Source organism: Physella acuta, unplaced genomic scaffold (assembly GCF_028476545.2).
Source record: "Physella acuta isolate Inbredline_101_S28 unplaced genomic scaffold, ASM2847654v3 ptg000589l, whole genome shotgun sequence".
Classification (NCBI taxonomy): domain Eukaryota; kingdom Metazoa; phylum Mollusca; class Gastropoda; family Physidae; genus Physella; species Physella acuta.
The window spans coordinates 323,152-442,500 of NW_026732108.1; the positions used below are offsets into that span (position 1 = coordinate 323,152).

General features: G+C 36.9%; 2 protein-coding genes and 2 long non-coding RNA genes across 4 annotated transcripts; 1 reads left to right on the top strand and 3 right to left on the bottom strand.

Annotated features, from left to right (window-relative positions):
• Nucleotides 1–17,720: 17,720 nt before the first annotated feature.
• Nucleotides 17,721–34,099, bottom strand: LOC131947223 (cation-dependent mannose-6-phosphate receptor-like). The gene is made up of 5 exons (XM_059308370.1): nucleotides 34,070–34,099; nucleotides 31,004–31,185; nucleotides 29,128–29,237; nucleotides 20,338–20,486; nucleotides 17,721–18,506 (listed from the first exon to the last, which is right to left on the bottom strand). The coding sequence occupies exons 2-5, from the start codon at nucleotides 31,011–31,013 to the stop codon at nucleotides 18,449–18,451; spliced, it is 327 nt and encodes a 108-aa protein (XP_059164353.1). The 5' UTR covers nucleotides 31,014–31,185; nucleotides 34,070–34,099; the 3' UTR covers nucleotides 17,721–18,448.
• A 5,818-nt stretch (nucleotides 34,100–39,917) lies between these two features.
• LOC131947203 (uncharacterized) lies at nucleotides 39,918–41,726 on the bottom strand. The gene is made up of 3 exons (XR_009387846.1): nucleotides 41,532–41,726; nucleotides 41,161–41,385; nucleotides 39,918–40,293 (listed from the first exon to the last, which is right to left on the bottom strand). It is a non-coding gene; the product is annotated as an uncharacterized LOC131947203 (long non-coding RNA).
• A 330-nt stretch (nucleotides 41,727–42,056) lies between these two features.
• LOC131947205 (uncharacterized) lies at nucleotides 42,057–72,616 on the bottom strand. Its single transcript, XR_009387847.1, has 3 exons — nucleotides 72,471–72,616; nucleotides 63,481–63,578; nucleotides 42,057–42,145 (listed from the first exon to the last, which is right to left on the bottom strand). It is a non-coding gene; the product is annotated as an uncharacterized LOC131947205 (long non-coding RNA).
• A 21,209-nt stretch (nucleotides 72,617–93,825) lies between these two features.
• On the top strand, nucleotides 93,826–96,859 carry LOC131947204 (uncharacterized). Its single transcript, XM_059308354.1, has 3 exons — nucleotides 93,826–94,024; nucleotides 95,687–95,979; nucleotides 96,145–96,859. Exons 2-3 carry the CDS (start codon nucleotides 95,688–95,690, stop codon nucleotides 96,417–96,419), a joined length of 567 nt encoding a protein of 188 aa, XP_059164337.1. The 5' UTR covers nucleotides 93,826–94,024; nucleotide 95,687; the 3' UTR covers nucleotides 96,420–96,859.
• Nucleotides 96,860–119,349: the final 22,490 nt, after the last annotated feature.

Consider the following 119,349-nt stretch of genomic DNA (forward strand, 5'->3'; position numbering starts at 1 on the left):
TTGGCAAGAATATCTTATTTTTATTTAATAGTCTTGAAACGTAAATGTAATCATACTAATTTTTTTTAAATCTTAAGACAAATATGGCAAGCAATAAAATTATAGTTCTATTTTTAAAAATTAAAGCTGTTTGTGAACCATCGATTACACCCATTTTCATATTTTTGTATTGATTATAAGCTATTGAAAAGCCGTTTAGAATTATTTTATCAATTCAAATATTTTTTAAAAACCGCCATCAACCTCTGTTTGAAGTCAACCGGAATGGCCAGTGAGAATAAAACAATGAAAGTCAGAACAATTGTTTTCCACGATAAATACACAATAGTGATCTTTGGTGTATAGCCCAGTATTGTATTAAATTAAATAATATAACATCCCCTATCACCAAAACAGCCTTGCTCTGCGAAACCAAACTAAAAATACAAGTGTTTGCTACATTATTATTACATTACCAGTATTTATCTGTTTGACTATTTCTACCCTTAATAATCCGGCAGTAATTTTATCTCTATTAAACAAATATTCAATTATGTTTTTAAAAATATGCTTTCTTGCTACACAAATTTGGAACCATTTGGAGCCAGCTTTTCACGCCTTCAATTTAATTTACTACCTTAAAAAATAATAATTGCCAGAACGCTCACTTATGGAGAGTAGGGCCAATACAAGCTTTTATCAGCAGTTCATTTAGGGTTGTAGGTTTAATAACATAATATATGGGCCTATGTTCAATTTTTATCAATGAGCATCGAGGCCTTTATTTACAGTAATTCCAGCAAAGAGCGTTTCCAAGGTTACACCACGAAGATCATGCAGAAAAAAACAAAATCTTTAATGAATCTGGACAAAATGTATCAAAATACGTATATTGTTGGCAAATATAATTTGGTTTTCAAGCAAACTAAATTTAGCAATGTTTTTTAGTAAAATTGTTCATTTGTGATTTTTTATATTATTTTTTTTTTTTTTGTTTTTTTTTTTTTTTTTTTTTTTTTTTTTTTTTTTTTTTTCTTTTTTTTTTTTTTTTTTTTTTTTTTTTTTTTTTTTACGCAAATTTCATTCATTACATAATTCTTTGTTTTGATGGTTTTTTTGCTTTCTCGTATATACTAAGTATAGAGAAAGTATTGTAATCTTGCAAACATTTTCTACAAATCTCGACGTTTTACACCTCACTGATACGGAAAAACATAATTTTGCAATTTTTTCCGTATGTCTGTGTGTCTGTCTGTGTGTCTGTGTGTGTGTGTAAACACGATAACTTGAGTACCGTTACAGCTAGGTTAATGAAATTTCATATATAAGTATTTTATCAGAATCGTAGATCCGTATCAACTTTTGAGCGATTTCCGATAACCGGAAGTGGTACTTTTTCAACTTTGAATTTTTCAAAAGCCTATAACTGGAGAACTATTTCAGATGGATAATTTCACATGTACGTAAAAGATCTAATTCCCTAACTTCTGTCAAATTTTGAGTAATTTCCGTTGACAGGAAGTACTAATTTAAGCTTTTTCCGATTTCTCAAAAAACGCATGTAAATTTATAAAGTACTAATAATATTGCGCACTATTATGAACATCTTTTTTTTGCGTTCACTTGGTGTGCAATTCTTTTTACTTTAAAGTCTTGTAATCGTGCACAAAAATAGCATGAAATTTTGAACGTTTTCACCGTTTTACACATAAGTCCTTCATCACATCCGGGGTATAGAGGACTTATTTTAATCGGGCAAAAATTATAAATACAAATATATAAACATTTTGGCGTTTCATGCGTTATCGAGTCGGAAAAACTGATTTAGGCCATCTTTTATTAGACTTGACACCTTCGCTAGGTCTTAAAGATACAAATGATTTAGGCCATCTTTTATTAGACTTGACACCTTCGCTAGAGCTTAAAGATACAAATGATTTAGGCCATCTTTTATTAGACTTGACACCTTCGCTAGAGCTTAAAGATACAAATGATTTAGGCCATCTTTTATTAGACTTGACACCTTCGCTAGGTCTTAAAGATACAAATGATTTAGGCCATCTTTTATTAGACTTGACACCTTCGCTAGAGCTTAAAGATACAAATGATTTAGGCCATCTTTTATTAGACTTGACACCTTCGCTAGGTCTTAAAGATACAAATGATTTAGGCCATCTTTAATTAGACTTGACACCTTCGCTAGGTCTTAAAGATACAAATGATTTAGGCCATCTTTTATTAGACTTGACACCTTCGCTAGGTCTTAAAGATACAAATGATTTAGGCCATCTTTTATTAGACTTGACACCTTCGCTAGGTCTTAAAGATACAAATGATTTAGGCCATCTTTTATTAGACTTGACACCTTCGCTAGGTCTTAAAGATACAAATGATTTAGGCCATCTTTTATTAGACTTGACACCTTCGCTAGAGCTTAAAGATACAAATGATTTAGGCCATCTGAGACATGCAAGTGTCCATCTGAATCAGCCCTTTGCCGGCCAATGATTCTAATTACTAAAACAATGTTAGTATTAGCCTTGGAAAGCTACAATTTCCAATCAATTAATGCAGTAATTAAATAGAGACGATATTGATGTTTAGAAATATAACACTTTGTATGTGTGTTAATTTTATTATGATAAGTTTGTTGTCGATACTCACAAAACATCAAATCGAGGTGATTCAAATATTATTAAAGACTAAAAGTCGCAGTCAACGGGCGATAAGGCAATTAAAATGTTGACGCTTAAAACTATCACTCTTCTTAATATGACTTAAAAATGAAGAAGATTAAAAATTATAAGTCACATTGTGCTTCATGTCATATCAATTAACCATATATGTATTCTCTATTGTGTGATGACTCGCTTTAACAAAGATGTCTTTCTCTAGCCTGTCTTCTGTCCATGACGCGGCAACACAAGGCGCGTGCTCTGACACGAGTCAGTTCATTATGGCCACCGTGTTTAATTACCCACCTCAGGCAGGTAATGAGGGGAAGCAGTGGCAGTTCTCTCCTTGTTCCATCAACAGCTTCAAGAGTTACCTCACCAGGTTAGTAGCTTCATGGTTTGATGATTACCTTACCAGGTTAGTAGCTTCATGGTTTGATGGTTACCTCACCAGGTTAGTAGCTTCATGGTTTGATGGTTACCTCACCAGGTTAGTAGCTTTATGGTTTGATGGTTACCTCACCAGGTTAGTAGCTTCATGGTTTGATGGTTACCTCACCAGGTTAGTAGCTTCATGGTTTGATGGTTACCTCACCAGGTTAGTAGCTTCATGGTTTGATGGTTACCTCACCAGGTTAGTAGCTTCATGGTTTGATGGTTACCTCACCAGGTTAGTAGCTTCATGGTTTGATGGTTACCTCACCAGGTTAGTAGCTTCATGGTTTGATGGTTACCTCACCAGGTTAGTAGCTTCATGGTTTGATGGTTACCTCACCAGGTTAGTAGCTTCATGGTTTGATGGTTACCTCACCAGGTTCGAAGCTTCATGGTTTGATGGTTACCTCACCAGGTTAGTAGCTTCATTGTTTGATGGTTACCTCACCAGGTTAATTGGTGGCTACCTCACCAGGTTAGTAGCTTCATGGTTTGATGGTTACCTCACCAGGTTAGTAGCTTCATGGTTTGATGGTTACCTCACCAGGTTAGTAGCTTCATGGTTTGATGGTTACCTCACCAGGTTAGTAGCTTCATGGTTTGATGGTTACCTCACCAGGTTAGTAGCTTTATGGTTTGATGGTTACCTCACCAGGTTAGTAGCTTCATGGTTTGATGGTTACCTCACCAGGTTAGTAGCTTCATGGTTTGATGGTTACCTCGCCAGGTTAGTAGCTTCATGGTTTGATGGTTACCTCACCAGGTTAGTAGCTTTATGGTTTGATGGTTACCTCGCCAGGTTAGTAGCTTCATGGTTTGATTGTTGTCTCAGAAGGTAAGTGGTTTGATTGTTGTCTCAGCAGGTAAGTGGTTTGATGGTTACCTCAGTAGGTAAGTGGTTTGATGGTTACCTCAGTAGGTAAGTGGTTTGATGGTTACCTCAGTAGGTAAGTGGTTTGATGGTTACCTCAGTAGGTAAGTGGTTTGATGGTTGCATCAGAAGGTAAGTGTTAGACCACCCTAAAGTTGGCTCGTTTCAGACTTTATGGTTTGATGGTTACCTCGCCAGGTTAGTAGCTTCATGGTTTGATGGTTACCTCACCAGGTTAGTAGCTTTATGGTTTGATGGTTACCTCACCAGGTTAGTAGCTTCATGGTTTGATGGTTACCTCACCAGGTTAGTAGCTTCATGGTTTGATGGTTACCTCACCAGGTTAGTAGCTTCATGGTTTGATGGTTACCTCACCAGGTTCGAAGCTTCATGGTTTGATGGTTACCTCACCAGGTTAGTAGCTTCATGGTTTGATGGTTACCTCACCAGGTTAGTAGCTTCATGGTTTGATGGTTACCTCACCAGGTTAGTAGCTTCATGGTTTGATGGTTACCTCACCAGGTTAGTAGCTTCATGGTTTGATGGTTACCTCACCAGGTTAGTAGCTTCATGGTTTGATGGTTACCTCACCAGGTTCGAAGCTTCATGGTTTGATGGTTACCTCACCAGGTTAGTAGCTTCATTGTTTGATGGTTACCTCACCAGGTTAATTGGTGGCTACCTCACCAGGTTAGTAGCTTCATGTCTTGATTGTTGTCTCAGAAGGTAAGTGGTTTGATTGTTGTCTCAGCATGTAAGTGGTTTGATTGTTGTCTCAGCAGGTAAGTGGTTTGATTGTTGTCTCAGCAGGTAAGTGGTTTGATGGTTACCTCAGTAGGTAAGTGGTTTGATGGTTACCTCAGTAGGTAAGTGGTTTGATGGTTACCTCAGTAGGTAAGTGGTTTGATGGTTGCATCAGAAGGTAAGTGTTAGACCACCCTAAAGTTGGCTCGTTTCAGACTATCTTAATGATCACCTCGTCAGGTTAGTGCCCAGATATTCGTGAAAATTGCTGAGTAGGTAAGGGCGTATAAGGTAAAAATGCAGTAAATAAAAGCTCCTGAATAGACAGAACGAATACATTTATTGAATGAACACATTTTAACTTTACATAGCTCATATGAAGAATGGATCAATGCACTAATCGTCGAGACACCTTTTGTAATAACATTTATTTAGTATATTTTAATAATAGTTAGATCAGTCAATAAAGTGGAGTGTGTGGATAATTTGGCACAAAATTTTAATGTTCTTAACGTATCAAACTACCCCAGCGAGACCTGCACACTTCCTGCCAACACAGCTTCCACTGACCAGCTCCCAGCACCAGCTGCTGGCGCCAGAGCTGGGGAAGCCATCAGCCTCGATGACCAATGCCGACTTGCGTTAGCCAACGACTCCAGCTATTACTGTAAAGTGAGACCATTTTTTACACATTTTTACTCTATAATTTTAGCATTTCCAACGGCATTTTAATCTCATTTAACATTTACTAGCCATAATACTTATTGGCTTGGCAATCTTCCACAGTGTTTAAAATATATAATTGCCCTTTTAGGACTTTCTTGTATACAAAGTGTAGAGAAAATATTGTTATCGTGCGAAAATCTCGACGTTTTACACCACCATGAGTCGAAAACGTAGTTTTGCAATTGTTTATGTGTTTCTGTGTGTGTATGTGTCAAATTTTGAGTAATTTACGTAGACCGGAATAAGAAGTTTTCGCTATTTCCGATTTCTCAAAAAAGCAATTAAATTAACAAGGTGCTAATAATATACCGCACTTGGTGCGCAATTCTTTTTTCTACGAGATTTTATTCTATTTTAAAAAGTTTAAGTATTTAAAAATGGATTAAAAATCATGTCTATATCCCAAAGTTGCCATCCCGATTGTGTTATGTAAGAATATTCGAGAAAGTTTAGGGGAGATCACTCCCGGTTTATAGCGTCACAGATCATCTAGAGCTACCGATAGACTTAAGATGGTAGTTTAATGGCTACCATGCGGGAGGTACTGGTGATAAACTAGACTTAAGATGGTAGTTTAATGGCTACCATGCGGGAGGTACTGGTGATAAACTAGACTTAAGATGGTAGTTTAATGGCTACCATGCGGGAGGTACTGGTGATAAACTAGACTTAAGATGGTAGTTTAATGGCTACCATGCGGGAGGTACTGGTGATAAACTAGACTTAAGATGGTAGTTTAATGGCTACCATGCGGGAGGTACTGGTGATAAACTAGACTTAAGATGGTAGTTTAATGGCTACCATGCGGGAGGTACTGGTGATAAACTAGACTTAAGATGGTAGTTTAATGGCTACCATGCGGGAGGTACTGGTGATAAACTATAGACTTAGATGATAGTGTAATGGCTACCCTACGGGTGGTACTGGTTTGAAACACTTCATGCATATGTTAATTTTTGTTTTATGTACAGTGGGAAATCAAAACATTCGCGATTGGTTCTAATACATTATTATTAGTCTGACGTTAGTTTTGTCTGAGGTGTGACGTCTTCGTGGGGGTCGGGCTTTCTGTGACGATGTGTGGTAGTTGGGAGGGAAGGGGAAAGGTAAAAATCGTCAAACAACGTGACGTCATTATGGATGACCCCCCCCCCCCCCCCTAAACCCAGTTATCCAAGGATGACGGGTAGTCTAATTAAACTTTTTATAAATGTATTAATGGTGCTTTTATATACATACTTGTTAATTTAAAAAATGTAATATTCGAAAAAGTTCATGGGAAATCACTCGCACTTTATGTTTAGAATCTTCAAGTGTCAAACGGAGGGGAAGCTGGACTGTGTGACGGGATGTACTGTAGTAAACCAAACCAACCCGGATATTGTCAGATAGTTCTACCCCAGGAGTTCTCTCCCTGTGGCGGAGACAATGTAAGTCAGTTTCTGCCTATACTGTAAAATGTAATATCACTAAATTGATTACATAGGTGTCATAATATCTGTTGAAATATTGTATTGTCAATATACTGATTGACTTGTGCATTGTTGCATAATAATATCTAAATGTAGAAAAGGAAAACATTAATAATCAGTTACTTGATGGTTGTCTCAGCAGCTCATAGAGGATGGGATAAACTTAAGACGAGATGCCTTGGTAATTTAACAAATCACATTGTGATGCAGTATAGAATAGAACTTTACTAGCATAGCTCTTTCTACACTATAAAAAGTATTTAAAAATTTATCAACACCGCATATATGCTTATAAATATCAACATATATGCTTGTAAATATGAAGTCTTGTAATTCGTTCTTGTATATACAAAGTCTATGAAAGTAAATCCAAAAAGAAAAGCAGGCTGAAGTTAAACGAGCGCTATGGGCATCACCATTTAAATGCTTAATATTAAATTATGTTGAGGGAAATCCCGTCTATTTAAGAACGAAGAAAACAAAAGAGCAGAATGCAAAATAGCTTGGAAGCATATGTTTAAATAATAGGCCTAAAGATCTACACTTGAAAACTAAAGACTTTAAACTAATACACAAACAAAAAGAGGAAGTAGAGTAAGTCATCATTTTGGGAAGGTTATTCTCTGATGATGGTGATTGCTTCAAATATGTAAACAGTAGAATAAGGAACGCTAGCCAATCCTCTATAGCCAATCCTATATTGAACTCTGGAAAGTAAGCCTAACTACCAAACTACACGTATTTTAAAGTAGCTTGATTGGTATCCTCGTGTATGGCTCAGAATATTGAAACACCAACAAAGCCATTGAGGTTAAATTAAAAGCTTTTATGAAAAAGTGTTTGCGGCAAATATTGAGAATCTTACGGCCAAATATTTCCTTAAAAGAACTGTTAACGGGAAGAACACTCATTTAATCATTAATAGTAAGTATTTGGGCCAAGGGCCATGAATGAAAGCAGACTCATTGGCTAGGTCTACTCTCAGATGGACGCCCAAAGGCCAATAGAAAAAAGTGACCACGCGAAACATGGAGTCCAGTAGAGAAAGAGTTGACAGAAAGAGTTGACAGAAAGAGTTGACAGAAAGAGTTGACAGAAAGAGTTGACAGAAAGAGTTGACAGAAAGAGTTGACAGAAAGAGTTGACAGAAAGAGTTGACAAAAAGAGTTGACAGAAAGAGTTGACAGAAAGAGTTGACAAAAAGAGTTGACAGAAAGAGTTGACAGAAAGAGTTGACAGAAAGAGTTGACAGAAAGAGTTGACAGAAAGAGACCGAACAATACAACAGGCGGAGGCTACAGCTAGAGACAGAATAGAATGGCGCTAACTTGATTATGCCTTTACTGTCTTTCTAGATTAAAAATAATCTAGATCTACATTCGATAAAAGTAAAAAAAGAACTAAACTTTTTTTTTTATTCTTTCAGTGGTGTGTCGCAGGGAAATGTGTAAATACAACTGACACTACCTCCACGGCCACAACCACAACAATTTCAACAACCAGCACAACAATTCCAACAACAACCACAACAGCTCCAACAACAACCACAACAATTCCAACTACAACCACAACAATTCCAGCAACAACAACAACCACAACAATTCCAACTACAACCACAACAATTTCAACAACCACCACAACAATTCCAACAACAGCCACAACAATTCCAACAACCACCGCAACAATTCCAACAACAACCACAACAATTCCAACAACAACCACAACAATTCCAACTACAACCACAACAATTCCAACTACAACCACAACAATTCCAGCAACAACAACAACCACAACAATTCCAACAACCACCACAACAATTCCAACTACAACCACAACAATTTCAACTACAACCACAACAATTCCAACTACAACCACAACATCTCCAACAACAACCACAACAATTTCAACTACAACCACAACATCTCCAACTACAACCACAACAATTCCAACAACAACCACAACAGCCACAACAATTCCAACTACAACAACTACAAACCCAACTACAACCACAATCTACCAAATAACAACTACAACCAGTACAAAACCAACTACAACAACAAAAGCAACAAAACAATATACGAACCACTCCCACAAGAAAAAACACCAAACTAAAAGCGACAGCGACAGCAACAGCCATACCCACTCCAATTACAAGAACAATAGAAGAAACAAAACCTCTAGACGCCACAAAAGACTAGAGGCTTCTACAAGACGAGGGAGTTAACTTTTTTTGTTTTTTTAATCAGTGTCTTCCTTTTCATATTGCTATAGAAAAATTTTAATTAACTCCGTAATTGACCTTTATGAAACTTCCATGTTTAACTCCACTTTATTGTATTTTAAACAAATACTCTATTGTTTAATTTATTTATTAAGATAGTTAATTACAAGACAGTTGTACACGGATGTAAATTATAAGTATCGTTGTAGAATTAAGGCAGTTACTGAGTAATTAAATAAGTAAAAAATGTATACCTACTAGAATTCAGTAAATATGTTTTTTGGACACTTTTTTTGTTAAAATCAGGAAACTTAATTGCATTGCGGATTGATTTATTTCAGCATTAACTTTGTCTTAATGTGTGGGTTACTTTGGGATATTTATTTTTTAATTATTTTTATTTCTTGTTGAGGGGTACGTAGAACCTATGGTCTCGATTCGGACTTGTTAATGTAGGGCGTCACTGAGTAGACCACATCGGATGGGTACTTGACTTAAGTAAGGCCGTAAGCTAAAAAGTAAAAGTAAAGTTTCCCTTTCAAACTTGACGGTCTATGGGGCAAGTGAAGTAGAGTTCACTTGTTTCTGTGACCTCGGCAAATGAAGAGATAGTGTGGTCAGCACTATGCCCGGCAGCCTTTACTTTCCCTAACATGAGTTAAGTACCCATCAGAGTTGGGTGGACTCAGGGACGGTCTTCTGACTTGAACCCGGATTCGAACTCGAGACTTACGGGTTAGCTGTCCAGCTCTCTACCGCTAGGACACCCCGTACCATAGGCCGTAAGCTAGTTGCACTAAAACTTTGAAAGTAATTAAGGGGGGACCTGTAGTCAAAACACAATTTGCTACAAGCTATACAGTACATTGTTTTTTTGGAATTGTATTGACTTTTAATTATTTTTATTTTCAAAGAGTTTGTTTATTTCTATAAATAAACGATTACGCAATAAATCTTAGACATGTTACATAATTTTAAATTTAAAAAAAAATAATTTATGGTTACTTGTACTATCGATAAATACTTTTTTTTCAAATAAGCTGATTTCTAAAAAACATGTACTAATGCATTTAAGTGTGCATTACTGGAAATATTTTTAAATGAACAATATTGTGGTTATCTAAAAGGTGTATTTAGAAAAAAAATGGATAAAACTGTTAATTTTTATTTATTTTGTGAGAATATTAAAAGCGGTGTTTTCAAAAAGTGTTATTTATCTGCTTATTGAAATTGTTTTTAATATAAAGTATTACAGAATTTTCTCTCTGGGATACATGCTAGAAAAGTGACAATAGTTTATCGTATTTGCTATACATTGTGTGGTCTATGTTCCCTATGACTGAAATGACACATTGGACTAATGAAAATTGTACTGTTAATGGTTTCCCTTTCTCATAAAAATATTGTACTATTCGTATTAATTAATCGTTGATTTGTATTTTAAAAATCATTAGAGTGGTATGCTGTTGTTTTTTTTTAAAATACATTATAAATTTTACTATTATTTTGCATAATTCTTGGACATTTTCGAAAAATAGATATAGAACTGTGAGCGTATCATTGTACACAGAAACAATAACTGTTAATTGAATATTTTTGAAGAAATATTCAAGAACACTATGTTATATATACTCATTCAGATGATAGCAAAGAAGAGTAGCTATTTTGTGAAGATATCATGGAGAAAATGATTATTTTTTTTAAAAAACTGAATGTACGGATGGTGCGTCATGTTTGGGTCAAAATCGGGCTTTCAAAAAAAAAAGTAAAACGTTTAGCTCCCTGATGAAGGGGAATCTACTGCATGATTCGCCGGTATGCCTCGCCAGCAAGACTCTTCCGACTCCGTTGCTAATAAAAGTCGAAAATTATTTAAAACCTGGAGCCCTAAACAAACGTCTTTTTCAAGAACTGTGCAAAGACACGAATAAAGATCACGAGGTTCTACACTGCAGTACGCTGGCTGTCAATAGGAAATGTAAATCGTGTTTTTTAATTGAAAGATGATATAAAGTTGTTTTTGGTAGTGCAAAGGAAACAAAACATTTTAATATACTTTAATGCCAAAGGGTGGTTGGAGAGAGTAGATACCTAGCAGATATATTTGAACATCTTAACCTGAAAATGAACGAATGTTATTTATTTTCATGATAATCTCTTGATATTTTTATCAAAACTGCAAATTTGGCTAAGAGAAATACATATTCAAAATATTGCCATGTTTTAGAAACTTGGCAGTGTGGTAGATGAAGCTGATGTGTGATAAATAAAAATTTGAAAGAGGATTCTGTGCATATTGAATCTCTTGAAAACGAACTGTGGCGTTATTTTACCTGAGCTGGAAGAAAAATCTGCATTGTCACGTAACCCATTCTCTGCTTCCCTTAATGTTGCGTGCATTCTCGGTGAATTACAAGAGGAATTCTTAAATTAGCGGAATGATTCCGCGTCACGAATCGTGTCAAATGAAAAACTCCTCAAACAATTTTGATGTAGTATGCACCATTCATACCCAAACGTGAAATTGATTGCCTTTTGAGTTTTAGTTCCTTTTGTGTCTACACATCTTTGCGAGAATAGATTTTCAACACTTCTTCAATTAAAAACAAAACGAAGAATTAATAAAATGCTGAGAATGACATGAGGTTGGCGTTAACAAGAACTCACCCTTTGATTGTTGAGGCTGGGTTAATAGCATGCACTTTCCCCCATCGTATTTAAACAGTTATCTAGAATGATTCATATTGAAAGTCTACTAGAAAATAGTATTTTAGTGTTTTATTTATTTCCTAACTAAATTTCAACTGCTTAGTTCTATAGCGGTCTCGGGTCAATTACTTTTTATAATATAAAACTAAAAAAGGTTCGCCACTCGAAAAAGTTTGGGAACCATTGATCTAGATCTATATTCGATAAGAGTACATCCACAACAACCAGAACCATTCCAACAACAACCAAAACGACTCCAACAACCACAACCATTCCAACAACAACCAGAACCATTCCAACAACAAACACAACCATTCCAACAACAAACACAACCATTCCAACAACAACCACAACCATTCCAACAACAAACACAACCATTCCAACAACAAACACAACCATTCCAACAACAACCACAACCATTCCAACAACAACCAAAACCATTCCAACAACAATCACAACCATTCCAACAACAACCACAATCATTCCAACAACAATCACAACCATTCCAACAACAACCACAACCATTCCAACAACAATCACAACCATTCCAACAACAACCACAACCATTCCAACAGCAACCACAACCATTCCAACAACAAACAACCATTCCAACAACAACCACAACCATTCCAACAACAATCACAACCATTCCAACAACAACCACAACCATTCTAACAACAATCACAACCATTCCAACAACAACCACAACCATTCCAACAACAATCACAACCATTCCAACAACAACCACAACCATTCCAACAACACCCACAACCATTCCAACAACAACCACCACCATTCCAACAACAAACAACCATTCCAACAACAACCACAACCATTCAAACAACAATCACAACCATTCCAACAACAACCACAACCATTCCAACAACAATCACAACCATTCCAACAACAACCACAACCATTCCAACAACAATCACAACCATTCCAACAACAACCACAACCATTCCAACAACCACAACCATTCCAACAACAACCAGAACCATTCCAACAACAAACAACCATTCCAACAACAACCACAACCATTCCAACAACAACCAGAACCATTCCAACAACAACCACAACCATTCCAACAACAATCACAACCATTCCAACAACAACCACAACCATTCCAACAACAATCACAACCATTCCAACAACAACCACAACCATTCCAACAACAACCAAAACCATTCCAACAACAATCACAACCATTCCAACAACAACCACAACCATTCCAACAACACCCACAACCATTCCAACAACAACCACAACCATTCCAACAACAACCACAACCATTCCAACAACAATCACAACCATTCCAACAACAACCACAACCATTCCAACAACAATCACAACCATTCCAACAACAACCACAACCATTCCAACAACCACAACCATTCCAACAACAACCACAACCATTCCACAACAACCACAACCATTCCAACAACAACCACAACCATTCCGAAAACAATCACAACCATTCCAACAACAACCACAACCATTCCAACAACAATCACAACCATTCCAACAACAATCACAACCATTCCAACAACAACCACAACCATTCCAACAACCACAACCGTTCCAACAACAATCACAATCATTCCAACAACAAACAACCATTCCAACAACAACCACAACCATTCCAACAACAACCAGAACCATTCCAACAACAACCACAACCATTCCAACAACAATCACAACCATTCCAACAACAACCACAACCATTCCAACAACCACAACCATTCCAACAACAACCACAACCATTCCAACAACAAACAACCATTCCAACAACAACCACAACCATTCCAACAACAACCAGAACCATTCCAACAACAACCAGAACCATTCCAACAACAACCACAACCATTCCAACAACAACCACAACCATTCCAAAACAATCACAACCATTCCAACAACAATCACAACCATTCCAACAACAACCACAACCATTCCAACAACAACAAACAACCATTCCAACAACAACCACAACCATTCCAACAACAACCACAACCATTCCAACAACAACCACAACCATTCCAACAACAAACAACCATTCCAACAACAATCACAACCATTCCAACAACAACTACAACCAATCCAACAACCACAACAATTCCAAAAAAAATCTAACTACGACAGCAGCAACAATACCCTTTTCAATACAAGAACAATAGAAGCCACAGGATGATGACAGCAGAATTAACGATTGTTTTTTATCAATGCTTTTCATTTGGTAATGGCAATAGAATATATTTTAATGCATTCCCTGATTTACCTTTACGACACTTTCTTGTTGTCGAACCCCACTCAAATGTATTATTAAAATAATACTCTATAGGTTTATGTATTTTATATTATTTATTTATGATAACGATTAAAATTCAGTTGTATACTGATGTAATTCATAATTACATGTTATAAAATTATAATTGTCTTTGTAGTCTCAAAGCAATTTGTTAATTATTGTAATTAAATAAAGTACGAATGTCGTAATTATGATAAAATGATAAAATTCAGTAAAAATGTTGTGCATCACTGAGTCCACTCAACTCTGACTTTAGGGAAAGTAATGGTGGCTGGGCATTGTGCCAACCATTTCTTCAAATGCAGAAATCAAGAAACACGTGAACTCTACTTCATTTGGCCTACGGACCGTTTGATCTGAAAGGGGAAATTTACTTTTATGAAAAATGTATTCTAGTCTGGGGCTACGCGATATAAGGACAAACTTGAACCTGATTAACATAAATAAGTAGAAATATGGGTCCCAGATCTAGAATTATTGTGTTTCTACAAAACTTTGCATGCTCACGCTATTTTGGGAATTTTCTGTTTTTCTCTGGTGTGTTATCGTGTTCTGAATGTTTTTTTCTATATTTTATTTCCGTTTCGATAATTTTTATTTTTAACGAGTTTTTTATTATTTTTATAAATAACTGATTAAGCAATGGATCTTAAACACACAGCATAATATTTTAAACATTTCGTTTTTAAAAATAAATAAATTTGAGTTATATCTTACTTTATATAAACAGTTTCCTCTTATATAAGAAGATTTGTAAAACAAAAAAAAAATTTGTTGTTGCATTTCAACGTGTATTACTGTAAAAATATTTTTAAATGCAATAATAATATTGCGAATAACTAAAAAAGGATTTTTAGAAAAAGTTTGGATAAAACTGTGTATAACATTGGATAAACGTTTGGATTTATTTTATTTTTTTTGAGTATAAAAAATGGTATTTTGAAAAATTAAATTTTCTTACTTATTGAAATTCTGGTAAAATATGAAGTATTACATGATTTTATATCTGGGATACAGCCTAAAATTGAATCATGGTATGATTCGGGGCGGGTAAATGTCTGATGTTGTTGCATTGATAACTATACGTTATTTTGACAAGGGCACGCATTTATGTTGTGGAAACAAATATGCAAACGTATTTGTGTTGCTTCAGACGCAAGGAAAAAACAGAAGGTGTCTATTGATAGTGGCCAGTTGGTCGTCCATAAAATCTGACCAGGAGAAAGAATAAAATTATTGTTTACTAAGAACATGTTTTTTCTTCAATAACAATAGCTGCATAAATGTAAACATAACGGTATTTGAAAAAAATTGGAATCATCTGTTTAAGATCTATTGACATTTAACATAAATACAGAGCCGTAGGGGGAGAGGGTCAGGGGTGCGTACCACACAATATGACACCATTTAGGGGAGGGGTGACACCAAGCCAAAACATAACTGATAAGTTTATCCACGTCGGGGGTCGGGAATGATCCCAAATTAAATAATTCACAAAAAAAAAAAATGGTTTTGCACTTCAATTTCAAATTGTTAGGTCCTTAAATGTTTTTTTAGGTGGGTTAATATGTTTGCACAAAGTGAAAATTATTTCAATCTCAAAAGTTCACTTATTCATACGTACAAACGCACGCACCCATGAACACACAAACACATATATAGAGAAAGATATTTTTTGTGAAAATTATATTTATTTATTTATATACATATATGGGAGAATGAGCCGTGGGAATCCCATTTTCCCCTCCAACATTGTAGTTAAGACTCTGGTTAGTAAATATAGACGTTTATACACAAAAATGTGTAAGTAATTCATGTTGGTGAGATGCAGTCTAGGCTAAAAAAGAAGTGGGACATGTAATATAGTGAACAATAAAAATATAGAAGTTTCAATAAATAAAATATAGGCTCAGTACTTGACTGTAAAGATGAAACTATTCCATTAAACTGACAACTGTAAGATACTAAGCCGCTGAGATGGGAAAAGGGAGATTATTATAAATATTCGTTTCAATTAGTACAAAACATTAAATAATAGTTCAATTACACAATATAATGCATAAAGAACTTACTTAAAAAAAAGGATAGTGATGGGTAAAAAAATAGTGACCCTATCCAAAGCAAGCACAAAATATAGAGAACCTCTGCTGATAAACAGAAGAAACAAATCTTTTGAAAATTTGTGTTCAGACTGGTACGTTCCTTACATGTCCCCTGCTTGTGTGTGTGTTGTGTGCTGGCACGACAGGTACCCTCCCTTTGGTGTATAGTTGTATCCCTTGGTTGAGTGTGTTTACATGGAGCGAGAAGTGTTCACGTGAGGTGTGTCAGGTGACGGGTGTCAGAGCGTGTGCCAGTGTGTGAAGCAGTTAGTTGTAGTGTGGCTGTGGACGTGGAACATGGAACGTGGTGTTGAGTATTGTATTTATGTTGTAGACCCCTTTGATCTTTTAGTATTTTATTACTGTATATATATTAAATCTCTTATTATTATTATTATTATAGAGTGATAGAGTTATCTACTGTTGTATACATTGTATTTGTCTGTTGCTATATATATATATATATATATCTAATATATAAAGCTCAATTCTGTAACGCATATGTTTGTCGTTGGCATTTCTACGGATTTAAGTGTTAGATCAATTATCGTGCGCGTTTGTCTAAATTTATGAGTTAAAAAATTACTATTAAAAGTGTTGGGAAATCATTTTCATTTTTCAAATTATAGTAATAATTGTCGGCATGTTCAGTAAACACAAGTTTTAAAACAAATATCATCTTTTACAAAAATTCTAATTATGTTTTTATTTAGTCCTATAGCGCTTACTTCCCTTTGATAAATTAGGCAAAACACAATTACTTCCCTTTATGAAACCCATTGCATTAGTTGAAAAGCATTTACTTTTTAATTACTTTGTTTTGGTGTTGGGAAAAAAAATAATTACATAATTAGCGGGGATTGATCAAGTGCAAACGTTTTAGGTATTTTACGGATAAGCTTGGAGTATTATAATTGTTCATTAAATTGAAACAGGCGCGTTCGTTTAAGTGAGTGCAAAAACTATGAATAAGTTGGGGTACTATAGTCGTTTATTAAGCTAAAACAGGCGATTCTGCCCCGGGCGTTTATGTTCGCGTTAGTGTTTTCTTTGTGTTTAGGTGGGTTTGCGTTAGTGGTTGCGTTTTGATTTGGTTCGTTTTTGTTCTTTCTTTTTTCGTTTTTGTTTTTTTTTTGTTTGGGTTTGTATTTGTGTTTTTGGTTGGTTTTGCGTTTGGATTTGGTTTGTTTTCGTTTGCTTTTTCGTTTTTTTTTTGGTATTGGTGTTTGTGGTTGGGTTTGTTGTTAGGTTTTTGTTTTCGTTTGTTTTTTCTTTGTGTTTGTATTGGTGTTTGTGGTTGTGGTTGGGTTTGTTGTTAGGTTTTTGTTTTCGTTTGTATTTCTAATTGTGTTAGCGTTATGTTTGCGTTTTGTTGTTTTGGTTGGTTGTGGTTTGGGTGGGCAATGCCGGGTTTATGATGATTACTAAACACACAGGTAATGGTCTTTAACGGAAAGGTTTTTCACAGAAGCCAGAGCAGGGCCTGGCCGGGACGGCTAGTATATATATATATACCCCTAGACATTGATGAACCCAACACAGACAATCAAAAAATGTATAAAAATACTGTACAAATGGAATGTATTCAGCAGCAAAACAATCAGCTATCAGCTGTTTGACATTCTGTCATCAGCTGTTTGACATTCTGTCATCAGCTGTTTGACATTCTGTCATCAGCTGTTTGACCTTCTGTCATCAGCTGTTTGACATTCTGTCATCAGCTGTTTGACATTCTGTCATCAGCTGTTTGACCTTCTGTCATCAGCTGTTTGACATTCTGTCATCAGCTGTTTGACATTCTGTCATCAGCTGTTTGACATTCTGTCATCACCTGTTTGACAACTTTCAACAAGAGAGATGGTGTGTGTTCACCACTGAGTTCAACTTGGTTAGAGTAGAACAGTATAGTTGCTTTTAATCTTAATTAATATTTATGAATATATATATATATAGATTTATACTAATATCGGAATGGGTATAGATAAAAAATTGTTTTTAAAAAATATCACTGACCCAATCACTCATTGCACAAGTCTTATTCAACATTCATCACAAAAGTCCTATTTGAGAGTACTATTGTGACATTACACATGTCTTACTTGAGAGTGCTATTGTTACAGTACTAACAAGTCCCCCATCTAGCAGTGCTCAGGCTACATTGGCAGAAGATTTTCATCTCTCATCTCTGGGACGTCCAGCTGGTCGTCACCTAGACCACCAATAGTGTGTCTCCGTTCTTTAGTCCTGCACACAAAATCACAGCCATCCTGTGAGAGAGAAAATATCAATAGATTTTAATAACATTACACCATGGCCAGATACCATTACATTATGGCCAGATAATATTACACCATGGCCACATAATATTACACCATGGCCAGATACCATTATATCATGGCCACATACCATTACACCATGTCCAGATACCATTACACCATGTCCAGATACCATTACATTATGGCCAGATAATATTACACCATGTCCAGATACCATTACACCATGGCCACATACCATTACACCATGTCCAGATACCATTACACCATGGCCACATACCATTACACCATGGCCAGATACCATTACACCATGGCCAGATACCATTACACCATGGCCAGATACCCTTACACCATGGCCAGATACCATTACACCATGGCCACATACCATTACACCATGGCCAGATACCATTACACCATGGCCAGATAACATTACACCATGGCCAGATACCATTACACCATGGCCAGATAACATTACACCATGACCAGATAACATTACACCATGGCCAGATACCATTACATCATGGCCAGATACCATTACAACATGGTCAGATAACATTACACCATGGCCAGATACCATTACACCATGGCCAGATAACATTACACCATGACCAGATAACATTACACCATGGCCAGATACCATTACATCATGGCCAGATACCATTACATCATGGCCAGATACCATTACACCATGGCCAGATAACATTACACCATGGCCAGATACCATTACACCATGGCCAGATAACATTACACCATGACCAGATAACATTACACCATGGCCAGATACCATTACATCATGGCCAGATACCATTACACCATGGCCAGATACCATTACAACATGGCCAGATAACATTACACCATGGCCACATACCATTACATCATGACCAGATACCATTACATCATGGCCAAGTGTGTGACACGAAAGATGCATGCAGACATCAGAAATTGATGGCACCAAAAAGATGCCAGACAATATTTCTTAGTTCAGGTAACAACTGGCTAGTATGGTTAATAACATAGGGGGAGTTAAATCTTTTACTTTTTTCTGAAAGCCAAGTTTTGACCCAAGCATATGTGGTGCACCATCTGTACACCCCCCCCCCCCCAACCCCCAGCTGTATTCTCATTTTTTAACCTTCCAGTTTCAAAAAAATTATTAATTTTATCCATCTTCACAAAAAAAGCAGCTCTTATTTGCTATCATCTAAACGAAAATATTTTACAACAAGCAACAACGAACTCACGTCTGTTCACTCATCAAGTTGAAAAGCAAACAATGGTAAAACCTTGATTTCATTCAAATTTTGTTCTTAAACATCTAGGGACATGTCTGCTATACGCCGCTGAATAGTTTTATCAGACAGGTATATTGGTTGCATCTTTACTACACCATCTCCAACATGTAGTGTTTGATTAGATTTTCTCCTATTGTGTGAGATTTTTTTGTTTGGCAATTTCTAATGCCACTTCACATGATGGCACTAATGCTGTGCTTCGTTAGTGAAATACTTCTTGTAATTCTCACACAATCGCAACCTGCTTCATGCCGACAAAAGAACTCCTTTTCGTTTTTGGTGTTTTACGAATGACTCGTCTCAAAATGAACTGTAAGTTTTGAAGGGTTTATAGACTCATGACTGATAACAACTTAGCACAGTGCACATTGTATCTTGTCAATTTAACTTCCAGTGATGTTAGTAAAGCCAAATATCAGCTATTCTTCTAAATATTTATGTATTTATTGCTAGGGTTAAGTCTACAAGTTGGCTACCCCCCCCCCCCCCCTACAGAAAGTCCTTTGCGATCCGATGTCTTTAGTCATACTTACGCAATAACAATAATTGAGCCGACACTTAGGCCTGAGCTAGATGTAGATGAGTACTTAGAACAAATAGCCTGATGTTTCAACTCAAACAGATAGTAGCAGCTGTCTGTTTTGGCTTTCTTTTCTTCTATAAATGTCATCTTAGCTGTGTTCTGAGGGTGAAAACTACAGTTTATATTCTCTTCACAGGAGGGTTAGGTGTGGGTGGAGGAAAGTGTGGGTGGAGGCAAGTGTGGGTGGAGGCAAGTGTGGGTGGGGGCAAGAGTGGGTGGGGGCAAGTGTTGATACAGTGTGGGTGGAGGCAAGTGTTGATACAGTGTGGGTGGAGGCAAGTGTGGGTGGAGGCAAGTGTTGATACAGTGTGGGTGGAGGCAAGTGTTGATACAGTGTGGGTGGAGGCAAGTGTTGATACAGTGTGGGTGGAGGCAAGTGTTGATACAGTGTGGGTCGAGGCAAGTGTGGGTGGAGGCAAGTGTTGATACAGTGTTGGTGGAGGCAAGTGTTGATACAGTGTGGGTCGAGGCAAGTGTGGGTGGAGGCAAGTGTTGGTGGAGGCAAGTGTTGATACAGTGTGGGTGGAGGCAAGTGTTGATACAGTGTGGGTGGAGGCAAGTGTTGATACAGTGTGGGTGGAGGCAAGTGTTGATACAGTGTGGGTCGAGGCAAGTGTGGGTGGAGGCAAGTGTTGGTGGAGGCAAGTGTTGATACAGTGTGGGTGGAGGCAAGTGTTGATACAGTGTGGGTGGGGGCAAGTGTTGATACAGTTGATACAGTGTGGGTGGAGGCAAGTGTGGGTGGAGGCAAGTGTTGATACAGTGTGGGTGGAGGCAAGTGTTGATACAGTGTGGGTGGAGGCAAGTGTGGGTGGAGGCAAGTGTGGGTGGAGGCAAGTGTTGATACAGTGTGGGTCGAGGCAAGTGTGGGTGGAGGCAAGTGTTGATACAGTGTGGGTGGAGGCAAGTGTTGATACAGTGTGGGTGGAGGCAAGTGTTGATACAGTGTGGGTGGGGGCAAGTGTTGATACAGTGTGGGTGGGGGCAAGTGTTGATACAGTGTGGGTGAGGCAAGTGTTGATACAGTGTGGGTGGAGGCAAGTGTTGATACAGTGTGGGTGGAGGCAAGTGTTGATACAGTGTGGGTGGAGGCAAGTGTTGATACAGTGTGGGTGGAGGCAAGTGTTGATACAGTGTGGGTGGAGGCAAGTGTTGATACAGTGTGGGTGGAGGCAAGTGTTGATACAGTGTGGGTGGAGGCAAGTGTTGATACAGTGTGGGTGGAGGCAAGTGTTGATACAGTGTGGGTGGAGGTAAGTGTTGATACAGTGTGGGTGGAGGCAAGTGTGGGTGGAGGCAAGTGTTGATACAGTGTGGGTGGAGGCAAGTGTTGATACAGTGTGGGTGGAGGCAAGTGTTGATACAGTGTGGGTGGAGGCAAGTGTTGATACAGTGTGGGTGGAGGCAAGTGTTGATACAGTGTGGGTGGAGGCAAGTGTTGATACAGTGTGGGTGGAGGCAAGTGTTGATACAGTGTGGGTGGAGGCAAGTGTTGATACAGTGTGGGTGGAGGTAAGTGTTGATACAGTGTGGGTGGAGGCAAGTGTGGGTGGAGGCAAGTGTTGATACAGTGTGGGTGGAGGCAAGTGTTGATACAGTGTGGGTGGAGGCAAGTGTTGATACAGTGTGGGTGGAGGCAAGTGTTGATACAGTGTGGGTGGAGGCAATCATTGATACAGTGTGGGTCGAGGCAAGTGTGGGTGGAGGCAAGTGTGGGTGGAGGCAAGTGTTGATACAGTGTGGGTGGAGGCAAGTGTAGATACAGTGTGGGTGGAGGCAAGTGTTGATACAGTGTGGGTGGAGGCAAGTGTTGATACAGTGTGGGTGGAGGCAAGTGTGGGTGGAGGCAAGTGTGGGTGGAGGCAAGTGTTGATACAGTGTGGGTGGAGGCAAGTGTTGATACAGTGTGGGTGGAGGCAAGTGTTGATACAGTGTGGGTGGAGGCAAGTGTTGATACAGTGTGGGTGGAGGCAAGTGTTGATACAGTTTGGGTGGGGGCAAGTGTTGATACAGTGTGGGTGGGGGCAAGTGTTGATACAGTGTGGGTGGAGGCAAGTGTGGGTGGAGGCAAGTGTTGATACAGTGTGGGTGGAGGCAAGTGTTGATACAGTTTGGGTGGGGGCAAGTGTTGATACAGTGTGGGTGGGGGCAAGTGTTGATACAGTGTGGGTGGAGGCAAGTGTGGGTGGAGGCAAGTGTGGGTGGAGGCAAGTGTTGATACAGTGTGGGTGGAGGCAAGTGTTGATACAGTGTGGGTGGAGGCAAGTGTTGATACAGTGTGGGTGGAGGCAAGTGTGGGTGGAGGAAAGTGTGGGTGGAGGCAAGTGTTGATACAGTGTGGGTGGAGGCAAGTGTTGATACAGTGTGGGTGGAGGCAAGTGTTGATACAGTGTGGGTGGAGGCAAGTGTTGATACAGTGTGGGTGGAGGCAAGTGTTGATACAGTGTGGGTGGAGGCAAGTGTGGGTGGAGGCAAGTGTTGATACAGTGTGGGTGGAGGCAAGTGTTGATACAGTGTGGGTGGAGGCAAGTGTTGATACAGTGTGGGTGGAGGCAAGTGTTGATACAGTGTGGGTGGAGGCAAGTGTTGATACAGTGTGGGTGGAGGCAAGTGTTGATACAGTGTGGGTGGAGGCAAGTGTTGATACAGTGTGGGTGGAGGCAAGTGTGGGTGGAGGCAAGTGTGGGTGGAGGCAAGTGTTGATACAGTGTGGGTGGAGGCAAGTGTTGATACAGTGTGGGTGGGGGCAAGTGTTGATACAGTGTGGGTGGAGGCAAGTGTTGATACAGTGTGGGTGGAGGCAAGTGTTGATACAGTGTGGGTGGAGGCAAGTGTTGATACAGTGTGGGTGGAGGCAAGTGTTGATACAGTGTGGGTGGAGGCAAGTGTTGATACAGTGTGGGTGGAGGCAAGTGTTGATACAGTGTGGGTGGAGGCAAGTGTTGATACAGTGTGGGTGGAGGCAAGTGTTGATACAGTGTGGGTGGAGGCAAGTGTTGATACAGTGTGGGTGGAGGCAAGTGTTGATACAGTGTGGGTGGAGGCAAGTGTTGATACAGTGTGGGTGGAGGCAAGTGTTGATACAGTGTGGGTGGAGGCAAGTGTTGATACAGTGTGGGTGGAGGCAAGTGTTGATACAGTGTGGGTGGAGGCAAGTGTTGATACAGTGTGGGTGGAGGCAAGTGTGGGTGGAGGCAAGTGTGGGTGGAGGCAAGTGTTGATACAGTGTGGGTGGAGGCAAGTGTTGATACAGTGTGGGTGGAGGCAAGTGTTGATACAGTGTGGGTGGAGGCAAGTGTTGATACAGTGTGGGTGGAGGCAATCATTGATACAGTGTGGGTCGAGGCAAGTGTGGGTGGAGGCAAGTGTGGGTGGAGGCAAGTGTTGATACAGTGTGGGTCGAGGCAAGTGTGGGTGGAGGCAAGTGTGGGTGGAGGCAAGTGTTGATACAGTGTGGGTGGAGGCAAGTGTTGATACAGTGTGGGTGGAGGCAAGTGTTGATACAGTGTGGGTGGAGGCAAGTGTTGATACAGTGTGGGTGGAGGCAAGTGTTGATACAGTGTGGGTGGAGGCAAGTGTTGATACAGTGTGGGTGGAGGCAATCATTGATACAGTGTGGGTCGAGGCAAGTGTGGGTGGAGGCAAGTGTGGGTGGAGGCAAGTGTTGATACAGTGTGGGTGGAGGCAAGTGTTGATACAGTGTGGGTGGAGGCAAGTGTGGGTGGAGGCAAGTGTGGGTGAAGGCAAGTGTTGATACAGTGTGGGTGGAGGCAAGTGTTGATACAGTGTGGGTGGAGGCAAGTGTTGATACAGTGTGGGTGGAGGCAAGTGTTGATACAGTGTGGGTGGAGGCAAGTGTTGATACAGTTTGGGTGGGGGCAAGTGTTGATACAGTGTGGGTGGGGGCAAGTGTTGATACAGTGTGGGTGGAGGCAAGTGTGGGTGGAGGCAAGTGTGGGTGGAGGCAAGTGTTGATACAGTGTGGGTGGAGGCAAGTGTTGATACAGTGTGGGTGGAGGCAAGTGTTGATACAGTGTGGGTGGGGGCAAGTGTTGATACAGTGTGGGTGGAGGCAAGTGTTGATACAGTGTGGGTGGAGGCAAGTGTTGATACAGTGTGGGTGGGGGCAAGTGTTGATACAGTGTGGGTGGGGGCAAGTGTTGATACAGTGTTGGTGGAGGCAAGTGTGGGTGGAGGCAAGTGTGGGTGGAGGCAAGTGTTGATACATTGTGGGTGGAGACAACTGTTGATACAGTGTGGGTGGAGGCAAGTGTTGATACAGTGTGGGTGGAGGCAAGTGTTGATACAGTGTGGGTGGAGGCAAGTGTTGATACAGTGTGGGTGGAGGCAAGTGTTGATACAGTGTGGGTGGAGGCAAGTGTGGGTGGAGGCAAGTGTTGATACAGTGTGGGTGGAGGCAAGTGTGGGTGGAGTCAAGTGTGGGTGGAGGCAAGTGTTGATACAGTGTGGGTGGAGGCAAGTGTGGGTGGAGGCAAGTGTGGGTGGGGGCAAGTGTGGGTGGAGGCAAGTGTTGATACAGTGTGGGTGGAGGCAAGTGTGGGTGGGGGCAAGTGTGGGTGGAGGCAAGTGTTGATACAGTGTGGGTGGAGGCAAGTGTGGGTGGGGGCAAGTGTGGGTGGAGGCAAGTGTTGATACAGTGTGGGTGGAGGCAAGTGTGGGTGGAGGCAAGTGTGGGTGGAGGCAAGTGTTGATACAGTGTGGGTGGAGGCAAGTGTGGGTGGAGGCAAGTGTTGATACAGTGTGGGTGGAGGCAAGTGTTGATACAGTGTGGGTGGAGGCAAGTGTTGATACAGTGTGGGTGGAGGCAAGTGTTGATACAGTGTGGGTGGAGGCAAGTGTGGGTGGAGGCAAGTGTGGGTGGAGGCAAGTGTTGATACAGTGTGGGTGGAGGCAAGTGTTGATACAGTGTGGGTGGGGGCAAGTGTTGATACAGTGTGGGTGGAGGCAAGTGTTGATACAGTATGGGTGGAGGCAAGTGTGGGTGGAGGCAAGTGTGGGTGGGGGCAAGTGTTGATACAGTGTGGGTGGAGGCAAGTGTTGATACAGTGTGGGTGGAGGCAAGTGTTGATACAGTTTGGGTGGAGGCAAGTGTTGATACAGTGTGGGTGGAGGCAAGTGTGGGTGGAGGCAAGTGTTGATACAGTGTGGGTGGAGGCAAGTGTTGATACAGTGTGGGTGGGGGGCAAGTGTTGATACAGTGTGGGTGGAGGCAAGTGTTGATACAGTGTGGGTGGAGGCAAGTGTTGATACAGTGTGGGTGGAGGCAAGTGTTGATACAGTGTGGGTGGAGGCAAGTGTGGGTGGAGGCAAGTGTGGGTGGGGGCAAGTGTTTATACAGTGTGGGTGGAGGCAAGTGTTGATACAGTGTGGGTGGAGGCAAGTGTTGATACAGTGTGGGTGGAGGCAAGTGTTGATACAGTTTGGGTGGAGGCAAGTGTTGATACAGTGTGGGTGGAGGCAAGTGTGGGTGGAGGCAAGTGTTGATACAGTGTGGGTGGAGGCAAGTGTTGATACAGTGTGGGTGGAGGCAAGTGTTGATACAGTGTGGGTGGAGGCAAGTGTGGGTGGAGGCAAGTGTTGATACAGTGTGGGTGGAGGCAAGTGTTGATACAGTGTGGGTGGAGGCAAGTGTGGGTGGAGGCAAGTGTGGGTGGAGGCAAGTGTTGATACAGTGTGGGTGGAGGCAAGTGTTGATACAGTGTGGGTGGAGGCAAGTGTGGGTGGAGGCAAGTGTGGGTGGAGGCAAGTGTTGATACAGTGTGGGTGGAGGCAAGTGTTGATACATTGTGGGTGGAGGCAAGTGTTGATACAGTGTGGGTGGAGGCAAGTGTGGGTGGAGGCAAGTGTGGGTGGAGGCAAGTGTTGATACAGTGTGGGTGGAGGCAAGTGTTGATACAGTGTGGGTGGAGGCAAGTGTTGATACAGTGTGTGTGGAGGCAAGTGTGGGTGGAGGCAAGTGTTGATACAGTGTGGGTGGAGGCAAGTGTTGATACAGTGTGGGTGGAGGCAAGTGTGGGTGGAGGCAAGTGTTGATACAGTGTGGGTCGAGGCAAGTGTGGGTGGAGGCAAGTGTGGGTGGAGGCAAGTGTTGATACAGTGTTGGTGGGGGCAAGTGTTGATACAGTGTGGGTGGAGGCAAGTGTTGATACAGTGTGGGTCGAGGCAAGTGTGGGTGGAGGCAAGTGTGGGTGGAGGCAAGTGTTGATACAGTGTTGGTGGGGGCAAGTGTTGATACAGTGTGGGTGGAGGCAAGTGTTGATACAGTGTGGGTGGGGGCAAGTGTTGATACAGTGTGGGTGGGGGCAAGTGTTGATACAGTTGATACAGTGTGGGTGGGGGCAAGTGTTGATACAGTGTGGGTGGGGGCAAGTGTTGATACAGTGTGGGTGGAGGCAAATGTTGATACAGTGTGGGTGGAGGCAAGTGTTGATACAGTGTGGGTGGAGGCAAGTGTTGATACAGTGTGGGTGGAGGCAAGTGTTGATACAGTGTGGGTGGAGGCAAGTGTTGATACAGTGTGGGTGGAGGCAAGTGTTGATACAGTGTGGGTGGAGGCAAGTGTGGGTGGAGGCAAGTGTTGATACAGTGTGGGTGGAGGCAAGTGTGGGTGGAGGCAAGTGTTGATACAGTGTGGGTGGGGGCAAGTGTTGATACAGTGTGGGTGGAGGCAAGTGTTGATACAGTGTGGGTGGAGGCAAGTGTGGGTGGAGGCAAGTGTGGGTGGGGGCAAGTGTGGGTGGAGGCAAGTGTGGGTGGAGGCAAGTGTGGGTGGAGGCAAGTGTTGATACAGTGTGGGTGGGGGCAAGTGTGGGTGGGGGCAAGTGTTGATACAGTGTGGGTGGAGGCAAGTGTTGATACAGTGTGGGTGGAGGCAAGTGTGGGTGGGGGCAAGTGTGGGTGGAGGCAAGTGTTGATACAGTGTGGGTGGAGGCAAGTGTTGATACAGTGTGGGTGGAGGTAAGTGTTGATACAGTGTGGGTGGAGGCAAGTGTTGATACAGTGTGGGTGGAGGCAAGTGTTGATACAGTGTGGGTGGAGGCAAGTGTTGATACAGTGTGGGTGGAGGCAAGTGTGGGTGGGGGCAAGTGTTGATACAGTTGATACAGTGTGGGTGGAGGCAAGTGTTGATACAGTGTGGGTGGAGGCAAGTGTTGATACAGTGTGGGTGGAGGCAAGTGTGGGTGGAGGCAAGTGTTGATACAGTGTGGGTGGAGGCAAGTGTTGATACAGTGTGGGTGGAGGCAAGTGTTGATACAGTGTGGGTGGAGGCAAGTGTTGATACAGTGTGGGTGGGGGCAAGTGTTGATACAGTGTGGGTGGGGGCAAGTGTTGATACAGTGTGGGTGGGGGCAAGTGTTGATACAGTGTGGGTGGAGGCAAGTGTTGATACAGTGTGGGTGAAGGCAAGTGTTGATACAGTGTGGGTGGGGGCAAGTGTTGATACAGTGTGGGTGGAGGCAAGTGTTGATACAGTGTGGGTGGAGGCAAGTGTGGGTGGAGGCAAGTGTGGGTGGAGGCAAGTGTGGGTGGAGACAAGTGTGGGTGGAGGCAAGTGTTGATACAGTGTGGGTGGAGGCAAGTGTTGATACAGTGTGGGTGGAGGCAAATGTTGATACAGTGTGGGTGGAGGCAAGTGTTGATACAGTGTGGGTGGAGGCAAGTGTTGATACAGTGTGGGTGGAGGCAAGTGTTGATACAGTGTGGGTGGAGGCAAGTGTGGGTGGAGGCAAGTGTTGATACAGTGTGGGTGGAGGCAAGTGTGGGTGGAGGCAAGTGTTGATACAGTGTGGGTGGAGGCAAGTGTTGATACAGTGTGGGTGGAGGCAAGTGTTGATACAGTGTGGGTGGGGGCAAGTGTTGATACAGTTGATACAGTGTGGGTGGAGGCAAGTGTTGATACAGTGTGGGTGGAGGCAAGTGTTGATACAGTGTGGGTGGAGGCAAGTGTGGGTGGAGGCAAGTGTTGATACAGTGTGGGTGGGGGCAAGTGTTGATACAGTTGATACAGTGTGGGTGGAGGCAAGTGTTGATACAGTGTGGGTGGAGGCAAGTGTTGATACAGTGTGGGTGGAGGCAAGTGTTGATACAGTGTGGGTGGAGGCAAGTGTGGGTGGAGGCAAGTGTGGGTGGAGGCAAGTGTGGGTGGAGGCAAGTGTTGATACAGTGTGGGTGGGGGCAAGTGTTGATACAGTTGATACAGTGTGGGTGGAGGCAAGTGTTGATACAGTGTGGGTGGAGGCAAGTGTTGATACAGTGTGGGTGGAGGCAAGTGTTGATACAGTGTGGGTGGAGGCAAGTGTTGATACAGTGTGGGTGGGGGCAAGTGTTGATACAGTTGATACAGTGTGGGTGGAGGCAAGTGTTGATACAGTGTGGGTGGGGGCAAGTGTTGATACAGTGTGGGTGGAGGCAAGTGTTGCTACACTGTGGTGGAGGCAATAGTTTTATACAAAGAAGGTGTAGGCATTAGGTTTACACAGTCTCATATTACAAGTGTTGAGTTGCTTATCTGAACACAGAACTTATGTGTTACTTGTCTGAAAACACAACTTATGGGTTACTTGTCTGAACACACAACTTTTGTGTTACTTGTCTTAACACACAACTTATGTGTTATTGTATGAACACAGAACTTGTGTATTACTTGTATGAACACTAGGTATGTGTTACTTGTATGAACACAGAATGTATGTGCTGAAATACTATTATATTGACTTACATCATCAACATTTTCATCACAACTTATCATAATGGCTGTGCGCTTATTTTCTGTCCCACAATGAGACGTATATCGATCTCCACCTCTATACTCAAGAAACAGCCAGTCAGCTGAAATATAAATCTCAAGAAATGGTCAGTCTGAAATATAAAGGAAAACAAATCTCAAGAAATGGTCAGTCTGAAATATAAAATCCAGATGTACAGCAATTAATCTATTTAAAAAGATATTCTTCCTCATCCCCTTTATGTTCTTAATTGCCATGATTAAACTTTTTAATTAATTTTTATTAATTTTTAAATACTTGAAACTTTTTAAAATTAGAATAAAATCTCATAGAAAAAAGAAGTGTGCATTAAGTGAAAAGCAAACAATGTGTGTCTAATAGTGCAGAACATTAGTATATTATAAAATCATATGCATTTTTTGAGAAATCAAAAATAGCAAAAGTACTCTTCCCGTCACCAGAAATTACTCAAAATTTTTATGAAAACACACACACAGACATATAGACAAGATTTTTTGCACAATTACGTTTCCTCTATACTCTCCGTATGTACAAGAAAATAAAAACAATACTTCTTAAGGGGTCATCCAAAAATGACGTCACGCTTTTTTTTACGCTGCCCTCCATCACACACCATCACAAAAAGTCAGACACCCCCCCCCCCCCCGCCAATAGGACGTTACACCTCAGCCTACAACCCCCCTCAAAACTGCAGTTGAATTTTTTTTTAAACATCGATATTTTTCTAAAATCTTGTCTGAACTCTGTCAAAATAGAGTATTTTAATCAATTCCTATTACAATTTATCAAAACAGTTTTCTAAAACGCGAAATAACGTCTAAAATTCGTTTTCTAACATTGGTTTTTATAATGCAAAAGTGTGACGTCGCACCATCTGAACCCCCCCCCCCCTCCCCCTCATCACACACCGTCACAAAATTACGGACCCCCCCCCCCCTACGAGTGTGACGTCCTTTATGGACGACCCCTAAGACAAAAAAAACTGCAATTTTAAAAAAGGGGACGGTGATGTCAGCGTTAGGAGATAGTAGCTTTAAATTTTGTGATGAAAGGGTGTTTAAATTAGATGAAAAATAAACCGGGAGTGATCTTGAATATTCTTATAGAAAACAACAGGGGATGGAGACTAGGGATATAGACATGATTTTTAATCCATTTTTAATTACTTAAACCTTTAAAAAAAAAAGAATAGAACCTCGTAGAAAAAAGAATTGCATGCCAAGTGAACGCAAAAAAAAATGTGCATAATAGTGCCGAATATTATTACTACTTTATAAATTTACAAGCATTTTTTGAGAAATGAGAAATAGCAAAAATTACTGCTTCCTGTCAACGAAAATTACTCAAAATTTGACAGAAGGTAGAAAATTAGATCTTATACTTACATGTAAAATTTCATTTATCTATCTGAAATAGTACTCAAGTTATAGCCTTTTGAAAAATTGAAAGTAGAAAAAGTTCCACTTACGGTTATTGGAAATCGCTCAAAAGTTGATACGGATCTACGAATTTGATATAATACTTATATACGAAATTTCATCAACCTAGCTGTAACGGTACTCAAGTTATCGTGTTTACACACACACATATGGACAAGATTGCAAAACTGTTTTTCCGACTCAGGGAGGTGTAAAACGTCGAGATTTGAAAAAATCTTGATTTATTTACTGCCTAGCTGAGCCTAATTTATCAGAGTAGAAAATGTTCATCTTACTGCCTAGCTGAGCCTAATTTATCAGGAGAAAATGTTCATCTTACTGCCTAGCTGAGCCTAATTTATCAGAGGAGAAAATGTTCATCTTACTGCCTAGCCGAGCCTAATTTATCAGGAGAAAATGTTCATCTTACTGCCTAGCATGATATCTGTGTCCTTAAGGTTCCCCAGATTTGACCAGGTGTTGATATCTCCATTGACTTTTCCACTGGCATCCAGTTTCTGCTGCACCACTGCCACTGTCGTGCCTTCAATGACAGGCTGGCAGATGCCAACGATGAACTGATACTCTCGCTCGTTATCTTGAGATGTGTACCTGCACAAACAATTTTTTTATTCAGAAAGCTGAAGTAAATTTAAAAAAAAAAAGAACAAAGTAATTATTTCAATAAAACATGAGTGCATAATGGTCTGAAAAAAATAGAAACTTGTAGATCTGTTCTACACAGTTGTCCATCATCTCCCTCTCAATCACACCTAACACTAGCCCCTGTTCACACATAACACTAGCCCATGTTCACACATACCACTAGCCCACATACCACTAGCCCACATACCACTAGCCCACATTCACACATAACACTAGCCCATGTTCACACATAACACTAGCCCATGTTCACACATACCACTAGCCCATGTTCACACATACCACTAGCCCACATTCACACATACCACTAGCCCATGTTCACACATACAACTAGCCCATATTCACACATTCCACTAGCCCATGTTCACACATACCACTAGCCCATGTTCACACATAACACTAGCCCATGTTCACACATAACCCTAGCCCACATTCACACATAACACTAGCCCACATTCACACATAACACTAGCCCACATTCACACATAACACTAGCCCACATTCACACATAACACTAGCCCACATTCACACATACCACTAGCCCACATTCACACATAACACTAGCCCACATTCACACATACAACTAGCCTGCATACCACTAGCCCACATTCACACATAACACTAGCCCACATTCACACATAACACTAGCCCACATTCATACATAACACTAGCCCACATTCACACATACCACTAGCCCACATTCACACATACCACTAGCCCACATTCACACATACAACTAGCCTGCATACCACTAGCCCACATTCACACATAACACTAGCCCACATTCACACATAACACTAGCCCACATTCACACATACCACTAGCCCACATTCACACATACAACTAGCCCACATTCACACATAACACTAGCCCACATTCACACATACCACTAGCCCACATACCACTAGCCCACATTCACACATACAACTAGCCCACATTCACACATAACACTAGCCCACATTCACACATAACCCTAGCCCACATTCACACATAACACTAGCATACATTCACACATAACACTAGCCCACATTCACACATAACCCTAGCCCACATTCACACATAACACTAGCCGACATACAACTAGCCTGCATACCACTAGCCCACATTCACACATACTACTAGCTGACATACAACTAGCCTGCTTACCAGTAGTCCACATTCACAGATACAACTAGCCTGCATAGTACTAGCCCACATACAACTAGCCTGCATACTACTAGGCCCAATTTACACATACCATTAGCCCACATTCACACATACAACTAGCCTACATACAACTAGCCCATATTCACACATACCACAATTTTTACAAGTAGTTTTGTTTAAACCTAATTTTTTTGTCACACTTAATAATTAAATTTGATAGGTCTTAAAAAAAATATTCATAACTAAAAAAGTTTTTAGAAATATCTAATTTTCATTCTATAAGTTTCTTAATTAGCCTGTTAACTATGTAAATCCAAAATTTGGAGTTGATTTTACAAGTAGTTTTTGACATAAAGTTTTTTTTTAATTTGCATGTAAAAATGGAAAATTTTCCTCCAAATTTAATCGGCTAACGATTTTAAAAATTGTAAAAAAAATACTAAAGTGTATTAAACATATATGCAAATGATATGCATGTGTTATTTTCCTTTAAAATGTTGAATTATAGAAAATGCGCTATTTATGAGTCTCCCCCTTAATCACAATATTCTTTAGAGTACTTTCTAATTATTTTATTGTCAATTGCCACGTTTTAACAACCCTATCATATCAGCTCCCATCACAATGTCTCAAGACAAAGGATCCAGTCATTTTGTCTTGCGACAAATTTGCTCCCACCAATACAGCACCAGTCATTATGACCTCTCTTCTTCAATTGATACACTTCCATATCAATAGAAATTAAAAGGGATATTATTCTAAATTGGCCCTTATATTTTCTTAAGTTTGCTATTGTTTTTAATTAAAAAAAATTCTTAGGTAGCATTTTTGATAAAATTATTTTTAGGAAATAAAAATTATATTTATTTAGGCCTAGTCCTTAATGGTGATTTATTATTCAATTAGGTTTAGTTTAGTAATATTATTATTTTAAATTGGCCTATAGATCTAGATCTATATCCAAAAAGTTACTCATAGTAAAACATATTTACATAACAACCTAGAGGCCTATCATACCAGGAAATAATAGGCTAAGTTATTATTTAAGTGAGACTGAGGCATGCAACTAATAACTAGTATTTAACTTGTCAGTCTAGTAGTTAGTACTAGATCTATTAGTATATAGTATATAGATCTAGGCTAGAGTCTAGTTAATAGTATAAGTTATAGAACATAGATCTCTACATTACATTAAAATACATTTACATACACTTTCCCAACAAATGGAGCTATCTTTATTTCTTTTTCCATTAGCATTTTCGGATCCAAATATTTTGAAAATGTGCATGACTGACTCTTGTCACTAGATCTAGTACTAGTAGTAGCGCTAGTAGTAGCATTGGTAGTAGATATAGTACTAGGTCTACTATACTCAAGTCCTCTTGTAGTAGTAGTGTTGTCAATGGTACTGTTAGTGATAGCATTTGCTGCATAAGTTTGTTGTTGGTAATGGTAGCAACCGATTACAAAAACAAACGAAATTAAGTTGAACGATGAGAATAAACCATAACAAAAGCTCTTATGGCTTGATTTAAGTACGTTTTGTTTCATCGCGTATAAGTTTCTGTCAGTAGATTAAACTATGAACAAGAAAAAAATGAACACAAATTCTCGATCTTGATCAAGAACTAGGTCTAGATCTATCACTCTAATCTAACACTCAAACACAAAAACTAAGCTTTTTTACTTCCTGGTGATGGTATCAACAACTGTCAACGGAAACAGTATTCAACGTATTCGATACTATGAAAATAAAACGATATGTAACTTAAGGGGGCAGTTTCACCCAGACTAAGGGAGGGAAACAAACATATTAACCAAAAAAAAACTATTCGACATACACATGTCAAAATTTTACAGCAGTAGTAACTATTTGTATGCTATAATAGAGTATATACATTGTAGGGTATAGGAATAGCAACATATTTTTAAAAAGTTATTTTGTTAGTATTTAATTACATTTTAAATGTTTTTGTAAACAATTTGCCGAAACCATAAGTAAAGTACTTAAAACTTGGTATAAACTTTCCTCGCGTTATTTTGTTATTGCTGGGGCTAAATTCATAGCATTCTCATGAGGGATAACTTGGGCAACATTCATCATCACTCTGTGTCGCATCATTTATCATTTGGCATTTCATTTTCCTATTGTTGCTTTTTGTGTATTGTTTAATTTATAAAGCTTACAAACATTGTAAAGCTATCATTTGTTACTATATTACTATTATCATATATGTAAGGTACTTTGGTCCACAACGTACAAATGACCCCAATGACCCGTACTCCTTTTGTATTCATTGTATTATCACCAAATTAACACTTACAGTTGTTTCGTTAACTTTACTAACTCTTTTATGTGAACACCAATTTTTTTTATCTATAAAACTCCACTGCATCCCCACACGTGATAGCTGCACGCCTACCCACCCCTAACCTGTCGGTACTTAACATTCATCTAAACATAAACACCGACTTGAACATACCAACCTTTCACCCTCCCACTAATTCGCTCACACAGCAATCTGTTCGTCAAACCCTCCCCCCCCCCACCCACACACACTACAAATGGTAACACATCAGCAGTCAGATAACACAGCACAAAATTTGACGCTTGGCTTGCCTTAAAACACGCAGTCACCCTCTCCACGCCTCGTCAGACACAGCTACCCACTCCCCCCTCTCCCCCTCTATCCACTTACCCTCAGACATGAAAACACCACTTTCCCTTTAACTGTTCCAACGACCCCACCACCCACCCCAACATCAATTTCGAATATCTATTCATTTACTTTTTAAAGTTCTAAATCTTGTTTCTTTCCCCTCATGTTTTACACAGCAACCTTTTGAAAACTCAATGCGACCAGTACATAAATAAACACTCTTTTAACTAGTCAACTTAATTTGTTTCCCTACATTGAAAATGCTCCACTGGCCCTTTGTCATTCTCGGAAAAATATCCTTTCCACTCCCCACCCAGACTTCTGACACGTTTATTTGACCTTCACCCCTTTTACTGCCATCTTTTGTAATTTTTGTTATAATCATATACATGACATCACGCAAATATTCATTATGTACATGTTCAAAACCTTTCGTTTTCATTTGAAACTATGTAAAAAATGTGATGTTGATGTACTTGTTTTATTGCAAATAAAAGTATTAAAAAAAAAAAAAAAAAAAAAAGGGGATGCCTTTCAAAAAATCAAACACGGGTAAATGTTATAGATATTGGAAGAATCATTCATAAAATATATAAATAAAAATTATAATTTGAAAGAACAAAAAAAAAAAAAAAAAAAAAAAAAGCAACATTCATCATCAGGGGGGCTAGGGACGACCGTGGGAGAAGTGTCTCTGCCGTACACATACTGATCTATTATTCCAAAACCTTCCATGACATAAAATTGACCCTTGGCAAAGAGGGGACGCTACCTTGAAAAATCCGCCAGTCCGGTTGAGTGGGGGGAAGTGTGTGTGTGGGGGGTGAGGTGTGTATCTCTTTCTACCATTCAGGTTGTGCACTTTTAAAAACCTGGGAAACAGAAGACTGCTCTAATGTTAATTTACTTGAGGGCTGATCGAGTGATGTTTGGCTTTAGACTGTAGATATTAATTATGCATCTAGTTTATTTGCTTCTTCTGTAGTTCAAATGTTAGTTTCCTGTAAAAGTAGGGTCAACTTTATGTCATGGAAAGTTTTGGAATGATAGATAAGGGGGGCTAGGGACAAAATACATTATATAAACAACATTATAAATAAACACAATATTGACATCCTGGGCTCCAGAGAGCGCCCCACTACGTCCCTGACACCCGTGCGGTCGTCTAAGTGTGTTCTACTTCACTATTACGTATTCCTAGTGAAGGTCGCTCTTTAAAAAGAATGTAGGCGCCGGATGCTACACATAGTGTAGTTTTACTATTTATTCATATGCGCGACTACAATTAGTGGGGCCGTGGGGCCCCGATGAAAAGACAACATTGGGGGTGCAGCTTAACTGTCGAAAATACCCAAGAGGGTATTCAATAATTTCCCAAAATCAATTATCGGATGGTAGCGCCCCGTTTGTGCAGGTTGGTGACCAGAGAACCCTGGATCCGTACATTGGGCGATGTGCACAAGGGGTGAGGAAACTACTCATTTTCAACACCCTGCACCTAAGGAGTCCCCTGGGCCCAAGCAGTCGTTTGACACGGTGCGACCCTGGCTTCCAGACGAACACTATTAGTTTTAAAGAGCGCCATACAGTAGGGAAACTTTGTCTACTGCATTTAATGACAAAAAGAAAAAAGTGTCGTCGTTAGTCGCCTGGGAACAGAATACGATTGGGCATCCTGCACAGGGATGAAACTACACCGTTGGCGTATTCCAGCGCCCCTGTGTGGGTCCCTCATAAACACTATTGCGCCTACGTTCGTAACGGAGTGCGATACATTATGGATACGATGGGCTACTGTGTGCGGTAGAATTTGCGCCTCAACAACTATGATGAAAGCAATAAAACACCGGCTTTGTTTACATTTAAATTGTTCAGATTTAGAAATCAAGGTCAAGCGTAAAAAAAATACGTGATTGCTAATGTATTTATAGAATCCTCTTAAAATATTGCATCAATCTGTCTTCTGAGACCGCAGTAACGCGCGGGGCGGGTACGCTGGTTTAATATAAAATATAAAACACATTGTAAATACCTTTTTTATACCTAAGGAAAATATGTAACATGTTTTCCTGAAATTTTGCACTGTTTTAATTTTTAACTTTGTGATCCTCCATCAACGTCCATACTCTCCTTTAGTATTAAAGGGGATTCAGGCTTTTTTTTATTTATGGGAAGGGATGATCAGAAAGTCTTACGACACATTTTTGCTTTCATCCGTTATTTCGGGCTTTAAAATATTGCTTTCGGTATTAATTCATTGATTAACTCAATGTTTATCGAGGTCCGTACATATTATAGAAAAAAATCTAGCAAACAAAAAAATGCAGTTTCTGGGGGAGGGCGAAGTGAGTTATGTGTTGAGGTGTGGTGTTTTTAAAGACGGGAGGGGGTGGGAAGATCTGGCTTTTTTGTAAAAATGTGTTACAATTAGAGAAGGGGGGTTGGGTGCAAAGCGTCTGAAGAGTGAGTCGTCGTTAATGGATGACCACTTTATGATTGTATATTGAGGTCACCATCATTGTGGGCGGTGGCTTTATGTGACGATGTATAACGAGGGGAAAGAGGGTAATGGTGTAGCATTTATTTTGCATTTTTTAAGGATGCAAATAATAATAAAAACATTGCTTATTTGCTTTTACATAATGTGTGACGACATTGTGTTAATCAAATAAAGTCAAAAGTAGGACTTACAGATTATTAGTTTCCCCCTCCCCTCCCCCGACATTACCCACCTAATTAACCCCCCGCCCTTGAGGACATCATCCCTCCCCTTCCCCCCCCCCCCCCCACGGACACAGCTCTTAAAGTACAGATAGGGTTAGGTTATGGTTTAGGTTAGGGCTAGGGTTAGCGTTAGCGTTAGGGTTAGGGCTATGGCTAGGGTTAGAGTTAGGGTCAGGGCTAGGGTTAGGGCTAGGTTTAGCGTTAGGGCTAGGGTTAAGGTTATGACTAGGGTTATGGTTTGGTCTATGATTAGGGTTAGCGTTAGGGCTAGGGTTGGCGTTATAGCTAGTGTTAGGGTGAGGGCTAGAGTTAGAGTCAGGGTTAGGGTTTGGGCTAGGGTTAGCGTTAACGCTAAGGTTAGGGTTAGCGTTATGGCTTACGTTATGGTTATGGCTAGGGTTAGATTTAGGGTTAGAGTTAGTGTTATGGTCAAGGTTAGGCTAAAACCTATGACTAGAGTTTTGGTTTTGTGTTAAGTTTTAGGCTGAGGTGAATGCTTAGGGTTTGGTCATTTTTTTATCGGTTAGGATTAAGGAAATATATAGGTGTAGAGTTTGAGGTAGGAACATAACTTGAGGCCGGTGGGGGGGGGGGGGGGGGGGGGGGTAATTCTCCGGGGTGGGGGGTATTGACAAGGGGGCGGTTAATGTCCTGTAGCCAGGTCCACTATAAGAAAGCCAAGATTCCAAACTTTGTAGCCTTATATGGGTAATCGAAGCTCATGCAAGTTCTTGAAAGCAACATCAAAGACAAGAGAAATAAGAAGAGCCATCGTTGCCGGCTTATTTAACACGGAGGATAGAGCTTTTACCAACTTCTTGGAAGTCTTAGACTAAATCAATCCACGATAATGTCTTTAAGACAATAAACCTTAACTTTGCATGAGATAACAATATCGTTGTCCTTCATTCGGTGAAAATCAACATAATGGCTTCACTGAACTTTGTCATTGAAGTGCATGTGTAGTTTGAACTGTGTGTCTCTTAAAATTGTACAGTTTGTACCGAATATATCCAGCCTTTTTCTTATTCGTTCAGCTGCTTTTCTTTCTGGATATCTTTTCTTATCCTTTTTAAATCCAAGAACAAGTGTTGTATTCCCAAGAAGGGTTGCTATCCCCAACTATAAAGCCTCATCTACACGGGAGATTGAACTCAGGACTTCTCGGTTTAGCAAACACGAACTTTACAAGCTCTTGATTTTGGTATTGGCGTGTCAGTTTTTTTCTTTATTTAGTCGACATCTAAAGTTAAACAAAACAGTTGCCTACCTCTGCAAAAGTCAATGAAGCCCAATTATGGCCAGTGTAGAAATTAGCAACACCAACGTTGATTTGAGTTCTATACTTCTCTAGTGTGGAGGTATTTATTATTAATATTATCCTGTTTGTTTGATACTTTTCTTTAACTTAATAATATTAACCATAGGCACTTTTTGCCGGGAGTACAAACTGGGTCCCAATATTCTCTGGTAAACAATTAAGTTCTTGTCCAAATACGTGCTCAGCTAAGAGAAACAGCATTCCTAGATTGTTTTATTTTTAGTTTTTTGTTGTTGTTTTTTACATAGCTTCAGCTGTTTTAATGTCAAATGGTGCTAGGAATACTATACACACAACACTTTTCAACTTTCAATCACTAACACTAACATCTTTTGTACACAGTCAGAAAACCAAATACATCAAATTTTGAGATATTATTTATTTATCAAACCGAACAATTGTATATAAAGCCAAAAATGTATATATCAAGATTATTGCAATTATGAGCATTTGCAGATTCTTGTTTAACTATGGTAGCTGAAACAAAACAAAATGATTTTATTAAAAATTCATCTGAAATAATAACATCAGAAAAAGAAAAAAAAAAGAAAAAAACATCTTAGTTTAATAAATCAAAACAAAACAAGAAAAAAGTGATTGAATGAAATGAATCATGGCATAGATATCTATAAAATTTTAAGGTGATATTCACTGGTCCAACACGTGAGCTTTGACATTCACTGGTCGAACATATCGAACATCACAGCTCCCATGGTGGTTCAGTGAATATCACAGCTCCCATGTTAGACCAGTGAATATCACAGCTCCCATGTTAGACCAGTGAATATCACAGCTCTCATGTTAGACCAGTGAATATCACAGCTCCCATGTTGAATATCACAGCTCCCATGGTGGTTCAGTGAATATCACAGCTCCCATGTTAGACCAGTGAATATCACAGCTCCCATGTTAGACCAGTGAATATCACAGCTCTCATGTTAGACCAGTGAATATCACAGCTCCCATGTTAGACCAGTGAATATCACAGCTCTCATGTTAGACCAGTGAATATCACAGCTCTCATGTTAGACCAGTGAATATCACAGCTCCCATGTTAGACCAGTGAATATCACAGCTCCCATGTTAGACCAGTGAATATCACAGCTCTCCACTTTATGATTCAATCCCCCACTTAAGGGTATGTCGCCATCTACGGCTAGGTATTTATCTAACCTTCACTGTAGCTGATGTTATACCTGTTTTATACTGAAAAGATGAGAGAAAAAATGTTCTAATTTGTATTATTCTTTCTTTGTTATCTTATTTTTTTATCTTCATTTTCTACACTTTTATTTCTGTTTTAATAATTTACATTTTGAAGAATTTTTTTTTAAATTCTATTGAAAAATGATTACGCAATGGATCTTAAACACAAAATATAATGCTTAAGACATTTTATTCAAAATAAATAAACGTGTTGGAACTGTTTCCCTTCAATAAAGCTTATTTGAAAAAAAATAAAAAAATAAAAAAGTGTTGTTACATAAAAATAGGTATTAAAGTAAAGATTGTCAAATGCACAACATTGTTGGTAACTAAATCGTGTATTTAGAAAAATATTTAAAGTTAACTGTGTTAATATATGTTTTGAGAGTATTAAAGGCGATATTTTGAAAATTGTGTTCATTTCTCTACTTAATGAAATTCTTCTAATCAGAAAGTAATTCTGAATGTTATATCTGAATACAGTCTAGAGTACATATATACACACACACATATATATATATATATATATATATATATATATATATATATATATATATATATATATGTGTGTGTGTGTGTATATGTATATGTATATTCACTTTTTATTAGATTAAAAGATATTAAATTAAAATGAGTATGTTTTTTCTCGTAAACTCTTAATTTTCTTTCATGTTCTGTATTTTAATTAGCTTTTATTTTTATCACATTTTTTGGGTTTATGCTTAACAGGAAAAAAATCCCACACAAGCAACTTGTGTTGAAGAAAATGAGAAAAAAATTCGTTGTAACGAGTTGAAAAACGATTTAAGGGAAACAACTGTTCACAAGTTTTATCTTAGAGTAAATATAAGTATTATTTCCCCTTACTAATTGATATGAGGCAACTAGTGTTTGTTGGTCTGGCTTGTATACCGGTAGCTTTTGGCCATCAAGTTTTGTTTGTTGGGTTATGTTGTTGCCACATGTCTGATTACTTGACGACCGATGGTGTAAAATCTTGGTCAAGCGATGATAGAATGCTGACATACGTGCTCACATCAGTCTCTTACGCCATGATTTACCTGTCCAGTGTGTCATCTACTTTTTTGTCTGCTAAAAAAGAAGATGAGATTACAAAAATTTGTTATATGTATTCAAAAATTTTATTTAACGTACCTTTTGCTCTAACTCAATTCATTTTTTTTCTCTGCTGCCAAACTTTTAGGTACATTTTATCTAAACAAAAAGTTTTAACTTACACAGTACTGTATAATGGTCAATGACTGATTCGTTGCACTTTGTCATTTCCTGAGAACATTTATATTACTACTTCGTTAGTTTCTTCTAGTGGTTGCAATACTCGCTCAATTTCCGTCTCCAATGGTTGGTGTATTGAACTTGGTCATTTTCTTTCAGTAGATAGTGCAAGTGTTTAGCAGTGAAGTGCGCTGTCAGCCATTCCATTGGTTTCTGTTTGTTCAGTTGATATCTTAGGAAAATATTTTAAACTTCTATATTTTATGTAAACAAATGGAGTATGAGATACTGTGTAGTTGGTTTATACAGTTATTACAACGGAGTTTTGGACTACTGGGTATACAATCTTAGAAATAGAAAATTTTCTCATTTTTCTATGTAATTATGGTACTGTGGTTGTAAGATTTAATATTTTTCTCGATAAAACACATTAAGAGTTTTAATTTAAAAAAAGATGAGCAATTACATTACTAAAAATACAATAATGAGAGACTAAAATAAAAAACGTTTAAATATTCACTTTTGTTTCCTCTTCATACGCCGTGGTCATTGGAAAAGATGAACTCTACTTAATCTACTGCACAATAGACCTCCAGGTTCGAAAGGGTGATCGCCCCTAATCGATATAAAAAAAAGAGCATTGTTTTAATTAGTGTTAAATAGAGTGTAAATTGTAGATGCTACACATGGATAAAAATTATTTCTACATTGTATAACATTGGGTAGGAAATGACAAAACTTTAAAGATTAGTAAATTTGATAGTTAACTAAGCTTTAAAAAGGTTATTAAATACTTGCTAGTTTTTTCAAAACAGATGAATATGCTATCAAGTATCGATTGAGCAAAATCCAGAGCACCACCCCCCTCTCCCCCGCACGAGAACTATGTGTAACTGGAGTAGCTGTAGTTAGCTCAGTACTACAAACATAGCATGTCATCTGTTACTGATATTTTTTTGTAAACGATAGGGGATGAATATACATTTTTACAGATAGGAAGAAGGGAGTGAACAGATTTGCAGATAATTTGTCTAAAAAAAAAAGGGAGAATTATGTAATCGTATTTTAAATCAATAGGTTAATAGTAAAGATCGGGGGGAATTTATTAAGAGATATATGTCTCTCTTCAAACGCTTTTCACACACGCACACACAGACACACACACACACAGACACCAGTCTCACACAGACACATAAACAAACACCACCCCCCTCCACCATTAACACACATACACAAGCCCCACACAGGCATACACACCAGACCAACACACACACACCACCCCACACAGACACACAGCCCCACACAGACACACACCAGCCCCACACACACACATCAGCCATACACAGACACACAGCCCCACACAGTCACACACACCTGCCCCACACAGACACACCACCCCACACAGACACACAGCCCCACACAGTCACACACACCAGCCCCACACAGACACACAGCCCCCCACAGTCACACACACACCATCCCCACACATACACACACCAGCCCACACAGACACACAGCCCCACACAGTCACACACACACCATCCCCACACATACACACACCAGCCCACACAGACACACAAACCAGCCCCACACAGACACACACACACCATCCCCACACATACACACACCAGCCCACACAGTCACACACCAGCCCACACAGACACACAGCCCCACACAGTCACGCACACACACCATCCCCACACATACACACACCAGCCCACACAGACACACAAACCATCCCCACACAGACACACACACACACCATCCCCACACATACACACACCAGCCCACACAGACACACACCAGCCCACACAGACACACAGCCCCACACAGTCACACACACACCATCCCCACACATACACACACCAGCCCACACAGTCACACACACCAGCCCCACACAGACACACACCAGTCCACACAAACACACAAACCAGCCACACACACCAGCCACACACACACACCAGCCTCACACAGACACACAGCCCCACACACATACACATCAGCCACACACACACACCGGCCCCACACACATACACACCAGCACCCCCCACACACACACACACCAGCCCCACACAGTCACACACACATATGTCTCTCTTCAAACGCTTTTCACACACACACAAACACACACACCAGTCTCACACAGACACATAAACAATCACCACCCCCCTCCCCCCATTAACACACCAGCCCCGAATACACACATACACAAGCCCCACACAGGCATACACACCAGACCCACACATACACACCAGCCCAACACAGACACACACACTACACACACACACACACACACCAGCCCCACACAGACACACACACCAGCCCCACACACACACCAGCCCCCACACACAAACCAGCCCTACACAGACACACAAACAAGCCACACACACACCAGCCACACACACACAGCAGCCACACACAGACACACACAAACCAGCCACACACACACCAGCCACACACACACAGCAGCCACACACAGACACACACAGACACAGCCCCACACAGTCACACACACCAGCCCCGCACAGACACACACACCAGCCCCACACAGACACACACACCAGCCCCACACAGACACACACACCAGCCCCACACACACACCAGCCCCCCACACACACACCAGCCCTACACAGACACACAAACCAGCCACACACACACCAGCCACACACACACAGCAGCCACACACAGACACACACAAACCAGCCACACACACACAAGCCACACCCACACACACAGCCCCACACACAGAGCCCCACACACACAGCCCCACACACAGAGCCCCACACACACAGCCCCACACACAGAGCCCCACACTGACACACATCAGCCCCACAGACACACAGCCCCACACACAGAGCCCCACACACACAGCCCCACACACAGAGCCCCACACACAGCCCCACACTGACACACATCATCCCCACAGACACACAGCCCCACACACAGAGCCCCACACACACAGCCCCACACACAGAGCCCCACACACACAGCCCCACACACACAGCCCCACACACACAGCCCCACACACACAGCCCCACACACAGAGCCCCACACACACAGAGCCCCACACACACAGCCCCACACACACAGCCCCACACACAGAGCCCCACACACAGCCCCACACTGACACACATCAGCCCCACAGACACACAGCCCCACACACACAGCCCCACACACAGAGCCCCACACACACAGCCCCACACACACAGCCCCACACACAGAGCCCCACACACACAGCCCCACACACAGAGCCCCACACACACAGAGCCCCACACACACAGCCCCACACACACAGCCCCACACACACCAGCCCCACACAGACACACACACCAGCCCCACACACACACCAGCCCCCCACACACACACCAGCCCTACACAGACACACAAACCAGCCACACACACACCAGCCACACACACACAGCAGCCACACACAGACACACACAAACCAGCCACACACACACCAGCCACACACACACAGCAGCCACACACAGACACACCACACAGACACAGCCCCACACAGTCACATACACCAGCCCCACACACAGCCCCACACACAGCCCCACACTGACACACATCAGCCCCACAGACACACAGCCCCACACACAGAGCCCCACACACACAGCCCCACACACAGAGCCCCACACACACAGCCCCACACACACAGCCCCACACACACAGCCCCACACACAGAGCCCCACACACAGCCCCACACTGACACACATCAGCCCCACAGACACACAGCCCCACACACACAGCCCCACACACAGAGCCCCACACACACAGCCCCACACACAGAGCCCCACACACACAGCCCCACACAGACACACAGCCCCACATAGTCACACACACCAGCCCCACACACAGCCCCACACATACAGCCCCATACAGTCACACACACACAGCCCCACACAGACACACAGCCCCACACAGACAGCCCCATACAGACACACACCAGCCACACACAGACACACAGCCCCACACAGACACACACCAGCCACACACAGACACACAGACACACACAGACACACACCAGCCCCACACAGTCACATACACCAGCCCCACACACAGAGCCCCCCACACACAGCCATACACAGACACACAGCACCACACAGAAACACAGCCCTACACAGACACACAGCACTACACAGACAAACAGTCCCAAACAGGCAGACACACAGCCCTACACAGACACACACACCCCAACTCCACACACACACACACAGCCCCATACAGACTAACGGCCGGGTCAGATTGACTGGGAGTTACATACCACGGATATAATAAAACAAACACATTAGAAAAGGTTCACACGCGAACCGTAAGCCGTAAAGTAGATCAGGAAACTTCTTGAACATGAAACAAGACAAATTTGGTGTTGCTCGTTTGGTACACCGAAGACCTAAGACGTATCAGCCGTCTGCGCGAATATAAAAGTAGACATACACGATATATACTTATCAATCGGAGAGATACTTTTTAAGGTAAGAGATATTGTTCAATTTATATGGAAGTTGTGTAAGGAATGTAGTTAGAAAGGGAACATAAAAATATATAGACCAAAGGATACATGTTGTTATTGCTTCTGTCAAGTGTCAATATGATTTGTGTCGTTAAAAATATGATTTACTGTAAATATGTTATTCTATGTAGCCTATAGTTATATTATTTTAATGTATGTGTGTCAGTATTCCAGTGTTTTTGTACTTAATTTTAAAATATAAGTGTCAGTTTGTGTGTAGTTATATTATCTTAATCTATTGAATCAGTATATGTCTGGTTGTATGGTTTTAATGCTTATTTGAAGATTTATGATTTTAATGAAAGTGTGTACTATCTTATTATGTGCAATTACATTCTTTTAATGTATATTAAAATAATGTATATATTATATATATATTGTATATATATATATATATATATATATATATATATATATATATATATATATATATATATATATATATATATATATATATAATATATATGAATCTGGTTGTATGTTAGAGCATTTAATTCTTTGGATCATAATGCCATTGTCATTGTTTTATGTTTTATGTAAATATTTCTGAAAAGCAAATAATCTTTAAATTAAAACAGATCTCACTATATATATATATATATATATATATATATATATATATATATATATATATATATATATATATATATATATATATATATATTATATAATTGTACTGATGCACAAACAGCACCTATTTGTTCTTCTTGGTTAAAATTGTCTGTGTTAAGAATATATTGAACATAAGATTTATAACTAGAATGTTAAAAAGTTTTTTTTAAAAATGTGTTAAACAATTTACTTTCTATGCTATTTATATAGAGATATCTGTTAGATCAATGTTTATTTAGTGTGTTTGGCGCTAGTGTTCGAACGCCTTCACGACAACTTTACATCGTGTATTGCATAATGCTATATATGCTCTATTTTCATTTATAAATCTTAAAATCGATCAATTCAGTTTTACTTATTCTGCTTATATATATATATATATATATATATATATATATATATATATATATATATATATATATATATATATATATAAATATATATATATCTATAATATAATCTATAATATAATCTATAATATAAGCGGGCTGTGTCTGTCCTTCCTTCCTTCCTTCCTTCCTTACTTCCGTCCGTCCGTCCGTCATCGCTATAGATTTTGGGACCATAAAAGTAAACTACGCACCATGCTGTGCTTTTCAGTGCACCGCAGTGTCTTATTATAGGTATTAGAGTAGGGTTTGTTTATATAGCGGCATAGAGCTATTTTATAATTTCCACTGTTTGTACAATTTTGCATAACGTAAAGAGAATATTAAATACACGCACATTGCTAAAACATATTAAAAGGATCAATGTCAAATATAGTTTTCGTTAATATTCCTAGAAAAAGTGGATACATTTTAATAACATAATAACTGTAGGTTAGAAAAATCAAATGAATTTAACTCTTTTCTAATTTTGACAAAGGAGGTAATTTAAAAATACATTAAAATCACGCTAATAAAAAATGTGAATGCAAATATACGTTCGTCATAGAAGGAATTAGTGTTGCAATAATATAATTAGCAAAATGTGAATGCAAATTATGTGGATGTGTAAGAGGAAATTATTGTTAGAAAATTATAATTAGCATGGATTGATAAAAGGCAATCTTTTATTTATTTTATTCACTGAATGTAGGCCCTACTGTTTATTACTTATAATTTTTAATCAACTATTCAGCACTATTATAAACGCGTCATCACGTTCATTAGGTGCGCAATGGTTTTAGTTATGAAACTCTATTGTAAATTTTTAAAATTTAAAGTACTGGAAAAACAATGCGTGAATGGATAAAGTGAAATATTGTAGGTAAAACACGGATATTTTAAATACTGCCTATTATTTATACTGTTTACTAATTATTATTCTATCTTTCGGTTTGAGGACAAGCTAGGGGTTTTATAGGAGAGGCGTAGCGAGGGGAGGGCATATGTCCCCGGGTGCCGACCTTAGGGGGCGCCAAATTGGGTTGGAAAAAATTTGCGAGGGGGGGGGGGGGTGGAAATCGAAAGTTTTAGGGCGGGGGGGGGGGGGGACAGGGGTGCAAATCGAAAGTTTGAGGGGGGTGCAAATCACCGGAAAGGGCGCGATTTGGCGCTACGGGCTAGACTGTGAGCAATATGCCTTTATGATTGCATTTAAATTGTGTTTATGTTATGAGTGTTGTGTTTGTTTTTTCGTTTTTTTTTTGTTTTTTTTTGCGTTCGTTTGTGTTGTGTTTAGTTTTGTTCTGTTCCCAAGTTGGTACATTTAAAAAAGATTTACCGTGGCGGAGCACGGGATGCAACTAGTATATATATATATATATATATATATATATATATATATATATATATATATATATATATATATATATATATATATATATATATACTCTAGCTATCTGTTGATAGGCATGCCGTCAGTTTTTAATTACATGTAAATGCGCAAAGTTTTAATTGATTATTTTATTGTTTCTATATATAATGTTATTTACTCCTGTTCCCAAAATAGAGACGCACATTTCAAGTTTAGTTTAAATAATAGAGATCACTTTCGTCATAACGTAAGTGGTAAATTAACATTTGAAGTTGTAGTGAGAAATCGGTTATTATTGAGACAACATATTGGCAACCTTGTGTAAAGTAGCAATGTATTTAAAACAAAAACAAAACACGTAATGTATATGTGCTAGAAACTGCACAACACATAAGTGTATTTTTGATCGCAGGTAAGTAGGCCTATGTATGTGCGTGGGTGTATAGAAATGCGCATGTCACATTATTCTACGATAGGCCAAAAATTTCGGTTTGATATTCTGTCTGTTTTTCAGATCGACCACGATGAGTTTAGTAGTGGCAGCTCTAGCGTTGATTTATGTGGTAGCGTGTTCGGCGGACATGAACGTCAGGTGCCAGAGGGGAGAATACCTGAACCACACCTGTCGACCCTGCCACAGTGACACGTTCATGCCAGACGACAACCACACCCACACTGCTTGCTTCCTCTGCTTCACTGAGTGGACCATTAAACACATGAGGATGACTATAACACAAGCCTGCAACAGCACTCACCAAGCAGAGATTGGCTGTATCTCTGGGTACTTTCATGTTCCAGACAGCCATCCCAGAACTTCCCCAGGGGAATGTGACCCATGTCAACACTGCTCAGACGATGTCACACGTCCTTACGAGATACAAAAATGTTCCAGAACCCACGACGCTGTGTGTTGTGAACGTCCAGGCATGGTCGCTCTCATGGTGGAAGGTCGTTTCCAATGTCAAGGTCGTGGTAATGGTTCTACACACATCAATCAAAATGCATTGGGTAAGTGCCTTGGCTACAGTGATAGTTAAGAATTAAACCAACCTTCAAACTCATTTCAACATCTCCATTAAAAGTTGTATGAATGAAAGTTGAATGATAGATTAAATGAGGCTTTTCGACCGCTAAAGTAGATTTAGGGCATCGCAATCGGGTTTGACAAACCTTTTTCAAGGGATGGGTTGGGTATACAGGAATAGTTTTACATTAGATGTACATATTGCTAACTGCTGTTTTATAAATCCCAACAGCCAAGACAGCTGACGTCCACAAAGTCCGACATGGACTAACAGCTGTAAATAAAAGTGCTGACAACATCACTACATCAACTCTACAACCAACAACATCCACCAATACAGCCTACTGGAGAAACAGCCTGCTCTACTCTCTCGGAAGTTGCACAGCTATTATCATCATAGCCTTCTCTGTCTTCTGTGTATATTTGTACAGGACAAAGCGTTGGCCATGGACGCGTATCACCAAGGAGATGGATGATGATTCAAGCACGGCTAAACATTTAACAGACGATCTTTAAAGTGTTTATGAATATATATATATATATATATATATATATATATATATATATATATATATATATATATATATATATAGAGAGAGAGAGAGAGAGAGAGAGAGAGAGAGAGAGAAAGAGAGAGATTTAAAAATATATTTATCTGTAAATTATTATGTTGGTGTGAATTTGTGTGTGTTTGTGTGTGTGTCAGGGATGGAACTACTATACCGCCACACCCCGCAATACAGTGGTCTTGGCTTTTCAGGAGAACGCAAATCCGACCAAAACAACATTTTTTTCATGAATATTTTGAGTATATAAATTTTCTTTCTAGTAATTCATCAGGAGGATTAGCGTAAATTATCAGTTTGATTAAGGGTATGTTTTCGAAATATATTTAATAGAACATTGATACATTCTGTTTTATATTAAAATTGTACTCCTACCTTTGTAATCTGTAACCTTTTGTATTTGATTGCTTTTAGAATACATTGTAAACAAATAAGCAATAAATTAACGTTAGTTTTCTTATCTTCACCAATTAAAAACAAATTGTTTGCTTCTTTAAAAAAAAATTAAGCAATAAATATGAAAGGTGATTTTACGAGGAAGGTAACAAAATTATTACTTTTCAATAAAACAATGAAGTTTGTTTAAAAATCAGTTGTCAAATGTTGTTTTTTTTGTATTATTAATTAAAATCAGAAAGAGAAAAATGCTGGATTTCATCAGAGACATGGAACGGCGTGGCCGAGTGGTAGAGCTTTAGACTGCATACCAGATAGTCTCGAATTCGAATCTGGGTTCAATTCAGTAGATCGTCCCTGAGTCAACCCAGCTCTGATGGGTACCTAACTCACGTTAGGGAAAGTAAAGGCGCCTGGGCATAGTTTTGAGCACAATATCCATTCATATGCCGAGGTTGGATTTTATCCGAAGGGCTACTACCTTCAACCCTACGGGGAAATATCTGAAAGAAACACTTGATAGATAGAAGGATAGTATACTAAGTAGGCCTATGTATACTGTTCTAAACGTATCTAAAACGTGCAAAGACCATTAGTCTCCAGAGAAAAGCAATTAAAACAACGACAAAAAAACTTTTTTTTAAATTCTAGAAAATTGTCTCACTTGAAAATTAACTCTTCATAATTTTTTTTAAACTGCTTTGTTATCTGGCTTTTTATTCGGCAAGATGAATCACGGAAGTGTATTTATTCAATTTCATAACTACTACTAGTGTATCTCCACGCATTTAAACCACCCCTCCTCTACCTGTCCACACAGGTTATATATACCGTTTATGGCTACGTGCCGAATGCGATTTAGGGAGTTGTTTTGTATGTCAATGAGGCTAAGTAAGAAAGTTTAAATGTCATGTAAGTAAGGAATTTCTGAGCAGTAAGTTTGTTTGTATATTCAATAGCTAGTGTCTGTTTACTCATGTACACTGTGCCTACATGGGTTAGTGTGATATATATATATATATATATATATATATATATATATATATATATATATATATATATATATATATATAAGTCAATAGTTAGGGTTTAATCTGAAACGATTGTCGGACAGGGTTAGCCAACACCTGTGTTCAATCAACAATGAAGACAGTCTTCCTGTGGCCAAACACTTTAACAAGAGTGGACATGACATAAAAAATTACTTTTGTGTAACCGCCGCTCGGTTTTGCCACAATTTTAAAAACCGCCTAAACACTGAAACGCGACTAATACTTAAATGTGGCACACGGGCACCCGATGGCTTAAATAAATAGGTATCTTTCACCTAACCCCCATCCCCCACAGACCAATCCCGCAACCCCAACCCTATAAAAAAAATGGTGTCCAAGCGTACTTTTTTACGCGACTTTTCTTTTGATGTCGTGACATTTAGACAAGACGTGTTTTCACTGTCGAGCTAAGTCCAAATTGCGTAACTGTCGTTTCTGTCTAATCTGTAACCACACTGTTGAGTGCTGAGAGTGACGTAGGCAGGAGGGGGAGGGTTATAACCCCCCCCCCTACCCCTCCCCATCATGGAACCCAAAAATGATTACTTTTTTACGTTAAGCTACAGCTATTGGCTTGTGTCCAGGGGCGGTACTACAGTGCCGCCAGACAACGCAATGCGGGGTGGGGGGGGGGGGGGGGGCACAGCCGACCATAATAATTTTTTTTATAGTGTTAAAATAATTTTCTTCGATTTTATGACTTGATGGTTGTTTTTTTTAATAAGAATACTTCAGCTGTGGATGGATTACCTTGATTCTATAGACACCATCCCTAGTCCTCTTTCTAATAAACACACGCTGTTGTCGGCAAAATTCATTTCAAAATAAATCAAAGTCCACCGCATGGTGTCCTGCACAGGGGGATAGGTGTACTACTTGAATCATCAATCTCGCTGCATTAGGGGCCTCCGCTGGTGACCGTGTCTCAACAGCCCCGTGGAGCCTCTGACTCCTAGGCCGTCACCGAGGGGTGTTTCTTTCACCATCAGCGTTAACCGGGGCGTGTTTGTGATAGTGTGTACATACTAGCGCCCCAACAACTAAGCCACTAGCACCTTGATATTCATTTTGTAAAAAAAAACAGATCTACTACAGTAGCGATGTTTAGGTTCTACAATAGCTAAAGCACGCTGTTGCGTAAAAGAAAAAAAAATATATATATATATATACATGAGTTGGAGTGTGAGAGATAGGCAAACGTTTAAAACACTTCCATTACTTATTTCCCTTATTTTAATTAGTCAATATGTGTGCTCTTAATTAAGCACTTTTTATTAGATTTGCATTAAACGAATTAAAAAGCAATTACTTCTCTTAATTATTATTTTTTTAAATACATAATAAAGAATGAAATAGTATAAAAAAATTAAAACTTATAATATAAATAAATATAATGCGAGAAACAATTACATATTCAAAGCTTTCATGCTTCATATTTTTTAGACTGACTTGCTTTTAGGAACCATTATGGCAGACATATATTTGTAACGGAGATTTTCAAACAGACTAATGGCACAAATGACGTGTTGTTGTAACTTGTTAATTTTTTTTTCAAAAAAGATAAGAATTTTTAAGACCGAAATGAGTAATCTAGGTTCGTATTTTCGTGTTCGTATTTTCGTATATATATATATATATGTTCGTGTTTTCGTATTCGTATTTTCGTGTATATATATATATATATATATATATATATATATATATATATATATATATATACGGTGACAGGACAAATGATCTCAGGACAAATGATCTCTGACAAAATATCTCAGGACAAATTATCTCAAGGACAAATGATCTCACGGACAAAAGATACCAGGATAAAATATATCAGGACAAAAGATACCACGGACAAATGATCTCAGACAAAATATCTCAGACAAAATATCTCACAGCAAAATTTCTAAAGTGTATTGGATGATTTTAGTTGATCTGAACAGTTTTTTTTTATTGACTGTCATATGGTTTTGTTTACTATGTTTAATATTGTTTATAGGCCTATATAATAATTGTACGAAATGTTTGCCGTATATATTTGCCATATTGTACTAAGCATTTTAAAATCGAGATTCCTAATAAAGAATGCGAAGATTAAAGAGTTTGTTTCGATAGACAGCGTAGGTTGGCTTGACAAACGTGAGACAATCCTACCACGTCAGGTGGACGAAACTAGATCTAAGGGAATGAAATAACAATAAAGACACAACTTTGTATCAAGGTGGCAGCCAGCTTTGATGGCAGAGACATGCCTTAAGGGAAAGACATCCGCCCTAGCATCCGATGTCAATTGTTATGCGTCGGTCACACCTTAGTGATCAGGTGACAAATGCTTATTTAAACGACATGGTGTGCATGCTAACAAAGCAGTATTAGTGGTGATAACTCAGCTAAGGCCTCTTTCGTTACCTCGCAAATAGGGTATATGGCATTAGTTTCTAATGAATTTCTGTTTATAAAAGCCATAAGTAGAGCAGCAGCCAAAGAGATTTGGAAATGTCAAGTAAGAACACGTAGGCTACAGCGAAAGTTCACACAATACATGATCACATAGTATTGGAAATGTGTGATCATAACGATGTACCTGCCAGCAAAGTAACGTAAACTTTATTTTTGTGTTGATGCTGCAGTAATAACAACAGTTTTAAGTTACGAACCTTAAGACCCATTCACATTTGTTTGTAAAGTTTTGTTAACAAATTTATTTTTATAACAATCAATTATTATGCGTAAAAAGAGTAAACAAAACCATATTGACAGTCAATAAAAAAAAGTTCAAATCAACTAAAAATCATTGTACATATTATTAAAATTTTGCTGTGAGATATTTTGTCTGAGATATTTTGTCTGAGATCACTTGTCCATTATATCATTTGTCCTGATATATTTTGTCCTGGTATCTTTTGTCCGTGAGATCATTTGTCCGTGAGATATTTTGTCTGTGATATTTTGTCTGAGATCATTTGTCCTGAGATCATTTGTCATGGAACCATATATATATATATATATATATATATATATATATATATATATATATATATATATATATATATATATATATATATATATATATATGGGACCCTAATAAATGTCTGCGGGGTAGCCCTTTTTTTTTCTAGTTCCGTCACTTCTTGTGTCGAAATTATTAAGGGATTGTTGAATTTAGTTACGTATTTTATTTTCGCGCTAAATTAATCTATAATAATAGTTTCGCTGTCCGTGTATGTATCTATGTTTTTATCTATCTATGTATCTATTGGGAACGCTTTTACCATAGTTAAAACACAAGCAGAGTAAAAAACATTGATAGTAATACGAAAAACGAAACGTGACGTCACATGAAAAATATAGTAGGAAATTTTCTAAAGCCGGTAAAGTTCGCACAATAATATGACGTCATTCTCGAGTAAACATTGAATGAAAAAAAACATTTTTGTCTCATCTTAAAAGATGTTTGCATGCAGAGTTTCTTTCATGCATTTCTTCTGGCAGGGGCGAAGCCCTTTCACATCCTCCCCCTCGCGCCCTTGGGCAGAACGTCTAAAAACAGTCAGCTAATTATAAATGAATGATGTGAACTGCAAAACCAATATTTTAGATATATGCAGGCCATTATTCAGAATGTTTCACCTATTAGATTTACCTTTTCTATTAGATTGAAAAGCGTGATTTTATACCAAATCAGATTTCAAAAACTTTCATTATGCTGGAATATTTAACAGTTATGATGACAATATATTTATTACTTTCTGGTATATACGAAGTATAGAGAAAGTATTGTAATCGTGCAAAAAAAAGATTTTTACAAATCTCGACGTTTTACACCTCACTGATTCGGAAAAACATATTTTTGCAATCTTGTCCGTATGTCTGTGTGTCTGTTTGTGTGTCTGTGTGTGTGTAAACACGATAACTTGAGTACCGTTACAGCTAGGTTGATGAAATTTCATATATAAGTATTTTATCAAAATCGTAGATCCTAATCAACCTTTTGAGCGATTTCCGATAACCGGAAGTGTACGTTTGCTACTTTGAATTTTTCAAAAGCCTATAACTTGAGTACTATTTCAGATAGATAAATGAAATTTCACATGTAAGTAAAAGATCTAATTCTCTACCTTCTGTAAAATTTTGAGTAATTTCCGTTGACCGGAAGTAGTAATTTACGCTATTTCCGATTTCTCAAAAAACGCATGTAAATTTATAAAGTACTAATAATATTGCGCACTATTATGAACATCTTTATTTGGCGTTCACTTGGTGTGCAATTCTTTTTTTATACAAGATTTTATTCTATTTATAAAAGGTTAAGTATTAAAATGGATTAAAAGTCGTGCCTATATCCCGAGTTGCCAACCCCTATTTGTTTCATATATGAATATTCGAGAAAGTTTAGGGGAGATCACTCCTGGTTTATTTCTTTTTGTAATCATACTAGATTTTAGCACCAGCATATAATAAGTTATGAAAACAAATGTTAAATATTTGATTCAACAATTTATCAAAAACACCACGACAGACAACACAACAGTTTAAAGCTAGTGTGTTCCTTTATGCTCCGCAATCTCCTGGCCTAACCACTCCCAATATTATTTAAATCCACCTACAACGTCTACCTGCAGCTGTGAACAGGACACATTTTTATACTTGTACTGCAAACAGGCGAGCACCGACAGTGCTGCGTACCAGTTAGTGCCACTGTATTGGGGAAGGCTGATGTCACACATTACTTACAAAAGTGTACCCCAACACTATAGTTTGTAGTCACATACTGAAGGAAGTGGAAGGAGATCTGGTCTTAGGAGCCGATGATAGTTCTAGAAATATAATTAAAACCCAAAATTTCTACTTAAGCGACTTGAGATCTAGTCGTCCCATAGCTTAGTTATTTGCGTCAGAAGTCACGCCGCGTAATCAGCAGATTGTAGAACCACAAATAGGACCTAGCGAAGGAGCGGATTGTCAGGTAAGGGCTATTTACTATCCCTTATTTTGCTGACCATCGATGCTTCTACTTAAAAATTGTGAGTTATACTGGGCGTTGGCAGGCAAATATAGAAATAATGCCTAAGTAACTTCTTCCATTCTAATCAGCCTATGGTTAGGAACTACTTACACATTTTTAATAAGAATTCAAAGCCTTTAATTTTTTAAATTTTAAGGCTAGACACCACAGACTTTTAAAAAATGTATTTACCACGTTACATGGGTTTTAATAAATGCATATGTTAACAGTTGTTAACCTATTTACAAATATAATATATAGCAGCCTATAGTAGTACTGGTTGCCATGGAAACCACAAAAAGGTGTGAAAACTAACACCTTTTCAAGCCTCTATAACTGTTCCCAAAAGAGATTTTATTACTAAAAGATGTAGATTTCTTAAACAAAACTCTACATTTCTACGTTTATTCGTTGTGATGACTCGTATTCAATTTTTATTACAATTTTTTGCGTGCATGTATGTACAAAAATTAGGGGAGGGGGCGGGTGCTACATAAATATCCATATTTCCTAATGTAATGCAGTAAACGTAATGTACACATGTAGTTTTGTAGATAATATAATGCCGAATGCATGTGGATAGTTTCAGTCTTCTGTGAGAATGAGTATCAGAGCCTTAGCGATTTTAGTTTTAAATTTTGCGTAAAAATGCAAAGTTGAGAAAACTTAAAAAGAAGGGTGGAAAATGGCACTGTTCGGTTCAACTTTCAGAAAACAACGAAAGACATCTTGTTTTATAAGGAAGAGATATTTGAATCAGGTAGAGTTTTTTTTTATATACGCAGAAACAATATATACAAGAGGAAATGCGTTCATGTTATTATATATTAACTCATATTCATCAAGTATTAAGCTAGGAACCGCTGTTACCTGACCAGATAAAGTTTAGGTTGCTAGTCGGTCTTCTCACTTCAATAAAATACATATTCCTACATAAATTGTAGCTTACACACGTTTATTGCCTACTACACAATCCTGAGTACTGCGCTTGAGGCTAGACACCTACCCCACAACAAACTCTTCCCCACCCTAAGTGAATGCTTATCAGTTATTCCATTAGTTGAATGACGCATTGTTTCAGCTTAGTATAAAGCGTACCAAACAGTGTTTTATAGTGTTCAAAAGACAATCAATAGTACACTTTTTGGCACAGTTTCAAATATTAACCTAAATGCTGTTGTATAATTTTAAAACAACAAATAGAAGAGTATAAATACTTTGAACAAACAAGATATCGAAAAACAAGATAGCTAGCTAGCCCACGTGAGCTGGTCTGAGGAGCCGATTATATTTATAGAGATAATAATTAAAATACAACGTATAACAACACAGGCGGATGCTCTCTATTCAATCATAATTCGCTGGCTGTTAGTTCGACATTATGTCAAGGTAATATATCATAGTTCTGATGAACTATGAAGGGTAAAAAACAATATACGCAATGAGTGTTTAAGATTAAAGGGATATGATCAGGTTTTTTTTTATATTTTTACAATTTAAGATAAATAGTCTATTTAATACTTTTGCCGTGTTTGGCACATGAAAGTAGGTAGCCTATTAAACAGTAAAAAAAGATTTGAAAACAATTTTGGTTGTCATGGAAACCCGAAAAACCTCTACGATTTTGAATTTTTCAGTTTAAAAGTTGTATTTTTGCATGAAGAACAATTACTGAAAATATTGTGGGCATTGTTTAATAAATAAAAACTAGTAGGCTTTTTTGTGAGAAGTAGAACTGCTAAGCAGATTGTAAGCTTTGGGTGTTTCCAAGATGTTGGAAATTAAGATTATCAAATACACGTTAAACGTTGGTATATGTTCTTATTCCCATTAAATTGTTTTAACATTTTGAGTGATTTCCGATCAATGGAAGTGTTATTTTACGCTATTTTCGATTTCTGAAAAATGATCGCTTCTACGAGACTGATTTCTGTTTCGATCACAATGCACTGTGACATATTTTCTTCTTCTTCTTCGTTCTTAATTATTAGTGTTGAAGGGGATCGAGATTTATCTGCCAGTGGGTTTGAACTCGAGACTTAGTTCGAATTTATCAACCATGAGCTTTTTGCCGACTCGACCACGCCTCCAACACAATTAAGCGTTACGTGTCAACTGGTTATGCGCCATTGAGGTCATTGACTCCGATTTCAGCATGCTTTTCTTTTTGGATTTGCTCCCATAGCCTTTGTCCAACCAAGAACAATCTACAAGGCAGCAGTTGTTTAATTTTGGAGTTGTCTCTCCTAGAAGAGTGGCTGTCCCCAGCTAACGAGCCTCATCTGCCCGAGGGTTCGAACTCGAGACTTTTCGGTTTAGCAACCATGAGCTTTACCGACTCGACCACGCCGACCCCTTACTGTGACATATAATTTGACTGAATTAGAGGTTTAAATTAACTTTTAAAAATATATAAAATAATGTTTCCTTTATTAATTTTACGCACTATTATACGTTATACACATATTGCTTCTGTTCGTTCGGTGCGCAATTTTTTTTTCTATGCGATTCTATTAAATTTAAAAAAATGTAATATATGATGAAGTTTAGGGTAGATCCATCACGCTTTTTTTTCTTGTGCCTCTCGTTTCTGTCCTCCAAAAAGTGTTTTTAAATTTTACAACGGGTATGCAGCTAGTATATACTTAATATTGAATAAACTTATACTGACCTCTTTATTGTTTAGTACTTATATATTACTTAGTATTAAATAACCTGAGTACTGTTTCAAACAAAAGTAATAATACACAATAATAATGACGTCATCGATACTTGATAATGCAGACAACTAACATTACCGCCTACTTTGTCTAATCTTAAAAGTGGTTTGGTAGAGTTTCCTTCAGGAGGGGCGAACAACTTCACCCCACCCCCTCCCCCTCCACCCACCACCAGGCAGTTTACCAAGAACGATTTATAATTTAAAATGAAAGTGTATACTTTAACAGTAGCAACCCCCATCCCCAGAATTTAGACAACCGCCGCGAACATTGCAAATGCCTCCCTAACCATCCCCCCACCCCGAAGAAAAACAGTCTGGAAGAAACACTATCTTCATGATTGAGGTTTAGCTTTCAAAAGTAGGAAATGGGTCTAGATTATAGATAGCAATAAGACTCGTTTAGATTGAATTAAGAATTGTTTCAAATAAATGTGATAACGACCCCAAGATGTTCGATATAACTTCAAACCGTGTGAAAGTTATTTAACTTTTTAAATCCAATGGTACATGTTAGGTAACCCAGACAACAACAACATAAAGACTTTAAATGATAGTTGTATTGTCCACGTAGATGTTTTCATCTCCTTACATCCAAATATAATCTAACAATTTGATCCAGTTTCGGCTACCTATTGTGATAGAATTGTGTCATGTTTGGCAAACCCACCTACACCGTCTATCGAAACATATATATATATATATATATATATATATATATATATATATATATATATATATATATATATATATATATATGTATATATATATATATATATGTATATATATATATATAAAAATATATATATATACATTTTTTGTCTAAGTTCATTTATCCAAGTTATCATTTGTATTGATATATTTTGCCCTGAAATCTTTTATCTTTAACATCATTTGTCCTCAATATTATTTGTGCTTAGATATTTTGTCCTGAGATAATTTGTCTGGATTATTTTGTCTAGGTAATTTGTCCCAATATCAATTTTCATTTTTTCTCAAATCTTCACAAATAGGTGACATTATCTATCAAATGTTGAATATGTATATTGTAGTCTATTTTATGGCATCTATTATAGTTCAAAGTATTTATGACTTAATTAATATAAGAAAATGGGAGGAAAAATTGTTTAACTTCCCATCAATGTGACACTGTTAATGCTTGCATGAATTAAATAAAATACTTAAAAAAAACTTTTTAAAAAACCACGTTTTTCTTGTGGACTAAAAAGTAGAAAATAACTATTTACATACATTTGATGACAAAAAACGTGGGTACGTTCACCATCAAATTTCCCGACCCATCTGCCCGACCCACGTTTTTTGTCATCAAATGTATGTAAATAGTTATTTTCTACTTTTTAGTCCACAAGAAAAACGTGGTTTTTTAAAAAGTTTTTTTTAAGTATTTTATTTTCTCCTTTTTAGTCCGTTGCTACACATGAAAAACGTGGTTTTTAAAAAAGTTTTTTATATAGTTTATTTTCTACTTTATCTAATGACTTGATTAAGTATGAATTGACTAAGTGTTTATAAATACACGGACTAAAAAAATCTTGAGCGACCAGGATTCGAACCTGGGTTGTCGCGGCCACAACGCGAAGTACTAACCACTATACGATCACGGCCAGCGCGCTCACATCGATTGGGGCCGAAGTAACTGTGTCTATAAGCCTCCAGTCTTGTCGGTATCTTTAGAAATCATGTCCTCAATTTTATGGTCCTTGGGGCGTAATTAAATTAAGCTAATTACCGTCTCTAATTGCTAGTTTTTATGATTGCATCTGAAATTGTTAGGCGAAAGTAGCCTACATGCCAAATTTCAGATCTATTGAGCAATCAGAAGTGGGTTAATTTTCGATGTCAATTTTAACAACAAACACACGCGAAGCTGAGTTAATAAAAACGTGTTAAAATGAGAAAATGGCTATCTGGCATTGAATTTCAAATGGTAAACTCAGTTACATTTACGGAAAGACCCCATAAATCACAATCTGATTTCTTTACATAAATCAGCCAACATGAAGAAATTGACTACCATATTATCTGTTTACAATCAGAACATCTATATTGATAATTTTCAATTCAACATTTATAAAGAACTAGAGAATTACTTTAGAAAACGAAAGTAGTTGTCAAGCAAGTAACAGAAGTAACTATTGTCTTGATAATTTTAGCTTTTTTAGCAGACCTATATGATATATATATATATATATATATATATATATATATATATATATATATATATATATATATATATAATAAAAATATCCGTTTTCAACATAGGGACGTCTATTACCTGTCTTGTGAATTCTAAAAATAGAATCATTTTCTGAAATACCAAACTTAGAAGAATTAAATTATTCTAATTTATAAGAAAGTTTTTAATATCTTTTGTAGACATTACAGACATAGGAAGCTAGCCTGGTGAATTGTCCACTGGCACACACTCACACATATATTATATATATATATATACTAGCCGTCCCGGCCAGGCCCTGCTCTGGCTTCTGTGAAAAACCTTTCCGTTAAAGACCATTACCCCATGTGTTTATTAATCATCATAAACCCGGCATTGCCCACCCAAACCACAACCAACTAAAACCTAAACAACAAAACGCAAACATAACGCTATCACGATTACAAATACAAACGAAAACAGAAACCTAACAACAAACCCAACCACAACCAGAAACACCAATACAAACACAAAGAAAAAACAAAAAAAAAAGCAAACGAAAACAAACCAAATCCAAACGCAAAACCAACCACAAACACAAATACAAACACAAACCCAAAGAAAAAACGAAAACGAAAAAGAAAGAACAAAAACGAACCAAAACGCAACCACTAACGCAAACCCAACCTAAACACAAAGAAAACATTAACGCGTACATAAACGCAAAGTGCTCACAGTCTAGCCCGGGGCGGAATCGCCTGTTTCAGCTTAATAAACGACTATAGTACCCCAACTTATTCATAGTCTTTTGCACTCACTTAAACGAACGTAGGCGCCAAACCGAACACAGGAGGCCTGGGGCCCCAAATAGCAACCTGTCTGGGCACCAGAGGACGGCCGGATTCGATTCACTTAAATACTATAGTAACCTTTCTTATCCATACTCTATCGCACTGTTTAAAGCGAAATTATGCACCATAGCGCTCACAGAATAGCCCAGAGCGCCAAATTGAACCCTGGTGGGGCGCCGGCGGACGCGCCTGTTTCAATTTAATGAACAATTATAATACTCCAAGCTTAACCGTAAAAGACCTACAACATTTGCACTTGATCAATCCCCGCTAATTATGTAATTATTTTTTACCCAACAACAAAACAAAGTAATAAAAAGTAAATTCTTTTTCACTAATGCAATGTTTTATAAAGGGAAGTAATTGTGTTTTCCTAATTTATCAAAGGGAAGTAAGTGCTAAAAACTAAATATAAATAATTTTCAGACATAATTAGAATTTTTGTAAAAGATGATTTTTTTTTAAAATTGATTGTGTTTAATGAACATGCCGACAATTATTACTGCCAGTTTGAAAAATGAAAATCATTTCCTAACACTTTCAATAGTAATTTTTTAACTCATAAATTTAGAATATGAGCACTATAATTATCTAACACTTAAATCCATCGAAGTATGTCCACGACAAATAAAACTTATTACACGTTACATACAGAATTGAGCTTTATGTATATGTACACGTACACGTACAAGTTTATACATTCTACTATATTTTTTTCCATACACAAGGCGTATATATTTGTCATGAATACTTTTCCTAAATGTTTGTTTTACATATTTTCTTCCGAAATGTTTCTATAATTCTATCGTACTATAAATTTGTCCAATACATAGTCTTATATAATTTTTTATGCGCTGGTCATTTGCATTTGTCTTATAGGACTGTGTCTTATTTATTTGTTTATTTATTTATCCTCTATATTTGTTTATTATATATAGCCTAAATATTTGTATTTACATTTGTCCTATGTTAGTTTTAATATATATATTTCTCCTATATATTTGCTTTATATTATTTTTCTCTTCTATTAGTTGTGAATTCTAAAAATAAAATACTAGTTTTATTCATTTCAAAGATCACGATGAAAGTCGTGTACTAACGTTAAAGCTTAACGAACTTATAGCACCCTAGTGTGATGCCCCAATTACCAACAGTCTAGAATTTAATATGATCAGACACAAACCCCTACATGGCCTGTAAATATTATACTGCAATTTAAAACAAGGAATGATAATAAAATCACATACATAAGAAATAAAATTAATACTTGACGAAAACACTATCTATTACTCACCGAGTAAAATAATCCATGGAATAACAGGCGTTCTGGTGGGTAAAACTGGGTAGAACTTATTTTTAGAGTAGATTGTTGTAACCATATAGTGGTAATCACTTTGAAAAAGGAATAAAAAATTAAGTTTTAAGTTATTAGTTTTAATTTTTCTGAAAATACAGTGAAAAAACGTTATGAAAATACAAATCAACCTTTTTAAATCGTGCAAAGTAAATGATGTTATCGGAATAATAGAAAATAGTCTTCGTAATAAAAACAGTGTGTTAAAAATAGACACGAGTGTTACATTATTTACATTTATCTAATTCTTTATTCATTTTTATTCCGATTTGCATTGTTCATACTTATTTAGTTAAAACAACACTATATATGTTGATCATTGTATATATATATATATATATATATATATATATATATATATATATATATATATATATATATATATATTCATCAATGTATGTCTGCGGCTCGCAAACTAACTGGCTGACTGGCTTTGTCTTTATAGAAATAAAAAAAGCCTTAACAGATCGGGTTCATTTTACCACACTGGTGCATTATAACACTGTGGGTGTTTGCGCGTACTTTCTATCAAAATTCAGTGCAATTCAAAATTGTTTTCAATTTTCAAATATTTGTATTTGCCATAGGGCGACCTCATTTCCGCCATTATATTTTTGCATTTTTGGCAGTGCGTTCAGCATCTGTGCAATAAAGTATCCATGAAATTGTCTATCGAGAATGTTTAGATTTACTGCTTTAGTATTTATCCTTCTGAAAAAGAAATCGGGATAAAGATATAAAACTAACGAGGTTTCTGAATTGAAAACCGTGTATCGAAGGCCATATTTTTAAAAAATGCCTACTAATTCGTTGTCACTGCTAATTTATGTATCTTAGGTTCTTTGAATATAACTTTTAAAAATATTTTATGTTAATATTAAAAAGAAAATTTGTTTATCGATTATTAAATAAATATGAAAATGATTAATGTTAAGCTTGGTTATATTACGACGATCCTTGAGTTTATAGCAAATTTAGGATTTCAATGTATAGTACTTATACAAAATGAGTTTCCCTTCCTCCATCCACCCCCCCCTCTCCATGCCCCATCTATGATGAGTATCTGCAATTAAGGAAACTGCATGCAGCTGAGCATGGAAAAGACTATTCTATACTAACCCTTCGGGTCAATGGCATCATCGGAATTTACTTTTTATCTTTAATTTAAAAGCCGAACAACAATCGTTTACTACAGTAGTATAAATTAAGTGGGTTTAGTGTAACGATACGTTAACGTACATTATTTTATTGTTATCGAAGAGTTAGGGTCAGTTTGAATGGAAAAAGTTACATTGGGTAAGTATTTCAAAATTATTAAAGATAGTATTTGTTAATCAACTGATCCGTTAAGATATTTATGTTAAAATAATTGGAATGCAATTTGCGGCAGTTAAATCGCTTATGTTTGTCTTTATGTGGTTGTTTTTTAGACGCAGAAGTACGGAGAATGTAGAGAGTTTATATTTATATTTGTGTTTGAGGTTGAGGTAAGGGTTTGTTTATATGTATGCTCATGATTATTTTTATGTTAATGTTTATTACTGTTTGTGTTTATGTTCCTTTTTGTGTTTATGTTTGTGTTTGTGGTTGGTTGAGGTTGCAGTAAGTGTTAGAATTTACTTTTGCGTTTGTGGTTATGTCTGTGTCAATGCAGTTATTTTTTAGGCGAAGAAGTTCGTAGAGGAAAAAGAGTTTATGTTAATGTTTGTGATTGAGGATCTAGTTAGGGTTGGTCCATTTTTATGCGTATGTTTGTGTTTCTTTTGTGTTTATTTATATGCCTGTGGCCGAGGTTGAAAGTGAGGATAAAGGTTTATGTTTGTGTTTATGTTTGCTTTTCTGTTTTTATGTGATTATTTTTTACGTGTAGAAGTGCTGAGATGGGAGAGGGTTTATGATTGTGGTTGAGGTTGTGGTGATGGTTAGGGCTGATATTAATTTTTTTTGTTTGTGTTTAATTTAGCGTTTTTGTTTAAGTTTTTGTTTATGTTGTTTTTTTAGGCGTAGAAGAGCAGGGATTGTAGAGGTTTTATGTTTTTGGTTGAGGTTGTGGTAAGGGTTAGGGTTTATATTTATGTTTGTGTGTATATTTGTGTTTATATTTTCACTTACGTGTTTGGTTTTTTAACTCGTAAAACAGCATAGAGGGAAGAGTTTTACGTCTATGTCTATGCTCGCTTATTTTTATGTTTATGTTTTTATCTGTGGTTGTGGTTGGTTGTGGTTAGGGCTAGATTTAGAGCTAGGTTTAGGTTTATATATATATATATAAATTTTCTCAAATGTCGTTATTTTCAAATAGACATCATTAAATGGAAATTTAATCTATTCCCAATACCCGGGCAACGTCAGTTATATTATGTGTAATAAATACAGGTCACGGTCCGTTATAGATAAGTTTTTCACAAAACCCAGTGTAAAGCCTGGCCTGTATTCTATTACAACTTCGGAAATGTGTATTTGTTTTTGTTTTGTTTTGTTTTGTTTGTTTGTTTGTTTTTTTGGTTGTCGGTTCCGCTTGATCAGAGCATATACAAAAATATTGTCTATGTCCCGAGTTGCCATCCACGGTATGTTATATAAAATATTCGAGAAAGTTTAGGCCAGATCACTCTCGGTTTATGCTTTTTACTCTTTATATTAATTCTATGGGAATAAATTAGCTTGGAAAATAAATACCACCACCCGCTGATCACTGGATTCTTTACAAACCAAGTGCTTGCGAAGGATCACAGGCATCAACGGGCCTAACACCATCTCAAAAGATAAACTAATAGGAGGGATAGAAATGGTAGAAGTTTCTGGAAAAATCGAAAAAAGGAGATGGCGCTTGATGCGGCACGTCCTAAGAATAAATCAAGATGAAATAACAGGAATGGTGCTAAACTGAACGCCTCGTTGAAAAAGAAAGCAGAAAAAGCCAATGGTAGATGTGGAGGATTTAGCTGGAAGAGGCTGGACTGTCATGGGGACTACCAGGAAAATTGCTGGAGACCGACTAAAGAGGAGTAATCTTTCTGTGGCGGCCCGATGTGTCTTCGGCACCAGAAAGGAAAAGAGGGTGATATAATGCACTCAAATAAAATGGTTTTCTATTGATATAGAGTTTATAAACTTCCGTTTTTCAGTTAGGTTGACGTGTAAATAGACGCTATACGTTGAGTAATTTCCGGTAACCGGATATCGTAATTTATTTCCGATTTATAAGATTGTTTTTCATCTTATCATCACAAAGCAGAATATTTGGTTTGTATATCAAAATTCAACAGCATGGTTTCACTGGAAGTGTCATCTCAACACTTATGTAATACACAAATTTACCAGAACTCACTCCAACTTTAAAATGTAGTCGTATATTAAAAACGACAAGAAACTTCAAAGAATGACTAGACGTGTATTTCATTATATGCCAGATATAGATAGTTTTATAGGTAAACATACACACAAATACATATATTTTTTTCATATGATACGGTAGGTAGGTAGGTATGTAAGTGGATAGGTAGTTAGGTAGGTAGGTAGGTAGGTAGTTAGGTTGGTAGGTAGTTAGGTAGGTAGGTAGGTAGGTAGGTAGGTAGGTAGGTAGGTAGGTAGGTAGGTAGGTAGGTAGGTAGGTAGGTAGGTAGGTAGGTAGGTAGGTAGGTAGGCAGGCAGGCAGGCAGGCAGGCAGGCAGGCAGGCAGGCAGGCAGGCAGGCAGGCAGGCAGGCAGGCAGGCAGGCAGGCAGGCAGGCAGGAAGGCAGGCAGGCAGGCAGGCAGTCAGGCAGTCAGTCAGGCAGGCAGGCAGGCAGGCAGGTAGGTAGGTAGGTAGGTAGGTAATTAGGTAGGTAGGTAGGTAGGTAGGTAGGTAGGTAGGTAGGTAGGTAGGTAGGTAGGTAGGTAGGTAGGTAGGTAGGTAGGTAGGTAGGTAGGTAGGTAGGTAGGTAGGTAGGTAGGTAGGTAGGTAGGTAGGTAGGTAGGTAGGTAGGTAGGTAGGTAGGTAGGTAGGTAGGTAGGTAGGTAGGTAGGTAGGTAGGTAGGTAGGTAGGTAGGTAGGTAGGTAGGTAGGTAGGTAGGTAGGTAGGTAGGTAGGTAGGTAGGTAGGTAGGTAGGTAGGTAGGTAGGTAGGTAGGTAGGTAGGCAGGCAGACAGGTACGCAGGTAGGCAGGTAGGTAGGTAGGTGCGTCATGATGAAAAAAAGATTAAATATATTCTTATGGTGTGTGTTTTTTTAGGGTATTTTGGTGCGAATAAATGTTGGTGCGAGAGATATAACGAATGCAAGTTTGATGACGCGGAACAGGTTGTTATGGTATGCAAGCTAGGGCGTTCGGACTTGGTATAATGTGAACGATACTCCGTGTAATGCCGATATCAAGGATAGCTTTATATTTATTTAAACTAGAATATTAGTAAAATAAAAATCGAAAAAGAAAATAATAGGCATTATGTCAAGCGATTATCGCCTGTATCGTTGTGATGTAAATGCTCATGGTAGTGGTATTCTTGGTATAAATGGTAGTAGATTGCGTCAGGTCAAATGCGGCCCTCTCACAACAGCCCTAACAATCATGTATACAGGTGTCATGTAGACCATATAGGGCTTTTTGCTAAAATTTATCTTTGCGCATTTTTCAGTGTGCGCAAATTTATGTTTGCGCTTTTTCTGTGTGCGCATTTTTCTGTTTGTGCTTTTTCCGTTGCGCGTCCTTCTGGTCACCCACAACAATAAACACTTTTCTGGTTGGTTAATTAAAAATGTGTTTCTACATTCGACGAGTTTGCCTTTATTTTTATTTTCTTTCTTAGAATAAAATTTAGTTTATACATTTAAAACGTCTAACATATTATTTTCAATAAAAGTCAGTATCTCTAAATTCTCCATATATCACTGAAAATACTGCTCTCATAGGCTCGTGACATGCGGAAAAGAGAGAGAGAGAAGTGTGGACTTGGGCTTTTATATAGTAGGATTGTTTACCGTTCATTTGATGCGCAATTATTTTATTTTAAAAATTGGTTTAAAATTGTTTCTATATCTATGCCGAGTTTCCATCCCCCGTTGTGTTAAGGGGATATGCTATGTTTTTTTTCTATTTTTTACAGTTTAAGATCTAAAGCCTTTTGAATACTTTTATCATATTTGGCATATAAAAGTATGTATTAAACAGCAAAACAAAAAATGGGTCGAAAACGATTTTGGTTGTCATGGAAACCAAAAAAACCTCCGCCATTTTAAATTTTTCGGTACTTTTAAAAATACTAAGGCTTTTTTATTGATGCACCTATAGCAATCAAATTTAAACTGCTTATATTTCAGTATATATTAAAACTTTTATCACGACAACTTTTTAAAATAATTACTAGTAAGAATTTTACAAGGTCTAAAAATCGTACCCTTTTTAGTATTTAATAGTTTCAAAATGTGCATATTAATTACCAAATACTTTTTTTCTATGAAAGCAATCACTATTCCCTCATGACAAAAGTTGTATTGTCGCATCAAAAACATTTACTGAAAATATGGTTGGCATTGTTTAATAAATAAAAAAGTAGTAGGCTTTTTAGTGTTAAAACCTGCGAACTGAGAAAAACAGCCAAAAGTAACGAAAACTAGGTCAGGAAAGTACCATATGTGTGTAAACTGCAAAACCGATTGTAAGCTTTGGGTGTATTCGAGATGATGGAAATTAAGATTGTCAAATACATGAGAAATCCAGCTTTCCAATGATGCCAAATACAATATGATGACGGATATAAAACTTTTCATAGAGAGCTTGTAAGATTGGAAAAAATTGATTATTTTTTAATTAATAGGGTCATAAAAATCTTAATTCAAACACATAAAATATTTTTTTCTCTTTAAAGTTATTATTTTCTATATACAAAAATGGACAAAGTATCCAAAAGTGCAAGAAACCCATCATGACGAAAAAACAAGATTTTTTTTTATTTTTTCCGCGCATATCCCCTTAAATAAGAATATTCGAGAAAGGTTAGGGGAGATCACTCCTGCTTTTTTATTTAATTGCTAATAATTCCAGTTGATGTGTTTTTTATAAGGGGTTACAATCCAGTTAAAAAATATACTTGGATTAAATTCATGGCATTGCCTCCCTTATATTTGCTTTCAAATAAAGCATATATAACATTATGCCGTTATAATATCAAGCTCTGTAAAGGCGTACCTAACAAAAAAATAATTTTTTAAAATGCCTTCATACTTAAGACAATAGCTGCGACAAGACGTTCTATGATCGACCACTATTTAACTTCTATATTTTAAGTTGTCTTTTTTGTTATATATTTTCTGGATGTATTTTTAAGGTTACTATTATTATGGATCTATCTGTTTTATTCTCAAAATGTTCCTATGTTGGACAAGTATAAGTATAATATTATGTCAACAATAAAGTTTTGAAACATTCAGTAACCCACATCATTCTTTCCATTCTGATCTATCTTAATCAAGACGACATCACACTCAAATAAGAATGTTTGCTTTAAGCCCGATCAATAGATTGCAATCCATGAATTCAAAACAACAATTATTTAACATCTAACTCGGCTCTGAGATTTAGAACCTGCAGTTTATCGTATTGATGTAGTAACTTTTACTTAAATATTAATACCAGTTGAATTATTGAATAATTGTTTTTAATTTTGCTAACTGAAATGTTTTAAATAGAATAATGATGTAAGATGTTTACCATAATGTAAAATATATGCTGAAGCAACATAAAATGATCAATTTCAAAACACTAAATTTAAAAGTAAAAAGAATTTACGTTCAATGGTATATAAAAAGTGAGAAGACAAAAATGGAATTAAACAAAACCCAAATAAGAGAACAGCTGTAAAAAATATTTTCGTAAATAAAAATTGTTGAATGAAATAAACTAACCATTCTTAATTAATAACAAGCTTATATAATGTAAAAATATGTTTTCGAATATATATATATATATATATATATATATATATATATATATATATATATATATATATATATATATGTATATATATATATATATATATATATGTGTGTGTGTGTGTGTGTGCGTGCGTGTTCGTGTGTGTATTGGTCTATGTAAGTAAATTTATTTATTTTCAATTTATTTTGGCTGTAGTATATATAATTACTAAAATAAAAGTAGGAGTGATCTCCCCTAAAGTATCTCGAAAATTCTTTGATAACACTAATGGGGATAGCAACTTCAGTGATATCGGGATATAGACATGTTTTGAATCAATTTTGTTTATTTAAAAAAAAATTCTGACGTGACTAGATATAAACGAAACGACCGACCACGAAAAGCCTCCCTAACAGTTTGAATAGGAGTGTCTCTGTACGCCTCAGCGCTGTAACGTTGAGGAAGTGAATGCTTCAGTCAATCCGTATTGTGACGTGTTTCTTAAGCCGGTTTTTACACGTCCTATCTTTAAGCACTTCGTACTTAGGGCTAGAAATGTAATCCCATTTTGTTGTCTATGCCTATACGTGGCAATAGAAAACGGTTGAATTGCTCTAGTCAATCTACATAGAAACTTTATATATGTAAGTTTTTGTAAACTTGAATTAAGATTGCAAAAGCTAGCAATATCCTAAAGTGTGTGTACGTGTACGTGTACGTGTACGTGTACGTGTACGTGTACGTGTACGTGTACGTGTACGTGTACGTGTACGTGTACGTGTACGTGTACGTGTACGTGAACGTGTACGCGTACGTGTTCGTGTACGTGTACGTGTAAGTTTTTGTGTCTTTGTGTATGTGTACGTGTACGTGTACGTGTACGTGTACGTGTACGTGTACGTGTACGTGTACGTGTACGTGTACGTGTACGTGTACGTGTACGTGTACGTGTACGTGTACGTGTACGTGTACGTGTACGTGTACGTGTACGTGTACGTGTACGTGTACGTGTACGTGTACGTGTACGTGTACGTGTACGTGTACGTGTACGTGTACGTGTACGTGTACGTGTAAGTTTTTGTGTCTTTGTGTATGTGTACGTGTACGTGTACGTGTAAGTTTTTGTGTCTTTGTGTATGTGTATGTGTCTTTGTGTATGTGTCTTTGTGTAAGTGTCTTTGTGTACGTGTACGTGTACGTGTACGTGTACGTGTACGTGTAAGTTTTTGTGTCTTTGTGTATGTGTACGTGTACGTGTACGTGTAAGTTTTTGTGTCTTTGTGTATGTGTATGTGTCTTTGTGTATGTGTCTTTGTGTAAGTGTCTTTGTGTATGTGTATGTGTGTGCATTGTTTAATTATATATACGTATTTATGTTTTATATGATATATATATATATATATATATATATATATATATGTATATATACAGAGGCGTAGCGGGGGGGGGGGGGGGGGGGGGGCGGACCGCACCGGGTGACACCCTTAAGGGGGTTGACAACAAGGCAAAAAAATAGCAAAATATATAGAGAAAAACTTGAGGGGGGGGGTGAAAATCGAAAGTGTGAGGGGGTGCAAATTGAAAGTTTGATGGGGGTGCAAATCGAAAATTTGAAAGATTGTCCCCGGGAAGGGTCGATACGCCTCTGGGGGGTGACACCATTTAGTGCCGCACCGGGTGACAACCGACCTCGCTACACTACTGTATATATATATATATATATATATATATATATATATATATATATATATATATATATATATATATATATATATATATATACAAAATGTGTATTAATATATATATATATATATATATATATATATATATATATATATATATATATATATATATATATATATATATATATATATATATTTATATATATATATATATATTTATTTATTTATTTATTTATTTATTTATTTATATATATATATATATATATATATATATATATATATATATATATACAAAATATGTATTAATTAAATGTGTATGTAATAAGATTTCTATTTAGATGTTAATTTCAGCTTACCTTCTTCCCATGAAGTACGCTGTAGATTGCTCCAAGTTGCATTTGCCGACGCTATATGACCGTGACATTTGAAAAGAATCATATTACTTTGTTTGCCGGCATTCAACCGTTAAAAGTCTTAATACAACCTCAGTTGAGATTGTATGAAGCGGAATAGCTCCTACAATTTAGGCACACTTGGGTGTGGAGGTTTACTGCGTTATAAATTCCTGGTTCATTTTATAACTCTCATACACCTCCGTCTTTAAACATAGCATTTTATAGAAATAACTAGCAGTCGGTACCTGTTACACATGAATTATAGGCCTATATATTTTAATGTTAAACATGTTTGAGAATAAAAATGTATAAAATAATTATTGGTCAAAACTCAATGTTCTTTATTACACGTTGAACAATATTAGTGACAAAGAAAAGAAATTTATTTCTCAGCTGGAGAATCTATCTATATACTACTAAAAGTCAACTTTGTTTACATGTTTGAATATTTATTTGTTTGCCTGATCGACTATTGTGATATGTTCGACTCTATCTGGAGAGCTGTAAAATAGTATGTAGGTAGAGAATAATTGTTTAATGCAGACAGACTGTTAATCACACATTTATTTAAAGACGTTAATTAATTTATTGATTTATTCATAGTTAAATTAACCGTATTTTTTTAAAAATGTTAATACTTTGAATAAACTTTGTGGGGATAGTGACGTCCCTTGATGTGTTTACATTTTTGGTACAATAAAAATGGCGGACCCCATCATAGACTTTGTGGCCCATTCAAAAGTTTCACGCGTTACAAAGCTAATTTTCTGCCGGCTATAACTTAAACAATACGTCCGTTTGCTGTATTTATTACGTTCCAACACTTATATCAATTTTAAACTGTCTTTTTTCATTTAGTTTTACAATAAATTTCTCTAGATCTAAAGATCAGCTGTCGAAGAAAAGTTATTTATAGATCTAGATCTAGATCTAGAATCTAGGTCAAATCAAATCTAATTTTCTGTCGGTCATAACTTTAACAATACGTCCGTTTGCTGTATTTATTACGTTCCAACACTTATATCAATTTTCAACTGTCTTTTTTCATTTAGTTTTACAATAAATTTCTCTAGATCTACAATCTGTCCAAGAAAGTTATTTATTTATAGATCTAGATCTAGAATCTAGAATCTAAATCTAGATCTAGGTCAAATCAAAAATTTATTAGTTATAGATCTTAATACAAACCAAAAAAGAAACGAGACTTAAGCAAACCAGTCGTAGATCTAGAATATAGATAATTCTATCTAGATTTAGATATTAATGAGTTTCTATATACTAAAATATTTTAGACCTTTATTATTTTGTATAAATCTTTGTTTCGACTATGCAAATTTTGAAGTGCTGGCTCCAGGGCGTATTTGCGCAGCTTAAGATTCATACGCTGCTTCTATACCGGAATTTTGCTAAATTATAAACGTAAATTCTAAATATAGCTCAGTCGTAGATCTAAAATATAGATAATTCTATCTAGATTTAGATAATAGTGATTTTCTATATACTAAACTATTTTAGACCTTTATTATTTTATATAAATCTTTGTTTGGAATATGGTAATTTTGAAATGCTCGCTCCGGGCCTATCAGCGTAGCTAATGATTAGATCTAGATCTAGATTCTAGATCTAGCAAGAAAAACTAAACTTAAGACCTAAGCAAGCGAGTCGTAGAATATAGATCTAGATCTAGATAGAATTGTCTAGATCTAGCTAATTTCAGAACTTCTTTATTTTATATAAATCTTTGTTTGGCTAATTTAAGATTAAATTTAATTTGAAAGTTACTACTACTAGCCTAATATCTAGATCTATGCGCGGAGACTCAAAAGTATAGTATAAAAATTCATCCACGAGTAAATAGCTAAGTTGGTAGCGTAGCCCGCTCTCATGTGGGTGGCACAGGTTCTAGACCAATATGTCAATGATATTTTTTTTCAATTTTTTTTTTTAGATGTGAATGATAAAGTTGCCTATCTGAACTTGCCAGGATACAGGGCAGGTGAAGTAGAGTTCATCTGTTTCTTTGTCCTAAGCATATGAAAGGATAGTGTGGTCAGAGACATGCTCGGCTGGAATCGTTTTTTAAACGATAGAAACATGTTGTCTGAGACTTGGCGGGACACTGGGCAGGTGAAGTAGAGTTGAGTAGGTCACATGTGACGTCAGTATATGAAGGGATAGTCCGAAATCGGTGTTTTCGGTGTTTTTAAAAGATAAGAAACATATTTTTGAATGTGGGGGTCTGTTTTTTGTGACGATAAGTGACACTGCAGTAGCGTAGCGAGGAGGGGGGGGGGGCGGGAGGGGAGGCGGGGGGGGGGGGGGAAGGGGAGGCGGGGGGAGGTGGAGGGGGGAAGGGGGGGGCGGGGGGGACATATGTTGGGGCGCCAAAATGGTTTGGAAAAATAAATTGAAAGGTTGAGGGGGGTTCAAATCGAAAGTTTGAGTGGGGGGGGGGGGGGTGCACATCAAAAGTTTGAGGGGGGGGGGGTTGAAAATCGAAATCTTGGGGGGGGGGGTTAAAATCGAAAAGTTTGTCCCCGGGCGCCGGGAAGGCTCGCTATGCCTCTGAGTGACAGACGTGATGTTTTTTGATGGATGACCCCCGAAACCCACAGTTATCCAACGGATGACGGGTATTCTAGTATACTACTAAAACTCAAGTTTGTTTACATGTTTGAATATTTATTTTTTTGTTTAGCTGATTGACTAGTGTGAATACTTCTATTCATCGTGGACAGCTGTAAAATAGTATGTAGGTAGAGAAAAAAATTTGTTTTAAGACAGACTGATAATCACACATTTATTTAAAGACGTGTATTAATTTATTGATATATTCATAGGTAGAATAACCACAATTTTTTTAAAAGATTTGAAAAGCCACTAAACTCGACGGAAACAGTGACGTCACATGATGTGTTTATTTTAATGGCGGCCTATCGAAGAAGATTGTGTTCCCATTCCAATGTTTAACGCGTTCTAAAGCTAATTTTCTGTCGGCTTTAACTTTAACAATACGTCCGTTTGCTGTATTTATTAAGTTCCAACACTTATATCAATTTTCAACTGTCTTTTTCATTTAGTTTTACGATAAATTTCTCTAGATCTACAATCTGTCCAAGAAAGTTATTTATAGATCTAGATCTAGAATCTAGAATCTAAATCTAGGTCAAATCAAAGATTTATTAGTTATAGATCTAAATACAAACAAAAAAAGAAACGAGATTTAAGCAAACCAGTCGTAGATCTAGAATATAGATAATTCTATCTAGATTTAGATAATAATGAGTTTCTATATACTAAAATATTTTAGACCTTTATTATTTTGTATAAATCTTTGTTTCGACTATGCAAATTTTGAAGTGCTGGTTCCAAGGCGTATTTGCATAGCTTAAGATTCATACGCTGCTTCGATACCGGTAATTTTGCTAAATTATAAACGTAAATTCTAAATATAGCTCAGTCGTAGATCTAAAATATAGATAATTTTCTATCTAGATTTAGTTAACAATGATTTTCTATATACTAAACTATTTAAGACCTTTATTATTTTATATAAATCTTTGTTTGGAATATGGTAATTTTGAAATGCTCGCTCCGGGCCTATTAGCGTAGCTAATGATTAGATCTAGATCTAGATTCTAGATCTAGCAAGAAAAACTAAAATTAAGACTTAAGCAAGCGAGTCGTAGAATCTAGATCTAGATAATTCTATCTAGATCTAGATAATTTCAGACCTTCTTTATTTTATATAAATCTTTGTTTGGCTAATTTAAGATAAAATTTAATTTGAAAGTCACTGCTACTAGACTTAGTTCTAGATCTATGCGCGTAAATCAAGTTGCATAAGGAGACTCAAAGTATAGTATAAAAATTCACTTGTGACGTCACGAGTAAATAGCTAAGTTGGTAGTGTAGACGGCTCTCATGCGGGTGGCACAAGTTTTAGACCAATATGTCAATGAAATTTTTTTCAATTTTTTTTTGAGATGTGAATGATAAAGTTGCCTATCTGAACTTGGCAGGATACAGCGCAGGTGAAGTAGAGTTCATCTGTTTTTTTGTCTTAAGCATATGAAAAGATAGTGTGGTCAGAGACATGCTCGGCTGGAATCGTTTTTTAAACGATAAAAACATGTTGTCTGACACTTGGCGGAACACTGGGCAGGTGAAGAAGAGTTGAGTAGGTCACCTGTGACGTCAGTATATTAAGGGATAGTCCGAAATCGGTGTTTTCGGTGTTTTTAAAAGATAAAAAACATATTTTTGAATGTGGGGTCTGTTTTTTGTGACGATAAGTGACACTGCAGTAGCGTAGCGAGGAGGGGGGGGACATATGTCCCCGGGCGCCGACCTTAGGGGGCGCCAAAATGGGTTGGAAAAATAAATTGAAAGGTTGAGGGGGGTGCAAATCGAAAGTTTGAGTGGGGGGGGGGGGGGGGTTCAAATCGAAAAGTTTGTCCCCGGGCCTCTGAGTGACAGACGTGATGTTTTTTATGGATGAACCCGAAACCCACAGTTATCCAACGGATGACGGGTAGTCTAGTACTATTTAAACATTGCACTAAGTAAACGACTTTATATTGATTCTAGCTAAACTAACATTAAATGCAATTTTTTTAAAACCTAGATGTCTATTCGCTTACATGTTGCTTACAAACGTTTGTTTTCAGAAACTAAAATTTAATATATTTATTAATATGTGCGTACCCTTGTATTTGTGTATTTTGGTGTCTGTGTGTATGTATATCTGGGTCCGTGTGTTGGTATGTGTGTCTGTCTTTCTTTCTTTGTGTCTGTCTGCGTATACGTCTATGTGTCTATATACGAATAAAAGTTGAATCCACTAATCGCAAAAAAGCTGGTAGATTTATTACAGCACTTAAACACTTAAAGAAATCTCGTATTCACATAGGTTTACGTCATGGAATAAAACCATAACCTTCTACTCCAAATGTTGTTCCTGTTGACTATCTTTTTTTAATTTAACCATCTTTGCAACTTGTATTTTTCACTTCAAATCAGTAGCGTAGCGAGGGGGGGGGGGGCGGGGGGGGGGGGCATATGTCCCCGGGCGCCGACCTTAGGGGGCGCCAAAATGGGTTGGAAAAAATAAAAATGAAAGCTTGAGGGGGTGCACATCGAAAAAGTTTGAGGGGTGGGGGTGCAAATCGAAAGTTCGAAGGGCGTGCAAATCAAAATCTTGATGGGGGACAAACTCTCGATTTGCACTTCCCCCATCAAGATTTTGATTTAAATCAAAGCAATACAAATTAAAACAAACGCTTTTCACTGTTAATCATTTTAATTTTAGAGCATTTTGTTTATTTTTCTACCCCCTTTAGACTATATCAATTACCTGTTTATAACACATCGGGTTGTTTAAAAACTTATAGGGCTTATAGGCCTAAGTATATATATATATATATATATATATATATATATATATATATATATATATATATATATATATATATATATATATACATATATATATATATATATATATATATATATATATATATATATATATATATATATATATATATATATTTGCATATGATGTGTGTGTGTGTTTGTGTGTATGTATATATTGTACACGAACAACGACACACCAGTAACCGAACCAGCCACAATCTCAACTACAGATTAGCAATTGACGACAGTCACAGATTGTCGTAAGAAACGAAAGACAACACGCGAAAAAAACATAAAGATCACATCATTAAATTTGACACAATTCAGAGATCAACACGTCCAACCTAACCCGGCCAACCCCAAAGGGCAGAACTGCAACCAAATGAAAAATCTTCACACTCCCTCCCTTGATTTCTAAACAGACTAATGCGGACCAGGTGTTAAAATCAGTATAAGTAACCTAACTGTAGTAACCCTAAATACAAAAACATGCAATTAAGACATGTAGTTCACAAATATAAATCTGACTTTATTCTCTTACAAGAAACAACCTTTAGAGAAAAAAAATTCACCGCAGGCAAGTTCAGTCACAGCTTAGGTCTAACTCAAGCACACCGCAGTTTTAGTTCTTCTAATATATTTAACGGATCAACACTTTTTAACACATGAAACAAACTAAACATACGGACACGCACTGACCAGTGTTTCATCCAGACTTTTTTCTCCGGAGGGGGGGGGGGGGCACTTGATATTTTCGGGGGGGGGGGGGGCGGTCAACATTTTCCGGGGGGGTGGGGGGCGGACACTAGTAAAAGTATATTTTTACAATACAATTTCCATCTCGTTCGGGGGGGGGGGGAGTAGACTTTCCTCTCCCCCCCCCTCCCCCGAAGAGATGCCTGGAAGAAACTCTAGCACTGACGTAATAGTAGGCGATAGTGACAGCAGAAAGTATAGTAAACATACAAGGAGCCCACGGAACCCAAGACAGACACATTTAGCCGATCCTAGAAAACTTACTGACAGACAAATATAAAGATCATGACATTATTCTAGAAGGGGATTTCAAGTTTGTAGAAGACAGACCCGACATTATAGGACCAGAAGACACCATTCGCACCCGGTTACTCAACGACAAACCAAAAGCTGACATCTTAAACAACATAAAAACACATTAAATCTAGCGGACACTAACAGGATTCTTTACCCAGACACATGTCAAACCACCCACGGTAGAAAAACGCTAGGTAACAGATACCGATAACACAGGATGTACGCTCCAACGAAAATGAAAATAAATAGAGCAGAACACGTATTGTTAAGCACTAGAGCACAGCGATAACTGCGCAGTCCTGACAACTCTAGACAATAACAAATCGACACACCCGAAACAAAAACCTAACACCTGCTGGAAACACAATAACTCGCTATTATTAGACGAACGCTACACCAGGAGGCATAATCAAACTTTACAGACGGTCAATACCAAAATCAAACGACACACATCACTGGGAAGATCTCAAACAAGACGTTAAACAGACAACAATACCTTTCGCTCGTAGCGTAAATAGCATTAGCGACCAAGTAGCATCCAAAATATAAAAGAAGCACTTTACCCTTTACGGTACTAAAGACAATAAAAAACAAATAGACACATAAGAAATAGAACTTTCAGAAATATACAAGAGCATAAATATATTGGAGCACAAAACACACACCTTAAATAGCAACGCCAAAACATAAAGATCATATGGCACTGCTTTAGTCGCCCGACCCGCCCCATCCCAACACACATATATTTTACAACCCCCCTCCCCCCCCCCCCCATCTGAACCCCTTATTTAATTATTTTAAAAAATATAGAACATTTCTAAGGTACCTCCATTTGGGTCTGGCTTTTTTTTTAATTAACATTTTCAAATTTGTCACAATGAAAATATGTTAGTTACAGCCGTAGATAACAATATTATGCATCGCTTTGCTAATTTTCAGCAAGAAAGACCTAAATGTCAGACAAATATAGCCCTCCATTCCTAATTTTTTTTTTTTAAATCTGTGTTAAAATGTTTATTAAAAATGTGTGCATCATATATTGACCTTCATTTATATGCTGTTTTATAGCTCCTTGATTGTAACTACAATGGTAAAAACGTGTTTGTATGTATAATAGATTAATTTTGTTGGCGTATTTTTTGTAAATTATCCATTTTCTTAGTGATTTTTCCTTTTCTTTTTTTGGAAAAAAATAAAGGATAGACACTGCGGATGAAAAAAAATGTTTAACACATTTCTGGGTGTCTAATAAACTTATATGTTAATAGTTGTTAACCTATTGACAAAAATAATATATAGCCGCCAATACCAGTACTGGTTGCCATGGAAACCACGAAAAGGTGTAAATACTAACACGTTTTCAAACCGCTATAGCTTTGTTCCAAATAAGAGAATTTTAAAAGCAGATGAATGATGTAGATTTCTCAAACTGTATATTTCTACTTTTATTCGTTTCGATAGTTCGTAGACAATTTTTAATATTAAAATTTTACGTACATTTATGTGCACAAATAAGGGGTGGTGCTACATAAATATCAATATTTCCTAAAGTATTGTAGTACACTTAATGTACAAACAAATTTTTGTAGATGGTATAATGCTGAATGCATGTGAAATGTTTCAATCTTGTATGACAAAGGGTTCTAAAGCCTTATCGATTTGAATGTTGAATTTTGAGTAAAAATAAAAAATGCAAAGTTGAGAAAACGTAAAAAGAAGGGCTGAGAAAAAGGCGCGGTGCGTTTCCTCTTATAGAAAACAGGAAAAAAAACGTCTTGTTATGTGTAGAAGAACCATTTGACTAATAAAATACGCATTGATTTATGTTGTACGTTTTAGACAGATTTTTTTATGTAAGCAGAAAATATGTATATAACAGGTAATGAATTAATGACTATTAAATATTACACATCATAACAATCGATTGTTATTCCCAGAACAGCTATCATCAAACCAGATTAAGTGTTGTTTGTTAGCTGGTCTTCTCACTTCAATACAATGTCTATCCCTACTTACATTGTAGCGTACTCAAGTTTATTGCCTTTTGATAATAGCCTACTACACAATCTTGGGTACAACGCTTGAGGATAGACACGCCCCCATCCCACACCTCCCCACCGCTGGATAGTGCGTGAAGATCCAATGAGACATAGATTACGGATGTTTATTTAACCGTGAATAAGCCATCCGTGTAGACAGGGCTAGGCACTATGTTTCCCTATAAGGCCTAAGTGAATGCTTATCAGCTATCCCATCTAGTATTTTCATTGTCCGAAGAGCCTGGTACGTCGGACTCCCAAGTCCCCTACATGAGCGAGCCAGGAGATTAGTCCGGACTAGACGGGCGAATCTCCGTTGCTTGCTCTAAATAGCGTGGGGGAGGAGAGGTGCAAGACTGCCGGGAACCAAGAAGGGTTTTGCTCTCGACCCTAACCAGAGGTCTTGACTTTAAACTGCTGCCTTCACGTGGCTTCGGATGTGTGCCACTAGTCGGACCAAGCTCATGACCCCCCTAGCGGGATGGCTAGTGGTAGCCAACAGCAGCTAGAGGTTTTTGATCTGGCCGAGTAGAACTGCTGTATGCGTTCGGCTCTTCCGAAGAGCCTAGTACGTCGGACTCCCAAGTCCCCCACATAATAGCGTGGGGGAGGAGAGTTGCAAGACTGTCGGGAACCAAAAGAGTCCGCCGCCAGATCTTTCTTTTGACTTTAAGCGGCGGCCTTAACGGGGCTTCGGAATAATGCCACTGGTCCGACCAAACTCATGTCCCCCCTAGTGGGTGCGGAATGGCCAGTGGTAGATAACAGCAGCTAGAGAGTTTTGATCTGGCCGAACGCCCCCCACGATCAAGCTGGGTACCAGGCGGTAGGACGACGTCCCGCGTCTGGTGGGTGGGGAAGGAAAGCCCGGTGAGAGCCCACGGAAGTAGCGACCGATGTGAGGGAAACTCTCTCGGGGTTTGCCACACTGAGGCCTGCCTGGCTAATGGAAGTCAACCTTCTGAGCCGGTTTCCGTATAAGGAAGGAAGGATGTATTTACATTAGTTGCTAGCAAACCCTATACGGAGCGAAGGGCATACACATTAACACATGTGTCGTTTAAACTCCGGTTTAAAGTCTGTTGAACGCGTTCAAGCCTATCACAGCATGGTGTAACAAAAATATAAAACTGACAGTTGGTTGAATAACGAGAAGGGGATGAGGGGGTGGACTTAGTGTATTCTTCACACTGACGAATTGTTTCAGCTTAGTTTAAAGCGTATTACACAGTGTTTAATAGTGTTCCAATGACAATCAACACTACAGTTCTTTGCAAAGTTTCAATTACTAGCCTAAATGTTGTATAATTTTAAAACAACAAATAGAGGGTATATGCAAATAAAGTAAATAAACGAAGACAGGCGATTGTTTTGTTTATCTAGATACAAGATGGCTACCTAGCACACGTGGTTAGTTGCAACCTATCGTGAATTATTTTAATTCTCTGTACTATAATATGATTGGTCAAGCGTATCAATGAATCTCTTTCCATTCATTATTTTTACGCACATGCCCTTATATGGAGTTTGACATCAAATTTTACTCTGAAGAAAAACCATGTATATCCTACTTATTTTAAGAACAAAAGAAAAGGTCACTACACCAGCGGGTACACGAGTGCTTGGCCCGTAGATTGCTGTAGAGTTTATGGTGCCCCGAAGCCAATAAATGATGTAATAACCACTCGAAGATAGCCGCTGTCCGCGTATAGTTTGAAAACTTTCCGGTGGGTACTTTGTTTCACATTGCAATAAAGGGATAGCTGTAGACTCTATTAGTCCCAAATGTTCGGGTTAAATAGATAACAGGTATTAGTACCAAATTAAGAAATACAAATTTTGAAGAGCAAAATTTTTTTTTACCGAAACCATGTGTATCATGTTACAAAATGTTTCCGCAACACCCCTACCTCACTTCTCTTCCCTCATCCTTTAACAAATTTCTTTTTTTTTAAAAAGATGATAAATATAGGTCCTAAAACAAGTAATTTATATATATATATATATATATATATATATATATATATATATATATAAGATGTAAAATAATAATAGGTGTAAATTAATGAAAGGGGTGATCCGCTCAAGAATACGTCTATATAAGCATTCATATTTACCACAATCCTCAATTCTGGTTGATTCCAGTGATATCTAGCACCATTTGCCATCTTATTTCATGAGTTTTGGCTTTAGTTCCTAATTTGATTTCAAACCTGTAAAAAATTACAAAATTATATTTCTAGATATAACGTAAAAGTGAAGTACTTTAATTATATCACTTATAAAATGTCTCATAACATATAATGTTATCTTCAAAACGTATTAAATCATAAATTAAAATCTAGGGGTTGGTATATTCATGTGTATTTGACAGCAGTGCAAAACTTAACTAAGCTATGTCCCATTTTAGCTTTTCATTACCTTTCCTTGACAAGTTTATTTGTGTTTGAGGCCGATTAACTACAATTTTCGATTTTTAAGAACATGTATGTACGTGCCTCAGGAGGTGTTTATTTTTATTCATTTAAACACCTAGATAACATGGATAACAAATAAAGGGTCGAAAAGTCTCGAGTTTGAACCCTCGGGCAGATGAGGCTGGTTAGCTGGGGACAGCCACTCTTCTAGGAGAGACAACTAAAAAAAAAAATCAACTGCTGCCTTGTAGTTTGTTCTTGGTTGGACAAAGGCTAAACAAGCAAATCCAAAAAGAAAAGCAGGCTGAAATCGGAGTCAATGGCCTCAATGGTGCACAACCAGTTGACACGTGTACTTAACTGTGATGGAGGGGATTCCTCTAACACCAAAATTAAGAAAGAAGAAGGTTCACACATATCTTATATGTTTATGGTTAAGCAACAATAATGATTTTATTGTTACAAATGAAAGCCACGTGACACTCGACGGATGGCTTGTCTGAACAATGACATAATCAAACACTTTAAAAGCACTTATTAGTGTTCCGTATTGATTTCATTATAGTTTTTTTTCTCCTGTTGTTGTTGACAAATGCAAAAATATAATATATTAGGAAAGACATTTTAGCTAAGTTCAAACTAAACCTGTTAAAATTTGTATGCATAAAAATCTAACTACATCACCTGATGTTTATATTTTTTTAACTGATTTGCTAGCAAACTGCATGGAAGGTTTTATCTTAATAGCAGAGCCATTATTAGAGTATTGGTATTTGTTTTTGTATTTCTGTTTATCATTTAAGGTCGAGTATTATTTGTTTTACATAATTTGCCTAGGCCATGTTCAATAAACAATAACTACAACATTAACTTGTAGAACTTTAATTCATATTAATTACTAATAGTTAGCTGATTCATTTTTATTTAACGAATTGTATGTTCTCTTGTGCTTAAGTATGCCTTACTTCATGTGCTTGTTAAATTAAATTGGGACAATTGCAACATGACATTACATTTGACTTAATTGGATGCCTAATTAATTTTTTATGAATTAAATAAATTTTTTCTTAATTAGTAGGCTGTCTCATCAAACTATTCCACACTATTCCACACGCATCATCACGTTCATTAGGTGCTCAATGGTTTTTAGTCATGCAACTCTATTGTACATTTTAAAAATTTAAAGTACTGAAAAAATAAATTCTTAAAAACGTTTTAATAACAAGCTTTTATGTAATAATGCACTAAAAAGAAGAAAATAAATTATACGCTACTATTTAAATAATATGGCGCCTTTTTGTCTACTCGCCGCTCCCTCTAACCCGAAAACCTGCATATGTCTCTGCTCAAGACATAAAGAGTTAGCAGATCAAGATAAATTATGCTGGAGGTAGAACACAAAAAAATAACGCATTGATACATTTGCTAAATATGTACTAATATTGTCACAACTTTAGAAATTAATTATTCCACAGACATGGTATTTGTAGACCATGAAGCAATCATAGGCTGAGAACCCCCGACAAACGCCAGTGATGATATATTACTTATAAAAGGTTTATTCAGATTATTATGGCAATTAATAACCAAAACAAATAACATTCTAACTATAAAACCGGCATAGTCTAGACAATTAATGGGATGATCAAAATGTTTGTTTTGGTTTAGGTGGAATTTCGAACTTAAATCAATACTTCAAATTTAAAGGAATAAATCGAAGAATATATGTCAAGCACAAACAATAAATTTAAATTGTTTTCTTTATAACTTGATTAAAGTAATCTGATGACATGGTATCTTTAAAAAATGAATTGATGAATCACTTAGACTTTATTTATATCACTATAAACCGTTCCCATTATCTGTCCTACTTCTCCACCACTGTTCTCTGTACCTCTGTTCCCTCTTCTGTTCCCCTTTCTGTTCCCCTTTCTGTTCCCCCTTCTGTTCCCCTTTCTGTTCCCCCTTCTGTTCCCCCTTATGTTCCCGTTTGTCAGTCCCCATTGTCTACTTCTACTATGCTTCTGCAAAAACTTTGCACACCATTCTATGTTACTTTTACCCTCGAACATCAAAACGACGAGTGTAATTTTTCTAAAGTATCCATTGATTTCGTTTTTTATTGAGCCTTATTGATTTCTTTCAATCACTTGTGAAAAGGTGTGTGTACATATGGGTTGCGAATGGTTAATCTGTTGACTGCAAGAAATCTTTACCCCTAGTACAATGACGACTTGTTCTATATTTAGATCTATACGTGACACAAGACTCAGGGGTGGAACTACCATGTCGCCAGTCCCCTCGATGCGGGAGGGGTGGGGGGACAGGCCTTTTGGGGTGCCCAATTAAGACCCATGGTTGTTTTTTTTTCAGAAATAATGTTTTTTGTGCACTTAATAGTGTTTTTTGTAAAAAAAAAAAAAAAAAAAAAAACAGGTCTACAATAACAGTGATTGTTTTACAATAGCTAACACACACTGTTGCGTAGAAAATATTTTTTAAAATCTAAATGAGCTGTAGTTGTAGTGTGAAAGATAAGCAAACGTTTTCACTTCCATGAATTATAAAAAAAAACTCCTTTTTAATAGTTTTGTACTAAAAAATTAAAAAAACAATAATGCATATATTAATTATTATTTTAATATAAAATACTAAAGAATGGCTTAGTTATATAAACCGGGAGTGATCTCCCTTAAACTTTCTCGAATATCCTTATAAAAAAGGGGGATGGGAACTCGGGATATAGACATGAATTTAAATCCATTTTAAATACTTTAATCTTAGTAAAATAGAATAAAATCTCGTAGAAAATAGATGTGATGAAGGACTGAGGAGTAAAACAGGGAAAACTGTCAAAATGTCATGTTATTTTTTTTGCACGATTACAATACTTTCTCTATACTTCGTATATACGAGAAAATAAAAAAGGAATGCATTCAAAATTAATAATATAAATACAAAATATTTTTAAAATAAACAGAATGCAAGAATTATATCACAAATCACCCTTACGTGTTAATATATTTTTGAGCGACATATTCTAACTGAAATGTAAAAAAAAATTGAAATGATAGGTTAAGATGATTATTACAGTTGCTTCCGATTTGTATTATTTTAATATTCTGTAATCCCCAATTTAGTCCAGCTGTTTTTAAAAGTCAAACGGATTAATTTAAAATTGAGTGAAGCAGTCTACTAATATATATATATATATATATATATATATATATATATATATATATATATATATATATATGTGACGAGCGAACATTTATCCTGCCGACAACGCCAATTGTAACGAGCCAACAGTTACCATGCTCGCAACGCCACATGTAATGAGACCTAATTGCCTGTAGTGCCACGTGTTAACGAGTTTAACCACTCATTCTAGACAACATTGACCACAGTATAGATACTCAAGATGCAGGTTCGCTATTGATCCTTTATTACATGAATCAAGAAATGCTTCATAATAACACAATAAATCAACAGGAATGCTTCTCAATAATAGTCTGAATCAACTGACCCCTAACAGTCCTTCACTAGGCTTTATATAACTGAATCCACATGTCTATAATCCTTCTTAACACAATACGGCTAACCCGTTCTATAACCGACTTGACATAGTCACACAGACTGACTGATCTAAGCGAGCGATGAAGATGGAAGAGAGCTCGCTGAAACGGGAAGAGAGAGAACGAGTCCTGCCGTGCCCTCCTATTTATGCCTTGTATCCGTACTCGTCCCCGTACTTGTATTCCTCCGTAATCGATACTTGTACTCGATCTCCGACCACCAGTTGCGTAGTTCAAACGTACAGACCGTAAAATAACATCTGCGTCCTATCCATCAAAGCCGACAGGCCGTCTGAATACCGTTTCCCAAAATAGCACGCGCCGGCTTTGAGGTTGTTATCAGCCCGACCCAATAAGCCACCTGTTATCGGTTGCATCAGACCAACACTGTGTCTCGGCTTCTCGTTCGTTATCATTTGTAACTGGTAGTTAGGCCTACCCCAGTTACATCCACCCCTGCTTTTTTTGTGTGTTTTCAACCACAAACAACGCCTGGCAGGTGCACTCCTCCAAAGTCAATCGCACAGTCGTAAAAAAAAAATCTATTGTTCTACTCACTGTCCACGACGTTCCATTCGTATACGATTGACAGTTCTACCTATTTCACATATCAACTGTGTCTACATCATCTTTCTGAGACACAAAACAGTTCTAGAATTCACATCCACCCTTTCCATTTGGTGCCTTCACCAGTTCACTTCTATAGCTCTTTGAACAGTCTGTTTTCATACCAGCGCGACCATGAAAGAATTGATGGTTGCTGACAAAAAAATTTCGTATTCCTTCTGTTCCTTAAACTTCTCCGCGGACCACTTATCTGATGGTCTACTGTCTCTCTGCTTCTGGAGGGACCGGGATCCTCATTGTTGCCGGTATCCTCCCCTTGCGTATCGCTGTTGTTCTGTTGATGGTGATATGGTTCCGGAATGGGTATGTGAATTTCCGTTATAACTTCCGGTTCCCTAATTGTCTTGGGTTTCTGTGTGTGTAACTGCTCTTCTTGCCTATTCCAATATTTCTTTAATTGAGCAATATTCGCCCACCGATCCGGTTTGGCGTGATCGATGGGTCTTATCTTAAAGGGGCCACCTGCTGCTTTAGGCATCTCCACGACTTGCCATATCTCCTGTCCCCAGAGATCGTGGATTTTGTTTCTGCCTAACGGGTGGCTACGCAGTAATACCCTGTCATTCAGTTTGAGTGGCGGGTCCTTCGTCTGTATCGGCGGTTCCCTTCGCCGAGATTCATGTTCTAGTCTTTCCTGTACTACCCTGTACATTTCTCTAATTCTTCTCATATGTTCATTCACATATTCCAGTGCGGTGTATGAGCCAGTCATACTCTCCCTTTTTCCTAGGAACAAATCAAGAGGGAGTCGAGCCTCTCGTCCGAACAGCAACATGTATGGCGAAAAGCCGGTTGTGGCATGTGGTGTGCAGTTGTATAGATATACCAACTCTGGGAGAAAATCAGGCCAACGTTTTTTCTGTTCAGGTTCTAGCGTACGCAGCAAATCATGCATGCTGCGGTTGAACCGTTCACACTGTCCGTTTCCTTTCGGATTAAATGTGGTTGTTCTAGATTTGTTGATCCCGTAGTGGCTGCACAGTTGGTTAATTACTTCTGACTCGAAAGCCCTTCCTTGGTCAGAGTGTAATTGTCTTGGTATGCCATATTTGATGAACCAATGTTGTAATAAGACCTTTGCCACTGTTTTGGCAGTCTGATCTCGTGTGGGCACCGCCACAGTCCATTTGGTGAATACATCAGTCATTACCAACACATGTTCCGTCCCATCCGATGATTGCTCCAACGACGTAAAGTCCATAGCCACAATCTCTAGTGGTTTTGTCGCTAGTAGGTGTCCTGATGGCTGTCTCATTTTGACAACTGGCATTTTCGCATGCTGACACCTCACACAAGCCTCACAATGGCGTTTGACCTCCATTTCCATATTGGGCCAGTAACACCTCCGTCGTAATATTTTGTGGGTTCTGTCCTGCCCCTGGTGTCCTGCCCTGTCATGTGCCAACCTTAGCACTTCTTCTCTTAACTGTCCCGGCACCACCACCTGGTGTATTGTGCCATCAATTTGGTCATGAATTCTCCGCATGAGAACACCATCCTTTATACTGAGACGGTTCCACTGACTCAGTATTTTCTTTGTTTCTCGACCAAATTGTTCTCTTTCCCTCCTTCCTGGGAATTTTTGTTCCTGGACGTGTTTCAATAGCGGTTGTAAGCCACTATCCGTTCTCTGGGCATCTCTTATCTTTTGGTGATTAAGGCAATTAAAATCACTACTGTCCATATGTTCGGGTTCCGTGGATATGTGCTCCACCCCGGTCTGCCCGTTCTGCATCACTTGTACCCCATGAGGGATATCTGTTGACGCTCTGACCTCACATATTCCTGTCAGTGTTTCTTCCTCATCACCCGGTCTCTCGTAAGGATTCCTTGATAAGGCGTCCGCATTGCCATTGGACCGCCCCGGGCGATACTTTATCTCTAGGTCAAAGAGTGCCAATTCTGCTGCCCATCGCTGTTCGATGGATCCCAACTTTGCTGTCTTTAGGTGACTCAAGGGGTTATTGTCAGTGTATACCACACATTTAGCACCTAATAGATAGTCCCTGAATTTCTCAGTCACAGCCCATTTTAATGTCAAAAGTTCTAGTTTCATGGCGCTGTAATTTGTCATGTTCTTCTCTGATCCCTTCAGAGCTCGACTGGCATAAGCAATAACCCTGAAACCTTGCTTTTGTTGTTGTGATAGCACAGCTCCCAGACCTTTAGAGCTGGCGTCGATTTCTAACCGAAATGGTTTGTCAAAGTCCGCGTATCCCAATATCGGTGCCTCTGTCAAAGCCTTTTTCAAGAGCTTAAACGAGTTCAGGCATTCATCAGTCCATAATTCACCTATCAGTTGTGTTTTACCTTTCTTTTTCTCCTTACTGTGTTTCTTTGTCATTTTGTTTACCAAGTCATGCAATGGTGCGGCAATTTTTGCAAAACCCGGCACAAATTTTCTATAATAGGAAGCAAAGCCCAAGAATGACCTGACCTCTACCGTAGTTGTTGGTTGTTTCCATTCTTTAACAGCTGCAATTTTATCTGGGTCAGTGGCGATGCCATCCGACGAAATCACGTAACCCAAAAAATGTACCGATTTCAAACCAAAGCAGCATTTGTCTGGGTTCAGCTTTACTCCTATCTCCCTAAGACGGAGAAACACTTGTTCTAATCTTTTTAGATGGTCCTCCCAAGTTTTTGAGTAAACTAGAATATCATCCAAATACACCAACATTATTTGAAATAGAAAGTCACTCATAGCACTCTGCATTACTCGCTGGAATGTAGCAGGTGCATTAGTTAGACCAAACGGCATACGGGTCCACTCGTACAGTCCCAGTGGAGAAATAAATGCAGTTTTATGTTGATCGTTGGGGTGCATGGCCACTTGGTGGTAGCCACTGGCCAAATCCAAGGTAGAAAAAAATCTTGCTCCCCCCAACGCATCAAGACATTCATCAATACGAGGCAAGGGGAATGCATCCCTTCTTGTGATATTGTTCAATTTCCGGTAATCACAACACAGTCTTATCTCCCCTGACTTCTTTTTTACCACTACAATCGGTGCCGCATATGGGCTCGTACTGGTTGTAATAATTCCCTTTTTTAGTAGATCGTTCAGGTGTGCTTTCACCGCAGAGTAGTGACTTGGTGGCAATCTTCGATAAGGTTGCGCCACCGGCTTGTCTTGTAGTAAGGGTATCTGGTGTTTTATTACTTCCGTGTACCCCAAATCACCCTCATACGAGGCAAATATATCACTGTATTTCTTCAGCAATTCATTTAGTTTTGGGTCCTCAGTTTCCGGGAATGTATATGATCGGCCATCTTCTTTCTTCACCTCGGCCGTCACATTGACCGACCTAATTGTTACTTCATTACTACTGGTATTGATCAGTTCGATGCACTGTGCCGACCTTTGTACCTCGACGTTCTGTGGTACTCCTACCAGAGTGTTAGGCGGTATAAAAATTTCTTCATCCAAAACATTTGCTACCAACCCTTGAACTAGTCCGTTTTCCGCTGATGTGTATGTCCGCAGTAACACGACGCCTGCCCTCAGTGCGGCGCCACATGGTTCTATCATCACATCACCATTCACGCTTCTATCACCAATTTGTAATGTGATTGCCTTGACCGTGTTTGCCGGGACTGATATCCTTCCTCTGGTCTTTGCAAACCTGGCCAACTTGGATCCCCGACCTGGTGTGGTCGATCCGACAATATTTGTAAGAAATTCTGGCAACTGGCCAAGAATATTCATACCCAACAGGCAAGGTATATTTGACACATTTGTCTCTAGGTTGTGTTTCGTAACGAACACCCCAACCTGCTTCAACCTATGTCCTGCCACCACGACATCCGCCAGAAAATAACCACAGTATGGAATGGTTAGTCCATTAGCTGCCGTCAGGCGCATGCATGTGTCAGACCTCAACCTATGGTCTTTTCCTTTCATCCATTTGGTGTAAAAATTTTCCGTGATTGTCGTCACCTGGGAGCCTGTATCCACAATTGCCTTCACCGCGATGTCCCCAATCGTAATCACCATTTCGGGACAGACTCCCATCATTTTGCTTCTTGGGCCATAACCTCGCCCCTCTGTAGCCTGGCCCTGCCTTACAGAGGACGACCGTTTCCCTGGCAGTACCGTGCCATATGTCCGGGTTGTGAACAAGACAAACAAATTGGTCGACCGTCTGCCGTCCATTGGAGTGATGGCTTGGCAGGACGCGGCCGTCCAACCCGTCCCTGTTTTGTCCCGTTCTTTTCCTGATTCTCAGCTGTTGACCTGCCTTCCAACCTCTCCAAACGTTGGTCAACCTTATCTAGGTGGGCCAACAGTTGAGCCATCATGGTCTCCATCGTGTCGGCCCCTGTGGGTGGGGATTGTCTCTGTTCAGGCACAGAGACTTTGTCCACCGAACAGTTCGATTGGTCCTCATCCTCGGACCTGCGGATCGCTGAGTTCCTGACCTGAAGGAAGGTCAACTGCTGGTCTCTGTGGACCTCCTCTTTCAACTCTCTCCTTAGGATCGGGGTTGCCAGCCCCTCGATGAAATGGTCCCTCAGTAGGCGTACATCAATGTCCGGTGATTTGCCCTTTACCAAATCAAAGGCCCTGTTCATCCTGTGTGAGTACTCCATCACACTCTCCGCCATTCTCTGCTTTAAGCCCACGAATCCCGATAGCAGTTGCACTCCCGACCGTCTCTCCCCAAAGGTCTCCATAATCAGATCCAGCACCTTATCTGGATCTGATTGGACGGTCCTATCGTGGCACTTAACCTCTGCCCTAACCGTTTCACCTATACTGCCCATCAGCAGTCTTAATCTTTCCTCTGGTGACATATGTCTCGAGGCCCAGGCCGCTTTGACCTCTTCACTGAACCTGTTGGTTAAAGTTGGGTCTCCGTCCCCGTAAAATTTGTTAATATGGGACTCTCTGGGTAGGACCACTATATGGGTCTGCTTCTCGTCCAGAGTAGACATTTTCTTCCTTAAGTACTAAAAAAAAAGAGTTCTTTCTTACCGTGTGTGTATGAAAAATTTTTCCTCGTTCCTCAATTTTCACAGTTCCTGAATGTCCGAATTCACACACACACTAAACACAGTTATGCACAAGGTTGACTATAGGTGCCTTAAACGGCAAGTCTAGTTGAATTCATCCTGATCGCAGCGCCAATTGTGACGAGCGAACATTTATCCTGCCGACAACGCCAATTGTAACGAGCCAACAGTTACCATGCTCGCAACGCCACATGTAATGAGACCTAATTGCCTGTAGTGCCACGTGTTAACGAGTTTAACCACTCATTCTAGACAACATTGACCACAGTATAGATACTCAAGATGCAGGTTCGCTATTGATCCTTTATTACATGAATCAAGAAATGCTTCATAATAACACAATAAATCAACAGGAATGCTTCTCAATAATAGTCTGAATCAACTGACCCCTAACAGTCCTTCACTAGGCTTTATATAACTGAATCCACATGTCTATAATCCTTCTTAACACAATACGGCTAACCCGTTCTATAACCGACTTGACATAGTCACACAGACTGACTGATCTAAGCGAGCGATGAAGATGGAAGAGAGCTCGCTGAAACGGGAAGAGAGAGAACGAGTCCTGCCGTGCCCTCCTATTTATGCCTTGTATCCGTACTCGTCCCCGTACTTGTATTCCTCCGTAATCGATACTTGTACTCGATCTCCGACCACCAGTTGCGTAGTTCAAACGTACAGACCGTAAAATAACATCTGCGTCCTATCCATCAAAGCCGACAGGCCGTCTGAATACCGTTTCCCAAAATAGCACGCGCCGGCTTTGAGGTTGTTATCAGCCCGACCCAATAAGCCACCTGTTATCGGTTGCATCAGACCAACACTGTGTCTCGGCTTCTCGTTCGTTATCATTTGTAACTGGTAGTTAGGCCTACCCCAGTTACATATATATATATATATATACACATGGGGATCAAAATATTTTTTTTTTTTGCGGGGGAGCCTTTTTCTCTAGTTCCGCCACTGCCAAGACTTTAGTGATTTCCTATTGACGTTTATTTAAAATTCACATTTTTACTGTTTATTGATTGGTGAAACCAAAGCGAAAATGCTTAAAAAATAGCATCGTACTTTAAAATTTGGTTTTTCAAAAAAAGATTACCGCAAACAAGGTCAGTCATTTCGTCACACAAGGTCATTTTGACGGTGAAAAATTCTGACTCACCTTTACTATTGCACCACACTACACAGCTACACCCATTCTAAAAACAGCAGTGATGCAACGTCGCGACATCCACTTTTGTCTGTTAACTCATACAACAAACAAGAAGAATTAGTTCTCGGACTAAAAGCTTCTAAAGTCTAGGAAGTAGGCTATAGGTCGTTTTAAACTTAGAATATAATAAGAAGAAAAATAACTGTATATCTATAGAGTAAGTAGTCTATTATCGTAGTAAGGCTGTGTTTTCATGTGTATATTTTTACCTTATTTGAATTAATCAGTCTTTATGTGTAGATCATAATCAGTCAGTTTTTTTTTAAATTTCAAATGCTATTATTTTTACCGTACTTTATAATGTTTGTATATATAACAAATGTTTTGAATATTTCAAGATTGTGTTTGAAAAGATATTGATCTGGGCCTCTAAAGATACAATAGCATACATTACACATGTCGGCGGAGGGGTGGGGAGTTAGAAATCGATTAATCAATATAATCATGTACTCTAATACAATATTATAATCACATATATAGATGTAATAGAAGTATTATATATATATATATATATATATATATATATATATATATATATATATATATATATATAGTGTTTTAATAAAATATCTCAGCACTCAATATGTAGTGGTGGGGGGGTCGTAAAATGTTTAATTGGTCTGGGGTTTCAACAATTTTATTCTATGTTATATACATTTGAGGTGGATGAATTATGCTCTACTATTTACATTATCGTATTATTATAAATACATAAGTACATAACATATATGGGCAGCAAGTAGGTCAATAATTGAATTGTTGAATCTCATATTTCTCATAAATTTAAAAAATCGAGGTGAGCCACCATTACCTCCAATTGTCAATAACACATACAATGGTTAGGTTAAACACCAACCTACACCAACTATGTAAAAATTATGTGAACTATTATTTTCCATCTTTCATCAATTATTTAATTTTGTTAATGCTAGGGCAACTACTAAACTCTCATTTCCCACCAATAAATCATATGTTAAAGGTCATCACAACTTCCCTATTGCCCACCATTAGTATAACAATAAGTTAATACCTAGTCTCTGTTTCCAGCCAATATTTCCTACTGCCATACATGAATGGCCTAATATATTAAAACCTGGGTCTTAAACCAAAATCCATTAAAAACTCATCTGCAATACAGAAACCCACTATTCACATGAACAACCACTTATAAAAATGTATAGCAGCTGATAGAGAATCCAGCACTAAACACAAATGACAAAGAATCGCTTCATTGACAAGTTACAAAGCCATCTATGCTAAGTAATATTCATTTTTAAACTTAAAATTTTACATTTTTTTTAAATCATCCACCATCTTTCCCCACCTTAATCTATCTAATTTTTTTTTGCGCTTCTAAATCAAACAACTTCCCTACCAACACGATAAACATCTGCTTGTAAATCTACTATATTGTTACACCAAAGTTAATTCAGCAAAAATTGAGTGTCACCTAAAGTACCTTTTTGCTTACTGGATGGAATCATTCAGTGCTTGTAAAAGTATTTAATTAGTTAGTGAAAAACTGACACAGATATCTAGAAAGGTTGCAAGTTGTATTGGTCGAGCTCCATCAGATGTCTATCGAATCGTTCTGCATTTCTCCCACCCATACCCCAGCAATCATCTCCTGACGCCACTGGTGAAAAGACATTTATATTTGTTTTATGTGTTCTTTATAATTTACCTACTATTTATATTGTGTGTGGTCTACATATAAACTTCCTAAATATATCAGAGTATTAAGTATATATTTTATGAACATTCTCTTTTTATTCATTTTCTCATATTTCGTACACTACATAAAATTATTTTTCTTCAGAATGAATTTGGCTGTGCTGTTGTTAATGAATTTAGCATGTGCTGCGTTAGTCTGGGGTGTTTGTGACAAAGGGGATTGTGTCCCTGGAACTTTCTTTAACACAACCAGCAACATGTGTTGGCCGTGTGGACCAGAAGAATGGTCAAACTACACAATTCACAGATGTGAGAGCTGCAAGAAATGTTCCAGACCCGAAGAGAACGAGGAGGTTGTGGCTAATTGCACAGCTGACAGAGATACGGTAACAAAATGTAAACCCGGCTACAAAAAGGAAAACGGCAAGTGTAAGCGAGGTATGGTTAAGATTTAATTACAATATAATCTGCTTCTTTATTTAGTATCAACGGGCTAGTAACTTAATTTCTTATGTTTTAATAGTATGTATTTTTCTGGAGACTATTTTGAACAAGATTTCATTAAGATTCAGTTTAATCAAAAGGATGTTTTGTGTATCTTAGAGATGAGCAAAGGATGGTCAACAACTCTTTCTCCTAAGTGGACATTGAACACAACACCGGAAACTATCTCAACAGCAAAAGAGCAGGAAAGTGGCAGTGATGATTTGTCTACGGGGAAGGTTGTTGGTATAGTGGTAGGCTGTATTGTTGGTGCTGGTGTTATTCTTGGTGTAGTTATTGCTGTGATATGCAGCAGGAGAAGACGGAACAACAGAAGTAGACAGCCCCAAGACAGACCACAAGAGTCTGACAACACTGCGAAAACACTTCTGTAGACGAATTTTGGACAGCAAGTTCAGTATTACAAAATCTTGCCAACTATAGCCTTCATTGTAAATAATCATTTAAAAAATAATTAAAACTTTTGACCAAAAATAAGAAATCTTAAACTAGCTTCAGGTGATATGGGAAAGTTTCTGCAGCGGTTTAGTGGATTTTTAAGAAACTATTATAATTTTAAAGTAAATAGTTATTAATTTCAAAGATATTTAGTCATTTTTAAAAATATTTAGTCAATATTCTTAACTTCATATTTTGTATGTGCCAGTAATAGAATATAATTAAATCGTTTGTTTGTCAATGATTTGATTTGACAATTTTACTTTTTTTTATTTTTGCTGCTTAATACATATTTGCCGAAAGAAAATTGTCCACAAAACCTATTTTAAAAATTATACTCACCTTTTCAATAGCAATAATCCACATTTGATGTCGTAGACTGCACTCCTACCTATATATATATATATATATATATATATATATATATATATATATATATATATATATATATATATATACATCAGCAGTCATCTAAAGTAACAGCAACCCACCCAGTCTGCTGATATTTTTAGTAAGCTACTATCTACAAACATTAAGTATTGCAGATTTTAAATACATGCAAGTAGTGATTGTTAAATTGAGCGAGCGTATCTATTCGTATATATATATATATATATATATATATATATATATATATATATATATATATATATATATATATATATATATATATATATATATATGCTTCCGTTATCTTAGAACAAATTATCTTAGACAAAATATCTCAGACAAAATATTTTTAGTAGGCTATTTAGGTTGTTTTTAGTCGAATTAAGAATTTTTTTAAAGAATTGATTGTCATTGGGTTTTATTTTTTATAAATAATTGTGAAAATGTTTTGTCGCATGGGCTTGTCACATTATATTACATTTATTAAAATTGCGATTACAAATATAATATCGTAGATTAAAATAAAGTTTATATAGACAGTGTTCGCGTCTTGCCAAACTTGAGACAATCCTACCACATCAGGTTTATGAATCTAGATCAAAGGGTTAGCTCATTTATGGATGAAAGGACTAAAAACACACCTATCTAGCAAGGTGACCACTCGCTTAGTTGGCTGAGACATACCCTATGGGAGAACATACTCGCTTTCCTTTGAAATACAACTATCATTTAAAGTCAATAAATGACAGCGGTAATTGTGGATCAAAGTCAATCATAGTGTGCATGGTTACAAAGGAGGATTATTGGTGATTACCAGCAATTGGCTCTTTCGTTACATCACAGTAATGAATCTGAACTTTTTAAAGGTCAGATTTACACTAGACAACAGCGAGCTAAGAAAACTTAACGTTACAATTTTTGATAATGATGCAATAAAACATTATTTTTAAAATAGGATCCTGAAGAACTAATCACCTTTTTGAAAAGTATTTCGTGTTTTAAACATTAATGTGACCAATGCTTGCATCATTTTATTTGATTGCATATAAAATGCTATTTTAAAAATTAAGTTTAGCTCATTTATTTAGTATGAATATCTTATAATTATCATAGGTGAAAAAAAGCAAATTAAAATGCGATGATTTAAAAAAAGTTACAATTAACTTAAATCCTGCTAAAGAAATTATGTTTGAGATAATTTTTCTATTATTATTTGCCCAAGGTATCATTTGTCCTGATGTATTTTGTCCTGAGATCTTTAGTGCGTGATATTGGGATTATTTTGTCCGTGAGATATTTTGTCTAGGATCATTTGTCTTTTCACCATATATATTTATATTATATATATATATATATATATATATATATATATATATATATATATATATATATATATATATATATATATATATATATATATATAATATATATAAATATATATATCGAGAGAGAGAGATGAATCATGATCCTTTCCCTCTCCTGTACAGTATGCTGGACAGTGGGGTCAGCACTAAGGCGAACCTCCGTTGTTTCCCTAATGTTAGACAGTACCATCCTAAAGACTCGACCCGGGGATCTGAACTCGAGACTTTAAGTTTAGCATTCTTGCGTTCTACCTTCTGACCAGGGCTTCAAGTATTATGTATATAGAAATTGGATGACAATAGTGTTATGTATACATATTACCATTGTTATTGATTTTAAATTGATTAAGTGTGTAAACTTTTTTTTTAAAAAGAGTGTATTAATTATGTTAAGACAAACATAAAGGATAAATGGTGTAACATAATTGATTAGGCGTTGTTGAAATAATCATGCTTCAAGGATGTTGTTAAAATTCTTGAGTTATCTTGATACTGATATGTGTCTATTGTCTACATGTACTTAATGAAATTGAACAAAGTAAAGGAAGTTATCTTGAATTTCAGCAGGATAATGCATTCAAATGGTAGTAAGTGTTTTAAGTTTGTTTCAATGGAAATCATTTTATCTTTAAATAGTTTTAGAGAAAGATGCATCTTTATTTTTTAATGTCATAAATGGTTTTGGCTCTAGTTGTTTTAATCAAAGAAATAATTATATTAACTTAAATGATATCCAAATAAAATATTACAAATTTGCTTTTTGTCGATGATGGAGGTGATGAAGAGCAGGGATCTGTATGCCAGCATTTGATTTTCTTTGTACTCATTGTATTTTGACAATTTAATCGATGTATGTTCAATCTGACAATGCCTTTTTCTTTGAAATAAATATATAAAGTTATTAAACTCTTACTCGTGAAGATTTAAGCAACAGTTTTCGCAAAAAACAGTGTGATTTTGTTTTTAAATACTATCACCATTTATTTTATTTTTTATTTATTTAAATGTTTTAAGTTTTAAAACTATAAATGATACTTGGTGAGTCAAAAATATATCAATGAGTGTCATTTCATCTTGTAACATAATGCCTAACATTTCATGTATCGCTCGTACTATCAGAAGTACCGTTGCTTTTAATAAGCTTACATTTTAAAATATATTAATGATCTAGAGAATTTAGAAAATAATGGCATACATTTTTAAATACATTTAAGAAACAAAAATTGAGTTAACTCGTTCATTTTAATCTGCAAGTGAATTTTTTAAAACTTATTTTTCCCCAAATAATTGTGTTACTTTTTTCTTAACTATATTTTAAATGTAAGATTTGTAAATGCAACCACAACTCAAAGACTTGTGTTTGTTTTTTTAAATTGAAATGGACATTGGCATTATGGTCAAGTCAATTTATTTCTTTGTCAAACACTTTATTTAAAAATATAACCAAATTTCAATAACCTCAATTTTTTTTTCTCTTTTATTTTTATATTATGAACTATTATGAATGCTTAAATCTGGGGACAGCAACACTCTAAGATAGACAAATCAAAAATCAAACAACTGCTGCCCTGTGGTTAGTTTATGGTTGAACAAAGGCTATAGAAGCAAAGTCCAGTGAGAAAAATATGGTTCAAATCGGAGTCAACGTTATTTAGGCACATATCAACTTGACACGTTATACTGAAACATGTCAAATTTTCAGACTCGGGAATCGATGACTTGACAATAACCTAGAGGCGAATCAGAAAAATCAATACTTCAATCGAAACGGGCTGGATATTTTAATAGGCTACTATATTCTTCTTTCCTTGGAAAAGGCAAGTTCAGATCGATTATTGGGTTGGTTTTTTTCAAGTTATTGATTTATTATTTAATAAAAGATCAGTGTTCGTGGACTTTGTAAAAAAAAAATAAAGAAATGCCTGTCTAGATTGGCGCTGACGTAGCATTAGATTACCAAGATCAACGTAAATAACTGAAATCACCACTGTGACACGTATAATAACAGGCACGTCCAAAAAAACACATGTAAAAAAGTCAACAAAATCATGATTTTATAAACCAAAATAGTGAAAGAGAAATACAAAAGTAGAACAAAGTTTTAAAATACAAACCACAGCTACTGAGTATGCCTATGCAAAAATAAACCAGGAGTGATCTTCACTAAACTTTCTCGAATATTCATATATAAAACAACAGGGGATGGGAACTCGGGATATAGACATGATTTTTAATCCATTTTAAATACTTAAACTTTTTAAAATAGAATAAAATCTTGTCGAGAAAAAATTGCACATTAAGTGAACGCCAAAAAATGTCCATAATAGTGTGGAATATTATTATACTTTATAAATTCACATGCTTTTTTTGAGAAATCGGAAATAGTATAAATTACTACTTCCGGTCATTACTCAAAATTTGACAGAAGGCAGATAACTAGATCTTTTACTTACAAGTAATCACAAGCCCAGGACTGAGTCGCCATGACGTCTATTATCGGCAACATGTCCAACCAAGGAAGACAAACCCCCAACTTCGCAGTGCAACAAGAGCCAAGCAATGTTGCTGAAGACAATGGTCAAAACGGTCCTAGCACCAACACCAGATCAATATTGGCATTGGCAACTACTGACGTCATGTCAGCACTCATCTAAAGTAACAGCGACCCACTCAGTCTGCAGATATTCTTAGTAAGCTACTATCTACAAACATTAAGTATTGCAGATTTTAAATACATGGAAGTAGTAATTGTTATATTGAGCGAGCGTATCTATTCGTATATATATATATATATATATATATATATATATATATATATATATATATATATATATATATATATATATATTTAATGTTCATAAGATAATTTGAAGGAGGGTTAAGCGCCATTAAAATCATACTTGTTATTTAAACCAGCACCACATTACTTTAAAATGGGGTTAAAATAATGCAGCATTAATGCTAATTTTCTTCAGAGTTTAAAGATTTTATTTCCTACTACCTGGAAGTGATTTCTCTCAGCTTACACGATTAGTGCCCTTTCTGTAAAAGCTCAATGCAAATGGTATAATCGCGCAAAAAGTTGAGGTTTCTGTCTATATTACTTTTAATGCTAATGTCAATTTATATTTTTTACCTTTATTCATCTAATTTAAGTTTATTGTTCTTTATTGTTCTTTGTTATCGTTTTCTTTTTATTAAACACGTTTATTTTCTATGCAGAATTGTTCATTAAATGTATTTAATTTTTAGGTGTACTAGTTAGCTCAATATCTTCGAAACAATGCAGCAGAGAGACGCGTTGAAAGGCTTCTACATATTCCTTTGCCATGAATAAACGCAGATCAATATGTTTTGTCAATGCTAATATTGATTTGGTCCTACGATCAAATTGGCTACTAAATATCTAGCTATATAAATATACATAAATTTCTAGGAAAGGAATTTAGATTTGTTTCTATTTAGCCTATTAAATGTCTTGCTGTCGGTTAGTCTAACCTTGATTCTAAAGGTATTGATCAAAAAAATAATAGACCTACTATTTTTTCGTAATGAAATCTTAATTTTAAAAATAACTTGTCTACATGGTATATCAGGCGGTGTAATTCACGAGTTCTGATTCCAGTTCTGCTGAGCACCTGACTATAAATATGTGGTTGGACATATAAATTATTACTCTAACCTATTATTAGTACGTAGTTGTTGTGTCTATTAGCATTGATGTTTTATTCAGTTGAATATCTTAAAAAAGCATTACCTCCGATGCTGAGATATTAGTTTCCTTATAATAAACATAATCCTAAACCAATATTGATAACTTATTAAGCCAACTGACCTGTTTCACCTTCTATGAGTGCACTCCGCTTTAATGATAACTGACCACACTATCTCTTCATATGCCCAGGTCACATAAACAAGGGAATTCTACTTTATCTGCCCGTTGAATTGCCAGGACCGGAAGATACTTCTACTGTATTCGTGCAAAAAAAATCGTTTAGAGGAGCCTATCCCGTAATTATTATCTTGTAAAACAAATCAACAAAGACAACAATACCACTTTAATGAAATTCGTAACTGTAACACGAAAGCCAACGTTTTCAAATCATCAAAGAAAAAGAATCAAGCATCTACTTGTACGTATCATTGTAATGGTTATTCCTCGGAAGATTCAATGTTTTAAAAACGTATGCGTATTTACGGGGAAAAATTGAATAAGAAGTAAAATTTTCTACGAAAATTTTCATCCGCCGATATGGTTTTCGGCCGGCAGGTTATGAACATGACATTTTTATACGACGACAGTAGGGGGCTTGATCCACCCTCTCGACCACATTTAAAATTATATTGTCTACGTATTTTAAGATACAGCAAACATAATTGATAATATTACATTTACAGATCTACTACAGGCACACAGAAACGTGTCATGAGCCAGTCCAAGCTGCAAGTCAAGTAAACAACACTGGGGACACTGGCATATAGCAACCCCAGGGGCGTGCTGTACGGTAGTGTGGGCAAACCCCTCCCCCGACAAATATGATCCAAGAAATATAGCCCAGGCATTGTTAACATTTAAATAACTCTGTTTTAGAAAACTGGATTGGTAACGCATTGATAATAGCCTCTGAAAGTTTTGCACCAGACTTTCTTCTGAGTTCACAGCAACGTGCATGGACGGGCACGCTAGTATGGTTAAATATTCTGACTATTTGATTTTCGATGGACTAAATATTGGATGTCATTTTATTATTATTATTATTATTTTGTGTAAGAAAGCATTTTTTTTAAAGCTAAACACAATTTAAGTGTATACATTTTTTACATAAATTGAAACCGAAAATGGCTGAACATAGAAAATGGTATCGGAAAAGTGAACAGACTGGTTTATTTTTTAAGTGGGATTTTCGTATTATCGATCCCTGTCACTTAAATTTTTTCTTTCGTTCTGAAACTCAAAAAAAAATTAAGTTCTTTGGGTTTGCTATTTCTATAACATTTATTCAAAACATTAAATTGCTATAGTATTTTTATACTCAATTTTATATTTAAACTATTTTTACCATCGCTTTGATCTTGAAATCTTAAAAAAAGGACACCCTTTTTTTTTATCCATTTCAACAATAATGATGAAAGGATTCTAGTCAACTCGTTAATGTCCCTTATAAATTATAATTATTTTTAGTCCGTTTAACAGTAAAAAAAAATTAAACAAGAGCTAAGCATTTACTAAATTATAAAATTTAAATGTAGAACAAGGAAGACAAATAATTTTACGGTCAGAGAGAAATAATCAATGTCATAGTCAAGTCGAGGTCATCTCGCTTTTTAAAATTCTTTTTTTACAGTACAAAAAACATCACTGTAATATAGTGAGACTTGTGAAGTCCAGGGAACTCACTCTTCTTGTATTAGTATTATATTTATACTGTTATCTTGAGTGATGTCCCTTACATGTATATATATCTTTGTCTCTCGTCACTTCCGCCCTCTCTCGTTATCATCATGTAGTTGGAGGCCAATAAACGTTTTATATACAACCACATGCTTCTATCGTCAATCCATTACATCTGGCGACGAGGATAAATAATCCACTAGAAAGAGCACCTACTTACTCAAAAAGAGGTTTGCTAGAGCATATTGGCTAAGTATTTCTAGAATAATGGCGCTGTATGGCCAAATAAAAGAATTTGATTCGAATGATGAAACCATTCATGATTATCTAGATAGGTTAAGCTTTTACCTTGAAGCTAACGACGTGACGATAGAAGCCAAAAAGAGAGCTGTTTTGTTAACAGTCATATGGCCTCAACAATTTAGGCTACTAAAGGACTTATGCGCACCAGCTAGTCTAACTACTAAGAGCTTTAACGAGCTGAGCAAATTGCTAACAGACCACCATGCGCCTTTACCATCAAAGTTCCTGTCTAGAACTAGATTTGACGGTAGGACTCGTCAATCAAACGAGTCAATATCAGAATATGTTGCTGCTTTACGTCATCTAAGTGAATTTTGTGAATTCGGAGACACGCTGTCTGACAGACTATGTGAAAAGTTTGTGACAGGTGTAAATAGCCCTGATATTCAAAGAAAGTTGCTTCTCGAGTCAGATCTAACATTAGAAAAAGCAATACAACTCGCAACTTCATTCCAGCAGTCATCAGATGCGGCAAAATCTCTAACGTCTTCAGAGATCCATGCAGTAAACAGCAGGTTAGTCAACAAACACCAAACCCATCAGAGCATTTCAACTTATGCTAAACAGCCTGCACGTTCAAAGCCTAGATCTAAATCTAGTAATAATTATCAAAAATGTCATCGATGCAAAGGTCCCCATGCATCTCATCGATGCAAGTTCAAGTCATCAACTTGTTATAAGTGCAGTAAGCAAGGTCACATTGCCAAGGCCTGCTTTGCAAAGTCTTCGTCTGTTGCTAAATCTAGCCAGTCAAGGCAGTACCGCAACCAAAGGCAGCACTATGTTAACTCTCACCAAGACTACCTAACCCAACCAATTAACCACTCTACCTGTGAAAATGCTCAAACTGATTCGCAGCCGGATTTCAACCTGTTCTCTGTGAAATCAATAAGTCATGCTCCCATCAATGTACTAGTTAATATCAACGGTAAGAGCATCAGCTTCCAACTTGACACTGGAGCATCTCTAACAGTCATCACAAAGAAGGACTTTGACGCTGTCACAGGAGGATCAGTGCCTCTACAACCATGTCACAAGTGTCTAACAACATACACTGGTGACAATGTTCCGGTAATAGGAGAGTGTATGGTTCATGTAAGTTATAATGGTCAAAGTGTTAAACTTCCTCTTCTTGTGGTTGAAGGAAATGGACCACCATTACTAGGTAGGAACTGGTTAAGTGATCTTAAGTTAAATTGGGAGAGTATATGTTCATTGAACAATGCAAGAGAATCTAGTATTACTTCAATAGATAAAGTTATATCTGAAAATAAATGTGTTTTTGGTAATCCTGGATTACTAAATGATAGAACAGTGAAGATGAGCATTAAAGACACAAATCCAAGATACTGCAAAGCTAGAATTCCACCTTATGCAATGAGGAATAAAATTGAAAATGAGCTAAGTAGATTGGAATCTAATGGCATCATAAAGAAGGTAGACTATTCCGATTGGGCAACGCCCATTGTGCCAGTGTTAAAGAAGGATGGTTCTGTAAGAATTTGTGGAGACTATAAAGCTACACTGAATAAGCAAATAGAGCTAAATAGGTACCCTATTCCTAACATTGAGGAAATTTCTTTGAATTTGGCAGGAGGAGACAAATTCACTGAATTAGACTTTAGTCATGCTTACACTCAACTAGAACTGCATCCAGATTCAAAAGTCTATACAACAATAAACACACATAAAGGACTCTACCAATATAAAAGACTATGTTTTGGTATATCATCCAGCCCTGGAATTTTCCAAGCTGTCATGGACAGTATTTTTAAGGATATTCCAAATGTTTGTGTTTACTTTGACAATGTGTACATAACTGGTAAGAATGACACTGAACATCTTAAAACATTTGATAAAGTCTTGAAAATAGTTGGTGAAAAAGGTTTAAAGATAAACAAAGATAAATGTCAATTCATGCTGACAGAAATTAGTTTTCTTGGTTATATATTAAGCAGGCAAGGCATCAGACCTCAACCTGAGAAAACAAAAGCCATTAAAGAAGCACCCAAACCTGAAAATACCCAACAACTAAGAGCTTTTTTGGGCTTGATAAATTACTATGCAAAGTTCATAGGGAATCTGTCTGGTAAACTATCACCACTGTACAAGCTGCTACAGAAAAATGCAACTTGGCACTGGGGTAAACAACAAGAAGCTGCTTTTAATACAGCAAAAGAAGCTTTGTCTTCTGACACCTTACTAACTCACTATGACCCAGGGAAAAGACTTATCTTAACATGTGATGCTTCACCTAATGGTGTAGGAGCAGTCTTATCCCACATAGATGAAAAGGGTGACAGACCCATTGCTTTTGCCAGTAGATCTTTGAACCAGGCTGAGAAAAATTATTCTCAGTTAGATAGGGAAGGCTTAGGCATCATTTTTGGTGTTAAGAAATTTCATAAGTTTCTGTTTGGTAGGAAGTTCACCATCTTTACAGATCATAAACCATTGCTAGGTTTATTTGAAGAAAACAAAACCCTACCTGAGCATGCCTCACCAAGAATTCAAAGATGGGCTATCACACTAACTGCATACAATTATGAATTGAAATACAAACCTGGATCTGAGAATAGCGCAGATAGTCTTAGTAGATTACCTTTAAAAAACCAAAGCCTTAGCTATGTGCCAGAAGATGTATTTGTTCTCTTCACTATCATGGATAACTCCAATATAAATGTGAATGATATTAAAAGAAAAACACAAAAAGATGAGTGCTTAATAAAAGTATATGAGTACTGTAAGAATGGTTGGCCTGAAGAGTCTGTGAATGATGACTTAAGGCCATATAAAATAAGAAAAATGGAGTTAAGTCTAGAAGATGGATGTGTACTATGGGGGTCAAGAGTAATTATCCCCAAAATGTTACAAAAAGAAGTTTTAAGAACTTTACATGATACTCATCTTGGTTCTTCCAAAATGAAGAGTCTAGCAAGATCATGGTTCTGGTGGCCACATATGGATGCTGATATTGAAAAATATGTAAAGCTTTGTTCAAGCTGTGCACAACATTCAAAGCAACCAGCTACAGCACCTTTGCAAAACTGGGACTGGCCAATCGAACCATGGAAACGTATACATATAGATTTCGCAGGACCTTTCATGAACAAAATGTTCTTAATTGTTATTGATTCACATTCTAAATGGTTAGAAGTTAAAATCATGAACACAATCACTGCAAATGATACCATTATAGAACTTAAGGAAATATTTTCAACTCATGGATTACCAGATCAAATTGTTTCAGATAATGGGCCTAGTTTCACAGCTCATGAGTTTAAACTGTTTTGTGTGGCAAATGGTATTGAGCATATAACCACATCCCCCTATCATCCGGCTGAGAATGGTTTAGCTGAAAGAGCGGTAGGCATATTCAAAACCGCTATGGTAAAAATGAGTACCGGTAACAAGTTTTCTCTTAAAGAAAGAGTAAACAGGTTCTTAACCAAATACCGCACAACTCCTCATATAACAACAGGTGTTGCACCATGTGAATTGTTATGTGGTAGGAAAATTAAAACCCACCTTGATCTACTACATCCAACTGTTCAAAGGTCTGTTTCCCAACATCAACATACACAAAAAGTAAATCATGACAAATCATCCATTGAAAGAGAATTTGGAGTTAATGATAATGTGTATCTAAGAAATTATGGGAGAAAGGAAAAATGGATACCAGGTCAAATTGTTCAATGTACAGGACCTGTGTCTTATAAAGTAAAAACAAATGATGGACTTATTGTCCGTAGACATGCAGACCAGTTAAAAATAACTTGTGCAGATAATAAGTGTGAATCTATCAATCCCACCAAATCTGATCAGTTCACACCAACTCAGTTTGTTCCACAACCAAGTTCTGTTGATATGAGTGAACCAAGTAGTCTGGAGTCAGAAAATGTAAATTCTGGAATTAATGATTTTGATCCTAGACCTCCTGAGATAGAGAATCTATATGGTCAGAATCTTGAGTCACCAAATCAAAAGCCACTGAGAAGGTCAAGCAGGACAATCAAAGTCCCAAATAAGTTAGACCTATGATTTTAAAGGTCAAAAGGACTTTGACATCATTGTTTTGTATTTTAATTATGTTGTAACATATTGTGCATTGTTTGTAAGGATGTAATCTACCATAGTGTTCATGTTACAATATAATTGGTGATTTTAGGATACTGCAAATTGTTCTATTGAGAGATGTGTTGTGTTTACTAAGGGTAAAGGGATGTAATATAGTGAGACTTGTGAAGTCAAGGGAACTCACTCTTCTTGTATTAGTATTATATTTATACTGTTATCTTGAGTGATGTCCCTTACATGTATATATATCTTTGTCTCTCGTCACTTCCGCCCTCTCTCGTTATCATCATGTAGTTGAAGGCCAATAAACGTTTTATATACAACCACATGCTTCTATCGTCAATCCATTACAATCACATGTAATAAATTAAACAAAAGTTTAGTTTTTACTAAACAATAAAATGAATAACTGTAAGAAAAATAAGAAAAGTAAGAAAAATAATTTTCACGGTCAAAACAAAATAATCATGTATTTATTATTTCTGTTTTTTTTCCAAGTAAGGGCTGTTCTTAGATTTTCAAAGTAACCTTTAAGTATAGAAATTTTACGGTCAAAGGGAAGCATTCATGAAATTGTCTCATTTTACAGTCAAGCCTAGGTTATCTCGCTTTTTATTCATTTTACAGGGAAAAAAAATTAAATTTAAATAAATTAAATAAGACCTTAGTTTTACTCCCTCAATGATACTCCCTCAATGACACTCCCTCAATAATACTCCCTCAATGACACTCCCTCAATGACACTCACTCAATGACACTCACTCAATGACACTCCCTCAATGACACTCCCTCAATGATACTCCCTCAATGACACTCACTCAATGACACTCCCTCAATGATACTCCCTCAATGGCACTCCCTCAATGATACTCCCTAAATGATACTCCCTTAATAATACTCCCTAAATGATGCTCTCTCAATAATACTCTCTCAATGATACTCCCTCAATGACACTCCCTCAATAATACTCTCTCAATGACACTCCCTCAATGATATCCTACAATGTTTAATATGGAAAAAGCTTTTAACACGGATCACGCCTGTCTTTCCCTTCACTCTTTGTCTCCAACACATTTTAGTTAGTCTTCCCACAATAAACTTAAACCCGGGTTTGATGTTCATTAGAAGAATTTCCTGATGGATTACGGTGGTAGACAGCATAGTCGAATTGTTGTCTTGTTAAATGCTTCACATCTTTTAATTAGGGTATAAACATTTCTTGATAATACACCCAATTCAATCTAAAGTTTTTATTTATGATCCACGGTCTTCAAAAATTCTTCTGTAAAAATAAATATTCTGGTCAATCAAAAATTTGTTTAAGGTTAATTATAACTACTAATACAATATCTCATAACTTAATAACACTCCCAGAGAAAATATGTGTGTAGAGAGACTCCGTTGAATACTAAATGTTAGCATGTTATGACATGAAGATAGAATCCCAAACAATTCACAACTTGCTTGACTTTAGATTGAAGCTGTCATTTCTTGTTTTAATTTTAAGTGGGCATCCTACTTGGTGAGACTTAGATCTAGTTCACTTTCATCTAGGACTAATAGAATAAAAAATAATTTCATAGGTGGTACTGAAAGTCGTTATTTATCATTGCAATTGGTCAAGTATTTTGTCACTACAAAAGTATTAAATAAATTATAGCTTAAAGACCATGTTACAAAGTTAAAATTACATTTACAGGTTCCTGTACCAGCCACCTCATCAAGCGTTGTCACATGATATGTCATGACAAAGGTAACTGACGCGGCAGGCCAACATTTTGATATAGGCTGACAACAGGGCGTTACCTGACTTTACACCCATCAACCCATTACACATTATGGGATTCTACATTTATTTGTAGTGGATAATTACTAAGACCAATAGTAATTATCTATTAAGATTTTTATTTTTATTTTTAACCTTAACATAAAATAAATGGTTGTTGATTTGGGTACAAAAAGGATGTACATTTAATTTTTAAAATGTTGGTAGTTGTACATTTTCTTTATTAAACAAAAAATCTATTAAAAATTCGTTTTGTTTTATTTATTTTTTCTTCGTCATTGTTTTGGCTGGTTTTTTTTATTGAAATCGATTTGCTTTGTGTTTTTAAAAACATCACGAAGATAAAAGAATACACCTACTGCATCTAAATTGCTTCTTTTGTTGTTTTTTTTTTTCATTTTTCTAAACGTGTTCTGTAGGATAGAGGTCATGAAAGTCTCCTACAAGTATGTCCTAAAGGCTCTGGTTGAATCTTTCAGGGGCCAATAAATCACCTGGCGACGGACACTAGTTGAAGTATATATAAATAGATATATATTAGTTTCCTTTAAGTACGGATGGAGGGGGCAGTTGACTTGCTACCGCGCGGGGGGGGGGGGGGGGTGAATAGATGCCTGAAAAAACCTGTGCGTGTATTAGACTGAATGTTAGGAAGCTGGGGTAGCCACAAGGGTGAATCTAAGGTAATAAAAAGTGGTACATAAGATAAAATAATTATAAATTTAATTGTGCAAGTTGGCAAAGAAATTTCGTGTTATGGCGATACGCCCTTACTTGGGTTTTATAGCGCATAATATTTACATATTACACGTTATTAATATAATGTTTTAACATATTTTATTTTCCATGATAGCTTGACTTCTAGTGACCTTGTTAAGGCTTATTTATGTAAGTAAATGCGTCTGAAGTAAACAGTTCTCCGTCTTAATAACGAGACGAATTGATTTTTATTTTAGTTTGTGGGTTAAATCAAAGGTAATAGTTTACATGATAATAAAATATGCAATCAAAACTTACTAAAGGAAGATGCAAAGTTAATTTTGTATTTAAAATGTTTCAGATTATAACAAAAGTAAACAACAAGATGTACTACGATGAAAGATTAGAGTTTTAAATTATAAGTAATTTTGTGTATCGCTTGAGATTACATTGTGCGACTTGATATTATAATATGGAGTAAGTATGTTTTTAAATTTTGCAGATCGCCTTAAAATTTAAAATTTATTTATAATTACAAAATTATTTAGCAGTATATTAAGTTGTTGTTGTTTTTTTTTTTGTTGTTTTTTTTTAGTATTAAAAGTTTTTTTCCTATGTCTGAATTTCTCGAAAGAATTTCAAGATTTACAATTTTAAAATATGCATTTTTTTAAAAATTGTAGTCTTTCGTTGTTTTTAAGTTATTAAGAATAACAGAATTTAATTGCATAATTCGTAAAATGGGAAGTTGTTAAATTTTCTAACTGTAATGATCTTTATGTCTGAAGCTTTCAGCAAACAAAAATGTATTATTTACAAATGTTTGTTACAGTAAGAAGCTGCCGTTAGTCTTGTTTGTGTGCAGTTTAAGCTGGATGCTATGCCAAGGGAAAAATCTATGTGACTATGGACCGTGTGGGCCTGGAGAGTTCCTTAACGCCAGCAAATTGTGTGAGCCTTGCCCGAGGGGGTGGTACCTGGAGCTAGAGCAGCACTCGTGTCTGACGTGCCGCAGGTGTACCCAGTCAACAGAGGGGAGTCTGGAGCTGGTGGAGACGGGGTGTAACGCCACCCACGACACAGTCATAGGGTGTAGTGGTGGGGCTTCGTTTAAAAATAAAAGATGTCAGTCACTGCTAGGTCGGTCTATTTGAAATCAATTTTATGTCGTGTTATTGTCGAGTTGTTCTTTGCTAAATTTTTACAAGCTTTTATTACACTCACTTCCTCGTCAGTCTGTCTAGATCGAAACGCCCGTGTGAAATTGCAGGCACTTCTAACTGACATATACGGTTCGAAATAGGTACGAGGGTCAAGCCATGAAGCCAATGCATCGTGATATTCAATTTCAATTAATTGATCGCCTAATTATTTTGTTTATTAATTAATTAAAATTTGGACCGAATTAGTAGGCAGTTCTATCCACACGCGTCATCACGTTCAATTGGCGCGCAATGGTTTTAGACGGGTCAGCAGTCTAGTTCTTTACCACTAGACAACGCCATCCCATAATACTTTACTGAAACTTAAACTATAAACTTGACCACAGACTGAACAGTATTAATGTCTTCGGTTAAAGAAGTGTTAAAGATTTGTGTTCTATGATATGTGTTCAGCTAATTGTGGCAATTTTTGGATTGTAACTAAAACATCAGTAAATGTGCCACGTATAATAAAACTAATCATATTATTAAAGCAAAACTGTTGTTCAAATTATGTATCATATATTTGTTGCTACACTATATTGTCTTAACATGCGTATAACTCGTTAATACTAAAAAGTATAAAAATAATAAATACATAAAAACGTTTATAATTACTAAAATTATAATGCACTAAAAAGAAAAAAAATATTACAATTTTTATTAAATATAAAATAACTTTTTTTAAATATAATAAATCTGCGGTTACTTTAAATATTAAAAAAATTACTTTCTTTAAATATAATAATGCACTACTATTTGTATCACTTTAAATAAAAGCCTGGGCCGCTATAATAATAAGTATTTAAACGAGCGGCCCACGCTTTTATTTATAGTGATATATATAGTAGTGCATTAATATATTTAAAGAAAGTAATTTTGCTATATATATAGTAATCGCAGATTTATTATATTTTTATATATTTTATATTTAATAAAAATTGTATTATTTTTTTCTCTTTATAGCATTTATAAAAGCTTGTAATTATAAACGTTTTTATGTATTTATTATAGAGTTAAATTAGACCACCATTGTGTTTCTGTGTCGTTAATAAAGTGGAAAATTACAAAAGAATACCAACATCTTAAGTAAAAGTGGATTTACTTTTTACATTTGCTTATTGACCAGCATTTCTGGGACGTCCAACGCCAGACATCGGAATCAAAACAACTGTGTCAACTTTATCAACATCGCCACCATTATCCACAGTGCCCTCTAAAGACATGGATTATCCTCCCTTGGGGAATCAAGACGAAGGAATGCCTCTGTATAAAGTATTACAGATAGTAATGTGTGCAGTTGTTTTGTGTGTGCCAATAGGCTGCATTATATACGTACATATGCATGACCGACAAACGACCAATAATTAAATCGTATGGTGACAAACACAAACCGACACATCAAAAACACTAATCGTATTTTTTATTTTATTTTTTGTTCTTTCAATGCAATAGGCAGTAATTTAAACCACTTAGACATGACGCTTGCTGGATTAATTAAAATTAATTAATATCAAGACACGCTTTTCTCGTATTGTCTCATGTTCATCTACTTAGGTACTTTTAATCTGCATTTTACAGTAGATCCTAGCTTTGTATAGGAAAAGAAGGTCAAATAAAAATTAATAAGTTAATACAATAACAAAAACACATTGAATAATTTTTTTTAATAATAAGTTTTTTTACTAAACTATTTCTAGCCTTAAATATTTACAATAAATCTGTGTTTCTTAGCAATGGAATAAGTTACAGTAGGATATAATTTGATAAAAAAAATATAATTATGCGTGGCCTAGCTTAAAACTTTTAACGAGGACTAGAATCTAGATTCTCTTTGGCAGTCGTTGATGTAGCGATTTCTCATTTCAGAGCAAAAAAATTTTTTAAGAATCGTCAAGTCCTCTCTCGTCAATATTTTAAATTTTTGATATGAAAGAAACATGGATTTAGAATTTTTTATTTAAATGAGGGGAACAAAATGAGCTGATTCGGTGTGTTAGGGGATGCGAAGCAACAGCCAATGGGTGAGGTTGATTAGAACTGATGGATTGACACTCGACGGCAGAATTATTTTAGAATTATTTATGATCGAATTATTTTTCAATTATATTAAGATTTTGTAGTATGCATAACTAACAAGTAGTTCTTAATAAATAATTTAAGTTTTTTTTTCATTTTCCATACTTTAAAAACAACCGTGTTTCTGTGTCTTTAATCACTACATTATGACCTAAGCCAGCATTAAAAAGGATGTAACAACTTTAACTTAAAACATTTTGAAAGTTTTTAAAGTATTTAATTTTGTTTAATATTTAACTATCTCTAATAATGTGTGAATAAAGTTTTAAACATCCTAATTATTTTTTTAAAAGTGGTAGTTCAAAATTAAAGGTATTTGAGTATCAAATATATAATTGTGAATGCAGTTACTTTTACTAGGCCAATAAAATTATGTATGACTTCTATTTATGTTACTATTTTAAAGTTCTATATATAATAATTTGTGTTTTTAATTTATTTAATTTTGAAAATATTGTTAAATGGCAAAGGCCTACTTGCTTTTAATTGTTTTTAGAAACACTGTACTTTTGAAAGAAAATCTGTAATTTTATAGTTTTGTATTGTTTTTATATTTTCTCGTAATTTACGATGGTTTTTTTTACATGCACACAGACATCATTTTGGAGATTTAATGTCTACTTCAGATTTAATGAAATAAATCAATTACACAAACACTTTTAAGTCTTAGTGTGTTATATAATGGTGCGCGGACCTTTGACCACAGGTGCTTTGACCATAGGGGGTTTGACCATAGGGGGTTTGACCACAGTGGAGCTTTGACCATAGGGGCTTTGACCATAGGGGGTTTGACCACAGCGGGCCTTTGACCATAGCGGTGCTTTGATCATAGGGGGTTTGATCATAGGGGGTTTGACCATAGGGGGTTTGACCACAGGTGTTTTCTCAACAGAGGGTCTTTGATCACAGGTGGTCTATCAACTGGTGTTTGATCACAAGCGCTGTGTCCGGCTTTGATCATAGATGTGATACAATTAACACGATTTTATACATGTTTCCTGAGAGTACGTTAATAGAAATTAACATGTATTTAAAAAAAGCCAAGAACTATATTTTAGTCTCCACATAAAGGCTGGTGCTAGGCCTCATAGATTTATTTTAAATATAAATGAAACACAAATAATGCGACACATAACAAGTTTCACAAATAAATAATGTAGATGTACTTGAAAATACATAGCATATATAAAGGATAAAAAATGATACAAAACTTGCCAACAATATAGTCAAAGATGTAATACATAAAATGGTTAACTAAATGACAGATGTGCTATAGCACGCAAATATGTCAGTACATCTGTTTGACCATATGTCTGGACAGCACGTTGTACTTTTTCGTGCAGCATCTTGTATCGCTTCTCAGCTGGGTAGCTTGTCCCTGCGACACCTTGCAAGAAAGTTGTCTTTTGCCGTGTGCAGTCCATCTGTAGACCTTCAAGGAAACTATTGAAGCTTTGCACTTACAAGTGCGATTCTTCGTACACAGCCAAACGCGTGACCCGTCCTGGCGTTCTCTGTGTAGCCAAAACTCGTGGCCACGATACAACAAAGTTCTTTTACCTTTTTTCGACGTGCTATACTCTCCAAGATTCTCCATGGTTTTGACATAGTGTGGTTTATATGACTTGTATTTATAAATGATGATTTAACATATTATTACATCATGTCGAAATTTAAAATATAATTTAGCAACTTTTAAAATAAATCCTTACCATATATGGACAGCATTGGACAAACCACCTGAGATCAAAGACCTTATGTGGACAAAACACCTGAGATCAAAGACCCTATGTGGACAAAACACCTATGATCAAAGCCGGACACAGCGCTTGTGATCAAACACCAGTTGACAGACCACCTGTGATCAAAGACCCTCTGTTGAGAAAACACCTGTGGTCAAACCCCCTATGGTCAAACCCCCTATGATCAAACCCCCTATGGTCAAAGCACCGCTATGGTCAAAGGCCCGCTGTGGTCAAACCCCCTATGGTCAAAGCCCCTATGATTAAAGCTCCGCTGTGGTCAAACCCCCTATGGTCAAACCCCCTATGGTCAAAGCACCTGTGGTCAAAGGTCCTAGGACCTATATAATCTATGCCAACAGTGAAAAAACCTTTGGTGCATTGTAAAGTATTTTTAAAAGAAAATCATTTATTTTCCTCTTTATTGTGCATCATAACATAAAAGTTTGCAAATCGCAAAAGAAATTGATTAATAATCTGAAAATATTTTTGAAAACAAAATCGATGTTTTTAACAGACACTAAACGTAGGCTGATGTGTGACAACTTCCTAGATGTGGGTGTCTGTTTTTTTGTGTGACGATGTGTGACTGGATGAAGATTAAATCATCAAAAAAGCGTGAACTCATGTATAAATGACTCTTAAACACATAGTTGTACAACAGATAACGAGTGGTCTAGTATTCTACTAAAATCGAGCCGACGATTACAATTTATTATAATTAAATATTTATTTGTCACAGTCGAGAGATCAGAAAATCTGCAATGGGTGTAGAATGTGTAACTACCTAGTTATGTAGAAAACTATATTCTGTATAAAGTGAACGTATAAACCAAATTTTATTCACAGACGGAAAAAATGTAATAACTTATTATAATTTACGACACATATTTACATTTGCAAACGCAGATCGTAGGCTAAATTGTCCAACACAGTTTAAATAAAACAACAAAAAATACCGATAAAGAATTGGAATTTTGACCTATGGTTTATGACACTGAATAATATGGACATTTATTCAAACGAAAATACGTGACTACGCTTTTCAACATTCAGACTGTGCTAGAAATATTTATTTTCACATTTTCAAAGTCTTTTTTATTGTTAAATACCATTTAAATTTAGCATTCATATAAATGGAATTTCAACATACCAAATTTTGAAAATTCAAAAAACAGATTCTAGATTCTAGAGTGTTTTCTGTCCAAAAGCGAGCCGATTCACTCTATTAGTGTTAGTAAAAGAAGGATCAATGGTTAGTTGGACGATATATGTCAGTTTGTAAAATTTTAGAACTCCACAAAATGGTGTTGTTGTTTTTTTTTTCAAAAATATGGCAACCATATTGTTAGAAAAGTCTTTTGCATTGCAAATGTGTTCCTTTTAGTACCCTAACTTAGATATAGCCTACACAAATAAATCAATAAAACGTTTTAATTAAGAAGTTGGATTTTTCTGGAGACTACCCAGAGGGACAGGGTGAGTCGGGGTCTAAGAACAGGATTTTTAAAATAATTTTTGGGGTGGAGTGGGGGTGAGGAAACATTATTAGTGTAGGGTGGCAGTATTGAAATGTTAGTCAGTTGTAGTCTAGTTAGAAATATATTTTTGAAATAGATCTGATTCTTTTGAACATAATTTCTAACACTTGTTTTCAAGTGGTTTTTATCAAGATATTTAGAATTAGTAAGATAATCGACAAAATCCTAAGGAACGAAGAACAATATGGTTGATACGATCAATCAAGCAAATGTTATGAATTTAAGTACTAATTGACACATTTTTAGAAATTAATGTGATATTTAAATAAGTATATCTACAACGTACAAGACTGCGAACAAAAGTTATTCATCTTATAACCCAGTGGCGTCGCTAGGTCGGGTGTCACCCCTCACCCGAAAAGAAATTATATATATATATATATATATATATATATATATATATATATATATATATATATATATATATGTATATATATATATATAAGCCTATATATAAGCCCCTATATATAGTCAATTTATGCGCACAATCCACCTATTAATTCATGTGCAAAATGTATAGTTTTCATCGTAAATTATTAGATTTTGGTGTCACCCCTGTACGGTGGTTGATTCAAAATACTCAATAAAGCCTTTTTTTCCCCTACAAATTTTGCAGTTGGTGTCATACACCCCCTCCCCCTCCGCTAATAGTTTTCAAATTTGCACAGTTAATAGTTAAGATGTTTATCTATAGTCAGTTATTTATGGTGGATTAACTCTAATTAATAATTAATTGAACTGGCTATTTTTTTCGCCATATTGTCAACCCCCCCCCCCCTCCAAATGGTTATAACTACAACAAGAAATTAATTATACACTGGTTATGATTTATAATCAGCAATAATCCAAAAACTGCTAATTCCTAACCTAACTATAATCGTGTAAGGGTATGTGTTTTCGTATGTACTTGTTTTTTAGAGATATTTAAGAATCAGTGTTTGTTTGGTTTGTGTAAGTGTTAAGCAGTGGATGTTGGGGGTGGGTAAACCAGCTTGTTATTTACAGCCATTCGCTACGGTGCTAGCTTCTATCTTTTTAACTTTTAAAATCATAAGACCGTATTTTCACGTTCTAATAATCTTTATTTTATACGCAGTAAATAAAGGATATATATATATATATATATATATATATATATATATATATATATATATATATATATATATATCAGAGCCGCTGTACTGCGCAGATTTACTGCGCTACTATTAAACAAGTCTAAGCGGGTTAAGCAAAGCCATCTTTTCAGTAGAAAAGTTTTAAGGTAGAAAAAATATTCCTTGATAATAACGAATCTTACGTAAACTTTTTTATTTTATTTCGCTTGAAAATAACTAATACATTTATTTACAAAATTTGTTCGACGCTATATCTGCAAAATTCCTCAGCTTTTTAATTTGTGAATGGTCACGTTTGTGGGTTGAGCTGATTTCATATTCTGTTATATTGGTGTTATATGAAATAATAAGTCTGTTGAAAAGGGGAATAGAACAATATTAGGTAACCATATTGAATTTTGTTATTTCTATTTGTGTAAAGAACTGTTTTAAAGTATTAGACGGGTAAGTTGACATGACTAGTTTAAATATGCTGGCCTAATCATTTGTAAAACATTAAGTGTTTAAATGTTTTACGAAGAAGCTGTATAACAATGTTTTTAGCACTAATTACTAATCTCATATGAGTGAATGGAAGTCATAAAAAGCAATAAAGTATTAGGACCGCAGGTCAACAAACTGTTACTAAATGTTATCTGATAGACATTTTTATCGTTTGTTACTTGCACGCTTCCTTTGAAGATGGTAGCATACGTGGATGGAATTTTTAATATATAGTTTGGAGGGGAAGGGGACAGAACATCATACACAATAGCATACAAAATACAATTATACAAAAGGTTTATCAAATGATTAACAAATATTTTTTGGAGGGGAGAGAGGTGTAAAGAACCCTAGCTACCCTCCTAGTCATTCTGTAAGAGGATAATATTCATGTTTAACTAGAGTGATCTTGAAATTAAATGTTAGGTTAAACACCAGCTTCTCCATTCCCTGCTAATAATTCAACTGATGGATTACCCAACAACTAAATTGTAAATGCCGCTTTTACACCATAGGTTTGTTTATAATGTACATTTGTCTTTTTTACCTAAAGCTCTGATTTAAGGTCTTCATTAACCTATCTTCATGTATTACTACCTAGAAGACACACATTTCTCTTAAAATACACAGACACACACAAACACAGCTAATACTGGTTGCATTAATAGATGGAAGTCAACAGTAATTAAAATA

Excerpts from the sequence above, each read along its gene's own strand:
- LOC131947223 (XM_059308370.1), bottom strand. Across the intron at positions 20,487-29,127 it reads GTGATGAAAATGTTGATGAT|AACACAGCTAAGATGACATT; the intron begins GTAAGTCAATAT and ends TTTCACCCTCAG. Across the intron at positions 18,507-20,337 it reads GGCTCAATTATTGTTATTGC|GATGGCTGTGATTTTGTGTG; the intron begins GTAAGTATGACT and ends TCTCTCTCACAG.
- LOC131947204 (XM_059308354.1), top strand. The coding sequence starts at position 95,688 with ATGAATTTGGCTGTGCTGTTGTTAATGAATTTAGCATGTGCTGCGTTA. Across the intron at positions 95,980-96,144 it reads AAACGGCAAGTGTAAGCGAG|AGATGAGCAAAGGATGGTCA; the intron begins GTATGGTTAAGA and ends TGTGTATCTTAG.